The 143803-nt window shown below is 46.2% G+C and overlaps 3 protein-coding genes and 1 long non-coding RNA gene across 5 annotated transcripts; 1 reads left to right on the plus strand and 3 right to left on the minus strand.

Moving 5' to 3' along the window:
* Positions 1 to 2846: 2846 nt before the first annotated feature.
* On the minus strand, positions 2847 to 28556 carry LOC138987218 (uncharacterized). The gene is made up of 3 exons (XR_011463644.1): positions 26597 to 28556; positions 22343 to 22541; positions 2847 to 6031 (listed from the first exon to the last, which is right to left on the minus strand). It is a non-coding gene; the product is annotated as an uncharacterized lncRNA (long non-coding RNA).
* On the plus strand, positions 26173 to 36011 carry ALX3 (ALX homeobox 3). The gene is given in 5 exon segments (XM_070367526.1): positions 26173 to 26445; positions 26447 to 26498; positions 31577 to 31893; positions 34682 to 34810; positions 35187 to 36011. Coding segments are annotated over 5 exon segments (1032 nt in total). The 5' UTR covers positions 26173 to 26220; the 3' UTR covers positions 35496 to 36011.
* Positions 36012 to 40151: 4140 nt separating this feature from the next.
* On the minus strand, positions 40152 to 59716 carry STRIP1 (striatin interacting protein 1). Its single transcript, XM_005891287.3, has 21 exons — positions 59497 to 59716; positions 57015 to 57084; positions 56221 to 56295; positions 55664 to 55798; positions 55144 to 55264; positions 54308 to 54376; positions 51635 to 51741; positions 51400 to 51527; positions 49990 to 50172; positions 49401 to 49618; positions 48344 to 48409; positions 48175 to 48238; positions 47008 to 47079; positions 46444 to 46518; positions 46151 to 46248; positions 44845 to 44971; positions 44536 to 44636; positions 43728 to 43794; positions 43070 to 43174; positions 42254 to 42458; positions 40152 to 41089 (listed from the first exon to the last, which is right to left on the minus strand). Exons 1-21 carry the CDS (start codon positions 59713 to 59715, stop codon positions 40842 to 40844), a joined length of 2553 nt encoding a protein of 850 aa, XP_005891349.2. The 5' UTR covers position 59716; the 3' UTR covers positions 40152 to 40841.
* Positions 59717 to 69681: 9965 nt separating this feature from the next.
* Positions 69682 to 110674, minus strand: AHCYL1 (adenosylhomocysteinase like 1). 2 transcript variants are annotated; one of them, XM_005891289.3, is made up of 17 exons: positions 110272 to 110673; positions 84869 to 84980; positions 82468 to 82611; positions 80983 to 81083; positions 80472 to 80574; positions 78487 to 78581; positions 77802 to 77908; positions 76864 to 76980; positions 76545 to 76608; positions 75681 to 75769; positions 75256 to 75326; positions 74574 to 74668; positions 74396 to 74494; positions 73968 to 74036; positions 73468 to 73546; positions 72235 to 72355; positions 69682 to 71731 (listed from the first exon to the last, which is right to left on the minus strand). In XM_005891289.3, exons 1-17 carry the CDS (start codon positions 110389 to 110391, stop codon positions 71725 to 71727), a joined length of 1593 nt encoding a protein of 530 aa, XP_005891351.2. In that variant the 5' UTR covers positions 110392 to 110673; the 3' UTR covers positions 69682 to 71724. The 2 variants fall into 2 exon arrangements, with proteins under 2 accessions (XP_005891351.2, XP_005891352.2); XM_005891290.2 differs by lacking the exon at positions 69682 to 71731 and having other exon boundaries at positions 72231 to 72355; positions 110272 to 110674.
* Between the last annotated feature and the right edge of the window lie 33129 nt (positions 110675 to 143803).

Genomic DNA, 143803 nt, shown 5'->3' on the forward strand with positions numbered 1-143803 from the left:
GGTCGCAAAAGATTTGGACACAACTTAGCAACTAAAAACAATAAAATATGGTAACATTTAGTCAGCTTTTAAATTTGAAATATCGTTCCTGTTCTGATTTTAAATGTTCTTTCTTTCTTGTTACAAAACATGATGAAAGTAGGACTTCTGGAAAACCTGTTTTTGGGAAAATTATAATTGTCAAACCTATGTCCATCCCCTTAATTTTTAATTGGTCCATAAAATCCACAAGTTTGAGAACAACTGTAATATTTCATTTGGAGACATTCTTACCTAACCTGAGGCACAGGCTTCCCAGGTGGCACTAGTGGTAAAGAATGCACCCGCCAATGCAGGAGATGCAAGAGATGCGGGTTCAATCCCTGGGTTGGGGAGATCCCCTGGAGGAGGAAATGGCAACCCACTCCAATATTCTTGCCTGGAAAATTCCATGGACAGAAGACCCTGGTGGGCAACAGTCCATGGCTGCAAAGAGTCGGACATGACTGAGCATGTGCACACACACACACTGAGGCGCAGTGCAGAGCTCTGCACACGACAAGCACTCGGTACTTGTGGAACAGGGGACGTCTTACAGGCCAGGCCAGCAGGGACTTGGATGTGGAGACCTGGGCTGTAGATTCTCCGATGACTGGGCAGGCCTGAGCAAATTCCTGCCATTTTCAGCCTCAGTTTCCTCTTCTGGAGGAAGAGACAGGAGGAGACAGGACTTTCAGGCAAACTCTAAGATGAATCCCAGGGGCAACATTCCACGGCTCCCAGAAAGAGACCCACCAGCCTCAAGCACTGAGTCTGCAGCTATGCCCCAGGCAGAAGACTGACAGGGGTGCAGGGGGCTCTTGAACAGATGGCCCATGTGAAAGAAGTTCTAGTAACAACAACAGAGATCTGATGGCCCTGAGAAAAGAGCTTAACTGGACAGTAGCCAAGACTGAGGCCCAAAGCAAATGAATGCCCATTGGCCCATTGGCCCAGGCCTCTGGATGCATCTCCCAGCCCTCCCAGGCTGGGATCAGGGTCAGAGCTGCCCTTTCATTGTGAGTCTCACCACCCTTCTGTAGGTCGAGTGGATCCAGTCCAAAGCAGCCAAACTGGACTTTCCCCTGCTCTGTGCCAAAGGCAGGGGATGCACACATTATTCAGGAAAATGTGCATACACTAGGGCCACATTAGTCAAATTTCAAATAGAAGTATTCCTCTATTCATGAGGAGGGCATGGCAACCCACTCCAGTATTCTTGCCTGAAGAACCCCCATGGACAGAGGAGCCTGGCAGGCTACAGTCCATAGGGTTACCAAGAGTCAGACAGGAATGAAGCGACTTAGCACGCACACACGTGTAAGTACCCCAGTGTGTTAAGTGGCAATTGGACTAAACAAAATATGAGCAGCCTCCACTCTCAGGGACCAGTCCTTGGCAAATACCCTACTGACCCGAGGGGGATACAGATGGGAGGAGACCCAGTCTTCCCATAACGAGCATTCTGGACCACAGAAAAAGTGGGTGTCATGCACAGACCCAGCAGCAAAGTAAAAGCAGGGGCAGAAGGCATGAACTGTTGGCCGTCAATGGGATCTGGAATGAAGCCATCTCTCTGCATGCTGGAGCGAGATCAAAAAGAGCGTGTGCTGATTCAGAGCCCGGCACTGGTACCCCCAGGCACTGTCTTCAGTGTGTGGGTGACTTTTTAGCTTTGGTCCAGCTGTGAAGAGGAAAGAGGTATCTTTGCCCGGGTCCTCGGGTGCAGGCGGAGTGGGCACAGCTGTCCGCACTAAGTATGGAAGGAACAGGGACCATGGGGGCAGGGTGATCACAACCCTTCCACCCCCTCGGGCAGCTTAGCTCTGCACAGTCTCAGCCCCATTCCCCAGACACCAAGGGACACCCGCTGCTGACACCATGGCATTGGGTTTCCCTTGGGCCGGCTCAGGCTACTGTCACCAGGTCTGCCAGGAAATTGCTGCTGACACTCAGGGAAGGGCCCGGGGAGTGGGGAGGCCAGGGATTGTGAAGTCGGTGAGTTCTGAGAAGGCACTAGAAGGGGCTGGAGCAGGGGAGACAGCTCTGGTTCTGAGTCTCCATCCCACTCCTGCCCCTTCTGGGCCGCTGCAGAAGGCCAGGGAACCTGGCAGCTTGTGGCTAGCCTGGCCACGTGGAGTGCCATGGAGGGGAAGAACAGGACTCCCCCCATACCCCCAAACCCGATGCTATACAACTCTGCCCCTTAGAATCCCTCCAGGAGGAATGCCATGCCTGCCCCATCCCCATCTGGCCATGTGCCCAGTACACTGAAGGGCCCACCACATGCTTTAATCTGGATAAAGATCATGTTCCTTCATTGTGAGTCCTACTAGGTCCCAGGCGGTTCGCCGTGCAGCCTCGCCTGTGCCTGTACACCATCTCTTTCTCACTCTCTCGCCTGGGCTTACTAAAATAAAAATATGCAGTGGCTCCCAGGTGCTCCTGAGTATTTCAAAAGTTTGGGAAGAAAATGGGAACAAGGCCAGGGGTAAATGGCAGAAGGCGAAGGGACCTTCAGACTGGGAACTGGGACCCTCCAACTGTCACTGCCCCTTCTGTTCTCTGACAGGATGTATGTGCACATGTGTGAGCATGTGCATGCGTGTGTGCACCTGTGTGTGTGCATGCATGTGTTGGAGATGTCGGGGATGGAATGACCATCAGGGCCACAGAGGGCCACAGGACACTCTGGGCTTCCAAGGGCAATAGTTGCAGGATTTTGGGCCCAAGCCACTTGCAGAGAAACATCTGAACAGCACCACTCCTCCCCACCGCGCCCCCTGCCGCCCCCCACCCCCCTCCTCCGTCAGCCCTGGAATGCGCCATCCACCCTGGCTTCAATCCTGGATTGCCCCACCCTAGTCCCCGGCCAGGCAGGGGGAAGAAGAAGGCTAGAGGCAGAAGCAGACCCTATGGACGTTCTGCAAGGGGCTGGGCCTTCTGGGAGAGAACTGGAGAGTGCTGGCAAGGGTGGTGAGCATCCTGTGAGTATGGGGTGGGGGTGTGGGTGTCCAGCCAGGGGACTCCAGAAGGTGATGTTCAGTTCCTGGTACCAGGCTGGAAGCCACTGATCTCACCAGCCAGCAGCTTGGAGCCTTCAACCCAGACAAAGACGGTCCTCTCCCTGGGAGCCCCTTAAGGGCAGGGATAGGGCATCTCAGAGGAGGACCAGTCAGTCTATCCATCCATCCACCAGCAGGTGTTTCAAATAGCTGCCAGAGGCCTGACGCTGTGACAAGCGTGCGGAATTTTCTCAAAAAGGCCCACCTCTCCCTCAATCTGGGAGACTCGGGAAGGCAGCTGACAGCGGGGCCAGGCAGGGGAGAGCAGCGCCCGATTTCCTTGAAATTATCACCTACTGTTCTTACTCTTCATTTAATCAAGTAAGGACATTAAAGACAGATAAAAGTATGCTAACACTTTTTAAAAAACATAAAGAGGATAAAAGGCAGTTCTTCCCAAGATCAATTAGTGACAGAGGTTAGACCAGAGGTTACTTTGTGGGGAACTGATTCAAAGAGACACCAGGAGGCCTGGGGGACACTAGGCAAGCACTAGTTTCAGATCGGGAATACACGGACATTCGCTGGCCTGTACTCTCGGGTTAGTGCACTCTGCTCACGTAAGTTACACCTCAGGAAAAAAAAGCAGAGACAGACAGAAGTCAGATGTTAGCTCACGAAACCACATGGACTAGGGCAACGCTTCATGAATTCAAATTCCAGCTTCACCTCTCGGTATCTATGTGGCTTTGAACAAATTACTTAACCTCTCTGTGCTTCAGCCACCTCACCTCTAAAAGAGGATAATAATTATACTTACCTCAAAGAGTTCCTGTGAGGATTAAATGAGTGAAAACATGTGAAGCCCATCCAACCACGTTTGCCATATAGTAATCACTTGGTAAGTGCTAGGCACTGTTATTAATATTATTTCAAGAAAGTGCAGCTGCCAATTTCATACTGAAATGCAAGAATAAATTTAAAAATTTAAAATTAAGAAAACATAAAATGACACTTTATAATGTGAATTACATGCTGTGACATGGCTTTCTTGCACAAACATAATTAGAGACTCTATATGTGATTACTAATTAATTATTCAACAAATATGTATTGAATGCCAGTAGCTTCTAAAACTATTCCAAACAGTAAAATAAAGCAGTGAATCAGACAAAATCCCTGTCCTCATGAATTTACATGTGGGAGACAGTACAGAAATAAGCAAACAAATATGTAACTCAAGGCTTCCCCGGTGGTCCAGTGGTTAAGAATCTGCCTTGCAATGCGAGGGACATTGGTTCAAATCCTGATCTGGGAAGATCCCACATGTCGCAGAGCAACTAAGCCCATGTGCCACAACTACTGAACCCACACGCCGCAACTACTGAGGCCCATGCTTCTAGAACCTATGTCCACAACAAGAGAAGCCTGCACACCACAACAAAGAGTAGCCCCACCAGCCACAACTGGAGAAAGCCTGCATGCAGCAACAAAGACCCACCACAGTCAAAACACAAAATAAAAATAAATAGATAAATCTTAAACAAATGTTACTGTATATATTAAGCATCAGCAGAGGACATCAAGCAGGATAAATACCAAAAGATCTACACAAAACCACACCACACCGAAACGGCAGAAAATCAAGACAAAGAACAAATCCCAAAAGAAGTCAGAAGGGAAAAAAATATGCAAATGCTTTACTCACAGAGGAACAAGGTAAGAATTATATCAGACTTTTCCTCAGACACCAAGCAAGCAAGATGAAAGGGAAGTGAAATATTCGAACTGTTGAAATAATTCTGTATCCAGTGAAATCATCCCTCAAAAGTGAAAGAAATGGACTTTCTCAGGCAAACAAGGTCAGTAGTGGTAAATGCTGTGAGAAAAAAGAAAGCAGGGTAAAGGGTTAGAGAACAATGAGGAAGGTGCCGTCTCAGGGAGGTGAGGACATCTCCCGAAGGAGGTCCATTTCCATGGGGACCCGAAGAAGGAGAAGGGGCAGAGCAGGAGCCAATGAGGACCACGGAGGGAGCACAGGCAGAGGGAACAGGAGGGACATAGGCCTTGAGGTGTGTGGTGTGCTGGAGGAGCAGAAAGATACCATCACAGCTGGAGTAGGAGGAGCCCGGGGTGGAGGATATGAAGAAGGCAATGCCCGAGGCCTGGGTCACAGGAGGAGTCTGAGTTCAGTTCTGAGTGCCAGGAGAAGCCACAGGAAGAGTCTGAGCTGAGGAGTGATACAGTCAGGCCTCTCTCTTCCAAAGATCACTCTTGGCCTCGGAGTGTGAAGAATGGGGAGGAGCAAGGAGAACAGGTCCAGGGCAGCGTCCAGGCAAGAGATGGTGGGGCCATGGACCAGGATGGAGGGCAGAAGGGGGTGAGTGATTCACTGGGTTCTGGATACTTTGGAAGGTGGAGCAATCGGATGAGGGGCAGAATGGATGTGGGGGGTGAGGAAAGGAAAGGGCCCATGTGGGTCTTTGGCCTGAGCAACTTAGAGAGGGGCAGCGCCTGTGGCTGAAATGGTGCCCCTGCAAGAGGAGCCGATTGGTGGCCCAGTCGAGGTTCTGCTTTGTTAGGTTGAGACGCCTTCTAAGCCCGCAATCGGAGAGGACACGCGGACAGCTGGACATACTAGTCTAGCACTCAGGGGAGCGGGCAGAGCGGAAAATACCACTGGGAGTCATCAGCAGCAGGAAGTCAAGCTCACATGCCCTGCCTGTTCTCACGCTTGGGGTTTTCTCGTAATCATTATGGAAAATTCCCTGTAGCTCTGCTAAGAAAAGTGGAAACAGTCTTTCTAGGGTTGTCTCATTAAGGCTGGAATATTCTGGGCGACATCAGAGAAGGCGAGACCAGCACCCCTTGTCTCCAGTAACTCCATCGATCCTCTCCCTGTGGGTGGTGAGCAGGTGTCTGATGGCCGAAGATCCAGGGAAGGTGTGGTCGATGCTTTGTGCCAATGGCCAGAGAAAAATACCACCTGGGCAGGACCACTCAGTGCCCTGGGTAGAATTGGAAACAATGTTAGATGGTGCTCTCAAGAGAATGAAATAATCATGCCCACCCACTTCTCTCTCAGACCTGATCACAGTATGCCCTTTGGATAATAGCTGTGTCTGGTCACTAAAACTGTGGCTGATGGGACTTAAACAGCCTTTTACAGTGGCTGACATTCCTGTTTAACAAAAGAAAGCAAACTTTAGACTCAAGGCCTTCCAAAGGCAACTCGAGCTACAATGTAATCACATTCTATGCCTTAGTTTTATTTATTTTTCTGGCTACCCTCTGTTTAAGACAAGTGCTACTGGTGTTCCATTTATAGTAGGACTGTACAATGTCCTTTGAAAAGATATTCATGTGTATGTGGACATGTATGTGTGTGTGTGTGTGTGTGGTGAGTTAATTTAAAGAAAAATGTTAATAGTACAAGTGGCACTCAGATGTGGCCGAAATCATGAAGGTGCTACTCACATGACGAAAGCCTGAAAAAACATGACTATAAAACATGAAGAAATGGAAACAAGAGCCTTGAATCTTATATTCGTACACAAAGCCCATAACCACCCAAATCACCCAGGATCAAGGGCAGGAGCATTTTACTTTTCTTTTATAGCTCCAGCAGGCTGCAGGTAGATAAATTTTCCACTTCCACCAAGAATGTTGCTTTTGGTATTTGCTGTGGCTAGATTTCACCAAAGGGCTTCCCTGGTGGCACAGACTGTAAAGAATCTGCCTGCGATGCAAGAGACCCATGTTCAATCCCTGCATCGGGAACATCCCCTGGAGAAGGAAATGGCAACCCACTGTAGTATTCTTGCCTGGAGAATCCCATGGACAGAGGAGCCTGGTGGGTTACAGTCATGGGGTCACAAACAGTCAGAGACCACTAAGTGATTAACACTTTCACTTTCACAGGTTTCACCAAAGGCAAAAATTCTCTGAATATACAATTCTCACCATCTCAAGGCCACAAATTTGATGTTATTAACACAAATGGTATTTTCCCAAACACTGCAAACTTATGAAATGCTTCTGAATCAGCAAACACTACAATATGCCCTTTAAATAACAGCTGTACCCAATCATACTTCTAACTCATGGAGATAGAAGTTCTGGATCAAAATGTCCCCAAATGGTACCCTTATCAAAAATAAGGAGTAGGTTTGGGCATGACTCAGATCTTTAAGCGGCATCTGGCCTAGGCCAGACCTCAGGTGTCTCTGTGTATCAGGTGCTCCCCACACAGGACTGCCTGCCCAAGTCAGGTGAGAGTGTCCATGTGGGGTTCCTAGATCCAGGCAGAGAACAGAGCTCCGGAAGAACAAGAACAGAGGATATTCAGATGTGAGTCTTGCTGTCCTCTTAGCACCCCAAAGAAGCCACCACACCCCTTCCCTAGAGACCTTTTGGCCTGGTGGTGTTATCCCCAAAGTAGGAATTATGGGTCCTGGGTTCTCAGCACCTCCAGCTGTGACCGGGCTGAAGGAGGCACAGCTGTCTTGCCAGAGGCTGTGTCTCTTGCGAAGGAGAAACATCCGGCCAATTCCACCAAGAATGTCAGTCAAAATGCAGGGCGGGACTCGGTCAGCTCAGCCATCCTGTCCAGCAGTTCTTGTGTCCTGGGAGCAGGCGCCTGGATAGGCCAGGATAGGACCTCATCTCCACAGTCCTCTCCCATCTAAAACCTGTAGCCTGGGGGGGGGGGGGGCGCCGCAGGATGCGGAGGATGTGACCTAGGATGTGGGGACCCGCGGGCTACGTGGAGAGATATGCAGAGGTGAAAGGGCAAACCTGCTTCTAGTCTCCTTATCAGGAATGGCCGAGGGAAAGGGAAGTGGGCAGCCCTGGAGGTCAGGCTGGGGGGTCATGGCTGGGGCAGAGCGAGACCCACGAGACCTAAGAGGAGAGCCTGCTGGGTGGGGGAGAAGGAGAAAGGGGTGGGGGTGTAGAGGGAGGGTCAAGGAGGAACCAGCTGCACGGCCATTTCCCAAGTGGTGGTTGGGGGGTGGGGGGAGGTTGGTGCAAAAGCTAGGGTGGCCAGCCCTCCAGGTTTGCCTGGGACTGTAGGGCTTCCTGAAAGACAAGACTCCCAGGCTTAAAATGAAGGTGTAGCTCTGGCTGGGGACTCACCACGCCACCATGCTAGAATGCCTTCTCACTTCTCCCCTCCCGTTCTCCACACAACAAATAATGACACGTCCCCTCTGTGCTAGCCTGCTGCCAGACAGGGGGCTCAGCAGTGAAAGGACAAGCGTGGCCAGGGCCGTGCAGGCTGGGCACCCCTCCCAGCACACGCAGGTGGACTCTGCACAGCACACCCGCCCGGCCAGCCCACCGCAAGGTGCCTCTGGGGCACATTTCTGGGAAGCTTTTTGTCTACCCCACCAAACCCCAAAGGTGGGGACTGGGTCTAGTTCACAGCTCTACCTCCCAGTGAGCCGGCCTAGGGCCCTGAGCAGCATGGGTGCTTAATGCATGTCTTTGGCTTGAGGGGCTAAGGCACTCGGGGCAGGCTGGAAGTGAGGACACCTGTGAATGACCAGTCCCTCACCTGCACCAGTACACAAGCACAAACACACGCGTATGCACACAGGCACACCTAAACTTTGAGCAACATGCTTCCTGACTCAGCACAGAAGGGCGCCCAGCCCTCTCAGCTAGGAAGGGTGACGCCTGTAGGCAGACCCCAGCCTAGGTTAGGGGAAGGTGGTCCCCTAGATGAGGGCGGGCAGAGCTGGCTTGTTCTCTCCTAGCTGTGAGGTCTTAGCCTAGGGCTCCATCATCCTAGTCCCTCAGGGATCCCACCTGCAAGGAGCTCACAATAGTCAATGTACCCCCTGTATGTCTGGGGTCATCATGGGGAATCAGAGCCATGCTGAGGCTCCCCTGACCTTGGTCCTTGCAGCCGGAGAAACCAGTGGGGACCCTGAGGGGAGGCTAGGCCTCTTGGGGCACAAGGGACTGCAGGAATGGAGGCAGTGCTGGAAGAGGGTTGGGGTTCCAGCGACAACTCCAACCAACTCCTCTGCCTGTTTAAAGAGTAGGGGATTATATCACTGAAGTCACCACGGGACTGTAAGCTTCTTGCAGACACACAAGACTGTGTGCACTCATCTTAGTCTACCCAGAAGGGCAGTGCTTAGATGGGCTTTCCACACTTTCCATGGACGTTGCCCTTAGAGAGCAGCGCCCCACGTTTCTGTCCTGCCCCCTGCTGACGTTTTATCATATTGCAACTCATGAGATAAAACGAAAAGCAATGGGTGGGATTTCTGACTGGCTGTGTTCAGCCCGCATTTGGGAAGTCTGGCCTTGGGATATCATTAGGATAAGACCCCTGAGTGTTTCAGGAATAGCTGGAACCTAGCCACTCCCAACCAACTGAGGAGTGGGAGAAAAGAGCAGGATGTGGCAAGACAACTTTAGAGAAAACAACAGCACACTCTATCCACAGAACACAGACAGCAAAAGCACAAAAGGGACCTTGGGCCTTTTAAATCAAAACTTAGGTGTCCAGAGTTGGATTATCAGTCTTTGGCAAATGCACACTCATGCTTTCCTTCAGTTAGTTATTCACTAGCAGTTTTTCACAATTCATAAACACGTATGAACTAGGAATTTTCTTTCTTTTTAAACAGTAGAGCACCCCCCCCCACCTTTTCTTCTAAAGGAAATTTCACGAGAATCCTGGTAAATAAAAAGTGGAACCGCTCTGGCTGCAGTAGGGGTGGGGGCTGGGAGCTACCTGCTTGGCCCCCCCTTTCACTGCTCCAACTGCCCTGAGAAGCCCCTTAGAATGCTGTGGAACACGATCTAAAGCAACATGATCTATGCCCAGAATGGCAGGAACCTGTCTCTTTCATTCCTATGTCCCAGCACCCAGCACATGCCCAGTTCAGTGCCCGGTTTCAACAAATGTTGGGTGAAATGAATAAGTGAAGCTTGCTGCAGTGTCTACCCAGGTCTGATTTGGGGCGAGGGCAATGAGAACTGTCTCTGCCTCCAAATGTGTCCCCCATCAGCCTGCCACAGTGCCTACCATTCCCCACCCCCATGCAGTCTAACGCTGCCTGTTCCCCGGGATTCAGAGCAGATGCCACCTCCTCCATGAAGTTTTCCCAGATGTCCCCCGCCACAGTCATCTTGCTGCCTTTGAACGCTGTGGCCACTTTATAACACCTCTTTCCTGCATTCTTCACACTCACTCAGCCCTCAGCCCAAGTTATTTGCATACATCTTATTTCCCCAACTATGCAGATGCTGCCCTCCTTAAGGGTAGGACAGGTTTGACTGACTGTTTCCATCTCAGCCTTTCAAACAGTAAAAATCATATCAATGTATTTGAGGTAGAAGGAAAGTCTCCTGATTTAAAAGGACACTGTGTCTCCAGGAAGGCCCATTAAAGTTCTCAACAGGGGCACCTGGAATCAATCTGACTAAGACATGAGTGCAAAGTAACTTCTCCACTCCAGCAACCATCACCAAGGAGAGAGCATTCAAGGAGATCCAAAATAGGGAAGTCTGAGTGGAAAAGAGACACGTAGGGCTGCATTAGTCCCAAAACTGTGTGAAGAGGTTGGGTCCCTGGCTCTGAGAAGGATTTGGAAAATGTGGTCCACGAAGAGCTGGAGGAAGGGACAGTGAGAGTAGAGACTGGAGGAGGCTGGAAGAGGGTCCTGGGTCCTGGGGCACTTGAGTTCGCCTCCCCACTCCTGTCTCCAGTGCCTGGCAGGCTGGGACAGGGGGACTAGCTCCCTTTTCCTCCCCCAGAACATCTGGGGCCACATCAGACTTAACGATCTGGTAAAGAAAATTGTTATGGAAATATGTAACCGTGAGACGTTATCAAAGGCGTCTTTAAAGTCCCTTTTCAACCCCCAGCCGGGTGGAGGGGATTGGAAATTGGAAAACTGGGAGACGATTACAGGACCATCAAAGTGGCCGAAATTCAATCCAACCTGAAGGTTTAAGGATGGCTAGCAGACCCCTGCCCCAGCCCAGAAGGCTGCAAACCCACTGTTTAAAAACCAAATCAACGGCATCATCAGATCCGGGTCTGGAGCAAACAAACGGCGCCCACAAAGGCTTCCCTGGATTTCCCTTGTGTTGAGGAAATCTGAGAAGTGAGGCCCTGGGAAGGCTCCCAGCTTCCAGGGCTTCTATCTTCTCCTCCCCACCCCACCCCACTCCACCTCACCCGACCCCACCCCCATTCTGGGCTCCGCTCTTTGTCTCTTCATCCTTCTTGATGCCTTTCTTCTACATCTCTTTGTGTTTACTCTTTCTCCTTCCATCTGTCTGTCTCTCTTCTCCTTCCATCTTTCTTTATATATTTCTTGTCCTAACAGTGTTCTTCCTCTCCTTTTCCTGTTTCTCTCTCATAGTCTGTCTTTTGTGACATTCCCATCCCTTTGTTGTGAATTTCCATCCATTTTGTCTTTTAGCACTGCATCTGTCTCTCTACATTTTGTCTTCTCTTTCTCTTTTTCTCCCTTTCGATCTTTCTCTTCCTTTTTCTTTCTTTCACAGCAGAAAAACCTTTTCTTCAGCCTCTATTGAATTTTTCTGCCTTTGTCTGCTTGAGGATTTCTTGTACTTTCAGGCTACGTATGAAAGGAAATCCTCTTTGGCTGGTATATTTACCCTTATGAATCCCAGGTATTTCTCCCAGGTGTCTAAATATAAATAGCCCTCCATGCATGCCCATCGAAAGACATTAGTCTCAACCTCCATCACCGTGAACTGTCCATAGCGGCAAGATTACTGTGCCCTGTGCCAGCATACACAGGCACTCAAAATGGACATGTGGTTTTACCTATGACCAGGCTCTGCAGACATGGAAATTTATGTCCGGAGGGGTGGAATGCTACAGCACATAAAACTGATACAGGCAGAGAACCTCGGTAATTTACAATTCTTTTTTATGTGGAGTGAGAGAAAGAGACTATAATTTTGCTACTAATAAAGTTATCCATATTTATTCTCAAGATTTGAGGGTTTATCTTCTTTCATATTTCTTGCGGTCGTAACCTTGAAGGCTCTGTGAGATCGCAGGTTTGTAATTAGAAAACAGCTCAATTCGCACGTCTCTTTGGAAACACCGAGAGTTTCATTCCGCCCTGCAAAATTTGTCGGTAACCAAGCACGAGAAGAAAGCTCCATATAGTCATTCACCTTCTAAGAATCGTTTCAGAGGCGCAAGGGAAACACATACGTGTTTATGAAAGAACGGAATAGAGAAAGGGCAGAAGAAAACGAAAGCAAGCGCACGGTCCGCGCCGCAGGAACCCCGGGAAGGCGCGGGAGCCGGCGAGGCTTGTTGCGCACAACAGACGGGAAGCCGCAATTCGCTGCTGGGCTGCTCACCACGGCCTGCGGCCCGGATGAGAGCAGGACGCGAGCCGTAGCGGCGGGTTAGGGGCAGGCAGCACCCACCCTCCGGTCCGCCACCCGCTCGTCGTGTCGTCTGTCCGTCACGGGCCCCAGTGCGCAGCGCTCCCGGCTCGCGTGTTTTCTCGGTCCGCCGCCTCCACCTCTGCTCCCGGAGAGCCTGGCCGCGCTGCGGACAAGCCGTTACTTCACCAGGCCCCAAGTTCACGGGCGCCGCGCGGGTTCCGCTGGCGTGCGCACCAGCTGGGCTCAGGCCCCAGGCTGCGGCGGTGCTGGAATCCTCGGCCCCGGCTGGAGAGAAGACGCCGGGCAACCGTAGGCTCGAGCCCCGGCGGGGGGGCCCCCCTGAGCCTCAAGGCCGCGGGTGATCCGGGAAGAAACCAAGCGCCCGTTCTCTTTGATCTGGTTTTATAGAGATTTGATGTTGACATTAAACTTTGAATGCTTTTATCTATTTCGATCTCTCTCTTATTCTTATTTTGGGCGGGGCCTCCTGTGCCAGAGCTAAGGGCTGGCGAGGGCACGCGGGCGGGACGGCCACCGGGGTCGACAGGGCGGGCACCGTGGTCGGCTGGACGAGCACAGAGGTCGGCGGGCCCAGAGGTGACATGGCGATGCGAGAGGAACGCTGGACGTATCCACCTACCCGTATCCACCTACCCACATCCACATGCAATTCCCGATCGCCCCACGTATCCCTCCGTCCCCCACTCGCACGCCAGACCGCTCTCTCCATCAGCAACGCCGGCGCGGAAGGCCGAGCAGAATTGAGACGCCGCGGAGAGACCAAGGCTCGGAGGGGCGCAGAGCGCGGAGACCGGGAGTAAATGGGAGCCGCCGCCGCAACTCCGGTCTCCCTCCGCAGCCTCTGTACCCATGCCGAGAGGCTCAATTACTTTCAGGTGTGGACCACTTAATAAAATAAATCTTCCGGGGGCAGGAGGCGAGTTTTCAGGAGCCTAATTCAAATCAGCAGACTTCGCATTTGTAAAGAGGGGCTTCCCTCAAATCCTTGTGGTTGCGGGGTTGGAGGGATTGGGGGGGGGGGGGCCAAGGAGTCAAGAATAGAGGTCTCTTTCTGGGATGATACTGTCAGCGGCTGGGCGGAGGACCCTGGGAGCCTCTCTGTCTCCGTCTCTCTTCGGCTGTGACTTTTTCTGGCTCTGTTCCGGTACATCAGAACGGAACCAACCATTTGGGGTCTGAATCACTCTGTTAAACCGACTAGAGCCCTCTAGCCCAGACAGGAGACCCAGTAGAAACAAAAGGTTCTGTCTCTCTCCATGCCTCCCCCAGCCCCACCTCTTTCTCTCTTTTCTCCTCCTTTGTCTCCATCATCCGTTACCCAATGTCCTCTCCATCTGAGATTTCCAAACCTGGTTTTGCAACACTGGAGGGAAACTCCAATTATCTCCAGGGCTTTGTGAAATGCTCAAAATGAAATAAACCTTTAATTATTTAACTGCAGGTTATGGGCCCCCCAATTGGCACGAAAAGCAGAAGAGAAGGCCGATGGATTAAATAAAACATCCCAGGGTGTCACAGCTCCCTGAAGGTGAGAAACGCCAGCTTTAGAGATTTCAGGGCTCCGGAAAGAATCCCAGGCTCAGAAGAAGAAAGTTCCCAGGAGGACAGGGACTTAGTTTATTAAGGTTTGGGGCCAGAGACTCTGCTCTGCCCTAGGCTTTCTCCCCTCACCCTCTTGCCAACTGTCACCATCTAGGCCTTTAGAGGAGGGAGTGGGCTACTCTCTTCCTATCCCACCCCACTCCCACTTAAGATCCTTCAGTAAGGTCCAGTTTACATCAGACAAAGCAAACTGTTTCCTTCCTCTTTTGCTAGGAAATTCAGACCACAACTGAATTCTTGTCTGAATTTCCCAGGTTCTGCTCTTTTAGAAGAGTTACTCACCCCAAAGTCCCGTCCTCATACCACCAGATCTAGGAAACTGCCCTTCTCAGGGCTCAGGGACGGGAGCCCCCGAGAGGTGACCTCAGATGGCTGAGGTGGAGGGCAACTCGCTCCATAGCATCTGACAAGGGCCCACATGTTTCCCGTACAGAGAACAAATCTGCCCCATTAAAGCGTTACTCCGTTGGGGAAAACACTGATGCAATATTGGAAACATGCTGGGCCCACAGTGAGCGCCGGAAGGAGAGGCAGGTCTTCTCAGGAAGGCAGAGGCGGCCAGTGGGTGAAACTAATCCCGCCACGTCCACCCTTGCTTGGCCCAGCAAATTGAGGGAGGGATTATGGACCAAAACATCCAGATGCAGAGGGAGGCTGTGGGGCTGGTGGTGCATTTACAGAGAGAGCAACTGGGGACAGACGGGGGGAAGAAGGTGCCGGTACCCTGAGGGCAGCAGCAGGAACAGGACTCGGCTGCCTGGACTTGGGGCCAAACTGGAAGGAGAGTGCACTTCCCGGAGCCCAAGCTTTACAACCAATAACTCCATGGTTTGGGCCCCAGCGACACTGCTGATCTAAATAGTTTATTAACAAATGGAAAATACATAAACACATAACAATTGCCTCTAAGAAAAAAACTTATTAAAATCCCCCTGTGTTGTATGTAAAATAAATAGCTGAGACCATATGGGTGAGGGGGAAAACAGTCGTGTCCTAATTGGCTCTCTGCTCCTGGCACAGGTTCCGTCTTTAGGCCTCAGTTCCCTCCTGTGTAAATGAAGGTGACAGCCTAGACGTACACTGGTGATTCTCAAGCTTTAGATGGCATCGATATCACCGGAAAAAAAAAAAAATTAAAAACTGCTGGCCCTACCCCAAGAGTTTCTGACTTAGTAGGTCTCGGGGAGCACCAACAATCTGCCTGTTTCACAAGTTCCTAGATGTTACTGCTGTTAGCCTGAGATCCATACTTTGAGAACCTCTGGACTAGATGATATGTAAACTTCCATCTAGATCTAACACACTCTTCCATCTCCATGCTCCTGTGTCTGCCCCATCAAGCCCTGAGGAGTCTGGAGCCACATATGAGAGGGGCTGATGTTTTTACACTCGAGCTTGTACCCCCTGTCATCAGTGCAGAATAAATCTTTCACTGGCCAATAGGGACTGAGGCCCCTGCCCACTGAAGGATCCCAGTCCTCTCACTACACATATTCCAGTCTGAATTAACCCCAGCTGGCTGGCTGTAGGGCCTGAATCTCCAGCAGTGGCTAACACTGCTTTCCCTTTGTACCAAGCAGGGCTGGGCCTAATCCTACTTAAATGTCAAGCAGGCCTATTGTGTACAGGGCTGCCGTCAGAGGGGCTGGCAAGAGCCCAGGGTACATCTTCAGGCCCCTCGATGTAGCCTAGTGTCTGCCAAACACTTGGTCCGCCACACACCCGCGTGCACACGCACACGCTCCGTCACACTCAGAGCTGGGTCGTCAGGAGAGCTAGTTTTACTTTGATGTACCTCTCCGCTGCACATTTGTTTCAGCTCCCCTCCTGGACCCACAGCCTTATTTATCTTCTTGGCATGGGTTCTTAGAATACTTCCATTCAGGCAGCAGCAAAATCACTCAGCTCCACTGTTTTATGAAGTTTATCAAACAGCAAAATATCCGGTCTCTTTGTCCAATGGATCTGGTGTGAATGTGCCTACAGGACTGCCTTTCCCAGACGCCCTGGGGTCTGTGTGTGGTTATATATATCCTCCCCTGAGAGGACCCCACAAAATTCAGGGCCTGCCTACTCATGCTGCAAGGGGCCCCCCAAAGCAGCCGCAGGGCTCAGAGGCATCTTCCTGAATTAGGAGACCCAGCCACATATACTCCGCACATGCATGGGCTACGCTCATACTCCACCAGCAGAGCCTCAGAAGCCCACAGCAGACTAACAGCCCTGCGCCCCACCCCAGTCGCCCCTTCCCCAGGCCTGCCATGGCACCCTCACCCCCAAAGGACAAAGCTTCTGCTAAAATCATTGCTGTCATCTCAATCCCAAAGTTTGGGAGCTCTGTGGAAGGACACACCTCCCCTGCAGCTGAGGACTCGGACCCTCTCCACCCACTTAAAGGGACAAAGGTATCATACCTTCCATAGGCTGACTCAGAATGAGGTCCTTGCTGCTCTTCCCCCTGTCCCTAGACTCCAAGCATCCTGCTGGCTTCCCAGAAATCATGCCTACTCCAGGGCTGGGCTCCCTACCTATAGCCCCACCTACCTGAGGCCTTCCAGCCAGGACTATCTGAAGAGCAAGAGGGCCCACTCAGCACCTGGTATGCCCTGTGCTGTCACCAGGATGGCACTGATCATGGGCTTCCAGAACCTGGAAGTTCACTTGGTGCCCTCCCTGCTCTGCCTCTTAAGGATCTCCCCAAATTCCAACAGGAACTTTGTAGATGCCCTGGCTTTACAGTTGACAATATATGCTAAGTGAAGAACCCCTTTCACGATGGAAATCTGGCTTAGGGTTCAAAATGTCCTCTGAAGCCACGCCTCTGTGCCTGGTCTCTGCAGCCCCTGTTTTCTGGGCTGCAGGTCATCCATACACCCCACCCCCAATGTGGCAATAAGTCTGGTCATTCCTTCCCACTAAATATTAATACCTCTTCCCTTCAGTCATTCCTCCATGGTGGTTCAGATGGTAAAGAATCTGCCTGCATTGCAGGAGACCTGGGTTCAATCCCTCGGTTAGGAAGATCCCCTGGAGAAAAGAATGGCTACCCACTCCAGTACTCTTGCCTGGAGAATCCCATGGACAGAGGAGCCAGGCGGGCTATACTCCCTGGGATCACACAAAGTCAGACACGACTGAGCGACTAACACTTTGGCTTTTCACTTTCAGCCGTCCCTCTTCATTTCCTCGGCCACATCCTGTCACATCTTTGATACCTCGTGCCTGGACTACTGTCCTATACACTGTCTTGTCCCCTTCTCCCATGTCCCTGGGGAAATAATGCTACCTCCCTCACAAAGAATTCAATAATGTACTTAAAATAACTGGCCCAGGGCTTCCCTGGTGGTCCAGTGGTTAAGAATCTGCCTTACAATACACGGGACACAGGTTCAATCCCTGGTCAGGGAACGAAGATCCCACATGCCACGGAGCAACTAAGCCCGTGTGCCACAACTATTGAGCCCATGCTCTGGAGCCTAAGTGCCACAACTAGAGAGTCTATGCACCTCAAAGAAAGAGCCTGCACGCCACAACTAAGACCCGATGCAGCCAAATAAATAAATATTTTTTTAAAAAAAGAAGTGGCCCATCATAAGTGCTTAATAAACTTTAGGTACCATCATTGTGCATGCATGCTCAGTCGCTTCAATCCGACTCTTTGTGACCCTATGGACTGTAGACTACCGGGCTCCTCTGTCCATGGGATTCTCCAGGCAAGAATACTGGAGTGGGTTTCCATTTCCTCCTCCAGGGGCTCTTCCCAACCCAGGGATCGAACCTGCATCTCTTACGTCTCCTGCATTGGCAAGTGGGTTCTTTACCACTAGAGCCACCTGGGGAGCCAGATACCACCATTACTATTTTTATTCTGCTCAAGCTACCAAAATTATATTCCTAAAGCACACATCTCATTCTCCCACTAAATAACAACAATAATAATATTAACACACTGATCACTTACGATGGGTCAGGCCCTGCTCCAAGTGCCTCTCCATACTCTCCCTGCTGCCCAAAAGGAAGTAGGCTGTGTATTCCACATGTGCCACCTGGTCCCACCCAGCCTAGGTGTTATCACGTCTATTACTCCTTCACAAAGCCCCTGCGGGGGGCAGCTGAGCTCCTTGTGCCTGGAAATGCCTACTCACTTGACCCAGACTCAGCAGCTATGCGCCCCCTTCTCCATCAGCCCACAGTTTCCCGGACCCTCCCATTTTCTCAGGCTGCTCAGAGATCTCCCAGGATTCCCTGCAAGGAGGGAATGGTCTCACGGTGTGCGGTTGGGAGTCCAGGGCTCAGTGCTGATGTGCTCATGACTGCCCAGTGGCGTCCTTCTGCACCTGGAAGTGACCTCAGAGGGCACCAGCCCCTCCCTGCTACATCTGTTCCTCAACCTGGCTCACCCTTAGTGGTCATCTTGGAGGACTGAATATTGTTCACGTGTCCAAATCTTGTCTCCCCAGGAGAAAAAATTCCATAAGAAGGATCTACCCAGGCTTGGAGTGGGGGTGCATCTGCATCCCGCACTTGTGCCCAGCACAGTATCTGCCTCACTGAACACTCAGATTCAGAGTGGCTGGGGGCAGATGCAGCCCTGGCCTGTCTGCCAAGACTCAGGTAGCACACCTGCTGGAGATGGTACAGGCTGACCAGGCTACCTGCTTGGTTCTGTCATTTAGGAAGTATGTGACACCTTGGCCAATTTACTTCATTTCTGTGAGTTTTGTAGTCTCATCTGTGAAGTGGAAATAATAATAGCTACCTCTGGAGAAGATTATATGAAATTTTAAAATGTAGACCTCCCTGGTTCAGACCTACCTCACAATCGGCTCTCAACACCATCTTTCTCCCTGTCACTCAGCGCAAGGTATAAGACCAGAGTTCCTCTGCCCAACTGACAGCAAGGCAAACAGGGAAAGTGAATTCTCCTCTCATGTTAAATGTGAGTCTGCTTCCTTCCTTCACCCATGTGAACAAAGAGCCCCCATGGAGCCTGAGATCAGCTCACTGTACTGAGTGAGCCCCCTAGGAGTTTGCCTGCTGTGACAGCTGAACACTTGGGGTACACAAAACATGTATTGCCCCATTTGGGGATCTCCCCTGTCTCCCTCAGGACAGGCAATGTGGCTCTCTCTGCCCAGTGGGCTTTGCCACTTGCTTTCCAGGCACCCTGTCATGCCCCTTCAGGTCCCCTTCTTTTTTTTAAATTGGAAGATAATTGCTTTAGAATGTTGTGTTGGTTTCTGCCATGAAAGTAAAAGTGAAGTCACTCAGTCATGTCCGACTCTTTGCGACCCCATGGACTGTAGCCTACCAGACTCCTCCATCCATGGGATTTTTCAGGCAAGAATACTGGAGTGGGTTGCCATTTCCTTCTCCAGGGGATCTTCCCTACCCAGGGATTGAAACCAGGTCTCCCACATTGTAGGCAGACGCTTTACTGTCTGAGCCACGAGGGAAGTCCGGTTTTTGCCATACAAAAATGCTAATCAGCCATAAGTAATATAATACCCCCACCCCTCATCAGGTCCCCTTTTTAACCCATGGGTGCAGCCCCAACAGTGGCCAAGGAGCCACATGGTGGAATTCTCTCCTATACAAACTCAGGACTGACTTGTGTGCCCAGTAAAATATGGCAGCAGTAATGCTGTGTGAGTTCTGAGGCTGGGTCATAAATAGCACCTCAGTTTCCACCTTGGTCTTTTGGCTCATTCTCTGTGGGACAAGCCAGCTGCCAGGTTTTGAGGGCTGCTTGCAGCAGCTCCATGAAAAGGCCCACTTGGGGAAGAATTCAGGCCTTCATGAACAGTCAACACCAACCTGCCAGTGATGTGAGAGGGCCACCTTGGAAGCAAATCCTCCATAGAATGACCACTGTCTGATTTGGGGTCCTGAGGTACCCCTAAGACAGACCATTCAGCCAAGGTGCTCCTGAATCTCTGACCCACAATCACCGACTATTGCTATTTTAAGCCACTAAGTTTTAGGGTGATTTCTTATGCAGCCTTAGATAACTAATATACAAACCAATCTCAGCTTCTCCATTCTGTAAAATGGGAATATTAATATCCACCTTATAACATAATAAAGAAGATATGAGATGGTGTTTGACCAGAACATTGTAGGTGACCTATGAGTGGTGGATCCTACTATTACAATCCATCCCGCTCCCTCTGCTTCTCAAGAGACTTCAGAAGAGGCCGGTAGAGCCCTTCCACACTCTTCACTTGCTTTTCTCCCAGTCTCTTATGAGGTTTAGGCCCAGTCTTCGTATTCTCTTCCGCCAACAAAGGAGGAGACCCTGGGCTGGAGTGTACTTCTGTGCGACATGGTGGTGAGCCCCATCCAGAACTCTGGGGTGGGTCCCACGCACATTTCTAAGCGGGTTCAGTGGTGTGTGTTTGCATTTCCTTTGAAGGGCCCCAAATGTGATAATTACATACTTGTTAGCCCTGTAAAATAACAAATCTGGAATCTACACTCTGGAACCAATGGATTTCCTGCTGAAATGAGTTCAAGAGGTGCCCTGACCAGCATTCCCGGTAAGAGCCTGGCCCCGAGAGGCCCTGCAGACCACCCGCCCGCCCACATCCCACAGCTCCTGCGCGCAGCTCTCCACCTCATGGCTCGGGCGAGCAGATGTGCTTTTTGTTGCAGTTGTTTTCCTGTTTTCTTCATATCCGCCCTCTGGGTGTGGCTTCCCACTTAGCCTAAGGAGACTTCTCAGGCCTGAGGCTCCCCCCTCCATGGCTCCCACTAGCAAATCCAGTGCTTGGAGCTGGGCTTGGCAGATGCTGGGGGTGGACACCTGTGGAACCAGCCTGCCTTCCCCCTAGAGCTTCCCTTGACTCCTGTGGACTTCTCCACCTTTGTCTGTCTTCCTCCCACCCTTCCCCAAACTCTCTTCTTGCCTAGGCTCCAGCAATATTCAACAAGTCTAAGTTCCCCAAACTTGGCTTCCTCTTTCTCACCTCTGGGCTGTCTTTCTGGAATGCCTTCCCTCCCTGCCACCTCCATACACCTTCCTCTGGCTGACCCTCATTCAACTTTCGAGATTCATCCTGGAAGTGTTCCATGGCAGCTGCCTCCAGCCCAAGGCGGTGCCCATCTCATGGCCCCTACAGCCCCCTGTGCTTTCTTGCCTCAGAACAACATGCCCTGCTGGATACCTGCCTGTTGCTCTGTGTCTCTCCTGCTAGAGTGGAAAAGCCCTGAGAATAAACAGTCTGCATCTCTGAGTCTATTCCCACTGCGTGGCCCCCCCCCCTGGCACATGGCAGGCATTCAATAAATGCCTGATGAACAAACAAATGAATAAAATCAATTGATCAAAGTCTGCCAAGAGGTCTAAACCAGCCCCCTTCTGTTTCACACCAAGAAAGAGTTCATGAAAAACTCTCCCACAAAATGACTTCTCTTGGTCCAAGCCAGCACTTGCCACAGAACACATTTACTGTAACACCAAGGCAGATGTCAGGGCAAACCTGGCCTGCAGGGCACTGCCACATCCCAGATGAAGCTCTGCCTCTCTAGTTGTCCCCATACTAGCCCAACCCGAGGAGGGTGGGTGGAGAAAATGAGCAGAGAAATACAAGTTTGGGGTGGGGGGGACTCAGGCTCAAGAAACATCTCTGTGAACTCATTCATTCCAGAAAAGCTGAACTACAGACTCACTCCCCTCCTTCTTCTGGGGATGAAACTTGAGTTCTCCCATTGAAAGAGATCAAATCAATAGAAGAGAAAAAAGTAGCTCCCTAACTTTCCAGAAATTTTATCCCAAAGCATAGACTTCAGCTTGGGTTGTCAGAACAACAGCCAAGGATCCTGGATATCTACAGCACAAAGCTGCTGCTTCCCCCACCCCACTTCTTTTCTTTTTTTAAAATATCATGGGTGAGGGGGAAGTACCGGATCTAAAGGTTTATTTACCATTCCTTAGTCTGACCTTCCAGGAAGAATGTCACTAATGAGAAACAATCTACGTGGGCTCCCCATCCCAGAATTTTCATAGGGATCAATTTAGGATTTCAAAGTCTAAACAGGACAAGAGTAATATTGACTGTCTTGCCTTCAAAGAAAAAAAAGAAAAAGCAACTGAGTTTTTCCTGTCTGGAAGGAAGTTTTGTATGTCAAAGAAATGTCAGATCTGAGGTTCCATCTGTCCTGTTGTTCTGACTGCTCTTGGACATCCCCTGGGAGATAAAGGGGCGCATTCACCTTCGTGCGGCATAGGCGCAGGGCAGTCAAAAAGAGAAAGAAAGCTGAAGTTGGGACCAATGTTCAATTCAAGAACCAACCTTAAAGTTGAGGCTAGAGGCCAGGAGTTCTGCTCTGGAGACCAGATTCCATTTTGATTCACATCCAAATGATTTTTTTTTTTTCATTGTGGAGGAGACATTTCCATTCCAGCAAAGTTGACATGTGGCAGGGGTCACGTCTGTCTTGCTCTCTGCTGTATCCCACTGCCAGCAAATGCCTGTCACAAAGTAGGTCCTCCTATTAAATCAATGAATGAAACAATCAGCCAGTGTAAAACAGTTGCCTAGAAACAGCCAGTAAGCATCATGTCCATTTTAAAAGTAGTTTTTCTCAGCAAGTGGAGTGATTTTTCTTTTCTTTCTTTTTTTAACGATAGGACCCAGAATTATCTGGATCATCCTTTCAGCTCATCTCACTGAGTCTCTGGACACTCTATCAGTGACAAAATGCTATTGTAATTCAACTGGTTATTAAACAGCACGAATGATGAACTCACAAATTCTCTTAAAACTCTGCCCCACATCTGGCTGTGTTGGTGGGTCATAAAACCTCTCAGGTGTTAGATGCTGTTTCATTTGGTCTCAGCTTAGCAGAAACCCCCCTCCACCTAAACCGTCCCAACCACCACAGCTGGGCGTGGCGAGTCTCAATAAACTGTCATTTGGTGATCAGAAAGGCAGCAGTATGGCTCCATCTTGGACCAACTCTGTTCCCATCCACTTTGGCCTCAAATTGCATCAGGAAGAAGTTCTGAGACCTCCCTGGTGGTCCAGTGGTTAAGAATCCACGTTCTAATGCAGGGGATGCAGGTCTGATCTCTGGTTGGGGGACTTAAGATCCCAAGTGCTGCAGGGCAACTAGCCCACATGTGACAACTACAGAGCCTGAGCACCACAACTAGAGAAGCCCACGTGCCACAAGAGAAGACTGTGCGCTGCAACTAGAGAAAGCCTGTGTGCCGTGAATAAGACCCAGCGCAGCCAAAAAAAAATCCATTAAAAAAAAAGAAGTCCTGACCTTCCCTTGGGAGAAGGAGATGTGCATCTAATGGTTCCAGTTTTGGTATGTTAGCTGAAGAACAACTATGAGATAGCTGGTGGGAACCATGGACCTGAGCATAAATTTTTGATCTGCCACTGATATCCACATTGGACAAATGGCAGCCTTCTGTGGCCTCAGTCTCTCTCTGATAATACGGATAATAATTGTGTCTCCTTCTTGGGGTTGTTGTGAGGGTCAAGTAAATCAATAGACAGAGAATACGTTAGACAGTGCCTGGCATGCTACATGACGCTACCTGTGTTAGCTATTGTTTTTATTTGTAAAATTAGGTCCCCTATGATACTTCATGATTTCTCAGCTCTCCTAAGAAAGAAAACCTTGAAACTCTGAGGTTGCATTTTTGTTTTTTCTCTGCTCCTGCCCCATCAAACTGGCCAGACCACATATGGATAAAGATGAGTGTGCACTAGTGGTGTCTAAGAGGGGGCAGGAAGGGGCCCTTTAAGAACTGTTTTGCATGGTCCTGGAAGAAAACCCTGTCAGAGGGGCAACCCTATCTACCTGACCCACCTTAAATGGAATCTGGGATTTCCTGCCACCTCGGTTCAATTGGGAACACCATCTCAGCATGGAAATTGGTTCTGTTCAAAGAGGGGGAGAAAGGCAGAAGGAATTTCTGGGTTTGGAAAACAGGGTGGGTCCCTAGGTCTCTCTGCTCAGCCCCCAATTATAGAACCTTCCATCTGAGGTCATGGAGCCTTCTACCAATTCAGTGATGTAGCCCAGAAATCTGGCAGCAGTTTCTGGATCTCTTAATGATAATAAAAATCTCTTAAATGAACACAGTTCATCACATCCATCAAATAAGTGTTCCTCAAATTTTCCTTGTTCATGGGTAGGGCCCACTTTCATGATGAGTAAACTGAGGTTCAGAAAGGTTATCATTGGAGGCAAAACACTTGGCACTTAAGTTTGGCTGCCCTGTTTAGACTGTTGATGATATTTTTCTGTCATACTTTCATCTTCCACAGTAAGCTACTTGACTACTTTGTTGAACAGAAAAGGTGTCCTGAATTGACATTAACATGCTCCTGAAAAAAGTCAACAATATCTACAGCTCTAACCCAATAACTATTATTTTCTAAATTGAGGTAAGTTGATTTACTAACTCAATATCTATTGAAAAACCCCTATGAATGGGCAAAAGTGATCAATACAAGTTGGCTGCCCAGAGCTGGGATCCACTGGATCCTAGAGAATGGATGCCCCTGGTAAGGCCAAAGAGGAAGCTTAATTCCAAGCTAAGCCTCCCTCTTGGCTGGAAATAGCAGCTCCAGGTGCTCCCATCTCACTATTCCAGTCTGCAGTCTGTGATTAGGGGCCCTAATGGCCATAATGCCTCCAATGTGGTGTTTAAACCAATAAGGCTTCAGAGAAGTTATGGTATGTTTAATAATGGCTTAATGACTACTTGTGAGATGCAAGGCTTCTGGTTCCTGTTTGCCCTTGATTTACAGCCCAACTCTGGCTGAGGACAGCCAAGAAACCCCCTCTAAGCCCCCAGCGGAAGAGGGAGGTGTTCACACCAGGCCCCTTGGATTCCTTTAAAAATTGAGAATTCAAATGAAATACAAATGATGTTCAACTCCCCATCCTTCTTGCTAATCTCTGGAGGCAGTGAAAATAAAAAACTGTGTGACCCAGAACTAGGGACTCCTCAATCTACAAAAGTGAGCAGGGGTCCTACGGCCCACAGGTATTTCTTCCCAGATCTTAGGTAAGGTGGAGGTTGTTTCACTTTTAAGAAATTCTAAGCTACTGCCCTAGTCCTGGGTTTCCTTTTGGCTAGGGAGACCCAGCTATTAGGTGACATGGTCCTACTTTGTCCTTCTAAAGTGGCAGGCCCGGGGCAACAGCACCCGAGGTCTGAGCTGCAGACAGCCCCTCTCCAGGCGGTCTCTAGGCACTTTCAGATTATTTGCCCATTAAAAGGCATTCACTCCATGCCTGTTGTTCAAACACAAAACCCTCTAGGAACTCCTCCACCTGCTCCCAAGGTAACCTCTGCTGGACTCTGTTCAGTCCTGAGATGCCTCTGCAGCCCCGCTGTCTTCTCTGCCCCTGCCTCTGCTTCTGAAACTCACCAGGAATATATAGAGACTCAGAAGACTGACTGTCCAATGTCCACAGCCAGATGAGAACTGTAAGTGACTAGTTCAAGGCCTCACAGCTAATTATCATACCCAGCTCCCAGCCCCCAGCACCCATTACCAGATTAGAGTTGTTTCCACACAATAATGACTCCTCGACCGGAGGAAAACAAGAGATCTCTATAACGGAGGTGTTTTTGCTGAAGGCCAAGTTTTTCCAACTCCCAGTAAAGAGAGTAAACGTCCCAGCCCACCCCTTACCTGTTCCTTGGCCATTATCCCAGGCTAAAAGTCAGGAGACCAGACCTAAAAGTATTTGTTGGGCCTGGAGGGGGTCTCTACCCTGAAGTGTCTCACCCTTTCAGAGTCAAGAGCCTCCGGGCCAGATATCAGGGCCAGTGCTGCTCTAAACAAGGGACTCGCCAAGATGCACAGACAAAAGGGACTCTACCCTCGAGAGAGGGGGTGGCTTCCTCCCCTTCTCCCACTGCTTCTGATACCAGGACTGGAGTGAATCAGGGGGCTACCGGGCTCCGAGGGGTTAACCCGCGCGGGGCTGCACGTGACGTGGATGGTTCCAGCATTAAGTCAGAGTGCGGCCCCCTCCCCTGCACCCCCCCCCGCCCCCCACCCCCCGCGGCGCGCGCCGCTCCCGGGGGCTCCGCGCCCCCGCGTCCAGGTCCCTCCCCCTTGGCGGGCGCTCACAGGCCGCGCGGGCAGCGCGAGCCCCGGAGCCCCCGGCGGCCTGTGCGCCCCGAGCCGGCATGGACCCGGAGCGCTGCGCGCCTTTCGGCGTGGGGCCCGGGCCTGGCCCCTACGCGGCCGCCGGGGACGAGCCTCCGGGCCCCCAGGGAACCCCCGCCGCCGCGTCTCACCTGCACCCCGCGCCACCCCGCGGCCCGCGGCTGACCCGCTTTCCGGCCTGCGGGCCCCTGGAGCCCTACCTCCCGGAGCCGGCCAAGCCGCCCGCCAAGTACCTGCAGGACCTCGGGGCCCGGCCCGGCGCTCAACGGCGGCCACTTCTACGAGAGCCCCGAGGAAGGTAACGCGCGGCGCGGGGCGCTCTCCCTCTTCACACCCCGGGCCCGCCGGAGCCTCCCCGCTTCCCTCTCCCGGTCGCTTATTTCAGAAGTTTTCTACCTCTCTCGCCCCTCCGCACGGCTCTCTCTGAAGCCGGACCGGAGCTGGTCCTCACTGGGCGAAAGCTAGCGCCGTGCGGGGAGGCAGAGCCACGCGTGCCTCTGGCGGCGGGAAAGGGAGGCCGGAGGTCCAGGGAGACTGGAGTGGCGACGGCCCCGGGCCCCGTTGGGCCGGAAGACGGCCGGAACCGGGAAGCAGAGATCGTGCCTTGCCGGAGTTGGGCGGGAACTGACACCGAGGCCCAGGAGCCAGGCTTAACTCTTGGCCCCAGTGAGGGGAGAGAACCGCGGCTTTTGTGGTCGGCCCCGATCTACAGTGGCCAAGCCGGACTCAGCTGAGGGAGGTTGCGGCCTGGCCTCCCCCGGGAGAGGCGCTGCTGTTTGCGCCTTAAGGCGCTCGGTACAGTGGCCACGGTTGGTGAGGCAGTCCCGGGCCATTCTCAGTGCAGAATAACTGTGTTCTTATTTCCCAGACTAACCTGGCCTCTCCGTCGTATGCACGACGATGGCCGCCCTTCTAGCAGTCTTGGCTACCTCGCGCTGGATGATCACCGCGGGGCCGTCGGGAGTGGGCCTAAGTCCTGGGCGCCTCCGGCTGCTCCTGGGCTGATACCCTGGGCGCTAACGCCAGTTGGACCGTGCGGTCTCCAAAGAGCGCGCCTGAGGGGGCCTGAACCCAACCCCGCGGCTGCCACTGCACCGGCTGACCTGTGGAAGTGTCGGTGCCCGCGCCCACCTCATCTTTGCTGCCACATCCCGAAGCTTAGGCCCGGAGCTGAATCCTTAGAGATCGCCTCCCAACTCGCCTCCGCCCCGCTGGCGCCTCGCGGGCCTCTGCGGAGTGGCCAGGCGGCTCCAGCCTTCGCCCAGTCGGGGCTGTGAGAACGTGTAAGGGAGGGCAGGGAGGTGTGTGGGGGTCAGTGGAGGAAATGAGCGAATCCGCGGAGCTTCGTGTCTGTGCCCTTTGAAAGAGGCTCTCCTGATAAAAACCACAGTTGGGACTTAATGAGAAGCAGTTGGCCTGGCTCCTCTGATCCCAGCCAGACGGCGGCGGCCGCGCAGCGCCGTGAGCACCGCCCGGGACACAGGTACCTGGCCTGGCTCGACGCGCCGCGTTCGGATGACGCACCCTGCGGCTCAGCTTCCCTGCTGGGCACGATGGATCACGGACGGACAGCCGGGATTGCGACCGACCCTGGCGCCGAGCTAAGTGCTGAGAGCGCTGGAGCAGAAAGAGCGGCGAGGAGGACTCTAGCGACCGCGACGGGGTCAACAACGAAATGCGTGGGGAAAAAAAAAAACAGAAGTGTAAACAACCAAAAAGAGGGAAGAGGAAATTCGACAAAACAACAGTGGAGAGAGGAAAGAAAGAAAGGTAAAAGGCGATCAGCGAACTGGGCAAAACGGAAAGAAATAAATGAAGAACGAACGAATAAAAAGCGGAGGAGGATCGAAGGAAGAGGGTAAATGGAGAAGAGGGGAACGGACGAAAAGAGAAGCAGCAGACAATATGAAGAAAAAGAGGCATCCTAAAAGTGCAGAAAATAGCAAAATGGGCACAAGTAGGAGAAGGAAACTAACCATGCGGGTTGAGCAGAGGATAGACCAAACGAAATGGAGGCGCGGCGGATGCGAGCCGAAACTGGGTAGAGCCCCGGGACGCCAGTGGCCTCCCCAGTGCCCTAGCCTGAACTCGGCTGGTGGGCGGGTGGCTTGCGTCCCTGCTATAGAGACGGGCTGCTAAGGACAGACGGCCCGGGGGACGCGGGCCGTGCAGTCTGCTTGGTGGGAAATGTTGGTCAAAAGGGGGAACCCGCCTAATTTCTCGGCTTTTAAAATAACAAGCTCAAAGCGTTTCCAGTTTAGACCATGAGCGCGCAGCTGTGCCCCCTCTTTTGCGCGATCCCGGCAAGGCCCTTAGTTGAGCGCTCTAAAGCCGGCGCACCGCGCTCCTCTCCAGCCCGTGGCCGCCGTTTGCGGAGAGCGCGCAGCTCCGGTCTGGACCGCGGTAGTGTCGGGGCAGTGCCAGCAGCCTTCGCGCCCTCAGCGCGTGGCTGCTCAGCGGGCCAGAGAAGTGCCTAGCCTTCCCCCCCACCCCCGCCCCCCTCCACCACTCTGTTTTGCCGGGGGCCTTCCAGTCTGTCCTCTAGTTTGGCTTCTTGATCTCAAAATGCGCTCGCCGCTGCGGAAGCCCTGAGCCGGCTAACCCTGCTGGCCGCGCTTCCTGGGCCGGCCTCGGACTTAAGAGTACCCAGTCGTCAGCCCCGCTGAGACTAGGGCAAGGTTGGAAACCTCTCAGGAGAGCCCCAAGGCCCCACTGGGTGTTTCCAAACGGCGTGTAGGTCTACACCGACTTCGGATCTTCAGCCGAGCTGGGGAACCCCAGGCTTCAGAGACCTCTGCGGGTGTCTTGCGCAGGGGCACGCGGGGAATAAGCTTTCTGGCGAAAGCTGAAAGCCTGAAAGCCGGCTAGCTGGTCCTGCGGCATCGTGGACGCCATCCATGGGGGACAGTGCGGCTCCCTATAGGCAGCCCGAGTTGTGCGGCTTCCAAGCTGCCATGGCTTCCAGTCAGTCGCTAGTAGGACCCGGGATGGGGGAGTGCACTGGAGAGAAGGAAGTGAGGAACAGAGCTCTGCTGATGCTCTTCCTGACTCTTGTCGTTCAGGCCGACAGACTGGTTGTGCAGGCCACCTGGCACCTCAGTGCTGGGCTCCAGGCTTCCAGTCTCCAACAGGAGCACTACCCCCTTAATCTCCCAGTGGCCCCAATAGGTACAAGTGACTCCTGTACAGAGCCCGTGAACACTTTGAATGTACTCCGGGCTTACAGTGCATCGTTCCCATGACAAGCTCAGATTCAGACTACCGGCCTCTGTTCCCTCTCTGCCGTTCCTTGACCATTGCCCTCCATTTAGCCCATCACCTCTTTTGTCTTCTGGGCCTTGCTTCTCAGGAGGCTGCTTGGTGTTCTGTGACGCAAACCCCTGTCCACAGAGGGAATTCTCTGGCCTCACGCTGGAGTCCTCTGGGCAGATGGAGGTTTCAGGGCAATGGCACTGAGGAGGGGAGAAGTTCTGTGGTCCTCTGGGAGGGCTGCAGAACGGGCAGTCCCAGGAGGCCAGCAGAGGCCAGCCAGCTTGGCTCTTTTGGGGGGTAGCTATTCCAAGAAGGCTTGCTGCATTTTCATCCCTGGTAGGTGGGTGGCTTAAGGTCAAGAAGGCAAGTCCTGGAGCCCCAGGTCTGATCCCTTCCAATCTGGGCATATCCTGTCGAGACAGACACTGAGGGCCCGGTGAGAGCTGAGCAAGACCTGGAGCTTTGGGGAGCCCTCTGCAGGGACATCAGAGCTCCTCTGACCCCCATCCCTGAGCCACCCTCACCCTTTTCTGCCTGGAGTCCAGCCATCCCTCCCTCTGAATCTGAGATACCAAAACCCCTCCCTCTCCAGCCTGCAGTGTGTATGGTGCCCCTCCCAGTCTCCCTGGTCTTCCTGACCACTTAACATTATCTGGTTCAAACTACCATTGAGTCGTCCTTCTTTAGGTCCTACCTGGTGGAACTAGCACTATAAGCAAATGTATTGCCCAGGAATAGAAGTCAAGGACTGAAGCAATTTCCCCACCTGTGCTCCACCTGAAACATGAAAGAAGTGTCTGGGCTGTCACTATGGCCTAGCCCAAGGGCAGGCCCTACCTGACTCTCCCCAGCCTCCAGGACATTCATGAAGCATAGCTTTTTTCACAGCCTGGGGAGTCCTGGGAGGTCACTCACCACCTTCCAGCTATGGGGGGCAGGGGCAGGGGTGAACCTCACCCAACTTGTCCTCCACAAGGACACAGGGACTCATCAGATCCAGAGCTCCAGAACCCATCTCTTTGATCCTATCTCTCAGTCTTTTCTCTCCTGCCCCTCCCCACTTTAGTGAGCCAACACCAAGTCCTGGGAAAGAAACCGCCTCTTGGTGCCAGCTTCCTAGGCTTCCTGGGGGCCAAGCCCCCACTGGAGATGGGCCTGGCGCCAGCCAGGGAAGGGGCTGTGTGAATCAGCTGGGCGTCTCTGTGGCGTCGCTGCTGATATCCCAGAGGACTGTTGAGAAGAGATTTCATGGCGACGCTGCTGGGGGTCCTTGCCAGAGGGAGAGGGCGGGGTGATCAGGGTGACCTATTTTTCACCATGCCCTGTCGTGGTGGAGCTCCACCAAGCTTTCCAAATGAGGATGAGCACGTCAGAGTGGGGCTGCTTGTTAATCATGGGCAGTGGGGGAGTCAGAGACTCCCAGGGAGTGGGGATGGACGGTGGCGAGAATGCTGGGCTCTGAGGCTGTGCTGTTCCCCACTGTTCCCCACCTCTCCTTCTCCGAGTATAGCCTGTCACCTGTCTCTTGCTGTCTAATGCTGGGGCTTCAGTGCTTGCCCAAACATCAATGAAGAATCTGACAATCCCTCTTGAAGCTTCTTTGCCCTTTCTACACCAGGACATGAAGATTTGACATTGTCCTGAGACTGGGGTTTCAGAGAATAAGGCATCCTTGTCCTTGTCTGGTCCTGGAGCAGAGACCTGGGCATGAGGGTACAGGAGCCAAGGCCTGCAGTCAGGGCTAAGGAGGCAGGAGCAGGGGGCATCCCTACCCTCTCCTCCCACTCCTGGGCTTGGTCCTGCTGTGGCATCAATCCTGGCACCTCCACACTCTGTGGGATGCGCCACCACAGAGCACTTCCCCGAAATGAACCCTCCTCCGGCCCCAGCAGATCCGCCCAGACCACAGAGCACATGGTTCCCCAGGGCCCCCTCCCCAGCTGTAGGCTCAGCAGGCAGGCCTCCGAATGCCAGGCTCCCTTGAAGGGTGGCTGCTGGGAGGACGGAGGAAAAAGGAAGGGGGAGGCGGGGACTGAAGCGTCAACGTTCTTCCCCCTCCCTCCATTCCACCCACAAAACCCCCTGGTTCGGTTTCCATCCTCCTTTTTGTGTTTTCCATTGCAGCTGAGGAGAAGGCCTCCAAAGCTGCCAGCTTCCCCCAGCTGCCCCTGGACTGCCGAGGGGGCCCCCGAGACGGGACCTCTAATTTGCCAGGCTCCCCAGGCCCCTGCCTGGCCAGCCTGCGTGTCCCTCTGTCCCCGGGACTCCCTGACTCCATGGAGCTGGCCAAGAATAAGAGCAAGAAGCGCCGGAACCGCACAACCTTCAGCACGTTCCAGCTGGAGGAACTGGAGAAAGTCTTCCAGAAAACCCACTACCCTGATGTATATGCCCGGGAACAGCTGGCTCTGCGCACGGACCTGACCGAGGCCCGAGTACAGGTGAGGGCACCTTGGCCACAGGGCTCCCTGGCTGCCTTGACCACCCAGACCGTGAGCCAGGCCATACGGGGGCCAGGAGAGGTGGATGCTGGCACCACAGCGTTGCCCTTCCCTTGCCCCTGTCAGCCCTCCCGGGCTCCCCTCCACGCCCAGCTCAGCTGCAGCCACAGGCTTGCAGTCCAAGTTGAGGCTCCTGTATGGGATGAGGGTGACAGCCTCCTGGAGTCAGAAGACCTGTGTGGGTGTCCTAACTTTGCCACTTACTAGCTGACCAGGTGACTTGGGGCATGTCACAGTTTTGGTTTCCCAATTTAGGAAAGGAGAATGATAGTACTACCACATGAGGATATCTTGGAGGATCACAGGTGTGACAGCATTTTAGATGTGAAATGCTAAACACGTCTCAGGGCCGCTCCCAGGGTAGCTGCCCAGAATGGGGAGGGTCCCTGCCAGGGGTCTCAGGATCATTGGTGCTTAAAGCCAGCCTGAGCCAGTGACCTCAGTGTTGCCAATTCCCAGACCGTGGCTGGGAGAGCCTGGCGGGAAGCCCCTGCCCACAACAACAAACTCTTCCCAACAGAAATCAGGCCCTGGGGCTGGATGGAGCTGTCGCCAGCTTCACTTGGGTGGAGCCCAGCCTGTGTGGATGGGGCGGGAGGACAGAGGGATGCTGGGAAAGAGAGAAAGGAAGGGAATCCATGTCCAAGGCTTGCTGGGAGTGAGAAAGAACACGAAGGTGGCGAGCAGGAGGTGGGGACAGAAAAGGGGGCTTCCATACGAGTCTGGCCCAAGAGGAAGATGGTCATTGCTGCCTTGCTCTGAACCTGCTTGAGACACAGCAGGCTCCCTGATGCCAAGCTGGAGGCCCCAGGAGAAGGGTTGGGTTTGGGCTTCTTGGGAAAGGTGAGGAGGTGACCTCTAGGCAAAGGAGAGTCCCTGTCCCAGTGGACCCAGGGCAGAGCTCATGCTTATCACAGCCTGGGTGGGGGCCCCTCCAGAGGCTCTAAGGGAATATGGGAACCAGCAGTCAGTCTATAAAGAGGCCAGCTGCAGCCTAGCAGAGAATGCCCTTCAGTTGAATTCAACATAGGACTCTACTCTGCTGGGTCTTCCTGCTTCCATGTTCCTACCAGGTAGCCCCCAAAGCAGACTGAGAACTGTTCCCCAGGGCTCCTCAGGGCATGGGACCATCAGGGTAAGAGGCCCAGCTTTCGAGATAATTCCAGATCACATAAGCTGTGGAAGTCCAAATGTCACATTTCCAGACAGCCCAGCAAGCCTCAGTGGGGATTGTGGCGGGGGTATGCTCGAATAGCTACCCCCATGGAACTGCTTTGGGGAGGCAGTACACACTTTCCTCACTGCCCTTCTAGGCCTTTTCAACCCTAAAGGGGTGGAGGGATGGCCCAGACCTAGTCCAGAAGCTTCCATGATGCCTGAGGCCCAAGACCAGGGATGCTTGACAGGAGCATTGACACCACCCATAGACCCCACCTCGGTGGGAGGAGTAAGGGGACCACCCATGGGACAGTGCAGGGGGCAGGTTCAGAGCTCAGGGGAGAGCGGGTGGTGACGGAAGAATTACAAGAAAAGTGATCAGCAAATCCAGGCTCCTCCATCTGTCTGCAGAGGTTGTTGTTGCTCAGTTGCTCAGTCGTGTCCAACTCTTTGCAACCCCATGGACTGCAGGGGAGGGAGAGCAAATTAAGGATCAAGGAGGAACCGGTAGTGGGCCCTCCCTAGCCTTGACCCAGGCCTGCTCTGGGATCTGCAACCCTGGGTTAAGGGCCAGGAGTACGCCCAACTTCTTAACTATCGGGCCTTCCCTTCTGTGTGAGAGGGGGTGGGCAGTGAGGGACTCAGATAGGGTTGCTTATACACACATGCAGCTCCTTTTGTTGTGGCTCCCAGCCGAATCCCTGGAAAGCAGGACAATGTGTTTGGTTTGGTTTTGATAGTACCGATATCTAGCCTAGAGCTTGACACGTGCACCGGCACACACAGGACATAACCAGGTGACAAATCCAGCCCAGCTACGTGGGCAGCACACAGATGTGCCCCCCTCACCCCCAGTAATGAGTGGGGAAGAGTTTCCAAGACCGATGGTGGCAGTAGGATGCGATGAGTATCGTGAGAGCTCTGCTGGGTTTTTCAGGAAGTCCAGTAGAGGGTGCCCAGCTCACATGTATGTGTGGGGGGACGGGTAGCGCAAGCTGGAAAAACCTAGGCAAAGGCAGGAGGAGCAAGACAGCAGTGTTTGAGACGGCAGCTGGGGTGAGAGGCTGCTAGGAAGAACTGAGTGTTGTTGCCCGACAGGAGATGAGGCTGTAGGGAGGGGCAGGGGTCAGTGCCAAGGGACCGTGTTAAGGAGCTGGGCTTTAGGCTGTGGCCTTCAGGTTACCTTACTGCATTTCTCAGGTGCGGACATTGGGGAAGAGATAAGACTAGAAGCCCAACACGCGTACTTGCCCCGGGGCTCTGAGGCCACAGACCCCAACACTACCCTTACCAGACACAGCCAGACTGGAGAACCAGTATGACTCAGCCTGCGGGGTAGGGGAGGGCCCACAGGGCCAGTAAACCCTCTCTGGGCTTGGGCTTCTTTTAGGCCCCATCCCAGGCCCTGAGAATGACATGAATTTATAAGTTCCTGCAATTCAGAGTCACCAGCCTGGAGCCAGCTCCCCACCACCCACAGGAGGATACAGCCATCAACTCTTTACCCAGTGGGCTCCATGCCTCGTGGCTGCTTTGTCACCTCCTCAACCTTCTCCCAACCTGTCCCCAGGTCTGGTTTCAGAACCGCAGAGCCAAGTGGCGGAAGCGTGAGCGTTATGGGAAGATCCAGGAGGGGCGGAACCCCTTCACATCTGCCTATGACATCTCCATGCTGCCCCGAACCGACAGCCATCCCCAGGTGAGACCCTTCCCCACCCAGACTCAGGGCCTGGCAGTTCTGTGGGAAAGCCAGCCAGAGTGTAAGCTGTGGCCCCAGGGAGAGCAGGAGCAGCCTTAGGGCTCCATGTGACTGTGGGTGAATCACTTCTTTCTCTGCAAGATGGGCTTTGACCAGTCTCATGGATGTATGTAGAGCAGTTGGAAAGCTCAGTTGAGAAGTAACGGCAGGGGCCTTCTGAGATGTCACTGTGAGAGTTGGGGGGTAGGTTCTAGACCTGGGCCAAGAGGAAGCTCTCTCCAAAGCTTATGGAGCCCTAAGGCCAAGAGAAGAGTCTCTAGGTGAGGGAGGCCCCTGGGCCTTCTGATTCATGGGCTTGCTTCTTCTCTCTTTTCAGCTACAGAACTCCCTGTGGCCCAGTTCAGGGTCTGGGAGCCCCGGGGGTCCTTGCCTTGTGAGTCCAGAGGGCGTCCCCTCCCCATGCATGTCTCCATACTCCCACCCTCATGGGAATGTGGCTGGCTTCATGGGGGTGCCAACCTCTCCTGGAGCCCACCCTGGCATCTACTCCATCCATGGCTTCTCCCCCGCCCTAGGGGGCCACAGCTTTGAGCCTTCTCCGGATGGCGACTATAAGTCTCCAAGCCTCATCTCACTCAGGGTGAAGCCCAAGGAGCCGCCCAGCCTGCTGAACTGGACCACATGATCTGTCTCGTGGACACGCAGACTTGAGCTGCCCAACCCTGTTTCTGCTCCCAGCTGCTCCTACCCCACTGCGGCCTGGATGCCAGAGGGGGCGCACCTCTGCCTCCAAGCCCAGAAGTTTCCTGGAGGCCCCGGCAGAGCAGCTGGGACCCTCAGGCTTCCGCAGGGAACGAGCTACAGAATCTTTCCAGTTAGAATAAGGCAAGGCTGCCCAGGAGAAAGGGGGCTTCAAAGCAGGTAGGACTCTTCCTACCACACACTGGGTCCCCTCCCCCAAACTCTGGGCAGGAGGGAAAAAGATACTGCCCTGCTTCCTTCAGACTTCCTTCAAACTGTCAATCCTCCAGCTGAAACAACTGGCCCCTCATTCAGGGAATGCAGGAAAATGGGAGGATGAAACAGGTTGAACTAGGCGTTCCTGCCACTTAGAGGAAACCAGAGTCTTGTACAACCGCGCAGATGGCCTGCCACCACAGGGGGTGTGCACCCAGTGTCTGGTGCCGACAAAGGCCTGGAAACTGGAGGTCAGCGTAGAAGGCGCCCCTTCTCCCCTGCTCCTCTCCTCGTGGCCTGTGCCCCCTCCTGCAACATGCTGTGGAGTCCTCTTCCCCTTCCAAGGGGCAGAAGTTCTACCAGAAGTTCTACCAGTATTTGAATTCTCTTCCATGAGATCAGGCCAGAGAAATGCTGTGGAGATCATAGGTTCCCTTGGTTTACTCATTGGATGTTGGTAAGAATAAAACAGATTTCCCCAGACTCAGCCCTTGAGATTCCAAACCCCACTTTTGTAAAGATACTTTTGTAAAAAAAAAAAAAAATGTGCTGCCCAGCATAATAATAAAGGTGGCAGTATTTTTTATACCAGGTGATTGTGTATGCTCAGGGTTTGGCACTTGGTTGCTCTAGGGCTGGTCTGTGCCTGGGGTCCAGGCAGGGATCCTAGAGGGTAGGGGAAGATGAACCTGCAGCCAGCCCTCAAGGCCCATGCATGTCATGTCACCTGCCCAGGGTCCCTGTGGCTTTAGCTGGTACAGGAAAGCAAGGGGAAAAGCCTGGCTCTAGGGTTGCTGGGCTCATCTGGAAGGGAAAACTAGGGCTCCGAAGGGGAGTGAGAGAGCTGAAACAGCTTGTGGGTGAACTGACACTGGAGGGGAGATGGAAGTCTGGGGAGCCCACTGAGGGTTCTGAGCTTCCCTGAGCAGGGACCCCAGAGTAGTGGGGGTGGGGCCATTCCCTGCTCCCAGATGCCCCAGGAGCATGTCTGAGCTGTAGGGCAGAGACGAAAGCCAGGACCCTTTCTTGTGGTTTCAGAGTATTACCCATTCTATCCTTCATCCCCGCTTTCTGCCTTATCTTCCTGGAAGGCAGGAAAAAAGCAGGCCCGGCCCTCCCACCCTCCCAGTAAACACAACCACATTGCTCAGAGCAGCTTGGCCTCAGCTAGCAGCCCAGCTACCCCCATCCTGGGCCTCCTCCAGGCGCGGAGAAACCCAAGCACACAAAGACTCCAGTGGCCAGCACTGTGCTTCTTCCCGAGGAGGGCGCAGATCCATCGGATGGATGGATCTGCCTAGTCAGTGACAAGGCTCCACCACCCCCCGCCCCTGAGGACCCCAGTGTCTTCCTTCTCTTCCCTGAGGGTCTGGCTTCTGAGGTCCAGGTGTCCTGAGCCCATGTCCATCAGGAAGGGAAGAGCCTGGGCAGTAGGGAGAAGCAGTCCCAGCCACCACTGATGAGCAGCACCACCTTCCCCAGCTGGTCAAAGATGAACTGGGAAGCAAACCCACCCTGCTACTTCCAGGGTTAAGAGCACTGCACTATACGCTTCTTCATCTAAGGAGTAGCCAGCAAGATTTTGGACTGTCTCACAGAAGATGATGCAAAGAGAAAGATTAGTTCTACAGAGACTGAGTGCCCACTTGAGCCACGTCTTATGCTGGCTGCCAGACATAAAGCGGTGGTCAAGAAAAACCACAACCCCCTCTCTCTCACAGCTCAGAAAGAGGGAAGAGGAAGGAATCTGTGAGAGCAAAGGAAACAGAAGTGGGAAAGAGACAGAAAGTGAAGAACACAAAGTCGAGTCGGAGATCAACGCAGCAAGGGCGGGAGAGGCGGGCAGGGCTGCAGCGGGCCCTGTGCGGGAGGGAGGCCCTGGTGGGGGAGGGCACAGGGAGGCCGGAGACCAGCTGCTGGCCCCCATCCAGGGGCATCTGCCCACAGCTCATATTTTTCTGTCTAGTGACAGCCAAATGAAGAGAAAGCTAACTTTACAACCGCCCACTTCACACATAATGAATATGAATGGGCATCCCAGAGCCTGTTCCCTGGGATTATCTGTGAGTTGACGGGTTCTCCCACTGACTGGGCCATCCCAGCCGGCCTGTCCCCTGGCTGGGACTCGGGCAGCCCTTCCACCTGCTTCCCATTAGCTGTCCTCCCATCCTCCCCCTCCACACCCTAGGCGTCTCACCCCAAGACACAGCCCCCAGGTCTCTAGACGCCCCTGCCCCCAGTCTCACTCCAGAGGCAGCCTTACTCCTCAGCCTAGTCAAGGCCAGGTTGGGGGCTCTAATTCACCCTTTTAGAAAAGGAAAAGGGAAGTGGACCCACTTGGAATCTTGAGAGGAGCTAGGCTTGGTCTCCCTTTGCTAAGGCTCCTCTCCGCTCCTGTGGGTCCCACCTAGAGAAGCCCTAAATCTTGATCCTGCCAGGGGCTCAGACACCAGACCCAGAGAGGAGAGCCCTAGCTAGCATGCCCTTCAGTCTCAGCTTCCAGTCTCAATCCAGCATCAGGAAATGCTTCTTATTACAGCCATTCAATCTTTAGCCCCAGGCACTCCCAATCCTTTACACATCAGCCTGAATTATAACCCCAATGCACAGACCCTCTGCAGCCCCAGACAGGAATGGAGCCCAGCATCCTCAGGAACTGGGCATTTCCTGTATCCAGCAGGGGGAGAACAGCCTCGGCACTGGCTCATCCCTGCTGTGAGCACAAAGCATGTGCTCCAGGAGCCCTTATTCCTGATGCTGGAGCCCCCTGCCTTCCCCTCAACAACTGAAGGCTCCCCTCGCCTTGCCCCTTCCCCAGTAGGAGGGCACTGGCTGGGAGGAATGGGCCCTGTGAGGCCCTCCAGATGTCTGTCTCTACCACATTACTGCTTCCACTTGCTTTTCTGGCCAGCTCTCCATCGACTGTGAGCTTCTCAAGGAAAGTAACAGTGTGGTGTCTTGTTCACCTGGACACCCAGGACACCCAGAATGGGCTCAGCCCACACCTGGCTTCAAATGGCCAATCTGCCCAGAGCACTGTCTGTGGCCATGGTTAAGGCCCTTCCCCTCCCGGACCAGCAGATGTAGGATTCACCTGCCCAAGCTTTACTGGCCCATGCAGCTTTGATAGTCTTTGTTCATTCTGCATAGATATAAACATATTTACAGACCTTTGCAAACCGAGAGAGAAAATGGCACCTTTGTTAAGGTGAAGCTTCAGAGGAGACATTGTGGAAATAAAAAACCAGGAAGGAGGTAAAAGCCTCTGCTAGGTGGGTTCAGGGAGCCAGGCTGCATGGTGAAATAAGAATGTGAAAATTTATCTTACTCAAACTACAGTCTCAAAATACACACTTGCTATTGATCCTAGTACAGAACAGCAGAGAATCCATCATGTACACATAAATTGTGTTGAATCTCCTTGTCCTGTGCGAGTTACTTTGTGGTAAAGGATAATTGCAGGGACCTTCCATCTCCTAGGCCATGTGACTTACACATGGAGCACACTGCTGGCTCCACCAGGCTGCTCATAATCACGATGGTACGTCAATGCCTGTCCTGGAAGCCCAGCTCTGGGCCTGGAGTGAGGCTCAATGGGCAGGTACTGAACGGAAGAGCCAACAAAGGGGAGAATTCCCCTAGAATACATTTCCTTTATAAGTCAAGACCCCTTGGAGACTTAGAAAAACCCCATACGTGGCCTACAAGTAAGATAAGGAAACTTGAAGCAGTTCTGAAAAGGGGACACCCTTTCTCAGCATCAGAACATAAGATCCTCAGAAGCAGAGCCTCAAGATCCAGCAAGGTGGAGGCAGACACATCTGGGAATCTGAAGGCTGGAGGCAGGCTCCAGGAGGCCTCACTGATGCTGAGCACAAAGGTGCGCCCTTCTTCAGCCACACGGGCCTGCCGACCCTCTCTTTCCCAGGACTCCTGATGGTCTGCTTCCCCAAGCTTTGGGCACTTAAGTCTCCTCTCAGTCCCAAGCACCTGCCCAGTGAGGGCCCAGGACAGACCCCTTCTCTGATCTGGCCCCTCCCCTCCTAGTACTGGAATTGGTTTGGCTGAGGCCAGCTCAAGGGTGTGAGCCAGAGAAACCTGGGGCTCCTAGTGCAATTATCTCTAACCCAGGGGGGTGCAAACAACTTATCACTTCAGCAACCCTGAGCCCTGGGGCTGGAAGCCCTGGAGCAAAACCAGACTAACTGGGGCAAGAACACTTGGGCTAAGTACCAACTCCCCCTCTGCTTCTCCTTCAGATGGGAAAAGTGGGCAGTTTGGCAGGGACAAGGGGGTGATCTATCAATGCTGGCAAGAAAATCCACTTTCTAGACCTGGAGGAGATGTTCAGGGGCCATGTTTCCTGCAGACAAGGCAATGGGCATTGGTTTTGCTTCCTTTTAATGTAAACAGAATACACAAACACATTAAAAACCTCAACATGACACGAGAATACACAGAGATTTATATATAGATATTTACAGACCTTGCACACCAAGAAAAAAAAAACAGCCCCTCCGATTCATGGAAGCTGCCTCTCCCCTAACCCTATCCAAAACCAAAGTGCTGGGGCAGCAGCAAGAGCCTCTGCAATTGCTTCTGGATGAAACCTAGCAAGAGGCTGGAATGACATCAGAAACCCCCAGAGCAAGGCCAAGATTCCGCTCTAATCCCAAGCCCTCCTTCTTTGGCAAGCTGACATGCCAAGGATTTGTGTCTCAGAAGAGTGAGCATGACCCCTGAAATTCAGACATGGTGCATTCCCAGCCCATTCCAGCCTTCAGTGGAATGACAAAGGAGCTGCAACCAACTGTGTCCAAGAGAGGAGGGCAAGGAAGAGTGAAAGAAGAGAGGATCTCAAGCAGAGAGATGACCACTCCCGAGCAGGACCCTGGGAATCAAAGAGAAGCCAGATCCAGACTTGCCCACCAGCCCAGCACTGGCTTGGAAGGGCACAGTAGGGATGTGCTGCCACCTGGAGGAGGAAGGGAGCACTGCAGCAAGGAACCAGGACAGCCCCTGGAGTACCTGGAGATCACCCCTTCTTTCATTTTCAGCCTCCCACCCAGGAGCCTCACTGAAGCAGCTCTTCCCAGGAAATGGGCTTGGAGAAGACCTCCCTTTCTAACCAGAGGTCATAGTTCATCTGGAAGTCCTCAGGGAGATCCACCCGCTGGCCCAGGACACTTTGCAGGCAGTTATCCACAGGCAGAAAGTCGGGGTTGCTGTGGGCCCGGTCATAGCGCCGGGCGTTGAAGCGCTCGATGTTGGCACGGAGGGCACACTCCTCTGCCTGGAAGTCCCAAGGCCGGGCATCGAGATCTACGATGAAGCAGGAGGACATTTTATGTTGAGAGCCAAAGCCTTGTGGCAGCTCCCCTTGGGGTCACTGCAGCTCAGGGCCATACAGGCTTGGGCTTGGACTGTTCAATGTCAACCAATAGCAGGAAACCTCCAAGCCCAACCCTCGGGAAGACTTACAGAACTTCTTTCCTAGGTACACAGGAAAGTCAGGTCAAAGGGGAAACACCAGAGCTACGGAGAAAGAGGCTATACAGCAGTTTATGTGGATCTGCTGAAGGAAAGCCAGGAGTACAACACACTTCTCTGAAAGTCACATTCCCCCTGGCTCTCCCAGATTAGAGGCAGGAACCTGCAGACATGCCCCCTTTGCTTATTCTCTCAAATCCCCGACCAGGTGCTGCGTGCCACCTTGGCTCTGTACAAATTCGGGGCGTTGGGAGTGCAGATGCAGTCACGTGGCCCTGGGGCCGTGGTCAGGAATTCGAAGGGTGCGGCAGCATGCTTGGGGGTACCAGGAAGACCTACTCTGCCAGGGAGGCCAAGGTGGGAGGGGAGGAACACGTGCAGATACAGAGGGGTACAGGGAGGCACCCTGCCAGGAGAGGGAACAAAAGTCCGGGACAGGATGGCCAAGGTGCTCAGAGCCCTCAGTGTGATGGAAGCTGGGCTGAGAAAGTGGGACAGATTACAGAGGACAGGGAGGAACCATGTGTGGGCCTGATGCGTTAAGAGTTTGGCTCTAATTCTTCAGGAAATCAGAAGTCAAAGAAGGATTTTACTCAGAGAGATACCACCACCGGATCTGGGTTTTATAAATATCAGTAGGGCAAAGTCTGAGGCACTGATGAAGGGAAAGGAACTAGAGGCAGGGAAGCCATCAGGAGCTGCGAGAATTTCGGTGACCAGAACCAAGGCAGCTGCAGGGGTGAGAGAAAGGATGAGAGGTCGGAGAAAGTCTTGTGACAATTTCTGGTAAAGGAAAGAGGAGGCACAGAGAGGAGCAGGGATGACCACAGACAGAAGCCTGGCAGTTTCTCCAAGTCCTTCCTGGGCTTCCCTCTCTGATGCTACAGAAGCAGGAGCTGGGCACTGCCAGGTTGGTTGCTCGGAGGGAAACTTAAGAGCAAAGGGAGAGCTGTCGCCTGCCCCCACCCCCCTCCCTTGCCTCACACGGAGCCTCACCGTTGCCGTAGGCCCAGTCGTCGTTCAGCCGATGCCGCACCTTCTGGTAGATGGCAGACATGGTCTTCATGTTGCTCTTTCGCCACTGCCGTCCCAGATACTTGGTCTGCACCTTGAGCAGCTTCAGCACATACAGCTGCATCATGGCCTGTTTCACTTTCAGGGCCCGCTTCAGGATGGGGGCTGACTTGAACACCACCAGCATCTGGAAATGGGCACGAGGGAGGCTGTGTTGAGGGCAGAAATGAACCCTGCTCTATCATCTGGGTAGGGTGACCAACTGTCGCAGTCTTCCTCAGACTGAAGAGTTTCTTGGGACATATGACTTAGACTAAAGTCTCCTGGCTAAAACTAGGCAAGTCCCAGGCAAACCTGGACGGTTGGTCGCCCAAGTATGGGTCATTCTGGAATTTGAAGAAAGCTACGGATTCCACCACCCGAAGTATCCTTATGTGCAGGTACATACGATTTCAGGGGGTTAGTGGGCCTCCCCACCCGAGGCATCCACAGAGTTAAGACAATTCTCAGAACCCTGGTTATGTTACCGGTGGAGATTAGGAGGCTATACAAAATTCCTTCTATATTACACGTGAATTTGTCTCAGTGCATGACTGTGCCGCTTCCAGTTCAACTCATCAAGGAACCAGGGATCCGCCCTCAACATGTAAGGATGTGGCTACAGGAGAGTTAGGTGAGGAAGATGTGGCTGCTCCAGCAACCCTGGGGACTCTCTGCCCCCACGTGAAGGGGACAGGATGGTGTGTGGCACTCTGCTTTAAGCTCTGGGACTCATGCCTGCTGGCTGTGCTGACTCACCATCGTCCTTGAATGCTTCCATTTTGTCAGCTTGTTCAAGATCCGAAGCAGATTAATACAAGAAAAGAGGTTTCTCCAGCAAAACTGGTTATTGTCACCTGCTTCCTGCAGGGAAAACCCAGGAACCATTGTCCCCTGCACAGCGGCAGGCGCCCCACAGTTTCCCAGGCCCTCCCATATATGACCTCAGCACTGCTGGGTCACTCCATGTGGGCACCAGGAACCCTCTCCTCTCCTCAGCCTGGGGGAATGCCATCCCAGAAGCTGGCAAAGGGTAGGGGGTGATCCCGAGAATCTTCCTGCAGGCAATGTGGAGCATGACATTGGGGGCTCTGGCCTCAGCCCCCACTACCTGGGGCACCCAGGCTCCCTCAGAGCTGTGGCCCCAGAGTTCCAGCGAGGGGAGAAGGAAACAACTCGACCAGGTGAGCTCTGGGTCAGCAGCCCCTGAAGACCACAGTCCTGACAAAATAATTTCTAAATCCAAATGTTCCTACAAGGTCCCCTCCCTGGTCCTCCTATGCGATGTCAGTGCTTCAAAAGCCAGGCACTCAACAGTGAGCTGACCTGTGAAGACGCCTTTCCCCAGGTGAGGGGGCAGGCTCTCCGGTCCGGCCCTTACTCAGAGGGAGCGCTGGGGCAGAGGTCAGCTACTCACCAGACTCTCGGCAGTCAGCTCTGGCAGCTCGTGCACCACGCAGTGAGGGTAGTCCAGGACAGAGATGCTGCAGGGGGCAAGAGAGCAAGGCACCCACCATGAGCAAGGGCTGGGGCCTGGGGAACGGCCGCTGGCTTCTGGCTTTCCTCTCTGGCTTGCCGGAGCAGAAACAGCAATCTACCTTGTCTGCACTACCCTGATAGGGAAACACCGCCTACAAGAGCACTCATAAGACCCCTTTGTAGCCAGAGACAAGCTTGTAATCTTGTGAGGGGTGGAGAGAGCACTCTATCCCTCACAGCAACAAACCTGGGGCTGGGGGTAGATTTCTCAAGGCAATTAATTTACACCAAACCCCTACTGGAGACTGTGTCTGGCTAACAGCTCAGCTTGTGGCGTATCACAGTGACAAACAGTCAGTGTCAAGTACAGCTGGCACCAGGTGATGGGGCGGGATAAGAGCAGACAAGGCATCGCAGTGCACATGGCCGAGCTCCTGGAGCACGCAGGCAGCCCCGCCAGGCTCCTCAAAAGAATGGGGGACACAGAAGGACTGAGGGCAGTACTGGAGCCCAGGATGAGAACCTCCCACCCAGGCACAGACAGACTGAGTCACCTGTCACCAGACTAGCCAGACTCAGGTTTGACAAACTGGCGTTTTCTACAGACTACATCTCTTTCATCTTTGGGTCCTGACATCTGGCAGAGCACCAGCTTGTGGATGCTGACTGGGCTCAGTGGAAGAGGCCAGCTAGGAGCCCTGCCATCTGGCCATACCCACCCCTTCCTGATCCCTGGTCCTTATCACCTGTTCTTGGCAGTGATGTAGGACATAATGTTTTGATTGAAGAACTTTAGGATCAAAGGGATGCAGTTGGCAAACACCAGGTGCTGGGCCATGTACTCAAACTGAAAGCAACAGGAGAAAAAATAAGCATGCCCCTTGGGATCTCACCCTTTCTCTAGTGATAAAAGGCCTCGCATGGAGGACTGTTTATCTGCACATTCGTGCAGAGCTCAGGGAGGTTTGAAGGCCAAGCCTCCGTTCTTTGGGGCCAGAGGAGCGGCACTGCCCAAGGCCCTGGCCCCGTGGACAGAAGGAAGGGGCTATAGATACCTGATAGACGTGGTTCAGCTTGAAGTGCTTCAGCAACAGCAGCAGGACGGCAGAAATGGCCTTAACGATGACCTCTTTGTGGCGGTTCACATCCACTCCCAGCTTCATGCTCTGCAGCACTGTGGTGCTGGAAGCACAACCCCCGGTGAGCCCCCAGCACGTGCAGCACCTCCTGCCTGGCGCTCCCAGGACACAGGACTCCTGAGCCTTCTCGGGGCAGAGCTCCCACCTAACCCTCCACCCTATGGACATCTCAGAGGTAGGCCCGGCTCCTCCCACCCACCTCCCAAGCAATCTAGCTCAGTACAACTGACTTCTTCCTTCTGATGCCCCAAACATATTCTTAGCCTATTTCCCTGCTTTTCCTCCAAAAATGAACTTCTCATCTCAAGATCTTCCTTAGGCTTCTGCCACCATACGCACTTGTGTTTCTCAGAGCATGTTCTGCTGGAATACCAGTATATTGAGATGGCTCTTGTTATGGGGAAAAGGGATTCTGAGTCAGATAAATTTAGGAAGTATTTACTTAAATCAGTTTCTTAATTTAGGAGTTAAGTTCTTAATTAAGGAGTTAACTATAACTCTTTATAAGAGGAGATTTAATACTTGAGTCTGGAACCCTTTTTCTGTCAGGTGGCCTGGCGTTCTCTGACATCCCCTTTGGTGTCAGCCAACCCTCCTACTCCCTCGCTGGCTGTCACCACTGGACCCAAGTGGCCAGCCCACCAGGGAGTTAGGCTCAGAGCTGGGCAGTCCTGGCAGGCAGGCAGGAGATCAGGTGCCCAGGTCCTTCTCAAAGTAGAACGTGATCTGAGTTTGTACTCTCACATCAAAAAGATGAGGTCAGGGCCCCAGGGAGGAAGAACCCCTAAAGATTTCACTATCACCCTGAGACATTCAAAAATAGTTTTCATGCCAGTTCACTGGTGAATAGTAAGGAATATACACCCAGCTCCAATGGCTGATTTTTGTGAAGAAGCTAAAACTGTATATCCTGAATGTCCTAATCATTTAACAGAGGAGAAAGAGGAAGTGACTTCTCCAATTCACTCAGTCGCAGAGTCTACACTAGAATCCAGGCCAACTAGATCAAAGTGTCCTCACAAGCAGTAAAACTAAATATTTTACCCAGTACATTTTCTTTCTTCTAAACCAGGAATACCCTGAAGTTAATCTGCAGAGAAGCTGAGCTAACATAGCAGCAGCAACAACACAACCAAGAACCACCAGCACCCAGCAACAGTGGACTGAAAGGCAAACATGTCCCCTTTCTGTACATCCTCAACACTCAAGACTTGACACTCACGGCATCTCCTCAGGCAGGACGTCAGCTAGGATGTTGATTGAGTCTGTTTTGGCCTTCGAGGTGGGAGCTGCGGCCAGCAGGATCTTCAGTAGCGCTATCTGGCAAGGAGCAGACATTCACACAGCGTGGCTGAGAGGGCCCCAGGCAGCACAAACTTCTGAGAGGCGGTGCTTTTAGAGGTGCTTACGGGGCAAAAGGAGGCACTCAAGGACACCGGTGGGCATGCTCTCAAGGCCTATGTTGTAGGGCGGTGACCCCATGGCAGGCAGAGCTCTCAGGAGGCGCGCACTCACCATGTACTGTGGCAGGCTGGGGAGCAAGCCTTGGTACAGAGTTTCTGCAGGCACCTGTTCAACTTCCTCTTCTCCCTTTCAATACAATGGGTACAAGGGGCACTGATACAAAGCCTGGTCCCAACAATGCTCTCCCGAGCCAGCCTGCTAGCTGGCTGGAGGAGAATCTCTAAGTATGGACGTAAACGACAATGCTGATGATGATCACAAACTTTCAATAACAAAATGTGCCAGGTACTTCACTTGTAAAGACACAATGAATCCTTCCTACAACTCTATGAAGAAAGTACTATTGTTATTTCCATTTAACAGGCGAGGAAGGGAAAGCAGAAGGAGATCGAGTACCTTGCCTAAGTCCCCATCCACCAAGGGTGGAGCTGGGACTCCGAGGCAGGTGGCGGGCCCAGGTCTGTGCTCTTACCCCTGCACCCGACACGCAGCAGCCCTGCAGCAGGAGCTAGACTGGGAGCTGTGGGAGGGCAGGCCAGGGTACTCTGCAGCCTAGGCCCATACAGTGCTGCGAACGGCTGGGATCCTGTGAGCTGAGGAAGGCCCCCAACTCACCCCTGAGAGAGGAGAGCGAAGGTACTCCTCCTCCATCTGTGCCTGGACCTCTGCAATCGACGTGTACTTGTGCTGCAAAGAGAGGGAAAGAGGCATTAGGGCAAACAGCCCGCACTCTGGCCAAACGCCCACACCTGGGAAAGGCCCCATGCAATTTTCTTCAAACGTCATCTTCTCAAAGAGGGCTAAGTCGCCACAGAGATCCTGAACTAAAACCCAAACCCAAAATATTTTTCTAAGTGGGCACCTATCTCTTAAAACCAGAATAAAAAAAAGCACAGAACAGGTTAGGGGGAAAAAAGGAAAATTAAAGGAGAGAAGGGGACTTTCAGATAGCTACAGCTATAGGAGGAAACTTAAAAGCAGAATCAAGGACTCAAGTACTCAGAATCAAGTACTCAAATACTCAAAAAGCCTAGCTGCATGAGGCCCACCTAGTACTACAAATTTCAAAAGTATTTTTCAAAAATATATGAACATTTATATTCCAGATACGCTCTTAGGAGATACACCTCTTCCTCATTGTGCTGTTTCCTCCCATTGGAGGGACACGTGTGTACCAAACACCCTGGTCTTTCCCCGCCGCCCCCCAACTCACTCCTCCCCTTCCTGACTGGCCAGTATGGGAGGAGGAACAGGACAGTCTCAGCTCCACCTCTTTCTCTTCTCTCTTAAGGAAAAAGAAAGCCTGTACACTCTTCTGCTCCTTGCTGGGCTGAGCAGGGCTCCAGCCCGCTCTGGTCTGGGTGGGCGAGTCTGCCCAACTCTGGAAGGGAGGTGTCAGGACACCTCCCGCAGCTGTGCTCTCAAAGCACTCCATCGGCAATGAAGCTGGCATCTGAATCTCCATCTGCCTACTCCTCTAACTCAACTCCCTGAACTTGGGCAAGGAAAACGGAGGCTATTTCCTAAGCCCCTTAAAACGCCAACTGTCAGTTAATATAATCTTTAATGGGTACCCCAGGAAGTATCCAATAAAAAAAGCTCAGTTAAAATAAATAAAATGTATGAAAAAGTGTTTTCAAGGATACTGCCACTGTCCACCTATTCCTCCACCCCTGGTTCCTTCAGGCAGACAGAAGTCTAAAACAGCTTCTGCCAACAGGCTGGTCTCACTTTACTCACTTGGGACCAAACTAGGCCAAAAGCTTACCTGAAGCCACCTACCTGTTTCAGAGTCTTGATGCTTTCGTGGATTGGCCTGGGCAGCCCCACCACTGTGTTCGTGTCACTGGAGAACAAAGGCCCTGTGTTAGGTCTGGGTCCTCAAACACCTGAGGCCGGGAGGGTGACCTTCCCACTACCTTTCTTTAAAAGGCACTCAGATCATACTCACCTGCCCAGAGTATAACCTATGAACTTGCTGCGGCTGGACTCGAGGAACATCTCAATGTCTTTCTCTCTGCCAAAGGAAAAGACTGCGGCTTTCTTACAAGTTACCTCAAGGCATCATGGTTAATAAAACACGAAACGTCCAGAAATTGTGAAGCTAAAAGAAAAAGTCTCCCACAATTGTTTTTCTTTTTGAAAAAAGAAAATAAAAAAAAGAAAGAACTGAAACCTTCAAACTATTTTAAAGTCCTTCACAATGCTGTTGGATCAATACTCTGAAAACATATTAAGTGTAACTAATTCATAAAATTAAGGTGCTACATCAAACTTAAAAGCGTACTTTATTCAAGTGTACTTGATGTTAGTAACAAGTCTGTCAACAGAATTTCTCAGATATTTTTGAAATTTCCAATTACAGCTGTAAACTACTCATTTTTTCATATGAGTCATATTGTCCTGTCTCAGACCATTAGGCTAGCTTGCATTTTCTGATGACTTGTTCTGTATTCCCATTACAGATCACTGAAAACTGGGGCTTTACTTAGATCAAGAAAATGACTTCTATACCCTTTCCCATGTTCATCTATTTCTTAAGTTGATGCCCTTTTAAACAGATTACATTTATATGCATACAGGAACCTTCAAATCCATAGATTCACACACATGTATCTCAAGCATCTTAATTATGGTTCTAAAGAAGTTCTTCCTTAATCTATAATTTTCTGTCAAATATCATACATAACCCCTGGGAGAGTGGAGATGGGTTTACTTAAATGTCCTTGTTTTAATCTTTTTCGTAATTCCTTTCACTAGTATCGCATCTAACCAAGAGCTAATACACATTACTGACTTGAGAGCCATGTAAGGGCCTCTTTGTGCCAGGCCAGCACCCTGACCCCCCAGGGCCAGCACTGGGTACTTCAAGAGAGGCTCATCCCAAGGCCAAGGACATCCTGGCCTTGCACAGGACCTCATGTGACAACTCAGGCCAGATGCCAGGCCTGCGGGAATGATGACTCTGGTTTCAGGAGTGAAGAGCGTTCGGGAGGTCTGAGACTCACCTGACCTTGGGAGCCCATGGGAGCCCCTTTGGGCAGGTCAGCCTGTCGGTCTGGGGGTGCTGCAGTGGGGGAGGCATGACCTCATCCCGCTCAAGGGGGAACGTCTCCCCCTCCAGACTGTTGTCGTCATCATTCTCCTCCTCCTCCTCTCGAGAGTCATCAGCCTTGTAGGGATCCCGCTCGTTGAAGGCATCCAAGTTGTCCTGCTTTATGAGTGCCTGAAAGCAGAGGAAGGGTCAGACAAGAGCCAACCAACGAACAAGAAAGGGGCATGGAGGCTGGAGAGGCAATTACGTAGAAAGGTGGTAGGAAGAGAGCCAGGAGCAGTGGAAAAACCTGAGAGCAAGTCATGGTCTCGGGCCCAAGTGACCAATCAGTTCTTGCCCCAGAGTCCCTCAGAAGTGCCACGTCCTAAGTGCCCACTAGATCCTGGCCCCTGGGCTGGGGACAGTGTCCCTGCTCTAAAGGCATGCACACTGACGCTGATCAGAGGGGACCTGCAATAACCTGGGGCTCATCCAGAGACCATGCCACTGCACCTGTGCACCCTGAGAACCCTCAGGAGTCATGGGGACCTTGTCGCCCTCACCTTGTGCTCCCGACGGCCCCGTTTCTGCTGCTGCTCAATCAGGTCAGAGGCAGAGGCCGGGGGTGAGGCAGCCCTCATGTTGCGGATGACCTTGATGCTGTCCTCAGGCAGCGGGGGGAGCCCCAGGATGGCGCGCTTCTCGGCCTTCATGCTCTGCAGCTCCTCAAAGCCGCCCAGAGTGCACTGCATCAGACAGGTGTGGAGCCAGGTCAACATGTCCATAAGCCAGTCCCTGTCTGTGTCAGGCTCGAAAGTATCTGTGACACCACGTCTTTACAGAGACGACACAGCCCCTGAACAAGGGACTCAGCCCACCTCCAAGAGAAGCAAGTGACATCATCATGGGAGAGGAGAAAGGGGGGTCAAGGAGGAGAGACACATAGGCTGACAAAGCCTGGCGCAGAAGCACACGTGGCTCTGTGCGGCCCACGGACTCATCAAGTAACAACAAAGCTGCCTGAAGAGCTTAACCCTTCAAGTTCCTAGAAAAGTAGGTGACACTCAAATGCTTCAAATGCTGTACGTGCTAGTCTTTCAAACTTAAATTGGGAATATATTGCTGGATGCTCAAATTAAGAAAAAAAAAAAAAAAACACTTCATCTAAACAGCCCTCTAGAAGTAAAACCCCAGTAGAGCTCAATGATTTTAAGCTGCTTCATTTCACTGTTTCTGAGCAATTCAATTGCTTTCCACTCTGGCTTCAATGAGGCTTCACAGGCAACCAACAGGCTTCTGGCCAAGATGCAATGTGTAGACCACTCTGAAGGGGCCTAAACTCACTGAGCTCGCTCTGCAGAGTTGGCCTATTATGGAAGATGGGAAGGTGAGGCCCAGGGAGAGCAAGAGTACAGACTCCAGCTCCTCTGTCCTCCCAGAAAAAAGGGCTCCTGGTCTGGTATGGGTCTGGCTACTGAGCATGGCCCCCAAGCTAAGGGTGATGGCCAGCCTACTCTCCTGGACCCAATCCTTCCCTACCTAGAAAGAAAGTAAGCCACCATACCCTGAGGATAATGTAGGCTCAGGGCTCACCCTTTCTTCTTTCCAGTGACATCTGACTGAGGGGCCCTTTACACCAGCTTTAATCTTGCCTCGAATCATTTTACAAGCTCCAGGTTCAAGAGCAGCCTGTCTGGGGAGAAGGTGTTCCATGATTGCAGAAAACAGTTTCCAGGAACCAGGGAACCAACCACCTATTCTGATTCAAACACAAGTCCTCTTTGGCTGCTGTGAGCCCAAAGTGACACTTTTTTGTCATTTCCTTTCAGGACCCTTCTTTCAGAGTTTTTTTTTTTTTTTCAACTAAAGCAGTTATGTATTCATACAATTCAATATCCAAAAGGATACACAGTGAAAGTCTCCCTCCTCCCCTGTCCCCTAGCACCTGAGTTCCCCTTCAAGGAAGTGCTCACCAACACTGTCTTCCAGAGCAGCAAAAGAACCTTTTTCATGGGGAAGTGAGGCGCATGGCCACTGCAAAATTTGGTCACCATCCCAAACAGCATGATGGCAAATGGCTCATTGTTGTACAGCGGGGAACCTGGGGGACACCAAGGTATCAGGACCACCGGCAGCAACAGGACCCTTCCAAAGCCCTCCAGCCTCTGTTCCCAGGAGGGCCTCCAGCCAGGGCCCCCAGAGTCCTACCCAGCTCAGCCCTGAAGGTCTGTCGCATCGTCCTCCACTCGGCCTTATCACCCTCACACTCCTGGTGAACGGTCTCCACAATCAGGTACATGATGTTGAGCAAGACCCTGGGAATAAGAGGCAGCTCATAAGGGGGCAAGATGGGGGATCAAGGGAGCACCCCTGGTTTCCTCACATCCCACCTGACATGAGAAAAGCCTGCACACAAAGGCTGGCTGGGGCGGGGGTAGACGTAGGGCTGTGGGGACTGTAAGGTAGAAAAACCGATAACTCAGTCCCACAAAACACCTGTGATGTTTCCTTCTTTGTCCTTGGTGCTAAGGTTGGGACCAGACCTTCTATTCTGTGTTTCTAGGGTATGAGTGCTTACTCAAAGCAGATGCTTAATAAATGGCTACTGAATGGATATCCAGACATGAGCAAGAATGGCCCAAAGCATTTACTACCCTAAGCTTCCTGGAATGAGAAAAACACAGAGGCAGGAGTGAGCTGCGGAAGTGGGTGTTGGATCAGACAAAGCAGAGGATGGTCAAGGTGAGAACAAGCAAATGTTTACCCTGTGATGGAGTAGAAACAGGAGCGAGCAGGATGATGGCCAGGGACCCTAACTACAGTAGGGAACGTCACCAGCATCTAATCTGAAAACTTCCAAATTCACAAAAAGAGGTGGATTCTAATCCTCACAAAAATGGAAAGGTAATCTTTCTGTTTAGCAGCTGCTAATCACAATGGTGTGATCACTCATCTAGAGCCAGACATCCTGAATGTGAAGTCAAGTGGGCCTTAGAAAGCATTACTACCAAAAAAGCTAGTGGAGGTGATGGAATTCCAGTTGAGCTACTTCAAATCCTGAAAGACGATGCTGTGAAAGTGCTGCACTCAATATGCCAGCAAATTTGGAAAACTCAGCAGTGGCCACAGGACTGGAGGTCAGTTCTCATTCCAATCCCAAGGAAAGGCAATGCCAAAGAATGCTCAAACTACCGCACAATTGCACTCATCTCACACGCTAGTAAAGTAATGTTCAAAATTCTCCAAGCCAGGACTCAGCAATATGTGAACCGTGAACTTCCTGATGTTCAAGCTGGTTTTAGAAAAGGCAGAGGAACCAGAGATCAAATTGTTAACATCTGCTGGATCATGGAAAAAGAGAGTTCCAGAAAAACATCTATTTCTGCTTTACTGACTATGCCAAAGCCTTTGACTGTGTGGATCACAATAAACTGTGGAAAATTCTGAAAGAAATGGGAATACCAGACCACCTGATCTGCCTCTTGAGAAATCTGTATGCAGGTCAGGAAGCAACAGTTAGAACTGGACATGGAACAACAGACTGGTTCCAAATAGGAAAAGGAGTCCGTCAAGACTGTATATTATCACCCTGCTTATTTAACTTATATGCAGAGTACATCATGAGAAACACTGGGCTGGAAGAAGCACAGCTGGAATCAAGATTGCCGGGAGAAATATTAATAACCTCAGATATGCAGATGACACCACCCTTATGGCAGAAAGCAAAGAGGAACTAAAAGCCTCTTGATGAAAGTGAAAGTGGAGAGTGAAAAAGTTGGCTTAAAGTTCAACATTCAGAAAACGAAGATCATGGCATCCAGTCCCATCACTTCATGGGAAATAGATGGCGAAGTGCAAACAGTGTCAGACTTTATTTTTTTGGGCTTCAAAATCACTGCAGATGGTGACTGCAGCCATGAAATTAAAAGACGCTTACTCCTTGGAAGGAAAGTTATGTCCAACTTAGATAGCATATTGAAAAGCAGAGACATTACTTTGCCAACAAAGGTCCGTCTAGTCAAGGCTATGGTTTTTCCTGTGGTCATGTACAGATGTGAGAGTTGGACTGTGAAGAAGGCTGAGCGCCGAAGAATTGATGCTTTTGAACTGTGGTGTTGGAGAAGACTCTTCAGAGTCCCTTGGACTGCAAGGAGATCCAACCAGTCCATTCTGAAGGAGATCAGCCCTGGGATTTCTTTGGAGGGAATGATGCTGAAGCTGAAACTCCAGCACTTTGGCCACCTCATGCGAAGAGTTGACTCACTGGAAAAGACTCTGATGCTGGGAGGGAATTGGGGGCAGGAGGAGAAGGGGACGAGAGGATGAGATGGCTGGATGGCATCACTGACTCGATGGACGTGAGTCTAAGTGAACTCCAGGTGTTGATGATGGACAGGGAGGCCTGGCATGCTGCGATTCATGGGGTTGCAAAGAGTCGGACATGACTGGGCGACTGAACTGAACTGAACTGAAACTTGGGACACAGCCAGGAAACATCCTGACGTCATCAGGACTAACCCCATGCAGATGGGCAAGCTGTGCTTGAAAAGCACAGGTTGTACATGGCTGACACAAGGAGCCACTTCGCATGCTTCATCCCAATACAAAAAGCTACTCCACCAAGCTTCTGGGCAGCAGCGTGGGCAGGAGGCCACACTTATACTAAGTGGCTCCACCCTGATTTCCTCTGGGGGTCTCATCCCAGGGCCCACTCAGGGAGCCCTCAGTAGGGCCTGCTCATCATACACCAAGCCCATCACATCCACAGATTAGCACGTGCAGAAGAACAGCACATACAGCGAGGAAACCCGGAGCCCCTGCCTGCCCTGCCCTCCTTCTCCGGCTATCGCTCAGGGAGCCCAGGGGTGCTGCTCGCCTTACCTCAGGTCTGTGCTGTCCGCCAGAGAGATGGCTGGCTTCCTCACCGCACTGCTGCAGGCAGCACTGTTGCTGTGGGAGAGATGTGAGAGTCAGTGCCTTCCCCCAGGAGGAAGAGAAGTGGTTCCCCCAACAAGTGCTGCCCAACAAGGTGATAAAACCCTATGCGATGCACTTAGACTCACAAGAGCCCACAGGACCCAGCGGGCAAAAACTCAGGCCCTGAACCAGACTGCCAAGGTTGGAATCGTGGCTCTAACACTGCCTAGCCATGTGCCCTTGGACACTCAATTTCTCCATGCCATAGATTCCCCATCTGCAAAATGGGGACGGTAACAGCAGCTATGTTATTAATGAATTAGTAGGTATAGTGTCCTTAGAACAAGGCCTGGGACATGCAAGCACCCAACGAGTGCTTTTACTACTGATGGTGTTTTCCTTAGATGAGCAGCAGCTGGCGTGTCCACCAGACAAAGGACTAGTGGAGACAAAGGCCAGAGCAGGTGCTGTTTGAGCCCATGTGCCAGCCTTGTGCCCGGTCTCCTGCTCAGGGGAAACTCAAGGCAGTACGCAGGTTCACAGTGAGAGACCTTTATCTTTTTCTGGAGGAGCACTGTAGGTCGGCAGGAGCTGCACTGTCTAATGAGCTCTTTGGTGTTAGCGAGCTGTGGGCCCCTCATTGGTCTTCGAGGTTTGGGTCAGCATCTCGCCTATTATTCAAGCTGGCGGGTCAGAACAGAGCCCCACGTGGCCCATTTAACCCACTCAAAACTGCTTAGTTCTGCAAGCTCTGCCCCTCTGCCCCCCTTCCCCCACTTGAGCCCCTCAGAAGAACTCACTCTATTTCCATGTTCAGAAGCTCCACCAGAGCGTTGAAGGTGCCCACCTCCAAGAGCAGAAAGGTGTTGTAGCGCATCCAGGACTGAACCTCAGCCTCTGAGCTGCACTCCCCAAAGGTGCCTGCAGACACAGGGCACGGCTCACTGCGTCCCTGCCCGCATCTGACCGGGCAGCAGACACAGGGCACGGCTCGCTGCGTCCCTGCCCGCATCTGACCGGGCAGCAGACACAGGGCACAGCTCGCTGCGCCCCTGCCCGCATCTGACCGGGCAGCAGACACAGGGCACAGCTCGCTGCGCCCCTGCCCGCATCTGACCGGGCAGCAGACACAGGGCACGGCTCATCGCGTCCCTGCCCGCATCTGACCGGGCAGCAGACACAGGGCACGGCTCGCTGTGCCCCTGCCTGCATCTGACTGGGCAGCAGACACAGGGCACGGCTCGCTGCGCCCCTGCCCGCATCTGACTGGGCAGCATCACTGAAGCTGGTGTAGGGGGTCTCTGGGTGTCCACTCAGTACCTTGGGCAACATAGAGAATCGCCCGAGCCACCTTGAGCCTCTTCTCCCTGGCAGTGACCTCCAAGCCATCCAGGAGCCTCATGGCGTGGGTGCGGTGCTGGTTGGTGTCCAGCTCGGTCCACTTTTTATCTGTCACTGCCAAGAGAGAGACTGCTTAGACTGGAGCCCAGAAAAATCCTCCCAATGGAACAGACACCATATTAACCCATCAAATTCAGGACTGCCACAGGACCAGAAGCTCAGAAAGATAAATTACTCCTTACATAAGGGAGGAGGTCACACCACTGCCCCATGAATTTGAAGTGTGGTTGAAATACTGCTATTTTGGGTGCAATTTTAATTACATAAAGCTCCCCCCATGATACACACTTCTGAAAAGCCCCCACCAGAGTACCTGCAAGCCCACCCTACATGTCACATCCAGCCTTGAATAACCATGGTTCAGCAGGCTTTTTAGGCCACTCCAGGATGACTGAGGTCATTCAGATGACTAAGAGAAACCTGTAGCTCTCAGGATGCAGGGTGAAAGGAGCCAAGAAGGAGGGGAATCGTCTCACCATGCATCCGAAAGTCCTCCTCAAAGCATTTTCGATTCATCAGGAATTCTGGTCCTTCCGTGTAGCTATAGAGCTCTGTCAAGAAAAAAGGTCATCATCTCCATGTCGATGTCCCATAGCAGGGCCACAAGGAGCAGAGAAGGTGAGGTGTTTGCCTCCAGGCCCAACTCTGTCCCTGAGTCATAGTGACTCCTGGATGATGCTATCTAATTACTAAGGGGGTCTCAATGCTCTAATGTGCACAATGGAATGCTGACTACCCTTGCGGCCAATAACCAGATGCCAGCTAGGCATAAAGCCTGGCATTTCCAGTCCAATGCGCATTGATCCCACCATGCTATGCCAAAGGCTAACTGCCACCATGAACATGTCTCTCTCAAGTGGCATGAGAACAGGGCCTGTACTATGGAGGCTTGAGAAGCAGCTCAGGCTGATTGCATACTATACATGAGCAGCAGTGGCAACAACAGATGGACACAGAGATAGACCCACTCACTGGCATTCCTCAGGACTCCTTGTTCGAGGAGAGACCACTGTCAGGGGGATTGTGTATGGCCAAAGAACATCAATGTCCACAGTGGGACTGGGCCACAGCCAATTGAGCTGACCATGCGGAGATGTTTCATAAAAGTAAAGGACAAGTCAAAGTTATGAGATACGAAGGGCTTGAATCTAATATTAAGTTTCATATATACATATCATTACTAGTACTAACTAGGAGATAAAATGAACTCCAAAATGACACTCACTCTCAATTTTATTAAACACCAAGTAATAGAAGGCCTCTGCCTTACCTGAGAGTTCTGCAGCCCACTTGTCTGTGTCAGCATACTCAAACTCCAGGTCAGGAGACTCAGAATAGCCCTGTTGAGAAAAAAAGGGTTATATAAAAGATCACTGTGAGTGTTTTCCAAAGGAACAAACACACATGCTTCCAGAGACACCACTGTGTTATAGGACATCACTGCCTTCACTTTTCTGACGTTTTATCTCAACGTTTTTGTCTTCTGGGTTAGTTTGGCTCTCCCTACCAAGCCCTCTCAGAGTACCTTGCACTACTCCTTCATGTCACTTACCATAACTAGTAATTATACGTGCACCTGTGCATCTGTTTAGTGTCCATTCTCACCAATGATTTCACAATGCTCAGCACAGTACTTGGCATGAATGACCGAATGAACAGCGTATACTCAAATAAGTACTTGTTGGATAAATGAACACTAAAGCTTCCATGTGTTCCATGCAGTAAAATGATCATTCCACATGGTATGAAGATTTTAGAAGCCTTGTTTCTTTCTGGCTAGTGGGCTATCAACAGCTCAGTACAAAATAAGTATTGACACCCTCAGTCTTCCTGCCTTTCTCTCAAATTTCAGCAAGAACTGACAGAGAAGGCAGCAGCTGAACAGAAATGGCTTCCCTCCCACACATAGGAGAGATTATGGCAAAGAATCTTTTGACTGCTGGAAATATGTGAGTACTGAGAACACACCATCTGGGAAGCCCTGTTCTGGGAAAAGAGAAGAGGTGAAGAAAAAGGCAGTCCTCAGCTTAATTACAATCTACTTGGGAAGACAATGACCACCCACAAAATGACATAACATACCCTCAAACATGAATAACATAAATAAGTCTACTTCTTATTCAGAGGCAACAGACTGCACAGTTTCATAAGTTCCTGAGCTTCAGTTTCTTCATTTATGCAATGAGGATGACAAAAATCTATCTTGAAGGTTTTTTAAGGACTAATCAAAATGATGTGGCACACAGTGGGCTCTCATCAAACACCTGCCTCCCCGTTCTGCAGGCATGCCTCAGGCTCCCAGCCGACTGATTTCAGCTTTGACTCAAAAGAGAGCTGTTATCAGTATTTCTAAGAAAATAGATTTTGACAGGTCTCTCAGCTTAAATGTGTTCACTGAATGACCTTCCATGTGTTCAATCTATATAGAAATTAAAGGGTAGAAAGTACATTTAATGGAAACACTTAGGAAAATTGTTAACTATTTAACAACTATGATGCTTCTGATGATGAAACTGGATTCACCCCTACCACTTTAAAAATCCTCCATACTTGAAAAATTATTAATAAGTCACCACTGATGTGCAATCAGCCCATCATGCAAGGGCTCCTAAAAGGTCGGTTTCATTGCTTTTTCAAATAATTCACTTCAAGCTCAAAGTGTATCTGACTGGAACTTGTCAAATTTTGATGTCTGACCAGATGTTTGTTCTTGCCAACAAAAACCAAGAGCTTGAGAGGTACTGATTTCAGGTGTCTAAAGACAGCATCATCACTCTGGTATGACCTGATACATTATATCTGGACAAGAAAAAATGCCTTCTCATTAATAAGCACCTGACTGCTAATCAGCCTCAGGTGAAAGAAATTTCCTAGTAAGTGCTCTGGGAACATGCTGATTAAGAAGCCCTAAAACGCTGCTACCGTGTGTGTCTTCATTCATGAATTCTACAATGGAATGCAGTGGGAGTAATTCTTTAACTGGGGGTGAGGTGACTAGTCAGCTCCAGACTACGGTGTCTCCGGAATGGGAGGAACAGCCCACTAACGAAAGAAGAGAGATGTTGAGCCCCAACGCCTGTTTAAGTTATTTCTGATCTTTAACAGTTCAGCATCGGGCGGACTGGGCACACCAACCACCGGGCACTGTCTAACCGTGGCCTGAATCTGCAGTGGCTAAGTTCAGAGCAGAATAAGACTGTTCCCCTTTCCAACCATCGCGACCTACAGGCGCGTAGTATTGATATTATTAGTGCTAATTAATTAGCTCAGTCCTTCTCTGAGGTGCCTTCCCAACCCTCGCCAGTCCCTTCCCAGCCCACACACGCCCTCCACCGTGCGCCGCGGAACCTACAGGACCAGAAACTGGAGATGATTAGGGGGTCTGGGGTGTAGCCGCCCCGCCCTCTAGAGCGCACGCAGATCACTGACTCTTCACCCGAGAAATGGGGCAGGGGGCGGACTTCCGAGGGGCTGGGGCCCGGAGGCCGCGCCCACAGCCCGGGCCTCAGAAAAGGCGACACGGGCTCCGAGAGGTTCTCCCGGTCGGCAGAGCTCGGGGCGGGGACCCCAGCTTCACGCCTCCGACCCCCGGGAATGCCTGCCTTGCTTCCAGCTCCTTTCGCTGTAAATGACAACTCCCCTGCCGAACCCTCCAGGAAACCCAGCCTGGACCCGAAAGCGGCCCCGAAGTGGGGCCGGGGTCCACCGCCGCCGCCCGCCTGGTGCTAGCCTCGCTCCCCGAAGCTCCTGACCTCCGAGTCTTTTCGCTGGTTGCGGTTGAACTCTCGGGCTTTGCCACCAGGCAGGAGGCCTCCGGCGGTCCGCGGTGCCCCAGGTGGAGGCTGCGCGGTTGCAGGCGGCGGAGGTGGCGGCGGCTGAGGCTGCTTGTTGTTCATGATCAGCGGGCCGGGAGTGCCGGCTGCCGGCTCCATCTTGGCGGCTCCACACCCCCGGCTCGATTCACTGACCATGGCTGTGATGCAACTCTCGCGTGAATTCCTCCCGGAACGCGCCCTGGTCGCCATATTAAGTGTGGCGGCCAATGCCAGAGCCATCTTGACTGCCCAACATCTCGCGAGATTTTCTCTGTGAAATCTTATCCTTCTTATAGTTTCTGTTTCGTTTCCAGTTTAGAGATCGTTTTATCTGCAAAGCCTCGCTTAGCCCCTCAGCCAGTTTAGTGGAACCCCTCTCTTTCCTTTAACATCGCTTTGCACTTGTTACTTTCACAGCTCTGTCCAAAGCTTGCGGGATATTGTAGAGAACAAAATGGACACGATCCCAGTCTTCATGGAGATTACCTTCACGTGGGGGAGATGTGGGAAACGAATGAGCAAATCAATGAAACAATTACAATTATGACATTCTTTTAATCATTCATTCAACAAACATTTAATGAATGTCTCCTAGACTTCAGGCAGTGCGAGAGAGTGGGGAACAAAATCAAGTTCCTACACTAATGAAAAAAATGAAATGATCTATAACATAGAGCCTGTGAGTGAGCCAGACAATGCGCTCACAAACAAGTGCTAAGAAGAAACGAAAACAAGTGTAAGGCATTGGAAGGTGACAGTGATCGAGGTACAGCTGGGCTATGTTAGGTAGGCTGCTTAGGAAAGGAGGGGCTGAGAGTGATTTTCAATGAGTTCTAAAAGAAGTGAGGGAGAGCCATACCAATATCCATGGAGGTAACATAGACAGAGGGACCAGCTAACTCCAGAGCCTCCTAGGTGGCTTGGCAGGAACTGAGTGAGCCAGGAGAAGAACAGTAGGAGATGAGGGCCATGTAAATGCAGGGGCCAGATAAATATAGGGCCTAGAAAAGCATAGAAAGTAGTCTGGATTTTATTTTAAGTAAAATGGAAAGCCATCAGAAAATGTTGACCTGCTGCTGCTTTTGGAGAAAGGATTGGGGTGTTGCAAGAGTAGGTGAGGGTGGACAGGTTCAGAGACTATATAGATGGAAATGATGGTGTCTTACGCCAGGTTGGAACATTGGGTTGATATGGTATTTCTGTATTGTGTAGGTAGATTTGCTGAAAGATTGGAATCCTATCAGCAGGATAGGAAGGAATAAAGGATGAGTCCTAAATTTTTGGCTTGAGCAACTGGGTGGGTGGTTGTATTGTTTATTAAAATAGAGATGTCAGAGGAAAATAGGTTTGGAGGAAGATCAGGATGTCTGTTTTGGACATGTCATGTTTGAGATGCCCATTTGACATCTTAGAGGTGATATGTAGTAATTACCTGATACTGTGCTGTGAAATCCTTAAAAGCGTTTTATTTATCCTTGTTTCTCCAGAACTACATTTTGGCTGCTGAGTTCTTGGAAAGTCATTGTGATGCAACTCTTATATGATTTCTGCCAAGGTTCTACCTGGTAGTTGCTTTAAAAGTCTTTGTTGCAAAATAATAAATCCCAAGCTGCTATGTTGGTACTTCCTACCTATGTTCCTGTCCTTTGGTCCCGTTCCTTCTCAAATCCAGTAATATATTTTATAAGTTAGCATTTCATCCAAGCTGAGCTGGTTCAAGCTGATAGGAAAAACTAAGGAATTTGCAGGAAAAGGACCAAAGCTGAGAGAATTCTTAGGTAATACCAACAAACTCCGCACAACCGAACACCTGACATCTAGTTTCAGTGACCACAGTTTGGTCACGTTCTAAGACTGACCAAAAGCTTAGAAGCTTTGATCAAGTTCCAAGACTTAATTACCACAAGTTGTATCACCTGGGGAAAAATTTAGACCTTTAAACAGTACACTATTTCAGCTACATTCAGAATAAAGGATATTTTGATTTAGTAATTCCACTTCTAAAAAATTGTTTTATTGTTTTTGGCTGCACTGGGTCCTTGTAGCACAGGGGCTTCTCTAGTTTTGGTGCAAGGGTTCAGCAGTTGTGGCACGCTGGCTTAGTTACACCCCAACGTATGGCGTCTTAGTTTCCCAACCAGGGATTGAACCTGCGTCTCCTGCATTGGAAGGCGGATTCTTAAGCATTGGACCACCAGGAAAGTCCCAGTAATTCCACATTTAGTGATAAGTTCTAAGGAGATAAAACTTTAGGCAAAGATATTGTCTGATGATTTTCCGGGCAGTGATATTTTCAATAGTGTAAAGTTGGTACAACCTAATTTGAAAAATAGTCAATAAGAAAACAGCTAAGTTAAAAAAAAAAAAGAAAGAAAGAAAACAGCCAAGTAAGTAATGGGGCAAGCAAAAGATTGACTAAGGAGAAGTCATTATTTATGTTTAATAGTAAGAATTTTTAGGGGCATAGGAAAATACTTATGATATAATTGAATGTACAGTTGGTTCTCATTGTGCTTGTGTTTGTATGTGTGTATAGAAAAAAAGACTGGAAGGAAATACACAAAATTGTAGCAGGTTTAATTTCTAGACGGTAGAAACTTACATTATTTTCATTTCCTTCTTTATACTTTTCTGTGTTTTTGAAAATTTTATTATTAAGGTGCTATTTTTTGAGGTATAATTTATGTACAATAAACCACATATGTTTGAAGTATACAATTTGATATGTTTTGACATATGCATAAACACATAAAATCATGACCATATTCAAGACAAGAACTTCCCTGGTGGTCCAGTGGTTAAGAATCTGGGGGAGATGGGTTCAGATCCCTGGTCTGGGAAGATCCCATATGCTGCGGGGGATTAAGCCTGTGCACCAAAACTGCTGAATCCCACATGCCCTAGAGCCATGCTCCACAGCAAAGAGAAGCCACCACAAAGAGAACTCTGCTCACCAAAACTAGAAACAGCCCCTGGTCACCACAGTTAAAGACAGCACAGCAACAAAGACCCAGTGCAGCCAAAGTGTAAAAAAAGTTTCCATCACCCCCAGAAATTTTCTTGGTAATCCTCTCCTATTCATTCCTGTATCCCTCTCCCATTCCCAGTTAACCACTGTTAAGTTTTCTGATGCTACCGATTAGTTTGCATTTTCTACAGTTTTACAATAACAGAATCATACCATATGCATTCTTTTTTGTCTGGATTCTTTCACTCAACATAATTATTTTGAAATTCATTCATCTTGTTGCCTGATATCAATAGTACATAAATAGAATTCCATTGTTTATCCAATCACCTGTTGATAAATATATGGGTTGTTTCAGTTTTTCTTGCTTGCTTAAACTCAATATTGAGAAGTAACATGCCTTTTTTAAAAAAAAATAAGAATTGTCCCAGGTTGTGTGGAAATATTTCCTGAATGAAAGCAGGATCTCCAAGCTGTGACTAACACAAGAATTCTAAATTGGAGAGCTACTTAAATTAGTACTACTTTTGAGTTCCAGAGAGTACTCACTCCACCCTGGGAAAAACTCCTTGAACTGTAGCATTTGGTAGGAAAAGGAATCTCCAGTGTGAAGAAGCTGAAGCAGAGCTGATAAACTCCCCCTCCCTCACTGGCTAAGACACTTTCAGAGAAGGACAATTCAGTCAGTAGAGGGTAGAAGTTGCAGAAGTGCCTTGATGAATTTCCAATCTTCTTTCCGCACCTACAAAATGAGGATAATACCACCTCTCTCTGAGGCTATGGATCAAATGAGCTAATTTATGGGAAACCTTTTTTAAAAATAATAAATCATTGTTTTCAAAAGAGAATTATTTTTATTACCAAGAGGTGATGCCTATGATGAGAAGGCCCTTCCTTTACCAGAAGCGGTCATGGTTCAAGAAACCAGAGGAAATGAAATTTCAAGTGTGAGCTATTATAGCATTGTAGGTACTGTAAAAACAGTAGTTGTTCCAGCTGGGCTCTGTAGAAGGAAATTGGCACATACTGTGTGTCTATAGAGGAGAAGGAAACGGCACCCCACTCCAGTACTCTTGCCTGGGAAATCCCATAGACAGAGGGGCCTGGTGGGCTATGGTCCATGGGGTTCCAAAGAGTTAGACATGACTTAATGATTAAATTGGAGAAGTAAATGGCAACCCACTCCAGTATTCTTGCCTGGGAAATCCCATAGACAGAGGGGCCTGGTGGGCTATGGTCCATGCGGTTCCAAAGAGTTAGACATGACTTAATGATTAAATTGGAGAAGGAAATGGCAACCCACTCCAGTATTTTTGCCTGGAGAATCCGTGGCCAGAGGAGCCTGCTGGGCTGCTGTCTGTGGGATGGCACAGAGTCGGACATGACTGAAGCGACTTAGCATGCATGCACGCATTGCAGAAGGAAATGGCAACCCACTCCAGTATTCTTGCTTGGAGAATCCCAGGGACAGAGGAGCCTGGTGGACTGCCATCTATGGGGTCGCACAGGGTAGGACACGACTGAAGCAACTTAGCAGCAGCAGCAGCAGCAGTGTGTCTATAGGGTGTCAGATACTGGGCAAGGTGCTTCACATTCATACATCTGTGAACTACTAGCAGCCAGCTTTCCTGGCAGTAGAATAAGAGCGGCAGCCCTGGAGGGGGATTTTGAGCAGTGCATCACAGTATCCAGGATACACCACACATTAGTTTCTAGTTCTGTGTAGCAAATTACTCTAACAGAGGATTAAAACAACACTGTGGAGTCCTATCCCAAGGCCACAGGTGTGAGGCTCTGTGCCAAAGACATAGACGTAGAGCCCAGAACCAAGGTCACCTCTGAAACTGACTAATCCCCTTTGTTCAGTTCAGTTCAGTCGCTCAGTCCTGCCCGACTCTTTGCGACCCCATGAATCGCAGCACGCCAGGTCTCCCTGTCCATCACCAACTCCCGGAGTTCACTCAGACTCACGTCCATTGAATCAGTGATGCCAAAAGCCCCCTCATCATTGCCAGCCAGCTTCTTGACCCATTAGTCAAAAACACCCACTCCAGTACTCCCCCTATATAGCACCCTAACGAATCATCTAATGCTACCCTTCCAGTAGGAATTTTCTCTTGAGGCTATGAAAATTGGCTACTAGCCCACGATAAACATCAGCTCTCATTTTAGCTGGCCCATTGCTGTAACAGCATCACCCACTCTAATAAACTCTATTCTCCTCTCATTCTGCCTTGTGTCTGGAAATTCTTTTCCAACCTGTGTTTAGACTGCCATGACAAACAACTTTCCTGGTGGTCCAGTGGTTTTAGTCTGCCTTCCAATTCAGGGGATGCGGGTTCAATAATCTCTGGTCAGGGAACTGAGATCCTATATGCCAAGGGGCAACTAAGCCCACAAGCTGCGACTACTAAGCCTATGCACTGCAACTAAGACCTGACGCAGCCAACAAAAACACACCAAACAACAACAAACCCAATTATCATCTCATAGTTCTATGGGTCAAGAGTCTGGGGATGGCTTAGCCGGGTGTCTCCAGCTCACGGTTGTTAAAAAAATTATTCTTGACATTTGTTAAAATGTAAAGACTTTATTCAGGGCAATTGTGATAGGTGTCAATGCTACTGGAATAGGCAAGAGAGGTGGGGCTCAACTCCAAGTTGAGCTGTCCAAAGACAGCTGGGAATTTGTAGCCAACAAGTGCAATGAAGGGGTCAGTGGGTGAAAAGTTACTCAGAGGAGACATCAAGGGTAGGGGAATTCTTGCTGAAGACAGGCAAGGGTGATCAGATAGTATGGGTAGGGGATGGGGAATATGATCAGATAGCAAGGGTGAAGGCATTCTTGCTAAAGTGACCTAGCAGGATCCTTGTTACAACCAAGCTACGCAAGATGGGGCCAAGGTCAAGGCCTAGTCAAGAAGAAAGGCCAGAGGACCCTGACTAGAATTTGGTCAAGTGGAGAGTCTTTGTCAAGGTCTCTCCTGAAGTTATAGTCCAGCTATTGGCCAAGGCTGTGGTCTTTTCTGGAGGCTTCATTTGGGGAGGGGAGACCCTGATGCTGGGAAAGATTGAAGGCAGGAGAAGGGGACGACAGAGGATGAGTTGGTTGGATGGCATCACCGACCTAATGGACATGAGTTTGAGTAAGCTCTGGGAGTTGGTGATGGACAGGGAAGCCTCTTGTGCTGCAGTCCATGGGGCTGCAGAGAGTCAGACACGACTGAGCAACTGAACTGAACTTGTCTATGGAATGCTGCTCCACATCCCCTTAAGAGGTATAACATAATAAATTATATATTTGTATATTTCCTAAAAATCTGAAATATTCTCAATTTTAAAACACAGGAGTTTCATAAAAGGAATTGTGAACCTATTATCCTTTGCTGGCCAGAGATGCTATGCGACAACCAGACAATGTGAGAAAACTTGCCATCTGGTGGTTGCAGTGGAGAACAAACAAAAACACTAAAAAAAATAAACAAAATACCATTATTAAAAGTTCCAATTGTGTAACTTCCAATACTGCATATATACAAAAAATTGATTACAACTTAAAATTGATTCAGTTCAGTTCAGTTCAGTTGCTCAGTCGTGTCCGACTCTTTGCGACCCCATGAATTGTAGCATGCCAGGCCTCCCTGTCCATCACCAACTCCCGGAGTTCACTCAGACTCACGTCCATCGAGTCAGTGATGCCATCCAGCCATCTCATCCTCTGGCGTCCCCTTCTCTTCCTGCCCCCAATCCCTCCCAGCATCAGAGTCTTTTCCAATGAGTCAACTCTTCACATGAGGTGGCCAAAGTACTGGAGTTTCAGCTTTAGCATCATTCCTTCCAAAGAAATCCCAGGGCTGATCTCCTTCAGAATGGACTGGTTGGATCTCCTTGCAGTCCAAGGGACTCTCAAGAGTCTTCTCCAACACACACACAAATTGATTACACACTCTATATTGGAGTCATAAAATTTTTAATAATTTTAAAATTATTTATCTTTCGGCCATGTGGTTATGTGGGATCTTAGTTCCCCGACCAGGGATCAAACCCGTGCTCCCCTGCATTGGCAGTTCAGTCTTAACCATTGGACAGCCAGTGAAATCCCTTAAAATATTTTAAAATTGCTTTATTGGTTTGCTGAGACTTCCTGATCCCAGATTCTTTACCGTCTGAACTACCAGGGAAGAAAAAAGTAGTTAATCTATGGTCCCTCAGTGGTGAAGAATCAGCCTGCCAATGCAGGAGACAGGGGTTCAATCCCTGGGTCCGAGATTCCCGGGAGAAGGAAATAGCAACCTACTCCAGTATTCTTGCCTGGAGAATCCTATTGACAGAGAAGCGTGGTGGGCTACACCCATAGGGTCACAAAGAATCAGACACGACTGAAGCAACTTACCATGCATGCACTTAGACTAGAATACTCTTTGATATTTTCTTATTTTTAGAATGTCATGTGTATTTAAAGGTGTGTATTCTTTTTTAATTGGAGAATTGCTTTACAGTATGGTGTTGATTTCTGCCATACATCTATTTACATAAATCGTCTATAGGTATATGTATATCCCCTCCTTCTTGAACCTCCTTCCCACCTCCCACACCATCCTACCCCTCTAGGTTGTCATAGAGCACTAGATTTGAGCTCCCAGCATCATACAGCAAATTTCCACTGGCTATCTAACTTTACATATGGTAAAGAAGATGTTTTAATGCTATTTTCTGATGCTTTCATTCTCATTTTCTGCTGTCACAGAGACTTCCTCTTCTTACCTAATAGAACGCAAGTCAAATGCTTTCAGGGGGCTTCCCAGGTGGTGCTAGTGGTAAAAAAACACTTGCTTGCCAATGCGGGAGACACGAGATCCAAGTTCGACCCCTGGGTCAGGAAGAGCCCCTGGAGGAGGGCATGGCAATCCTCTCCAGTATTCTTGCCTGGAAAATCTCACGCACAGAGGAGCTGGTGGGCTACAGTCCACAGGGTCATAGAGTTGGACATGACTGAAGCGACTTAGCAGCAGCAGTAAATGCCTTCAGACACATCTTTCCCTTTATCCCTTTATCCCTAACATAACCTTTATGCCTAGGGTCAGCAAAGTTTTTACATCGAAGACTATTTCAGACTTAGTGGGCCATTTGGTTGTGCCTCAACTCTGCCATTGTGAATGAAGTAGTCTATAGACATTACATAAACTAATGAGTGTGGTTTGTGTTCAAAACTTCATTTACAGACACTGAAATTTGAATCCCGCCAGGACTGTCTGAATCAGAACTAGATTCTGAAGAACTACCATCTTCTAAGACACTAGTATGTAAACTGCTCGGACAATCAGAGAAAGAAACTGCATAAAATTCACTGAAAAATTCTTCACTCAAAAGTTCATGATGTCTCACTTTTGAAAATTTTACAGTAATAATTTTGTGTTAATAATATACACAAGGTTCGAACAAAAACCTAATGAAGCAAAATGTGAATGATAATGACAATTGTTAAGTTGTATAATGAACCCTTGATCAATTTCAAGCTCTAACAACTTCGCATGGTAATGTTAATTGTAAAACGTATTGATGTCGTCTCTGGTCAATAACATTCAGGTAACAAAAGGCATATTAATATGTCTCTGGTCAATAATGTGTTAAGAAGTATTTTATGGAGAAGTGCTCTGAAATTACTTATATATCTCATTCTTTATTATTAAACTGATTCATTTATATCAGTATATAGTTTCTTCTTCTATTCAGTGCTTTATAAACCATTACTTGGGTGCTCAGATTTTTCCAGATTTGCCCTTAAATATCGGTTTCTGTGTCCTTTTGACATGCAATCATTTTTTGAGTACTTCCTTGCTTTCCTGCTCTTCATGTACTTCTGCACAGCCATAGAATCAGCCATTTCTCCAGAGTCCTCACTCCTTTAAGTGGAGAATGTAATGCTTGAATCTGGATGCTAGAGCATGCAGTGCACTGGAGGAAGAGGGGAACTGCTGCTCCAAGGCTCACTTAGTAGACAGAGCCAGGGAATGTTTGTACAAACACCCATTCCCCTATTTCTTTATGCTGAAATTCATGAGTTCACACCAAAACCCTGTAGCTCCTATTCAAACTCAACACTAGAGTTTGTTCTAGTCTTTTCCCTTTCTAACAACTCCTCTAAAAATCAGATAGCTGGCTTCCAATAGCCTTAGCATTTCTTCTGGTTTAATCAAGTTCCCTGTTCCTACATACTCCAACATTGCCATGGCTTTCCTGCATGGCTGTCCTCCCCACCCCAAGTGCAGGGAGACTCCCAGCACTAGGCCACATCCCAGCTCTCACCCACATATCCCAGGCTGGGAACCCATTTGGATAGCAGCCCTACCTAATGCTGAACTGTGGGTAAAGGAAGAGCTCCTCGTTTCACTTGTATCCCGAATATTTAAAACAGATCCTAGCGCATAGAAAGCAATAAAAGACACGTTGAAGAATTAATTTTATAAAACTGCACAGTCAACAGTTCATTTAAATTCTTTATATTCAAACACTTAATTTTCAAATATTTTCCCATCATAATAAACTTTTTATAAAGTTATCAGATTCAGGAAACAGTTTTTTTTAAAAGTTTAACTCTAGGCAACATGAAGTTTATCTTATATTTGGATTTATTTGCATGGATAAAACCTTGCAGAACTAAAAACACTCATTTTACCAATCTGCACTGCAAAATCAACACTGGGATCAGTTTAATAAAATAGAAAGGGTATTACTTTTGAACAATATTAACAGATACACTGTTAAATCAGAAAATATGGAGACTACTTCAGAGATGGATACAGGTATGGTGTGGGGTGGGGATGGGCTAAAGCTTATGTAACTTTGGAGGCATTTTTTAAGAATTAGGTACAGGGTCTTATGAAGGGGACTGTGTATCTGAGGAGGCCTGAATTTTAGGCAGCAAGGTGCAGGAACGAAGTTAAAGTGAAAGTGTGCAGGCCCAATGCTGGGCACAGAGCAGACACAAATTTAAGATATTACTGAGGAACTCTGCATCTAGCCTCTTTCTCTACATACTAGGTCCTAAAAAATCTCTTAGATATTGCTAACTGACCCATGACTTCTCTCATCTTGGAAAACAGATTCTAAATGAAGGTGTTGTTCAACCAAGAATGACACAGGATTCCAATAAGGTCTTATCATTTTAATTGACTTTAATGATTATTGCTCATCTGCAAGGATTAATATTGCATTCATTAAAAATCATTCAATACAAAATAAACTTGTTCCTCCTAAGTTGCTCTCCACATGCTCCCTCTGATGCCAGACATTTTCCCACAGTGTCCTTTGTTACATGGCTTGACAGAGACGGAGCCCTTACCGAGTATTCCTATGGACACAGTAATAGATATGGGAGCAGGGGGCAGGCCAGAGGGCAGCAGGACCTGAGCCCCATCCCTCTAGCAGAGCTGACATGATGGATACCACTGTTGGCCAGGTTATCTCCCCTAAAGGATGTGCTGTTCTGATTGGCTGGTTAAATGCCCTGGGAAAAGGGCTTAAACTCTTAGCATCTACAAAGAAGAAAGCATGGTTGCATTGGCAAGGAGTGGGAAGGGTAGGGAGAAAAAAGAAAGGGAAAAAATTTTTGGCAAGATCACTGTCCCCTGATAGGAAGTCACAGGGTGGAAGCTTTCCTTTCTTATATTTCTGTTTTTAATTAATGCCTGTCTCTCTGATCAATAGCAACAGGGAAATGAAAATTTCTAGTATCTAGCACTAATGCCTGACCCAACTTTGAAGGATCACAAGCTACAACAAGTTGAGGATTTAGAATCCTGGATAATTATGCACTTAAAGCTCATGAGCATAAAGCTCATCTGACCATGCAGAAATGCTGGTAAGCAGGGTTCATGGCAGGGGAATACATCATCTTTCTGATTTCTAAGAGCCTTTCTGGGGATTCCTACAGAGTGTGAGCCAGGACATACCGATTACTCTATGCACAAACTGCCCTTTGAGGTCTCAGTTCATACATTTTCTGTGTCACGTGTAAATCAAAAGTGGTACTACTTCTGTAAAACTAAAGTTATATGGGGCCTAATGTCCCAGACAAGTTAAACAGAGCCGATTTCCTTCGCCCTGGCCCAATTTAGCCTTCCTCCTCCCATCCACACCTATCTCCCTTTAAATATTTTAAATTGCAGAAGCACAGCTGATCAGAAATTTGCTCTTAAAGAGAGTTCAGTGCTATATACTGACTAATGACTCAAGAAATTTGCTTCCAGCACAAGCTGATGGGCAGAGCTGATAAAATCCGCTATTATGGCCTCAGTTCATTGATGCTATGAACTATGGGCTAGAAACTGGGATTATCAGAGTTTGAAATCAGCATTTCTCTAGACTCAACTCTGCACTTTTAGCTCCAAAGGTTCAAAAGATAAACTGATAATAACTAATCACTCAAGCAGCTCCTCAATATTAAGACTAAACGTTTTTCTTACTTAAAAAACAAACAAAAAACCCTAAAACAGAAACAGAAATAAATGCTAGGGGACAAAATTCAACTGAACAGAATAGTCTGGTTAAAAACCTGGAAAATGAGAGGGTCTGGTGGGAAGCGGAGGAAGGGCTGTACTAAATCCAAGTGGGCCTACTGGATCTTAACAAGCAACACTCACTAGTACACATCTCTGAACCAAACATACCACCTTTACACAGGAAACAGGGCTTGGAACATCTAGGGGAAATTAACATGCACCACCTACATCTAACCTACCTGCCTGGTAGGTACCATCCCTGCTCCTCTGAAGAAGTGAAAGAGCACTGATTCCAGCAGCTGAGAAATGGGCTCTTTTAAGGCAATTTAGACATTGCAGATTGTTCCACACAGACGGTACCTTAGCGTCTCCTGTTAATAAGGTACCCAATTAAGACTATTAAGTCCCCAGAAATGCAAAAGAAAGGATCACCTTTCTGGGCTGGGAGAGTAAAATCCTTCTTTAGTGACTAGGGTGAGAAATCTTTAATCTCAGTTTCATCTAAAGAGCCATGAAGCAAGTTCCTGCGTGGTCTGTAGAACTTGGATAATGAGATGAAAAAAAAAAACAAGAAAGAAATTATAGGAAAAAAAAAAATCAAAAGGAAAGGATTAAGAAGAAAATAAAAGTTATTTTAAAAAATATTTCTTTTAGAATTGTGTGGTTCATGTGTTCTGGTCCTTGGTAATATGGTCCATTAGTATCTGTAAAGAAAGAGTGACTGGTTAGCACTTGTGTCTTCCACATGAGAGTTCCAAGAGAAGAATCAAAAACAGAGAACACTCTCCAGGGTCTTCCCTCACACAGGCCAGGGATTCCTGCAGTCATTCCCCACGGATCATTTCTCACTGTACTTCCACAGGATTTCCAACAATGCCATCTCTAGCTTTCTCTCCTGCTCCCTAATAAGTCAGTGATTTTCAATGTGACAATATGTTAGAATAATCTGAAGAAGTTTTACAAAATAAGCCTGGGCCCCATTCTAGACTAACTCTATCAGAATCTCTGAGGGGAAGGCTCAAGCTCCAAAATTTTAGAAAATGCTGACTTCTTTACATTTACTACTAGATAAATACTTTTTCTGTTTACTTTTTAGTGTGGGACAGAGTTCTTGTATATTTCAAAATCAGCTATACTACTATTTAGAAAAGTCTGCTTGGCATAGTATCAGGGACAACATCTTTTCATTTACTTTCCCCCAAGTTACCTGTAATAATTGGGTTTGAATGGCCCATTTTTGTTGAGTCCCAGATATTTTGCTTGGTCATCTGTCAGCTCTGTCAGGTGGGCATCAAATGATGGCAGGTGCAAGCTGGCAACGTACTCATCTAAGAAGAACAAAGCAGCAGGGAGCAGACTCCATATAAAATATGCCTCTCAGGGCATAACCTCCCATTACTTCATCTGAAGCTTTCTGAGAGAGAGGACAAGGCTTGGAATAACACTGAAAGAATCTAACTTGGAATATTCGCCTAATTAAAAAAAACACTCAAAGTTGTCTTTAAGGTATCTTTCAGTACAACCAGAATGTATTAAGAAAGCCATTTGCTAGGGTGGTACGGCAACTTGTACCGCCCCATTCTTCTCTGGCAAAGCTTCTGGGTTCACCTCAATGGCCAACATACCACGGACTACCCTCACCTTCCTGCAGCAATTTCCTTAGCTGAATTATAGTCAAATTCAGAGTCAAGGTGGATCCTAGTGAGCTCAAAAGAATTAGTCATCAACATTTACTTAGGGTAAGATCCATAATGGCTTCAAATCTTTGGATCACAGATTTCTAAGGCAGCTGGCACAACTATATTAGTTTTCCATAGATAAGCTTCCTGGGCTTTTACCTTTATGAATATTAATTAAAAACCAAATAGCAATCAGAAGTAAGCTGCTGGAGGGGACAAGAATAAGGTGGTTTTTAGCTTTAAGAGGACAGGGGTTTGGGCTGACGAATGAGAGGGGAGATTGGCATCATATCTGGAAAGGTAAGCATCTAAAGATGATGCATTGTGTCATGTAAATACAGCACAGCTGACCGCTGGAATGACAGGAGACTGCTTACATGTTTCACAGAGGATGGACAATAAAACCTGTATTTGGTTTCTGTTTCTTCCATTTTGGTCCCGGGCTGTAATCAGTGGTAGTTAAGTTTACTGAACTTCAAAAACTACTTGGGATATAAGAGCATCTACCCTAAACCACTGTGCTAAAGCACCTTTACTCATTAGCTGTATTTCTTGCTACAATTTTGCAATGTACGTATTCTCACCTTACCGATAAAGAAACTGAGGCTCATGGAGATTAGAACTTGTCCTGAGGTCCGAAAACCATTAAGTGCCAGCACAGGGATTATAATCCTGACTCTAAATCCAATGCTTTTCATGATACTCATTTTACCAAACCACCCAACATCTAGGGGTCAACACAGGTTTCTCTTTCTACTCACCCATTTTCTTAGGGAGCAAGTATACATCTTGTTTGTATCGTCCCTCAGGCGCATTATAGAGTTCTATCAGTGCCAAAGCCTAAGGCAAAAGTGGGTCAGAAAACACAAAAACACTTCTTAGGGACATTAAAATAAAAGTAGGTTTAACAGGGTCTTGGGGTAAGTACTTAGTGAACTACCACAGCAGCAGCATCCAGGACTTCGATTGTAATAAACACCAGCACACATCATAAGAGGATTTATTGGTGTTTTTGCTTAGTTCCTAATAAAAGAACAGACTACATACAACTACGCTGGAACACTGTATTCCTAATGAAAATAGTTAATGCAAAGGAACACAAATACTGACTCTACCTAACGATTATTTTCTATACTTGACAACTTGTAACTTGAAGAAAACAGGTTGCTAAGAACCCAGGAGGCCACGCTCGCACTGGAACTCGGTCTAGGCCCAGATCCAGGCATCTCAGTGCAGGCCAGGCTGATGTTCTGTCACGTACCTGTGTTGTAGCTGTGATGGACAGAACAAAGGTAGGGACCGTGGAGCAGCTCAGATTGAGCAGACGACCCTGAAATGTTGAAACAGAGCCCTGGGGTGAGTTGTGTGATCCCTGTCACATCACGAAAGCCACGCAAATGCAAGAAAGGACTTCATACCCCTCTCAACTCAGCTGGTAGAAGTACAGTTCCAAATCAGGACTCTAGGTTTTATCTTATTTTCTGTAAGTCCATCTGAATCTGACACACTAATGAATCAGTTGTGGTCAGGGAGTGATTCTATTTTGGGAACCAGACTATATTTGAGAAATATACTTCTATCCAAAGATAGAGCTCAGGGAACAACAGGCCGAATATGTTTACCCTGCCGCCCCTCCCCCAAGGGTGCTAAGCACACTGCTGTGCTGCCCGAACCCTACAGTATGTGCACCTCTGCCAGAAGGACGACACGTTTGCCATCCGGCCAGATGACATGATCCACCTGAGAACGTACTCGCTCCCATGTCAGCTCAGGAGTGCGGAGGCTGGTCTGAAAGGAAGACAGCACAGTTGACTGGCTATAATGGAAAAAGGAAAAAAGGTCTAGTAACAGGTAAGAGAAACCTTACCACATCAATTTCTGTGTTTGAGTGGCCCATATTGCATACGATACAACTGTTTTTCATGCGATCCAAATGCTCCCGTGTCACTACATTCTTATTTCCTAAAAGTAAAATAGAGTAGCTGAGGAAAGAAATCCTGTGGGGGAAAGGTACTGACTGACTTTCAGTTAAAACATGGGAAAGAACTCCTGGCACTGAAGAGCATGTATACACTGCAAGCAAAGAAGTGTGTGTTGCATAACAGCTCTTTAGGTTCAGTTATTTCATTTTAAGATCAAGCAGTACATAAAGACATCAAGGAAAAAGGCTCTTTGTTCTGGAAAATATGTTAAGGTTCTGACTGCTTACTCTAGTTCTCAGACTTTTATGTAGGACACAGGTCTTACCTACTTTATATGAAAGTCAACTAGATCACATTCAAGATTTAACCTCAGTTAATACTCTTTCATGTATACCAAAGCACTGCTGGGCTTCCCTGATGGCTCAGACAGGAAAGAAATTCCCTGCAGTGCAGGAGACCTGGGTTCCATCTCTGGGTCGGGAAGATCCCCTGGAGAGGGGAATGGCTATCCACTCCAGTATTCTTGCCTAGAGAATTCCATGGACAGAAGAGCCTAGCAGGTTACAGTCATGGGGTCACAAAGAGTCAGACATGACTGAGTGACTAACACAAAGCTCTGACACTCACCTGTGCAAGTTATTACAACATCAACTTGCCGGATGACTTCATTTAGCTTTACCACCCTGAACCCATCCATGCTGGAAGAAAAGGAAGGAATACTATGAGTAAGAGTAGGACAGAAGCTGGTCACAAAATGAGGCAAATTTGTTTCTGAAGTTAGATCTAGGGCTACCTCACTGGAATGATAAGTGATAAGCTGTGCTAAGAGATACACACTGGCCTCTTCAGACTGCCCAAGATTCCATCCAGGAAGGGAAAATACCAAGAAGCTCTATGAATGCCCTATGATTACAATGCAGAGAACAGAGCAATCATAGCTGTCTCCTCCTTTGAGGAATTTTCCCAAGGACTAGTTAATACAATCAATCACAAACTCTTGGAAATACAAAGTACCTGGAGCCAATCTAATGGTATTACCACTCTGTTCTTACCAGGCCTGCAGAGCACAGATAGGGTCAATTTCCGTGATATAGACAATTGCTCCAAGGGCCTTGAGAGCAGCACAGCAGCCCTTTCCCACCTGCAGACGTAAAACAGAAGTCAGGTACACTAAGGCGTGGGTATTTAGGATGGGTTTCCCTGACGGCTCAGCGGTCAAGGATCCACCTGCAATGCAGGAGATGCAGGTTCGATCCCTGGTTTGTGAGATTCCCCTGGAGTAAGAAATGGCAACGCATTTTAGTACTCTTGCTGGAGAAGGGAATGGCTATCCACTCCTGTACTCCTGCCTGAATATCCCACGGACACAGGAGCCTGGTGGGCTATAGTCCAAAGGGTTGGACATGACTACTGAGTAACTGAGCACAGCACACACACATTTGGGCAGATAGGCTCTCTGGGAGATGGGAATTAACCTCCCTAAACCCATCAATCATCTAGCAAATCCTTGCAAAGATGCTCCAATCCAAGCAGAGGAGAAACTGATCCTGATTATATTGTGATCAGAGAAGTGATTTAGCAGACATTTCATAGCAAAGGCTGGAGACTGGGACAGTAAAAGAGATAAAGGAAATGAAAGTATCACCATCAGGGAAATGGACCAAGGAAGAGCAGCTTGGTCTGAAGGTTACCTTCAGATTCTTATTCTAGGAAAACTTGATTAATCGTCACTTAATTCATTCCCTATGTCTGTATTTGTAAGTGTGAATAAAGGACTTTTACTACAATTTTGAGATACTTTGTCTAAAAGCATACTTTAAACTCTATCAGTACTCTACACTGACAACACAAATCTCCTTCACTCAACATTTGTAACAAGCCTGTGAAAAGGCAGACACTGAGGCCCAGCTACTTACCTCACCATAGCCACACACTACCACTTGTTTCCCACCAAACATTACATCTGTGGTCCTCTTCAGGCTGTGGAAATAGACAAGGGCTCAACTCAAACATTATTAGCTGAAACACAGTCCCTCTGAAAGTAAGTGTGGGGCAACACCCCATGAAAACTTCAACTAGAAGCAGGTTGGACTCAGTATGAGATAGAACCCCTCTAACAAACTTTTAAAGCCACTGGAAGACCAGGGGGCAAAACTGGAATGATATCAGACTAACATTATAACCCAACCCAAATTTATCTCCTACAAATCTGAATAATTATACGTTTCAACCTACCCATCCAAAATGGATTCTCGGCAGCAGTATAAGTTATCAAACTTCTGTTTGGTAACAGAATCATTGACGTTCATGGCCGGAACACAGAGCTTCCCAGCTTTGGAGAGCTGATACAGCCTAAAGGGGGAAGAAAGCCACAAAAACAAAAACAAAGTTAGCTGGTAAAACACAGTAACTGGCAAAGTCTGCCTAATTCTCTTCAAGCTCTGTGCTGCCCTCCCCAGTCTTATTTATTGCCCAAGAATATCAGTAAACAAGGTATTTCCTTGTTATCCCTCCTCATGTCTTTTCATTTTCTCTTCCCCAACACCCACTCCTTTTTTTGGAAGGAAAAAAACAATCTTTCAATTTAAGAAATTTACTTCTCTTCCATAAAAGGGGATACAGTTCCTTAGACCAAGCATTTTCTCTATCTTAAAAAAAAAAAAACAAAACCCACGCCTACTTCTGAATAAGATTATCAATGATTCTGATATGGTTCCGTGTGTGTGTGTGTTTAAGCATATGCAAGGTGCCCCCAAATGAGAAATACTCTCTCAGGTATTTTTTTAGGTATTACAACAAGCAAATCATATTTTGCCCAGGTTTATTTTTTATAATATGTATAACATATAGTTTTACAATAGATTTTTTTATTTTAAATATAAAAGTATAATCTAAAATCAAATACAGGTTTTCAAGATATACTCGCTCCCTACCTCCCAGCACTGATTGAGAATCACAGTGGAATAAATGGGTGAGAAAATGTCTGAACTAGAATCTGAAATAACTTCTTTAGGGTCTCCTTGATTTTTTAAAGGTAAAAACTCAAACGTTTTATCTAATGAAAATACTCCCATTTAAGTTACAAGTCGGAAACACAGCCCTAAAGCCTAAAAGAGACCAGAAGAATCTGCTGAGGCAAGGACACAAGGGGCAGCTACTCCAGAGTCTGTTACCTGTGAACACCAGTCACGCTCTCTTCCACAATGCCTCGGATCTTCTTAAACACGTTTGGATACTTCTTATAAACCCAGTGGGTTAAGTCTCCCCCATCATCCAGGATCTATAGAACAGCCAGAAGACTTCTATGGGCATTCAGGCTGCTAGAGCTGGGGGGAACTTTGAACCCACTTTCTGCACTAGTAAGAGAGCCCTATATATTTTGGAAGAGCACTCCTCAGAGCTCCTTAGAGCAGGTTTAGATAATGGAAACACAGTCAAATTTGTTGGTGTAAATGGTTAAAAGGATTCCTAAGTTTGTTCTAGGCTACAGTGAAGAGTAGTGTAGGCTAATCACAGACTCATTTTTAGTCTAGAGCCCTGAAATACAGCCCCTTGGAACACAAAAGGAGCTGGGGCAGGAAGGAAAGAAACCATAATTCTACTCCAAAGAGATACCATATCACGTTCTTCTATTTCATTCTGCTGTGTTTGAGCCACATGTGTTCAGTTGGTTTTACCCTTCCCCCGCCTTTCCATTCAGCACTGAGACCCATTTTGAAAAGCTATCAAGCTAAACACTTTGGCAACAAAGTAAGTGCGTAAGACCAAACATCCAAAACATATTTAGGGAACCATGCTTTGAGGGAAAAAAGGAAAGAAATCCATTGTCAAAAGTATAGGATGAATATGCATTATTACCATATTGGCTTGCCACCCATCCATGTTCACACAGCGGTCAATACACCACCAGAAGTCATCTTCTGACTCGCCCTTCCAAGCAAACACTGCAACTCCTGTAGAGATGAAAACAAATCAGCTGATTCCTCCTTTGGGCAGTGTCCTACACCAACATCTCTGAGATCTGAAGAGAAAAAGGCTATGGAAATTACTCTGGAAAGGAAACAACTTAGGAAGGGCAAAAAGTTAAAAGAGCATCTTTAGTCCAGAAATCAGTTAAGAATTTAAGGGATTTTTATTTTTAAAAGTATTTTAGAACCTTAAATGTTATTCTCTTTGGCCAAATTTTTCTTTTAAATGATTTTATTTATTTATTTTTGGCCGTGCTGGGTCTCCGTTGCTGCATGGGCTTTTCTCCAGTAGCGGCGAGCAGGGACTACTCTCTACTTGCAGGCATGTGGGCTTCTCATTGTGGTGGCTTCTCCTGTTTTGGAGTATGGATTCTAGAGCATACAGGCTTCAGTAGTTTAGCACATGGGCTCAGTAGTTGTGGCTCCCAAGCTCTAGAGCACAGGCTCAATAGTTGTGGCGCACGGGCTTAGCTGCTCTGTGGCATGTGGGATCTTCCTGGATCAGGGATCAAACCCATGTCTCCTGTATTGGCAGGTGGAATCTTTACCACTGAGCCATCAGGGAAGCCCCTCTTTGGTCATTTTTTATATGGAACTTTCTTCTAAGGAGATAAAATGAAGCGGGAATCAAAACGAAGTTGTTCATTACATTGTTTATGTTAGCAAATATCTTGAAACAACCTAAATGTTCAACATTAGGAAACTAGTGAAGTAAAAAATCACATGGTCACATGACTATTATAAATGATACTGTCAAATTTTTGAGAGACATGGAAACTACTTCTGAAGATGTTATATTTAGGTTATAAAATTGGACATATACTGAGACTTATTTCATCTCTGTAAAAAGTGAACAGAAAAAATGAGAAATATATTTATCATATATCATGCTATGCTATGCTATGGTAAGTCACTTCAGTCGTGTCCAACTCTGTGCGACCCCATAGACGGCAGCCCACCAGGCTCCCCTGTCCCTGGGATTCTCCAGGCAAGAACACTGGAGTGGGTTGCCATTTCCTTCTCCAATGCATGAAAGTTTAAAGAGAAAGTGAAGTCGCTCAGTCATGTCCGACTCTTAGCAACCCCATGGACTGCAGCCCACCAGGCTCCTCCATCCATGGGATTTTCCAGGCAAGAGTACTGGAGTGGGGGGCCATTGCCTTCTCCGATCATATATCATAACATATGATAATAAAAAAAGGAGATAATATATTATCTCTGTGTAGCAGGATTTTAGGTTTTTTTGGGAACCTCTAAAATTTTCTGCAATAAATATCTGAAAAGAGTAAAGAAGAAAAACAAAAGTGAGATACAGTTGCTTTCTGAGGATCACAGGAAAGTGGAAGAACCTTAAAAACCTTCAGAGTGATTTTCCTTTGAACATTTTAACAATAAAAATTGTTTTCTGTTTAACTGAATGCATAACTAGTTCATATAGTTTCAGTTCAATACTGAACACCAAATTATCTAATGAACTATCAGATCTAATGAACACAAGGTACTTCTTGTGTCCTCTCAAAAGTGATGAAACTTTTGTGAAAGGAGACCAGCTGAGCTCATACTCATATAGCTCACATAGTTTAAAGTTTTTATTCATTTAATATTAGAATTAGGCATTTCTCCACATATTAGATTCTTTACAAAGATCACTTTTTAAAAAAGTGAATGGGTACAAAGATCATTTTAAATGACTATATAATGTTCCATTATGGATCTGGATCTTCACTGTCCATTTCCTTCCTTTTGACATTTTTTATTATCCTCTACATTTTATAGCTCCTAGACATACATGACAGTAAAGATAATACTGGTATGTAAAAATTATGTTTGGATATTTACTTTGAGGTAAAGTCAGTGAAAAACAGCTGAACTTACCGGCCTCAGCCAGTGCTGCAGCCACCTCATTCTGAGTGGAGTAGATGTTGCAGGCAGACCAACGGCACTGTGCCCCCAGGGCACAGAGTGTCTCAATCAACACCTACATAGATGTGTAAAGAGACACAGTGAGAAAGATGAGGCCCAGACAGGAGTGCTGATTAAGAGAATACCACCTAGGAACTCAGTGGCAACAGGTGCAACACTGGGAAGTAACAAAAGGGTGTAATCCCCTACTTAATAAACTGGAATCTACCTTTACCCAAAATAGGTAATCTGAATAACATATTTATAGCTATCATATTTTGCAACTCTAGATCTCCCTAAGGCAGGTTTGTTAAAAGTAAGCTATACAATCAAAGTAGAAAACCCCATTATAGTGTAACTGGAAGGTTCAGTTGGTAGTCAGCATTTGGAGGTTAGGTAGGGAAGGAAAAGCAAACAAAAAAAATCACCACGCCCCTCCTCAACCCACCACCAGAAGTCCATCATTTTCTCCCATCAAACTCACCGCTGTCTGGGCTGTGATGTGTGTACAGCCCACTATTTTAGCACCAGCCAAGGGCTTCTCCCCCTGAGCACGTTTCCTGAGTGAAATCAGAGCAGACATGTCTGTGAAAGAACAGAGGATTTGAGCTAGGTCTGCACTAGTGAGATCATTAATTTCTGCCCCAGCAACATCTAGGGCAGAGATATGGTGAGGTAAGGGAGAAAAACTATTTTTTTTTTTTTTGGCCTTGCCACACAGTTTGTGGAACTTTAGTTCCCAATCAGGGACTGAACCTGGGCCCTTGTCAGTAAGAGCACAGAGTCCTAACCACTGAACCACCAGGGAATTCCCTCTAAGCATATTTATTTGATGTCCAGCAGCTTCAACTGCAGAACAAGAGGAGGCAGGGAGTTGTCATCTAACCACCTGGAATTTCTCTCTTCCTCTACTGTTTCAGCCTTATATGTAGAGGGCTTGAAAGTGAAAAGTGAAAGTGTTAGTCACTCAGTTGTGTCTGACTCTTTGTGACCCCATGGACTGTAGCCCGTTATACTCTTCTGTCCATGGGATTTCACAGGCAAGAATACTAGAGTGGATAGCCATTCCCTTCCCCAGGGGATCTTCCCAACCCAGGGATCAAACCCAGGTATACTGCATTGCAGGCAGATTCTTCACCATCTGAGGCACCAGGGAAGCCTGTAGAGGGCTTATATGTAGTCAAATTCTCAAAAGTGGAAGGTGAGTGTCATCCTTCCTTTGGGAGAAGAAGGAATAGTTATGTCACTGGCTAATGGATTCCTACAGAGTAAAATCATCAGACCTGGAAGAAAGACTTTGCATCAGCAGACGCCACTTGCTTCTGTTTTTCTATGCTGTCTAATCCTATTCTGTCAGTTTTTCTGAGTTCTGTACTCCCGCCCAGTATAGAACATGTTTCCAGTGTGAAAGCAACAAAAGTAAAGAGACCTTATTTTGAGTGGGGCTGGGTAGAGAAACCAAGATTTAACTGATGGTCAAATTATTTTTACTCTTGATCCAGCAGAGGGTGCTCAGGATCAAAGATCAAAAGAGACCCTAGGTCACCACATCCTTAGCTGAAAACCCTCCCAACATTTGCTACTTCTGAGAAATCTGGGTCTCTGAGATTGGCAGCGATGGAAGGATCCCGCAGAACTAACCACTAGGTACTGATCCAGGACTTGCTGACTCTGCAAGCAGATCTCTGAATATGGTGTCATGGGGGAGGAAAAGAGAAACTACTCTGTGTAATTACCACATGCTGAGAACAGGAAGCAGCAGAGAGAACAAGAACAAGAATCCTGAGGCTCAAGCTCCATACAGAGAGAGCTGTTACATAAACAGCTCCATGCAGAGAGAGCTGTTTATGTCCAGGATATTGGAGTTTCCCAGGAGACTTTCGTTAGCTTTCAAGCCTTAAATTGTTTGTGCATCCTGATGACCAGCAAGTGGGTTGCTTCTGGTCCCCAACCCACTCCCTTTCTTTACCTTGCTCTGCAATCTCAATCTCCCGGCGTCCAAATTCTGCCTGCTTGATGTTCTTCACACAGAAATTGCTGCTGCCCTTGGAGTTGGTTTGCTGCTTTTCTCGGGGGGAAACCTCATCATCAGAGCTATCTGTGTAGGATGCAGCTAAAGCCAGGAAAGAAAGAAATGAGGAAAGAAAAACCTCAATGGCCCCAACTCCACAGGGTGCAGTCCCCAAAGGACTCTCATTTAAGTTAAGCAAATGCTCTTAATTGGAGCCACCTTTAACATCACTCTCTGTTCTACCTTTTACATCACTCTCCATTCTACTTCAGGTCTAAGAAATGGTATGAATGAAACTCCTGTAGATCCTTCAGTGTTGTGGCTCTTTTACCCATCCTGATAATTCTGCCATCAATGCCTGTGATAAGGAGCTACTGATCCCAAAATATGCACCAGCTCATGAGGTGCTTGGTCCCAACTGGGACTGGAACCAGACATGGCGAAAATGGCAGAGTAATTTAGGGCATATAAGGAATGCTATTTCCATAGATCACCAGTTCTCAAAATATCTAAAGCATATACCAGAATCACATGGAAGGTTCACCGAAACACAGAAGGCTAGGTCCCACTGCCAGAAATTCCCATTCGGTAGGTCTCAGGTGGCACCCAGGAATTAACATTTCAAACAGGTGCTGCTGATATCGCTGTTTAGAGGACCAAACTCTGAGACCCATTAATGCAAAAGGATACAAACAATAAGATAATCTTTTATTATAAAATCTTTTAGAGATTTTACACTAGGTTGCACCGAGGAACAGAGAAATGACACAAAAGATAAGCAGCTCCGGTTCTATTGCCAGCCCTGAGACTACTCAAGACATTCAACTTTATATAAGCAGCCTCACAAAACACTAAAGAAGTCCTTTCAGATAGACATGCAGGAGGACATAGAACAGTCACTCTTTACCTTTCAAATCACTCCTTTTCCATTTTCCTCATCACAGACCCAGTATACCAGGTCTCTCAGAGTGCTACATACACATCCTCCTCTGTCCAGCCAGCACAAATAGTACTAAAGGTTATCTACCCACTAGCACAATCTAACTCTCTCACTAAGCTTTTTAAAATGCTCTACTAGGTCCCCATAAAACATGGCCATCAAGATCTTTAAAACTTCCTTAAAGCTTTTGTCACTCATCTCAATTTTCTTTCTCTTATAACTCAATCTTTCAAAATTTTTTCTTTCTTAGCTATAACTAGCCTGCTTGTCACCTATCACTTTTTGTATCTATCTCACTCCAGGACACTTTTTCATTTATGACAGCCGTTATATCTGGAACTTTCCTTGCACACAGGCCCACAGTGAGTGTGCACGTTCCCTTCTCTTCGAACTAGACCATGTGCATACACTGCCATTCGTACTTGTCTGCGTATCCTGTCCATGGGGGGGACACAGCGTAGTGGCACAGGGCAGAGGAGAAGTTTCCAAAAACTGTTTGTTTATTTTTTAAAAGTCCTTGTACCTCAAGCCCAGTCCTTAAGTTAATAATACAATGCAAACAAGATTCTGGCAAAAGAGAAGAAACGGCTTTTGGTACAAATTTCTTTGCTGACATTTACAGCAATCTATGACCTTGGGCAAGCAAGCCTTTTAATCTTTTAACAATGTTTCCTCAAGTTGAACATTGAGGGGGTTGGATTATATGCCCCATTTCCTCCAGTACTCAAACTAAGATTGTATATCCTTTTCCATGGTAATTTTCTGATACTCTCCTCTAAAGTTGAGAACAGCACAATTCAAAGCAAAAAAAAAAAAAAGATTATATAAGGTTAAGATAGGAGAGGAAAACTAAAAAGAAACAGCTGGAGCCATGTAAATTGGACTCTTTCCCACTCCAGAGATTAACAGGGGAGGATACTTCAACATCAAGGGTAGCCTAGTAACTAAAAAGAGTGAAATACCAATTTTTTGTGATGATTCATGCAGTTAAAAGGCAAGAAAAAAAATAGGTGGCAGGGTATATCTTAAACAAAGAAATCAGAAATTATGCTTCCAAAGTATACCTCTTTTTCAAGGCCAGTTCTGTCAGCCAAAATGATTCTCTCCCTTCTCGATGTGGGCAGTAAACGTGGGAATGGGAACTGGCCCAGTACTATCAACCACGCACTGGCCACAAACCACAATCAGAAATCATCAGGGGAGGAAAGTCTCAAGACGACAAAAGCTTCTCCAGCTACAAGCCTGGCTGGGAACATTCCCATTGCCACCCGCTAGTTATCAGCTTTTAGCACAAAGATGGGCAGTCCTGACATGAGGCATTTTCAGATCCTAGATACGTGAAGAGAACTGGGTAGAGCACTAGCTCAAGGCTCTGGAACAGGGAAGAGAGATCAGAGAGAACAAGGAGTTCACACCTACCTGAACTGTAGCTGTCAGTGGAGGACTGAGAGATAGAGCGAGACAAAGATCGTCGGCCAGTCTTGGTGGGGAATTTGGTGAACTCCTGCATGTCATCAGCAAACTGAATTTGCTGTAAGAGGAAGATGAAAAGTTGAAACTTAAAACAAGGATTCTATGAAATGTTTCATTTTTAAAGGCCATACAATGTCTCCCTTAAAGTTAATGTTACCATGTGAAAGTGAAAGTGGCTCAGTAGTGTCCAACTCTGCGACCCCATGGACTACAGTCCATGGAATTCTCCAGGCCAGAATACTGGAGTGGGTAGCCTTTCCCTTCTCCAGGGGATCTTCCCAACTGAAGGATTGAACCCGGGTCTCCCACACTGCTGGTGGATTCTTTACCAGCTGAGCCACATGGGAAGCCCAAGAATATTGGAGTGGGTAGCCTCTCCCTTCTCCAGTGGATCTTCCCGACTCAGGAATCGAACCAGGGTCTCCTGCATTGCAGGCCGATTCTTTACCAACTGAGCTATCAAGGAAGCCCTAATGTTATCATGTGGCTCCTACTAAATCAGCAATTCTTCCACCAGAAATGCGGATGGCAGAAGCTATTCTTTGACTCCTCCCAAAATGCCAATTACTATCTCTTCTCAAAAGTTTCAGCAGAATTGGTGGGGGGGGGAAGAAGGGGAGCAGAGAGAGAAAGCTTAAGATCCAACTTCGTTCAGCATTTGTTTAATTTTACAGGTCTTCTTTCTCATATTCCATAAAGTTTTCTTTCCTCTTACAACCCTGACACATTAAACTCTTTACCCCCTTGTTCACAACTCTATCAAAAAGCAGGCATAATCTCTTAGGGCTTCTTCTTGTTTTTTATTTCAGAATATTCTCTTGTAGCATATCTTATCCTGAAGTTAGCAATGGTTTTGTTACTTGAAAAGATTATGAAGAGATGCCTTAAATGGTGATGGGCATGGAGGTGCCAATAGCCAGAGTCCAGTCATACACCTATCCTTTACAAAGGCAATGGAATAACACCAGAGCCTGCTATATCCAGTAAAATACTAGAATATCCTAATAAAAATTTAAAAACACACACCATAATAAATTCCAACTAATTTGAAGGAAGGAGAAAATAATAACTTGGTAAACTCTAGGTTTAAACCTTTCTTAAATGAAATAAAGCAGAACAATATAACTGTGGAAAGGATACTTGGAACAACTGGCTTTAATAAATGGCAAACAGCTTACAATTAAAATTATTTATAGATAAATTCATGAGTGTTTCTAAAGTGTAGGAAAACACTCTATTAAGTGTTTTAGACCTTCCTGAATTCCTGTTTAAACTGATAAACCCTTTCTTTGAAATGTAAAATAAACCTCAACCTCAGCTGAAAAACAGAACTTGAGATTCTGAATTGAGAAACAATTCAAGTTTGAGAACTTGAATCAAGCTTCTCCTCACAATCTGACTAAATCTGAAAAGGTTCCCACGGAGAATTCATTAAGCTGTTTTCAGCAAACAACTGGAAATGTAACCTATTACTGGAAATGTAACCGATTACAGATGAAAATCTTCTCTCCATAATGCTGGCAGCCTGGTTATAGGCATTTTGAAGCCAGCATTAGTAAACTGTCCATTATTTACCTCTGCTAAAGATTCCCCCTGTCTCATGTACCCTCCAGCTAGGGCAGCAGCTGGTGGTAGTATAAGAGTCAGGCTTAAATGTGCAGCTAAACGTGAACAAGGCGATTACTGAATTAGGAGGAAAAAGTAAGGAAGAGGGAATCAAGAGAATCAAGATTTGTGTTTTTATGTCAAGAATCAAAGCAGAGAATACTGATGTCTTTGGTGTTCAGCTTTCTTTACGGTCGAACTCTCACATCCATACATGGCTACTGGAAAAACCATGCTGACGTTACTTTGCCAACAAAGGTCTGTATAGTCAAAGCTATGGTTTTTCCAGTAGTCATGTATGGATGTGAGAGTTGGGCCATAAAGAAGGCTGAGTGTCAAAGAACTGATGCTTTTGAACTGTGGTGTTGAAGAAGACTTTTCAGAATCCTTTGGACTGCAAGGAGATCAAATCAGTCAATCCTAAAGGAAATCAATCCTCAATATTCATTAAAAGGACTAATGCTGAAGCTGAAGCTCCAATACTTTGGCCACCTGATGTGAGAGCCAACTCATTGGAAAAGACCTTGATGCTGGAAAAGATTGAAGGCAGGAGAAGGGGACGACAGAGGATGAGATGGCTGGATGGCATCACCAACTCAGCGGACATGAGTTTGAGTAAGCTCTGGGAGATGGTGAAGAAGAGGGAAGACTGGTGTGCTGCAGTCCATGGCGTTGCAAAGAGTTGGACACGACTGAGCAACTGAACAATAATACTGATGTCATAGGTATTCAATTTTGTGGTTTTTCTTTAGGTTATTTTGTGCAATAGAGAGGAGGCAGAGTCCACAAACTTTTTTTTTTAAGTATAAGGACAGATCCTAAAGGCGTGGAAGGGAAAGAGAGCTATATTCTTGGCACCTAGCCCAAGGTCTTGCACATAGAAAGCATTCAATAATTATCTGTGGGATGAGTGAGGCTTTCAAATTTCTTTCTTATATAAGATCAAACCAATCAAATTTCAAAATTAAATACTAAAGATTCAAGCAAAACTACATATACTACACCTGAACTTAATTAACAAACACCTTTAAGCATCTGAAGAAACAGCTTTTTAAGTTTAGGTGCTAAAACTTTAAATAGCTTAAATGTCAAAAACACAACTGCCTTTCCAAACCCAAACAAACCCACTTACTGAAGTGGCCACTAGTCAGCATCTGCCCTTCTAAATAGGATTTCCCACTGCGTGTTCACATGACTTCTGCAGTCAACAAAACTAGTTTTACTGAAGGGATTAATCCAGGACCAAGGTGATGACTTTCAACCCAATAGGCAGTTATTTTGGTGGCAGAAAAAAAACACAGTCAAGAGACTATCAACACCATTCAATGCTGCGCAGAGGCAGCTCCTTCTCCAACAGCTTCCCTGCTCCTGATACGGGCAGCCTGTTTGGAAGCCGCTTTCCTGTAATGGCTGTTACAATTCCCCGCCCTGTTCCTCTTTTTAGTTCCAAAGGTTCTGGATATATTCTCAGATACCACCTACCTGGGGGTGGAAGGGTGGGGGAGGGAACTGCAGTAACCTTTTCAGTTTTAAAAACAGAAAACAGAGAGAAAGCCTGCTGTGTCAAGATAGAAATGTATTTCTTTGGCAACCTAGGAACTAACAGTCATAATCCCACCTTGTATTAATACAGCTCATCAGTAGCCTAAAGCTTAGCAAAATCTTTCCCATCTAAAAATAGGAGACTGTTGCACGTGGCTTACTAATCACTGCAGTACCTCAACTCTCAAATAATGAATATGGTCCATATTTCAAGTGGGTAAAAAGTTAACCCAGGCTGTGACATGAATGGGTTACTGTCTATTCTTGCAGCATTTTGATAATCTCAGTGCTTACAAATAAGACGATTCAGATACACACAGATGTACGATAACCTTGTCTTCTCTTCGACCCTGAGTAACTTGCAGAAGAGAACCTGTATCAACAGTTGCTGTTGTGAAATGCAGCTTCTTTGCCAGATTCCACCAGGCCTGCAAGCTCCACTGGCTGTCTTCACAGCAAGAAGCTCTGTCTTCTCTGTGGTGAAGTACCACCTGGAGTGTTATTCACCTTCACATTGTAAATAAAGACAGTGCTGCCAAAAGCAATTTATAGATATCACAAGTTTTCTCTCTAGTGAAATCAGATCTCAATAATAGCCTTCTAACTGGGTTGGACTCACTCCATTTAAGCTAAACATGGTCATTTAGGTGAAAACAAAACACAGAGAATGACTACAAAGTTGTTATGTTTACATTACTTCCTATTTATTATGATTTCTTCTAACCATTATTAAGTTTTTACTGGTATGCTTTCATATTTCTTCAAATCTAGATCTGTAAAGACTGCCAGGTCTAAATATGACATAGGATGGGGATGGAAGGGAGGGGAAAGAAGATAGGTTGAAATCTAAAGTGGATCTGAAAACCAAAAAGTCCTATGCTAAAGAACTATTCTGTGTTTTGATACTCACCTCCATAAACAGCAAATACACAACAAACATACTAATGTCCCTTTTTTTTTTTTGGTTTATTTTTGGCTATGCCACATGGCTTGTAGGATCCGGGTTCCCTGACCAGGAACTGAATCTGGATTCACCGCAGTGAAAGCACCAAGTCCTAACCAATGGACCACCAGAGAATTCCCACCAGTGCTCTATTCCTGAACTAATATCAATCACATCTGAGAAAGGTTAAAATATCAGACTGACCCATTCTCCAAATAGGACATTCAAATATGGAAGTCTACTTGCTGTGCCTTAAAAACTCAATTAAATGTCAGGCCAATTTTACATGCTAACTATCTTAGAGCACTTTTTAAAAGATGACTCTTATCTATGTGATACTGAGAATGGTAAAGAAAAGTTCTACTGAAGATACAAATTGGGGTATGGTATACCACCATCTCGTGGTAAGTCTGGTGACAGTGAACTAAGAGTTGCTCTACAGAACTTAGCAAGAAAAAGGAATCACAGGCAATTGAAAACAACTCCAGAGAAGAAAAACAGTTGTATACTATTCCTTGTTGCTGCTGCTAAGTCGCTTCAGTCGTGTCCGACTCTGTGCAACCCCAGAGACGGCAGCCCACCAGGCTCCCCCAGCCCTGGAATTCTCCAGGCAAGAACACTGGAGTGGGTTGCCATTTCCTTCTCCAATGCATGAAAGTGAAAAGTCAAAGTGAAGTCACTCAGTCGTGTCCGACCCTCAGCGACCCCATGGACTGCAGCCCACCAGGCCCCTCTGTCCATGGGATTTCCCAGGCAAGAGTACTGGAGTGGGTGCCATTGCCTTCTCTGATACTATTCCTTAGTTGATCCTAATTGATACTGTTTTTACCATCAGAAGCTGAGTTTACTTCCACAAACACATGGTCTATCTACTCAGATATTTAAATAGCTTAGTCACACTTCCTTCCCAGGTCCCACCCAATTTTGCTTTCTAGCTCCTAAATCAGAATTAACAGCCACAAGAATTCTGCTATGATACTATGGCCAATGGACAGTGATCAGGGTAACACTCAGAGTATTACATTCATTTAGTCAACACATCTAGGAGGCACCAACTAAGTTGTCGGTGCTATTATAGGAAAGAGCTATGAAAGGAAATATGGTCCCTTACAATCTGTAGATGTGTTCTGATCCACAGTATAACAACCCAAAGCCATATGACAAATGGCTTTGTCATGGAATTTCACTGTTTCTTTAGGAACATGCTAGATACTGTAGTCTTCACAGCCTAATCTGGATATTGTTTAACTGAGGCCTCCAAAAACCAGAGGTTAGGCTAGACAACTTATTATTAAGATGTTATTTCACATGCCTATCTAATAGTTTTTAATTTCCTCAGAAAGGTTTCCTCCTAAGGGTGAAGAACTAGGCTCAAAGGTAAATAGCAATTATTAGGAAAACACATCATTAAGAAAGCATAGCTTGAAGTGAATAGAGGGTTCAGTCTTCCTTACTGCTGAGGATTATTTGAAGGGCCAATTATCTTTTCTGGTACACTACTGGTTTTCTCAGGTGTTCTCAAATTTACATGATGTCCCACTGTCCCCAGCATATTATCTGTGCAATCTTTTCTGTTTAGAAATTATGGTCAGCACTGAAGTGACTTAGCAGCACATCTCTTAGCTAACCCTTGTCAACTGAGCAAAAAAGTGACTATCAGAAGCTAGAAATTTTAACAAAGGCAATTATTAAGCAGTATGCTAGAACACCTTTCAGGATTCCAACCACATCTTTTCTAATCTTTTTTTCCCACACATCTTCTGGCTAACTTATTCTTTCTTCTACAGACTTTACTCTCATCTGCCTTTTTTTCCCCACTCAGAGGAAAAGAGAGAATGGCTATCAGGATAAAAAGGTCTAAGACCTGTTCTTAATACTTACCATTGATCAGTCTGATTCCCATTTCAAATGAATCCAAAGAAATAGTTATCAATAAACACTAGCTTCTTGGTACAAGGACTATATAAATCTGAACATCTTTGAGACTTGCAATTATAATGGCAAAATAAATTTCCCAAAGATGAAGGACATCCTTTTCTCAACTTGTAGCCTGCAGGTATATCAGAAAACAACTCATCTCAAGGGAATCAATCTCAGGCCACACAGTCAAATCAAGAGCCATCTCCAGTCATTTCTTCCATTCCCTGGTGCAGAAACCAGTCTTCTGAAACTTGATAGGTTTTGGCTGCTCACTCTTCTCCTTCCCTGTCTCAAGTTTCTTAAGTTCTCAGTTCCCCCAGATGGGCCCTGAGTTTCTATAGGGAGGTGGGCAGGCAAGCTGACTACAGCACACATCTCCCTCCCCCACTCCACCTGGCTCTGTGTCTCAACAGTAATAGGATATAAAACACACACACACAGCCAGAAGCCAATTCTGCAGTCAGAACAAACACTGTATCTCAACAGTAGTAGGATAACACACACACACACACACACACACACACACACAGAAGCCAATTCTACAGTCAGAAGAAACACTCCTTTCAAAATGGAACTCAACCTGATCCTTCTTTAACGTTGCTGGGAGCAAGGGGTGAGCAACACCAAGCAAGGCCCACACTGTTGAGTCACTTAAATGGTAAGTGAAGTGAAAGTCGCCCACTCATGTCCGACTCTCTGCAACCCTATGGACTGTAGCCTGCCAGGCTCCTCTGTCTATGGAGTTTTCCAGGCAAGAATACTAGAGTGGGTTGCCACTTCCTTTTCCAAATGAAAGGAAGGAACATAGAGCTTGAAAAACTCTGCCAAAGAGTGGTTTACCCTATAAGCTACTCCCCCTCTCTTCATACCAGACTGTGCATTTCATAGGCTTTCTACTGATATTATCTCCAAAAGTGCACCAGTGAAAATGAGTGATCTTGGCCTCTGATTGCCAAGTAGAGATAAAACTAATAGGTTTAAAAAATGGCAACAAGTAAGAGGAAAGGTGTCCCGATCTTCTGAAAACCACAAATTACAACAGAACATAACATGCATCCAGACTATGTTTCAAAGCGTATTTAGCTATCTGCCTGGCCAGTTCCTAGTTTCTCGTCTTCAATCAATACCAATATTGTATGAAAACATGCCTGTCATTCTTTTTCTCCTGACACTGAATTATCATTAACTCCAGGTTAATTTTTGGGGGGGTGGGTAATAGGTGACTGAAAAAATCTAGGTTCCTGAAATATACTCATGTCTTTAGAGATACACCAAAACTTCTCCCCACTCCAACCACTGCACCCCCCCATCACCACTCTTGCACTTTGCCTATCTTTATTATAATCATTTTCAACATAAAAAATTTAATATAAAGGACATTTGTATACCCTCCATCTAGACTGAAACTTTCCCTTTTCCATATTAGATTTCTTTCTCTATATGCACACATGCATACTTTCTAGCAAAGCTATTCTCCTGCGGAACCACTATAACATTATAATACTTACGAACATTAACAGTTCCATATCATCAAATATCCAATCTGTATTCAAATTAATTTTTCTCAAGTATATCCTGCATAGTTGTAAACTCAGCTCTACCACCTCAGGATGGAATCAAGGTTCACAAAATATATTTGCTGTTAGGTTCTTTCGGTCTCTGCTAATCTAAACAAGTTCCATCCCCGCCCTACCCCCACCCCCCACCACCCCCTCCATAATTTTCCTCCAGAGTCCAGGTCAGTTGCAGTATAGAATCTCCCATATTTTGAATTTTTCAGGTTGTTTCCCTCCTGTGAACTGAAAGTTCAGCTTTGAAGTTGGATTAGAGAGAGATTAAATTTGGCAAGAATATTCCATAGTTGATATTATATACTTTACTTTGCACTTCAGGAGGCACCTAAAGTCAGGTTGTTCCACTATTAAGGACACTAACTTGAACGCTTGGTTAGAGTGATTAACATCAGTCTTTGAAAAGAATATTTTCTCCTTTGCAAGCAAAGGTTAATTTGTGCGGTGATCCTTGTCAGCAATGTCCTGTTCCCTAGTGACTTTACCATCTGTTCATAATCCTTGCCTGAGTCAGTTATATTGGGGAGGGGGGGTTATAGAACCCTGATTTCTGTCATTCCTTCCACATACATTAGCTGGCATTCTTTTGCAAAGAAAAGTTCTTTTTTTTTTAACTTGTCATCCGTATTTTTATCTATGTTACACTCAATTGCATGAGTGCACTGAACGCTCCAGTTGTCCCAAACTGGGCCAGCGGGAACTTCCTTTAAGCTAACTTTTCTTCTGACATGATCGCCTTTAAATGACTCCTCTCTTTCTGACATACAAGATATATCAGGCTCATCTTGTTCTTTCTCTGCTTCCAATCTAGAATCAAGTCATTTCTCCAAGGAGCCCTCACTTCTTTCAGAGGGAAAAGGTATTTAGAAACTAAAATCTGGATACAAGGTCTGCCCATTGCTATGAGGTGTCAGTGCTTCTAGCTTCTTGCAGTAGAGAGAGAAATTAATCTTTTGGTTTTACTCATGAATTCATATCAGTACTTCTATTTCAAATTTAACACTCAATTTTTAAACTTCTCATTTTCCTATTTATATCTTTTCTCTTTGGTGACAATCCTGACTTCGAATAGCAATAAAATATTTACTTATTTGCTTTAGCCTACATAAAATAATTTCAAAATTACAAGACTAATATTAACAATAATCTTTGCAGTGAAGTGTCAATATTTCCTTGAAGTTCTTTTTGTCCTTAGGATATATTTCATACAAGAAAGGAATATATTTCACAAAGAGTATTGCATAAGCAAAGTACTTTTTTTCTAGGTGACTGCGTAATCTTCCAGATATGTAGTTAGGTTCATTTGTTTGTTTATACACAATTTTAAGGTTTCCTTTGTCTTCTCTAATTTTATTTTTGACATATGAAGTACACCTCAAATTTTAAAGATATATTCAGGAAAGGCTCATTTCCATTCTTATCCCCCCAACTCTGTTCCACTCTCCTCTATTAGTTTCTGGTTTACACTTATGTTCATTTTTGAGGTGGGGAAAGCAAATATGAATTTATATTCTTATTTTCCTTCTCTTTTTTCCTACATTTTCTGAAAAGGTAGCATGCTAAAATATTCTGCACCTTTTTTTTTAACTTGGAAATCATTTGTATTGGTTCATAGAGTACAAGAATCAACAATTCTTGAATGCTGGGAAAGACCAAGTCTGGTTACATATACAAATATTAAATGTTGTAATCAAAAGTCATCAGCCTTAATTTGCTCTTTGGTGCCAATATTGATTTTAAGGGAAGCTCACAAAGGGTTGCTGAAGGTTGGACACGACTGAGCGACTTCACTTTCACTTTTCACTTTCATACATTGGAGAAGGAAATGGCAACCCACTCCAGTGTTCTTGCCTGGAGAATCCCAGGGACGGGGGAGCCTGGTGGGCTGCCGTCTATGGGGTCGCACAGAGTCGGACACAACTGAAGTGACTTAGCAGCAGCAGCAGCACAAGATGTTAGGGGGCTTCCCTGATGGCTCAAGCGGTAAAGAATCTGCCTGCGATGCAGGAGTTGTGGGTTCAATCTTTGGGTTGGGAAGATCCTTGGAGAAGGAAATGGCAACTCACACAAGTATTCTTGTTGGGAAAAATCCCAGGGACAGAGGAGCCTGGTGGGTTACAGTCCACGGGGTTGCAAAGAGTTGGACACAACTGAGCTCACACACGCACAGACAAGATGTTAAACTGGCAAACCTGACTGCAAAGTATACTGGAACATTTCTTAAGATGAAAACTTGTCAACTGCTTACAAATTAGGTAAATCTGTATTCTTCAAACAAATCGCTATGAGAAAAAAAAGTTAACACCGAAAGCAAGTAAATAGTGGACAGCTCTAAAGGAAGACGGAGTCTGTGGCATTTTGGAAGGAAAGCCACACAGATTGAATAAATGTCATCTGTGTAACTTCTTAGCCTATCAAGTTGGAACAAGATTAATTCTTCCTTCCTTGATTTGGAAGGCTAGCTTAAATAAAGTTTAAAGTCAATGGCATCTTAGAAACTTAAATCCTCTTCACATATTCATTTGAGTGAGTGAATCCCACCTGTGATATGGCAGAAGAAATACAAGTAACTCCAAATAAGTAGCAGCTGAGTCTAAAAAGAATCAGTTTCCAGAACCCTAGACTAATACTCAACAAGGGTTAATGAGACTTTTTTTTAGTCACCATCTACTGCTTTCCATCAAGGAAGGAAAAAGCCATCAAAACTCAATATTAAATAACATAATCTGACTTTAAAGACCTAACATTAAATACTATGTAGTAACAGGCATTGTTTCCAAAGATGAGTGGGTCAATGGGACCTTTCAGAATCCATTCAGTAGTTAGACTGGATATTTTCAAGTTCAATGGACAAGGTGAAACCACTTTAAAGATAAGCAGCACAAGCTTCAGTTTCCCAGCTCTTAAAAATAAAATACATAATTTTAAGCTTCTAGAGGGAGAATAGAGACAGTAACACATGGACAAGAATCTATCAAAGATAATCAGTCACATTAAAAACATAATTGTATTTTTAATTATAGAGAGGCAGTATTTGCCATCCTTCTTGACTTTCTAACTTGAGGTGTTTATGTTCAATTTTAGTTAAAAATCTCAGTTTAAAATCATGACCTTAGATAGCCTATAAGAAACAAGCTGGCTGAAGAAACTGTCGGCTGCAACTTCTTTGGAGTTAATGAAACATGAGAGATACCTGTTGCTCCAGAATGAATACAGTACAATCCCCCTCCACTCTCTGCCTCCCATACCAGACAACAAAAGTCTGGGTTTTCCTGACCTATGACTTCCTGACTAGCCATTTTCTAATGAGTAAAGCGGACAGATGCACAAGGATAAAGGTCTCTTGCTTTGGGCTGTATAGTAAATGAATAGTCAAAATCAACTTTTGCATAGGAAAAGTTATTCAGCGAATTTTACCAGTAACAGTGCTAGAATAATATTAATTTAAATGTCTTTTCACACCATTTTTGTTTAAATCTCGACATACAAAGAACAAGTAAAACCACCTGAGAGCACTCAATTAGAACTTTTACTTAAAGCTGATTAGAAGTTTGAAGTTCACATTTAATAGTATTGTGAAAACCAAGGTTCTGAATGCCAGGATTTCTATGCCTTTCTAGTTTAAGCACCTGCTTCACAATTAGGGCTTCCCTGGTGGCTCAGAGGTTAAAGTGTCTGCCTGCAATGAGGGAGACCTGGGTTTGATCCCTGGGTCGGGAAGATCCCCTGGAGAAGGAAATGGCAACCCACTCCAGTATTCTTGCCTGGAGAATCCCATGGACGGAGGAGCCTGGTGGGCTACAGTCCACAGGGTCACAAAGAGTCGGACAGGACTGAGCGACTTAACTTTCACTTTCACTAACTTTCAAAATTAGTGGCATATGACTAAAATTTTTCTTATAGAGGATCTGTATTTTCGAAACATTTTGGAATCCTTTGACGGTTGGATCTACTCTTTACAGATGACAAAACAACAGAGATGGTGGTTAAGTGCCTTGGTCAAGGCAATCTGCTACCAACATTAAGATTAAAACAAGAACAAAAACTCAGAGTAAAAAGCAACAAACAAACCAAAAAACCCACCAAAAAAAAAAAAACAACCCTCCAAAAATGGTACTATTATCCTTCTTTTGGAATAGTCTAGGGGAAGCAGCAACTTTCCCTTCATTTTCAAAGGGTTAGTTTAGAGAACACTCCACTATTGCACTACTGCTTTCTGAACTTACAATACCAGATGAACATGGTAAGCTTTGGGATGGGAAAAGAACTTTCAGTTCCAAAATCCAGACTGATTTTGGAGAAGTGAAACAATGCAAAGAAAATATTTTAAAGTTGCCTATGAATTGCCATTGAGAGATACCACTCCTTAGACTTGGAAAGGGTGAGGAGACAAATTAAGCCCAAACATTGTGGAAGCAAAGAGCTCTACTCCGATACATACTTCCAGCTGTCTTTTGGGGATGGAGTGGGGAGGAGGAGAATGTACAGGCGACCCAATCATGACACTTTACTAGGATGAAAGAAATGACCTCAGAGTTTACCATCACAATCAAAAGCGATTTTAAAACTCCACCTGTATTTATTAATTTACACAAGGAGATTTTCAATTTGGTATGGTTAAAACTGAATAATAATTTTTGGGGTGTCATTTTGGAAACCTGCTGGCTATTTTCATAAGATATGATCATGCTTTGAAACATGCAAAAGAGAATATACTTAAAATTTGGATTTTATCAGTGTTAATATTTATCCTGTGTAGAACAGTGATGGGAGGACGTTTCTTTCACAGACCAGCACTTAGTGTAGTTAGAGCACATGTCCTAAAATTGAGAACATTCTACTAGGGTCTTTTCTCAACTGTGGCATACCACTCAAACACCCACTTCAACTCACCTTGTACTTTGTAACATGTCTGAAAGACCAAGTGAGGTTGCATTTTCCCAATTCAAAATGAGCTATAATAAGTTTGGGGACCTCCCAGTAAAAATTTTAAATAAAAATACATTTTGTCATTGATGCCTTCCCATTTTCTGGTACCACTTCTCTAACTCTACAACTAACAAAAAGTTCCTGTAAGGTTATTAATTTTATTGAGTATTCTGGACTTACTTGACACGATATGTGATTACTGGATCTTGGTTTCATAGCCATGGTAGACATTATTTAAAGTACTCATTTAATGAATAAATTAAAATATCTTGGCTATATGGTTGGCTATATGGTTTTTAAGAATAGAATTTTTCCAAAACCTGAAGAGCAGGTTTTAACTATAAAGCTTCGTAAGCTGAATAGAACCTCAAAACAAATCTAAACAGATGCAGGAAGTGAGGTCAGAAACTCCTTTGATCATTTTAAAGGGTTTCTTTAAAAATAGAAAACAAAGATAACTGGTGGTATGATTATATTCCACTAGATTAGGTAGCTTTGGCTTCAATGCATCATTAAGCAAACAGTGAGATGTCTTTTATGTTAAATAGCAGGTTGTAAGGTTTCACAGCAGATCTGTTTTTTCCATATGCTAGAGCAGTTACAACTGGAACCATCTAGAGTCTCCTGGCTCCTCTGGGAAGGACTGTGACTTCTGTTCTCCGAATTTACAGAAGTGTGGCCTGAAGGGCCTTGAATACAGCACTTATTCAGCAATCCCTCAATGTGGGTCTGGAAAGTTTCCCTTAGAAACAAGAATATCCCTGTAAAGACCACCTTAAAGAGGTCTTGGCCTGTGGTTACACTGGCACAGGGTTCTGCAGTGCATTGTGCTTCAATCTCTAAATCTGGCTGTGTCTTTTTTTAATGTAATTCTTTCTCCTATTGCCCAAATGAAATTTCATTCACATTTCTGTAGTATGTTACACATTGTACTAACACTGGGCAATCCTTTGGCCATTCATGTAAGTTAAACACCAACTTTTCTAGGGATAGACATGTTAATATTTGTATCAATAAAGCCAAACCTTATCTGCCCTTCCTTTTTTATCCTGAGTTCTATTTGATAATCAAACAATAGCAACAGGCCCCTTGAGGGCTAAAAAGGAATAATCTTTTGTCTGAGTCTCAAATCCATTCACTTTGGCTTAAGGAGGAAGCTGCTCTCCTGGCTACCTGGCTTACCAGCTTAGTGCCCTCCTTTTTCTTCTACCATCTTTCTCCAATCTTTACTCTTTGGCTATTGCCTCAGCCCCTCAATCAACTATGGTGATTTTTCTATGTTTTGAAGCCAGAATTTCATGAAAATGTCCTCTCATATAATTTTACTATCACCCTCAGTCCAGGAATTCACAATAACCATGTTAAGGAAATCTTATATTCTGACCTGATTTTTAATCTATTGAGTCCAAGAAGCTCAGCCAACCAGAAGCCAGAGGTAGGAATGCAGATGGAGAGTCAAAATCATTCTTGGCATTTCAAAGACAACACAGACTAAAGAAATGCTATTGATTTCCTGGAGTTCTAGCCATTCCTTATACTATTTCTAGAGGTACCCTTGAGTTCTTGGCAAACTGCCTTGGCTATATAGACGAAGAAATCACAACCCAGTCTTGTTAGGAGAAAAAAATGTCCAAACACCCAAACTCCTGGCCTTGCTTTATCCCAATCATGACATTCTTAATTCCAGGCAAGGTTTTTAGCCTGGGGTCCATGGATGGGCTTCAGGCTGCCAACTCCCCCTTATATGCAAACTGTTACATATATGTAATTTTTCTGGAAGATAAGCATAGCTCTGATAGGGCTCTAAACTCCAAATTGTTAGAACCACTACACCAGACTCATGTGACCCAAGTAATAACCTCAGAAGAATGTAAATGCCACAGGACGGACAGGGACGCTTGTCTTGTTCACCAATGTACCCTAAGTGGCCAGCACAGGTCTGGGGACACAGGAGGTCCTCCACCTTGAGCTGACAGGGTGGCATGATTTCTGGTTATGGCTTACTCTGTACACCTTGGGAAAGAAGAGCAAGGAGAAGCTGTTTTCAGGACCTCTCACAAGGGGCACAAGATTTCCCTCAAGGTCAAAGTCATCCAAGATAGGTGGTAGCGGCATTACCATCCAAATATCAGATTTCAAAATTTTGACTAGCCTTGCTAGATAATTCTAACAGAGTGTTCTAAGTCTGGGATCTCTCAAGTTTAACTGAGGAAGCTGTACCAAAATCCACATCCCATCCCTTCTCCACTTGCCCCTTACTTTCACACCCCCTCCCCATTCTGATTAAGTAGGTAAGGCTCCAGTAATGAATAGGTAATGAATATTTTTTTGGGGAAAAAAAAAAAACTCCCTAGGTGACTGATACCTTTTATTCCTTCTTACTGCATAAGAAGGACTGATCTGAGACAATCTAAGCAGGATCTGGAAAAGCAAACACAGGCACGTGGAGTTTACCAGGCTCTTGATAAAGTGACTCAAGGAACACAGGGAACAAATGAGTTAGACAGTATTCTTCAGAAAAAAATAAGGCCAAGGAAGTAGAAAATCTGCTTTTAATACCAACTCCATCTGTCAGCTGTGGACAATCCATTAGACGGATCCACAGAGGTTTAGTAGAACATGACAAAGAGCCTGTCTAAGGAAGAGAGACTATTTTTACAATGGGTTGGTCCAAATTCAGTAAAAATTGGCAAGGTATTCTCATTCCAAACATGCCCAGGGCTCAGCTAATCCCCTCCCTGTGGAGTCAGAAAAGAATGTGCAGAATTCTGAACCCTCTACTCTCCAAATAGAAGAGGTTCCTTCTCCTGAAAGTAAAGGTTGAAATTAATCCCATCAATTCTCCACTCCTAATTACAAACAAGGTAGAGAAAGGAGGTACCCCTCAACATGGGTATTCTCTTTAACCTTCAAGATTTGTAAACACCCTTTACCCCACCACACTAAATACCAAGCCTCTGCCAACTTTGATCATTCTCAACTGGCAAAAAAGAACAGAAACCATCACCAGAGTAATGCTTCCCTCTGGGAAATTCCAGGGAAGGGGTGTGATAGGGTCAGTCTGTCCAGTATGCATCCTGCTTGGACTTACACTTAGAACACCATGTTCCCAACTAGCTTGGTCTCTTTTCTGTTACAAACCCGAAGTAAACAGATTCTACAGCAGCCACAAGCCTGTTACCAAGGTCACTGTATTGATCAGTATAATTAACATTCACAATTCATCTAGTTCAGTATGACAAGCCAGCTGGGCTATTCTCCATAAGAGCTGAACATTGGGAATCTTCTTGTCTTGCTTGCAAAGAAGTCCGGTGCTCTGGACACTAGAAACAAGTACTGTATTGGAGGCTGGATACCACCTGGCCACCCATAGGAAACTGAATTAGTTACTGGAACAAGTGAACATTTGCCACCTCTACAAAGCACAGATTTCTACTTTTAAAGCTGAAAAATTCTGGAGGTCTTCCATTCCCCTGAATCCTGCCTGGGTTACCTACTATAGAAAAACAACCTACACAGATTTTTCAGTGCCAACCAGAGTCCAAGTTCTTGATTACGGCAAGCACTGGCCCAGCTCCCTGAAGACTGTGACTTGAAGAAGGTGTGTTTCAAAAACAAGGGCACATACAGCTTTTGAGCACAGAGCTCAGCCTTTGGTGCAGAAGGGGCAGTCAGGATTGCAGAATGAGAAGAATCACAAGTTTCCTCAGCACCGCCAGGCAGAGATGTTGTTTATTACTTTTAGGATTCCAACACAGACTCCAAAATGAAACTGTTCAACTCATCATTGGCCCCCAAATCTCAAGGACCCTAAGAGTAAGCTTAAATCAAGAGTAAACCAGAATACCAGTTTCAACTGGTATTCTCTGGGCAGTGTTTCTAATGCTAAGTGTTCAGAACTTGGTGGGAAATTCAAATGACCTTTCCCATTATGTCTAAGGACACTTCTACGCTTCTAGCCTACTGGCTTGTGGTTCTCATCATCTTAGCTCCAAAGATTCTCTTACCTATTTCTGGCATTACTAAGCTGCCAGAAATTTCCATCAATTTCTTACCTGCAGTTCTTGGTACTGCATTATCATTCACATTAGAGGGGTTCAAGAAAAACAACACTGGCCAGCTGAAGGGGAAAGTAAGCCAAAGTCACCAAGAGAGTTCAACCCACTTTCTCTAAGGGACAATCATCTCACGGTATTTTACTCAGTGAACAGTTATTGACACTGTAGGGTGCAAAGCCCTTCATACTATACATATGTTATGGGATATGGTCCTTGTCCTTAATAGACTTGGTCTAGAGAAATCAAATGAAAAGATTCGGATATCAAGTCAGTACTGAAAACAGTCGGAAAAGTACTACACTGAAATCAAACCTACTTCTGAGATACACAGTGGAGCAAATTATTTTACTGAGTTTTGATACTCAGCCTAAAGATGTGAGCCCCCTATTCTAAATACTCCTATGGAATGAACTCTAGAGCTCTTGGGGTATCAAAAGTTCATTTGAGGACAATGGGGCTGAGAAGGTACAAAACCCCCCAAAGTTACTGAAATGCTGGTTTCAGTGCACACAAGTTCCTGAGTTGAACCCTCAACGCATTGATAATGAGTCTCTTAGGAAGCTGAGGAGCATCCCAAAGAGGGGGGTGAAAAGAACATGAACAACCTCAGCTTTGTTTCAAGGACAAACTGCAAGCCTGGAAATTTAACCTCAGCTGTTTCTGAATCTGTAAGGGAGAAAGATACCATGGCTTAGAGCCCTGTCCTTCTAAATCAAGGTTTTTAAAGCCAGGATCCAGAGATAAGTTTCAGGGAGCCCCATAAATTCTCTGAAAGCATAAATAAGTTTTTGTGCTCTGGAATTTTGCTGAAGAAAGAACAGTGATTTTTGTAAGATTTTTAAAGGGATCCATGATTCAAAAGATAGGAATCACTGTTCTAGAGTCTCTAATCCAGTGACTACTTCACTGGTTTGAGCATTCCCTCAAACTGGCAAAAGAGAAGCCTATTTATCTAGCTTTCACACAAATTTGTCTACTAATTGACCTCTTTTGAAGTTAGAGACAGGATGCTGCATTTTGAGAATTCAAAGCAAAGAGCTCTTTTCTAAACGCTCAAAATAAAGCTAACTGTCATGAGAGCCCCAAAAGGTTTCCCTTAAAGCCTCTGAGTAAGGAAACAGTGCAGGGTGGTCAAAGGAGGCAGAGAAGAATCGGTCCTCTTAACTTTCCCTGACAGGCCTCTTCTGACTTCAGGATCCTCAAACCGTTAATAGGGTTAGGTCATAGCCCCGAAACTTTGACTTGCAGTCAAGCCAGTCCTGGGGTAAAGGGACACAGTGATTTCCATTATGCCCATGGAAACCTATACTCCAAAGGTTCACCTTAATACAATTAAAAAGTACTAAAAGACGTGGAGCCATTTATGAAAAACAGAACTTCCAAAATCCTGCTGCTGCTGCTGCGTCACTTCAGTCGTGTCTGACTCTGTGTAACCCCACAGACGGCAGCCCACCAGGCTCCTCTGTCCCCGGGATTCTCCAGGCAAGAATACTGGAGTGGGTTGCCATTTCTTTCTCCAATGCATGAAAGTGAAAAGTGAAAATGAAGTCACTCAGTCGTGCCCGACTCTTAGCGACCCCATGGACCGGAGCCCACCAGGCTCCTCCGTCCATGGGATTTTCCAGGCAAGAGTACTGGAGCGGGGTGCCACTGCCTTCTCCATCCAAAATCCTAACACTGCTCAAAGCTCGGAGATATGAACAGCTTCATTGCTACTGCTGCTAAGTCGCATCAGTCGTGTCCAACTCTGTGTGACCCCATAGACGGCAGCCCACCAGGCTCCCCCGTCCCTGGGATTCTCCAGGCAAGAACACTGGAGTGGGTTGCCATTTCCTTCTCCAATGCATGAAAGTGAAAAGTCAAAGTAGAGTCGCTCAGTCGTGTCTGACTCCTAGCGACCCCATGGACTGCAGCGCACCAGGCTCCTCTGTCCATGGGGTTTTCCAGGCAAGGGTACTGGAGTGGGGTGCCATTGCCTTCTCCCGAACAGCTTCACTAGGGAGGCCAAAATGAATGAAACATGGTTACACTCATCTGCTCCAGCCTTTAGTCCCTTCATTCTGCTACTCACCAGCTCACCATCTACCTCACAGAGCTGTGCACAATGCAGATCAGCACGTGAGCACTTTCCTTGGTACCTTGAGCACACAGGCACAGTGGATCCCACCGATGCCACTGCACACACACAGGTTCAGGAAAGAAGAGACAAACACGGAAATAACAGGGCTTGCTCGAGTCGGGCAGTTCTTCAGATTGTAAAGAACTAAACTTGAGGCAGGTCCAAGATGAACAGCATGGAACAGTGAGCAGTCCCAAATCCTTCCTGTTTAAGCCTCCCTGCTAGCACACAACTAAGAACAGGGTGCCCATTTTAAAAGAACTGAACTGGTTTGGGCTGGTAAAGGAGAATACTTTAAGCCCATTAAGCCGGAGAAATTAAGTACAGGGGCACATTAGCTGAGGCACTGGGGCTTTTAAGACAAGAAAGCAGAAACAAGCTTTGCAGTCTTAGATCTGTGGTTTTGTCAAAGTCCTTTCTCAATCTCTACCCAACATCACAAATACTACCTTTTACCAGCAGTTCATTACACTTTTTTACTTTGTGTCCTGTTTGGGCAGTAAATGATTAACCCCACTGTACATTACTAAGCAGTACTAATCACTATATACATTCTGAGATTAAGGTACTTGACCGAATTGTTTTAGAAAAACTGAACAGAGATAGGAACAAAAATGAAACCCGTATGACTGTCAACAAAGGCAAAGGGTGAGCCACCCTAGGTCCGTAATTGCTGTGGAGTAAAGGCCACACATTTCTACAAGAGAAAATCAGTTACACATAATTAAGAGCAGGCTGTTAGAGGAGAGAGAAACAGAACCTGAGTGGGTTTGGAGGGAGCTGGGGTACATAGGGATGGGATCTGAAGGTGACTGTATACACAAAGACAAGGTTACAGCTCAGAAGAGCCTCTGGAATTGCTTCATGTGATTCTAGGAGTCTAGTTTTGGAAGACTCCCAAACTATTGATTGCAGGTTAAGGAAATAAACTCCTGGACTCAGCTAGGCCAATGTCTGAGAAACACCCATATTCTATAGGTACACTGTGTGTCACAGGGAAAGAGGTGGGGGAGCGGTCCAGTAGAACCCACCTCATTTCCGTTACAAGCTCTAAGCTCTCCCACTGTCTCTGTACCTCCTGGAACTCAGTCTAGTGTTCAACAGGAATAAGCTCTACATAAAATAACATTTTTGTCAGGGAAATTTCCTGCTGAAAGATACTCCAATAGAAACATCTTTGTTTTCACTCTTTGAGAGTATTTTGAAATTCCATATAAAGCAGGGTACTTTTGTGTAAGAAGGCACTCATTGAATAGCAGGCTGGGATAACAGGCATAAGCCAGAATTGTACTAGGCAAACCAGGACATATGGTCACTCTAGTCAGAAACAAATAAATACACTAATTAGTCTTTATTACATTCTAATCTCAGCTATCCTGTAGTACTATCATTATTCCTCATTTCACAGATTAAAAAAAAAAACAAACGGAGGTTCAAACAGGTTAAGCTACCCAAGTTGTCCAAAGGTCACATAACTTCAAGGTGGTAGATTCTGAAGGCAAACCTTACTGCAAAATCAAGTGCTTAACTTACATTGTACTACTCCTCACAGTTTTAGAAACAGAAAGGGGGACATTAAGAGGTCTTATGTAACAGCGAAACCAAAGTGGGATCGCAAGAGAACTACTTGAATGAGATAAAGGGAAATGAGACAAAGGGAAATATGGAATCAGAACAGAATTCATGTGAATAGAAATTGATGTGAATTTTTAAATATTTACCACATTCAAGGCACTGATAGCACTGACAAGAGTTGGAAGGAAAATCTGTGTTAAGAATCTGTCTTTAACTTTGGATTCTTGGATTTCAGGAAAAAAATTATATTCTATGTGAATGGATTGTTCTTCATACAAGAGGGGTGTGCTTCCGACCCACCTCAATGTGATGTATTCTGAATTATTATATCCAGTACAAGGGTGGCCTTTCTTTATAAAATTTTAATATTCAAATTTCCAAACTTGAGAAACAGTCAGGTATACATGATTCTCCTTTAGTGGCTAGTTCCTTTAAGTAACAGCTTCAAGAGAGCATTAAAGGGTTTATTTACAGATTATAACTACTTGAGGTGGCAGAATAAACTTTTAGGAGTCACAGGCAACTAAAGATCGATATGATTCTATGTATCAAAATATCTTTTACAAACAATTTTACAAGAATAATACACTGGGTAACACACTGGAGCCGGAGGACACCCTCCTCAAGAAACAAAAGGTACAGATTTATAACACTGACAGCAAGGAATGTAGACAATGAACAGATTTCTGTTACAAGCTAAAAATCTAAAGGAACTTACAACAAAGTAATATGAAAACTGTGCCTGACAAACTGAACAGAATCCAATAAGAAAAAGAGAGCTAATCAGTATCTGTAGAGAAATCTAAAAGAGATAGGATCTTCTTACACTTCTGACTCCTGTTCAAAGACTGCACTACAACAGTGGTCATTCTAAAGAGAAGTAACAGATACTAATGATGTGGAGAGGATAGGAAATGCCAATCTATCAAATCACTTCTCAGGGAATCCAAGAAGTACTGGTGTGAATTTTATAAAACTGCACCAAGAATTAGCCACAACAAAACCCTGACTAAAAAAAAAAAAAAAATCCTGTATTTCACTTAAATGTCTAAGCATTACTTACTGGGTCTCTATCTGGTATGCTTCCTAAGTCTCAGCTGACCCTTCTGATGAATTAGTTCCACATATGCTTTATTCAAATACATCCTACAAAGAATATCCTACAAGCAAAAGTAGTTCTGTCGTGTTCTTTTTCTCTTCTTCCTACTATGTTGGTGGTAAGGTTTGACTGTATAGATCCTAGTCAAATGCCTAATGTTTCACTCTACAGAGTCACTCTATATGTTCAAAAGTACAGGTGTTCTGACAGGCCTTCCAAAGAAACGTGTCTATCTCAGGAGGCTTCCTCAACAAACTTGGGTTTACACTATGGGGGGAAATTAAAAAAACCAACAATCCAATTTGACATAATCTCAATTTCCAAAGGTCCAAGGACAAATATTACCATTGCAATACAAAGTAGCAGAAAAAGAGGGATGAATACCCAGTGAAGATGAAGAACTGGCTGACTTGTTCAGTTTGACTGATAACTGCCAACATTAAACAAGGATCCTCTTCAGCTGTGATACAATGTACATGGCCCTTACAACTCAAGGTCTCCTTTTCTCTCCCAAATTTTCCTGGCAATTCCATCTGAAATCACCAGTGACAGCTGGCGAACAAGACTTCACACACAAATCATACTATAGCTATTAATACTATCACATGAAAATATCCTTTAGAACTTAGCAGAAGTTGCCTCCCTGAGGAATTGGTATAGATTATTTCCCATGTCTGCTAATAAGACTGTAATTCTGATTCATTCTCCAGCTCCTAGGGAGCTTAGGGTTGCATGTGATGATCAGCCAGCCTCATCAATTGTCTTAGCCCTCAGGGTTAACAACATTTTTTCCCTTTTTTCTATTATTTGGGCTCCTCATGTATATTGTATGTGTCCTGTGTTGTAAATCATTTCAAATGCTCATTAAAGACAGAGAGTATAAGTATACTAATATATTTCTTTTTAAAAATCATTTTTGCTTACTCCCAACATATACCTATCTGCACATATTCTAAACACAAAGCACTTATTCGGCAGATAAGAAAATTGAGGCACAGCAGCTCATTTGCTCAAGTTGGGACCCATTTAGCTGGCTTTCTGATACTCAGATCAAGCTTTGAATAGGACTGTGGAGTCATATTATCTACATAGTACTGTGGCAGATCTCACGGCATACAAAAATGAGTAACTTGTGATTACAGTTTTAGAATCTTGCTATTTATGCATTTAATGGAAGGACATCCAAACTTCCCCAAAGTGAATAAAACTTCACAAGTTGCACAGGAATCTGATCTGACTGAAGACCATCAGGGTCACCCTGAAGTAACCTATAGCCTCTGGCTGGCACCAGAAATGTCCTCATTTCCTAAGGGGCCTCAGGCTTAGAATGATCCAAGGATTAGCTGGTTTAGAGCCATGCTGAATTCTCACAGGCAAAGGACAGCACTATTTGAAGAGGCCTTTTCTCACACCATTCAATACATGCCAAGATAAAATTTTTTCTCTTACTTTGCTCATGCTTTCTCACATTATCAACACATGGCAGAAGTACAAAAGTGACCTAAGTCATAATGTCCAGTTCAGCTAAAGTGGTGAAAAAACAGTTTACTTAGGACTTGCTATGTGACCTTGACTAGTCCTCAACAAACCCATTAACTAAATAAAGGCCTTTTTTATCATCACTGGGGGAAGGGTAATTAGTCATCATAAAGCACTTTAATAGAAAGTGCTGTGCAAACACTAAACAACAAAGCTCACAAAGAGCAAGATTAATAAGAAACACAGGGGTACATTTACCAGCAAATGGAAACTTACAACAGGGTCTTCCCACATTCCTGGCAGAGACCACTCCTTTGAGCTAATGGAATATGAATCTCTTTTTACAGATTTTTCATTAGTACTTGACCTGACAGTGATACACATTAGCAACATTCCGCCTTGGGAAAAAAAGGGGAAAAAGAGTTATTTATTCCTGGTAGGCAGCCATACAGACATCTCAATTACCAGTTAGCCAGCCAGATGGGCAATTACTATTTGAATACCTACTATATGCTTGGTACAGAGCTGGGGCACAATGGATACAATGGTGAACACGCGTTGCCGCCTTTATGGAGTTTACAGTCTACAACACAAACTTTTGTTTTATTACTAGTGGCACCTGCAGGAATAAAACCTTACTAAAATAAAGGCAAGTAAGAATAAAGAGGCCTAATCCCTGAAGCCACTAGGCCAACAAAAGGCTATGCGCAGAGGAAGAGTTCAGGGAATGAGGGTACCAGGGTGTTCCCATTCTTCTCCCTAACTCATCGCCAAGTACTATCCTTAAACATTCTGCTTAGGTACACTTTGTCTCCACCTAGTGCAGATTACAACGGAGAAGGCAATGGCACCCCACTCCAGTACTCTTGCCTGGAAAATCCCATGGACGGAGAAGCCTGGTAGGCTGCAGTCCATGGGGTTGTACAGAGTCAGACACAAATGCAGCAACTTCACTTTCACTTTTCACTTTCATGCACTGGAGAAGGAAATGGCAACCCACTCCAGTATTCTCGCCTGGAGAATCCCAGGGACAGGGGAGCCTGGTGGGCTGCCGTCTATGGGGTAGCACAGAGTCGGACACAACTCAAGTGCCTTAGCAGCAGTGCAGATTACAAAGGGTTACTGCTCCAACAAAGCAGTCAGCTGAACTGAGAGCACTAAAAATAAGATTAATCAGACTTCTTAGAATCAAGGGATCTTCTGCAAGGTTTTATAAGGCATTCCGTGGGGTAAGATCTAAATTTTGTGGGAAGACAGAGCTACAGCACACAATGGTGACCTATCTTCTCAATCCTGTATTAGATTTCTGGAGTGGCAGGTTAATTTCCTTAAAAGAAAAAACAAACAAAAAAATCATCTCTCCCACAGCCTGAAGGACTGTCACTATCTACAAATCTTGCTTTGTGCAGCTTACACCAGCAGTGCATCCCATCAAACACTGCAGGTGGGGACAGCCTTGAAACTCTGTCTTTATATAGGAGGGAAATATTTACCCAGGTTCTTACTGGTTTCAGAAAGGTCACCTCTCTGCAAAGGTTCTCTTGTTCTCCGTTAACTGGTGCCAGTGATGTAGAAAATCAAAATGTGGTTGGCAGTAAACACTCAGAAAGCACCAAGGATCCCAATTCCATCACTCAGAGAGCTGGTTAGATTAATACTTCCAAAGGCTGCCATTTAATCTTCCAAAATAAAAGAATTAGAAGGATGGTCTTTGAGCTCAACCCACAGCATAATAGACTAAACCTGTTCTTCCTCAGTAAGTGCAGTAAAGAATGAGCAATCGCTCCTTACCTCCCACCCCTCCAACCCACCCAAGCTCCTTTCTCAAGGGATGCCGAAGTGATCTATTCACACGACTCTACCATCAACCTGTATCCGTGAGTGTCTGCTGTCACTAACCTCCAAACGTTAATTTCTTACATGTGTCGAAGCAACTAGACGACCACAGATGAAAATTAGTCTTCAATTTCATGCTGCCCTCATGCTTTTCACCTGCATAAAAGAGCTAGCTAGCTCCACGCATTTTTTTTTTCCCCATCTTGCCTCCAAGATCACACGCAGTTGTTGGCTAAGCCGGCCACTGCTCCCAAAGAAGCACTATCAGATTTACCTGCTCACCTGAGGGGAGAGTTCCCGTACACCCTCATCCCCTGGGGCTGGTCACTGGGGTCAGCAGACTTCGCTCACCTCTCTCCCACTCCCATCTCTGAGGCCCTTCATCTAGGATAAGTCAGCCGCAAATTTAAGGCCTGGCCGTGCTGGGTTTCGAAAAGATCCCGGAGGACTTGGGCCGAGGGACAAAGGAAAGTGAGGTCAGGGTCGGCCTTTCCAGCTTGGGATAGGCCTGGGGCCGCTCACTCTCCACCCCTCACACCACCTCCGTAGTCCTGGGTCCCTGAAACCTCCCCCCTTAAGTCCCAAACTAGCTGGAGCCCGGGGCCGGGGCTGGCTCGCGCCCCTTCCTCGAGGCCCCAACCCGGACCCCCGCCGCCACCCAGAGCCCCCGCACCTTTTTGGGCGCCTTGGTGACGGTGGCCATGAAGGAGTACTTCTCGGCGTCCTCAATCTCCTTGGCCTGCTTCAGCTCCTCCCCGACACCGGGCAGCGGCATCGCGTCAGGCATCGACATCCCCCGGCCGGCCGGGCCCGCGGCTGACCCGCCGCCCCCGCCTCTTTCCCTCACGGGCGCCCGCCCGCCTGCCCGCGCGGCGCCCTCCGACACGCGCTCGCCCACCCTCCCGCCGGGCCCCAAGCTAAGCCGCGTCGGGTGCTGAGGTGCTGTGGCCCGCGCCTCCTCTGCTCCGCGGTCCAAGACAGCCGGACAGCGACAGCGGCGACAGGAGCACCAGAAGCAGCAACGCGGAGCTCCGACCGGCCCGCGCCGCCACCTCCGCCGCACGCAAACACGGACGCAAAGTAAGGGTAGAGGGCGGTGACGCCACGTCGAGTACTGGCAGCTCCCAGCGGGCGGGGGGAGAGGCGGGGAGAACGGCGCTCTGTCATGACGTCACTACGCTGGACTGGGCCGCTGAAGCCACCTTTTCTTCCTCGCTCGAGGGGGAAGGGAAGCTCCAGGGGTGAGCCGCGCCCTTGTATGCCGCCAGGTGGCGCCATTACCTTGCGAGGAGCGCGCGGTTCCTGCAAGGTTGCCGCGGTGCTGGAGGGCCTTTGGACTGCGGAATGCCAGGGGAGGCCTCAGAAGGGTGTAGGGATGCTTGGGAACGAGTACCAGAGCCTTACACAACACAGCCTACAGCCAGTCCTAGGAAGCTTCCGGCGCCCTAGGTAGCCCACTCGCTCAATGCCCCATGCCCAGGCTCTTTGAACCAGAACCTCCTTCCCAAGAGGCAGTGTTTGCCTCTTTGACACCGTAAGAGTGGGCAGAACAGAACCAGAGCAGTGTGGTTTCTGCGCAACACTTTGTGACCTCCTCCACCACCGTCTCCGCTGGGCCTTGCTTGTTTACAAGTTCTTCATGTCGCGGAGCTGATGGGATAGGGCTAACGATGGGTAAGAGGGTGGGAGAGGAAAAGGGGTGGGGGAGGGGAAGAGAAGTCGACGAGCCCTTCCATCCCCCCACCCCCAAGCGTTTCACTCTGCCAGCTTCCAGGGCAGCACTAGGGCATTTATGAAATATTCACATGCTTTTACTGGGCCCGGCTATGTGCTACCCCTGTGCCAAGGCCCTGGATAGTACAGATGTGTGTAATACGTTTTTTGTTTCTAAAGGCTTAGTCCAGCTGGTGAGGCAATGTCAGCTGAGGTTGCTTGTCCTTTGACATTCAAATGACATTGGCTCAAATGTCCACGTCCTGTGGAAAGTCCAATGCTCCCCCCTCCCCGATTTCTGTGAATTACTGGGGGGACAGAAATTTTCAAGGTTACCTCTGGCTCTAGTTTTCTGCCTCATCTGAAGTTTTAGTCGCTATTCTGGTCTTTGTGGCTGTTTCTTTAGTTCCTGCTTGTCAATTCAAATGTGGAGAACAGTCCCTTCTCCTTTCAACCCCCACCCCTATTCCAAAACAACCACAAAAATAATGCTGTAACATGTAGCAGAACTTTTAATGAAGTTTTGTGGGCCACAAGGGAGAGGTTACATCACATCACAAACAATTTGAAGTCACATTTCTGAAATGTTCTAAAAAGTTATTTTGGCCATCTCGTCACCCGGGACTTCTCATTAGCCCCACCACCCCACAAAGCTCCCTAGTCTATTGCCTGTTTCATCCCCTGTCCTCCTGTTCCTCCCTTCCCATGCCTCCGCCTCACCCTTCCCTCTTTGATTGACTGGGAAGCCAGATTCCTCTCCACTCTGCTGAGTGTTCAAGACTTCCCAGGGCTCTTTTCCTAAATTCCTCCCATCCCACCTTCTTCCTTCCACTTCAGAGACCCAACAGGTCAACTCTGAAGAAAGAAGTTGTGGCTTGAAGTAACATTTTCCCAACTGGTTTACAAAATGTTGGGAAGAGTGTAAAATACTTGCTTCTGGGGCCTCAGGAGTCTTAGTCAGAGAATCCCATGTTCCAACCGCCCAGCCCCATGAGGTTGCCTGTTTGAAATAGGTTGTGGAAGTGTCTGGAAGGATGCATTTCTGCAAATTTTCATTTTAGGATTCTCTCCTCTGCCCACTCTTTTTTAATTAAAAAAAATTATTCAAATGTAGTTGATTTACAATGTTCTGTTAGTTTCGGGTGCTGTAAATACTTTTTTTTCTTTCTGGCCATGCCATCCTGCCTGTAGGATCTTAGTTCCCTGAGTAGGAATCAAACTCAAGCCCCCTGCAGTGAAAGCACAGAGTCTTAACCACTGGACCACCAGGGAAATCCCGCCTATACCCACTCTTTCAGGCCCCTCGACTTCCCTCTCAGAAGTATTCATGTAGCAGAAGGGACAGAGATTGGGGAGCAGAATACGAGATTGATCCATAAGGGTGCCAGACTGGCACTTTCCTTCTTATTTCTCAGCTGAGGCCAGGAGCTATGCCTGCCCACCCAGGACTCTCTGGCTGTATGGCCTGAAGTAGCTTTCATCGTGTGGGTTTGGCCAAACTGTTGGCAGCGTCCAGGGATCAGAGCTGTCTCCTTAGAGACAGAGCCAGCTAGAACAGAGGTGAAAACTCCATATCCCATGAATAGGAAAGCATGTGACTTAGGTGAGCTTATTTGAAAAAAAGAAAAAAGCATGGATGTCTTTTGGATTTGATTTCTTAAAACTCCTGTTGTCTGAGAGCTTTGTGGTCAGCTCCAGCTCTGCCATGCATGTTAATGTTCAGACTGCTAGAGAGCTGGCTGGGGACTGGAGTTCAGCCTCTCTTTTATTCCGCCTGAACCAAAGTAACAGGTTTTCCCTCATACTAGACTCACAGAATTGCCTGCTGCTGCTGTGGACAATGGTGACAACAGGGCCAGACCTAGAGGAAGCAGTAACTTTGCAGTCTGAGCAGAAAGAAGATCAACAGATGTGACTTCACTTACCTGAGTGCCCGGCCCAAATGGAGGCTGGGGAGGCTGGCCGAGGGGAGTCAGAGTGCTTGCACTGAAAGTGGGGGGCCAGCACGCCTTGCCCGGGTGGAAAGGCAGTAGGCCTAGGTGGCTCATGTCAGGCGAGAGCCACCAAGGGCGTTCCTGGAAACCAGCCCCCTGCAGAGGACATGGGCGGTTGCCATCCCACCCGCCAGGTATGGGCTGCAGATCAAAGCGTTCACCCAGTCAGAGTGTGATGACATGACACTGGTGAGAACCATTGCACGCTCCCTCCTCCCTCCCCCGATGGCCCCACAAGGCCATGGCTGTGACTGCCTATGCGTGAAAGAAATAAACATCCTACCCAACCTGGCCCTGGGTCTGGCTACCAGCCTACCCACCCAGCTCTCTGAACTGAGCCTCTATGCTGTGTCAGGTGGGTGAGTCAGGGCTTACTCCCCTGAACTGCATCACCCACACAGAGACGGCAGATGCTATGCGGACCCAAGGTCGGCAGGGACCTAAGGACAGGTGCACCTGTTATGTGTGGTGGGGGGAAGTAGTCTCCAAAGGGTCTAGAAATCAGAGGGGGGCCATGCTCTAGAAAGGAGCAGTCTGAGGAGAGAGAGATGAACTAGGACATGCTGTCACCACAAGCATGGTAGCACACTGGTACCATAGGTGGGCTGGGACTGCTTAATCAAATTCATTCTTCTGTCTACCCCCCCCCAAATTACTCTCCATGTGCATTCATTTTTTTAATTCATAAAATCTACAGTGAATGCTGGGCTTCCCTGGTGGCTCAGATGGTAAAGAATCTGCCTGCAATGCAGGAGACCCTGGTTCGATCCTGGGTTGGGAAGATTCCCTGGAGAAGGAAATAGCTACCCACTCCAGCATTCTTGCTTGGAGAATCCCATGGACAGAGGAGCCTGACAGGCTACAGTCCCATGGAGTCACAAAGTGTCAGGCACGACTGAGCAACTGACACACACACACCATGACTGCTGAAGATGTGCTCAGAGCAGTACTAGATGCTGGGACCACAGAGACAAGTGAAGTGCCGATCTCTACCTGGGAGTGATGGTGGGTGGAGGATGGGAGGGTGAGCAGGAAAGGCTTTATACAGAAGGTGCTGCTCCAGCTGACTCTTGACAGATAAGCAGCTGGAAAAGCCAGGGAAGGTATCTCAGGCTGAAGAAATAGCCTGAGAAAATGCAGGGCCCTGAGGCATCCTGGCATATTAGGAGAGCTGTAAAGATTTCAGTGTGGGTGGGGCATAGGGGCAGGGCTGGGTGGAATGAGAGCCACTGTGAGAGCAAGATCCTGCGGAGCCTGGTGAGCTGTGGGTGGGTGGTGGTGAAGGCGAGGAGGAGGAGAAGCAGGTCAGGTGGAGAGACTGCTGAGATAAGGAGTGAACTTGAGCCGTTTGAGTTTTATATTTGTGTGCAGTGCACACATATCCCAGAGGCCCCGGCGCTCCTAGGGTGGCGCCCTTCACACCTGCCTGCTCCCTGCTGGCCTGGCACACTCCAGAGCAGGGCTGTGCTCTCCCTAGGGCCCCTTCACCTCCTGTGGTACTGGCTCCACTTTAGCCATCTTCTTTCTGTCCCAGAGCTGCCTGATTGTGCAACCCTGGAGGCACCATAGGTGTAGTAAGTGATGTGAAAGGTGCCCTGGGAACACAGCTTCAGATTGCTGATCTGCCCTGCTGGCCCTGTGGGGACACCCGGGGCAAGATTGCTGGCTGTACCTCTGTGGCTCTGGGCACTGGCTCCCCTGGTGGGCCTTTCTTCTACTTCCCTCAATCCCCTGTTCCCCTCTTCTAGCCTTCTTCCTGCTCTTCTCTGCAATGCCAGCCCTGTTGGGAAGACTCTCCGAGGGCCAAGGCCAAGGAGAAAGGCTCCTCCTCCTCTTCTGCTTATGATGATCATATGTATTATTTATTTTACTATTTATGCTCACTTTGAACATACTCTTTAGAGGAAAGAAAAACCTATGAAGATGAAAATCTCTAGATCTCCATAAGTTCACTTGCAGTTCTTCTCAGTTTACAGAAGTGTACTTTTGCATACCTGATCGGTATGTACATGTCATTCCGTTTTGGTCAAATTATAGTATTTTGAAAACACATTACCACATACTGAGATTGTTTACATACTTATCATTGTCAGTGCTTCCCAAGGGTGCCATCATATTGCCATAGGAGTTTGCTTAACCGTTATCCTCTTGTTCTTAGAGTTCTTTCCAACTCAGTGCAATATAAACAGAGTGTATGTCAGGGTAGGAACAGTATGGGAATGGCTTTCAAGCAAAGCCGACAAGCCGGGGTCACAGCACCAGGTCCTGCTGGAGAGAAGGAGGAAAAATGTTAAGCAGTGGGGTCAATTGTCCTGGCTGTAAACAGGGCCTGGGAGAAGTCACACTTTGGCCGTAAGGGCATGTAAGGTCCACTGCCTGGAACTCACGAGGGCTGACTCATGTGGAGGCTGCATGGTGTGCAGGGAAGCTGGGCATCCAGGCAGACTGGAGGTGTGGCCTCCAGTCTTGACTTGACTACCAAGTTGGCCACTGGAATCCTGTGTTTTTCCTGGTCTCTGCTTCCTCATGCAAAGCAGGATGATAGCTCTCCATCTAGGGCTTGTGATGATCCAGTCCAACAAAATAATAAATATCAAAGAGCTTTGAACAAGTTGCATGTATTGTGCAAATATCAGTTATTAAGATGTGGGTCCAGGCTAGAAATCTGGACGGGAACGGAGTTACTATTGAGAGTTTGGAACTCTCTCTGTGCCCTGCTTCCCAGAATGATAGGAATAAACAGAAACCTGCTGGCTGCAGAAAAGGATTGTCACTGCTGATCCTGAGCACTTGTTTACGCTGGGATTGTACTTCCTTGAAAAGGAGGGCCGGACCTGCTCCAGCCGTGAGCAGCTGTCACTTCTCTGGGTCAACTTGGCTCCGGGTCTGGCTACTGTGTGTCTAGCAGCCTCTCCAGACTTCCACAGGTACTTTTTTCTAGGTTGGACCAGAGAGTCTGATATATTTTTTTTCAGTTTCTGGAGCTGAAGCTCATAAAAATTAAGGCTGAGAAGTCATCCAGTAATTGTAAACAATGTTCAAGGAATCTGTTCTGATGATTTTTTGTGCTGCTTTGTGTACTTTTCTGTGTGTGTGTGTTTATGGTGAGGAGTTTACCAAAAAGGCAGACTCCAGAAATTGTGAAACTGGCTTTGGCCTTCAGCCTCTGCCCATGTCTCTGCCAGTCAGTTATTTATTGATCGCCAACTCTGCTAGGTGCCAGGGAGCCCAAAGTCAGCAAGACAGACACACTTCCTGTCCTCATGGGGCTTAGAGTCAATAGCAGGCCTTGGTCACCAAATCTGGGTTCCAAATCTGGGTTCCTTCTGAAAGAGAAGCCCTCCTCTTTACTCTCCCCCTGTGCCCCACCCTGAAGAGTCCTTCCTAGAAGTAAAAGTCATCTTCTCCATGTCTCTGAGACGCTGCCAGACCCCAGGGTGGGGAGGAGGACAGCAGTCCAGCCGGAGTTCAGATTGACTTACCAACCCTTGGAGTTGCCCCGAGTCTTTTAGAAGCTTCTAGAACACTATCTCCCTGACAGATATCCTTTCCCAAGGCAATGGAGAGTGGGCTGGTGGAGGTGCCAGTGTGCCGAGAGTAGGCGCAGCAGGGCCTATCTGTGCCTGTCACACGTACCGCCTCCCCACCCACTGCCCGCTACCTGCTCCTTGCCAGGTCAATTAGACACCCTGCTGGGAGCTAGTAGAGGCATCTGCCTTGATTGGAAAGGTCCTACTGGGACTGGCAGGACAGGTGGGAGCTACAACTTCCCAAATCTCAAGTGGCCAGGGTCTTGCCCCCGTTCACCCCAAGGCCCTGCCTGTGGCCAGTTTGTTGGAGCTGGAGGAGACAAAGTGGTCAGCTGCTGGTTGTGTGGAGGCTGCTGCTGGGTGGGAACTCGCCTTCCTCACCCTCTCTGGTGTGCAGGGCGGGCCCCATTGCATCACCCTTGGAGCCTCTGCTCCTGGCTTTGCAGCCAGCTGGGCCCCTGGAGGAGGGACTCTCCCTGTTTTTCAACAAACTGTTAACCATTTCATCCTCCTGGGCCTCCCTCTAGCAGACCTGGATTCCCAAGGCTGTCACTCGAGCCTGCCTGTCCAGACCTTAAAAACTTCCCGTCTGCTTCACAATGCACAGGTGCTCTGCCTTGGCAGCCCTTTGGGGGTTGGAGGCCCCATATTCCCCAACGAATGCCTCACCTCTTCCCAGGAAAAGAGTTAACTTCCGTCGTCCCCACCCTCAGCATTTGTCCCATTCTGCAGCAGTGAGGAAAGCCTCTCAGCCTCCATCATGAGCTCATGCCACTTCCACACTCCAAACAGAGTCGGACAAAGGATCAACACAACGTGTCAGATCAAGACTAAGAGCGGGGCCCAAGCCAGAAGCCAGGCACGTGGACGTTGGCCTGGCTCCATAGGACCCTAACCGTTTCCTACAGACCTGCTCAGGCCTTTGCCCTGTTTAGAGGGACCAGGGAAGGTGTGGGTGGGGCGAGGGTCCTCAGGGGCCCAAGGAGCTGATAGAGGAGAGTCCCAAGTACACAGTGTTTCCCTGCTCCTGTAGGGGCTGGGTGAGGAGGCATGGGGGGCGGGGTAGGGACAGGAGGAAGGCAGAGAGGCCCTTCCAGTGAGTAAGGCCCAGGCCACATTCCTGCTCAGGACTTTCATCTCCCAGCCCCAGCCTTCCCCTCACTACCCCACCCATGTCAGGGCCTGAAATAGCCTGAAACTTCATCCAAGCCTAGGCCCAGGTCCCAAATTTAGTTCCACAAACATTTGGCTTCACCATAACTTGCAGAATCCTAGGCTGGGTCCTGTAGAGGATGTAGAGATGAATGAGGTTCAGCCTCTGCCTTCAGGGAGCTTGTAAAATGTTCCCTGTGACTACAGCCAAAGGCACATGATGCCTGCAGGAGAAGAAAAATGGTTTTCTGCGTAAGGAGTGGAAGCAGACTTGTGGAGGAGAATTGTTTTTGTTGAATCTCAAAGACTGAGTAGGACTTCAAAAGGCAGAAATGAGGGGCATTCATTCTGGATGGAAGGAACAGCAAGAGCAAACTTATAGGGGTGCGAAACTTAAGAGTATGTTCTGGAACATGACCCACAGTCTGGACTGGAGCACATGGGAGAGTACTGAGATGTTTTCCGTTTCCAAGCAGGTGTCATTTAGCTGACAGTGTGTTTGTCCACCCTTGCTGCAGGCTGAGGGCTCCCAAGAGGCAAAGACGTGTTGGTTCTAAGAATTGTATAGACCAGAACACGGAGGCACAGAGAGATCGAAGAAACTTGTTTGGGAGCTGTAAAATACATTAGTGATACAGTGAGGACTAGCACCAGGTTCCCTCACCCTTATCTGTCTTGGTCCAGTACAGGTCCCTTAGTCCAAGGAGCTTAATCCATGAGCTGACTGACCCAGCAAGCTTGCCACCTCTTAGCAAGGATGAAAACAAGAATTTAGCTACTTGGGCTTCCAAGGTGGCTCAACAGTAAAGAATCCACCTGCCAAGCAGGAGATGCAGGTTCGATCGGAAAGATATCCTAAGGAATGAAGTGGCAACCCACTCCAGTATTCTTGCCTGGGAAATCTCATGGACAGAAGAGCCTGGCAGGCTACAGTCCATGGGGTCGCAAAAAGTTGGACACAACTGAGTGACTTAACAACAGGTGTTCCTCATGATGTTGCGTGTAAGCAAAGAATGAATAGCCCCATGTAACTGGATAGGAAAAAAAGGCCAAAATTCTCTATTTTTCCAAGTTTATTTAATCAGGTCCCAAGCACCATTACAGTTGGTGAGAATTTTAGTATCATGTTAGGGTTAAAGCCATCTGTTGGCTCACTGGGTTAAAAAAAAAAAAAAAAAATTCCCCAGACAAGCATACCAAGAGCCTGATCTTGTAGAACTGGGGAAGCTGGTCCTCGTTCAGTGGAGACAGCCTTGGTGACTCTGTTCCTTGTACCTGGTGTTGAATGTGGATCCTTTCTCTCTGTGGGCACTGTTTCTCCATTCAGACTGCTGGGCTGCCCACTCACAGAGTCCTCTCCCAACAGCTGACCACTAAGTGGTCTTTCTTCCTGCCTCCCTGTCATGGCCATCTTCATATCAGGTTTTGCTATCTTGAGAGGCTGGAGGCTGTGTGTGTTCCAGTTGGATCTCAGCTTGTGGATGCTCATGATCCCCCACCCTCTTCTCAGGTACCAGAAATCAGTCCCCCCCGCCCCCGCACAGGTAAGGCTACTCCCATTTCCCAGTTGGAAGACTAGCCCCAATCCTCTTTGACCTCCAGAACTGGAAGTCCCACATGTCATCCTGGGAGGATGTGGCAAAAATACTTCACATTCTTTTCTGAGGAGTCCACAACCAAGAAAACCAGATATAACTAATTTCTCAATCAGGTTATGCTGCCACACTAAATGTTTGATTAACCAGCCCATTCCACTACCCAAAGCAAAGAAGCAACATGATGACAGCAGTTGATGCACACAAAGCATTTGACAGAATTAAACATCCAGTTATGATTTTAGAAAGGATATGAAGGGAATGTAAATTGCAAAGGAAGAAATATAACTGTCCCTATTCGCAAAGAAGACCAAAGAATTTGCATACACACACACACAAATCACCTAGAACTAATAAGTGAGTTTAACAAGATTGTAGAATGTAAGGTCAATACATAAAAATCAGTCATATTTCTATATACTAGAAATAAAATTTGGAAATAAAATATGTTAAAACCAATACCATTTACAATAGCATAAGATGAAATATTTAAATATAAATCTCTTAAGACATATATAAGATCTTTGTGCCAAAAACGATAAAACACTGATGAAAGAAATTGAGCAAGAGTTAAATAGCGGAGCAACATATTCAGGGATTAGAAGACTCATTATATAGATTTAATTCTCTCCAAATTGATAAGTAGATTTAACTAAATTCTAATCAAAACTTCAGAGGATTTTTGGTAGATAGATATACAATCTGATTCTAAAATTTATACAGAACAGCAAAGGAACCAGAATAGCTAAAACAATTTTGAAAGAAATACAAATTTGGCCTGATTTTAAGACTTACTTCATAGCTACAGTATTCAAAACACTGTGGTATTGGCAACAGAAGAGATCCATAGATGAGCAAGACAGAGGCTTCAGGAAGTAAACACATAAATACGGTCCATGGGCATTTTACAAAGGTGCAAAGACAACTCATTGCAGAAAGGATAGCTTTTTTTCAACAAACTGTTGTAGCAGTTGGCCATCCATACGAGGAAAAGCAAACTTCACACCTTATATAAAAATTAACTCAGAATTGATCATGAATTTAAATGTAAACATAAAACTACAAAACTTTCAGATTAAAAAAATAGAAGAAAATCTTCATGGCCTGAAGTTAGGCAAAGAGCTCTAAGACTTGAGAAGAAAAGCATGGTCCAAAAAGAAAATATGGATACAATGGACTTCATCAAAGTTAAAAACTTTTGCTATAAAAGAAGCAATTAAGGAAAATGAAAAGACAAGTTACAGGCTAGAAGAAAATATTTGCAAGTTGTTATGTCCAACAATAGATGTGTAAAATATCTAAAGAATTCTCAAATGTTTCTTACTTGACAATAAGAAGGCAAATGATCCAATAAAATGAGTAAAAGACTTCAACGTTTTGCTAAAGAGGATAAACAGGGCAAATAAACACATAAGATTATGTTCAACATCATTAATCATTAGCAAAATGCATATTAAAACCTCCATGAAATAGCACAACACATGTTAGAATGGCTAAAATAAAAATACGGATACTGACAATACCAAGTCCACTGTGTGGGTGCTCTCATACAATGGAATGTTGTTCCAATACATTGTTGGTATGAATGCAAAATGGTGCAGCTGTACTGGAAGACAACTGGACAAATTCTTTTTAAATGAAACACAGATTACCATATGAACCAGCAATTGCACTCATAGGTGGTTACCCTAAAGAAATGAAAATTTATATTCCTATGAAAACCTGTCCAGGAATATTTATTCACAATTGCCAAAATTGAAACAATCTAAATGTTTTTCAGGAAGTAAATAGATTAAAAAAAAAAACTATAGTTCATCCATATAATGGATTAAAAAGAAAGAAACTATTGATATAGGTAACAATCTTGATGAATCTCTGAGGCATTATGCTGAGTGAAAGAAGTCCCTCCTACTCTCCTAATTATTGTTAGCAGAGTATATCTTTTCCCATCCCTTTAGTTTTAATCATATTCATATTTATATAGAACCTATATTATATCTAAAGCATTTCTTATAGACCACATGTAATTGGGTCTTGGTTTTTTACCCACTCTGACAATCTGTATCTTTTACTTGGTGTAGTAGATTATTAACAATTTAAAGTGATTATGGATATAGTTGGACTAATATCTACCATATTTGTTACTATTTTCTATTCATTATCCTTATTTTTTGTTCTTATTTCTTTTACTTGTTTTCTGGCTTTTGTGGTTTTAATTGATCCATTTTTATATTTTCATTTTTCTTTCTTTTCTTAGCATGCCAACTATACATATTTAAAAACAAGTATTTATTATGTGGCTCGCCAGGTGACAGTTGAGGCACATGAGACCTGTCTTCCTTGCGGCCTGCATAATCTTTTAGTTGCGGCATGTGGGAGCTAGCTCCCTGACCATGGATCTAACCAGGCCCCCTGCATGGGGAGCGTGGAGTCTTAGCCACTGGGCCACCAGGGAGGTCCCTAATTATAGGTCTTTAAAAACTTTTTTTAACGTACCCTAGAATTTGTAATATGCATTTGCAGGTAATCCAAGTCCATTTTCAAATAACACTATACCACTGCAGAAATAGTGCTGTATCTTCTAATAACAAGTATTCCTAATTCCTCCCTCTGAACAAATAGTTATCTATCAGATCAATTAAGAATAGAAAAATGAAAGTTTTAATTTTACTTCCATTTAGTTCTTCTTTGATGTTCTTCCTTTCTCTATGTAGATCTGAGTTTCTGACTGATGTAGTTTTCCTTTTCTCTGAAGAAATTACCATTTCTTGCAAGTCAGATCTACTAGCAACAGATTTCCTCAATATTTGTTTGTTTTATTTTTCCTTCTTTTTTGAAAGATAATTTCACAAGGTATAGAACTCTAGGTTGATTTTTTTCTGTCAACACTTGGTTTGCATGGTTTCTGAAAAGTCAAATTAATTCTTATTTTTGTTCCTCTGTAGGTGTAGTGGAGTTTTCCTCTGGCTTCTTTCAAGACTTTCTATTCATTTCTGATTTTATGTAGCTTGGATATAATATATTTAGGTGTAGAGTTCTTGCCTGGAGAATCTCGGGGACGGGGGAGCCTGGTGGGCTGCCGTCTATGGGGTCGCACAGAGTTGGACACGACTGAAGTGACTTAGCAGCAGCAGCAGCAGCAGCAGCAGCAGCAGGGTTATTTATTTATTGGCATCTATCCTGTTCTGTGTACCCTGAGCTTCCTGATCTGTGGTTTGGTGTCTGTCAGTAATTCGGGGGAAGTTCTCAGCCATGATTTGCTTCAAATATTTCCTGTTATTTTTTCCTTTTCTTCTTCTAGTATGCCCATTGTACAAATGTTACTCTTTTTGTAGTTATCTCACAGTTCTTGGATATTCTGTTCCATTTTTTTCAGCATTTTTTTCCTCTTTATTTTTCAATTTGAGAGCTGCTATTGGCATATCCTCAAACTCGGAGGTTTTTTTCCTCAGCCATATCCAGTCTACTAACAAATCCATCAAAGGCATTCTTTATTTCTGTTACTGTATTTTTTTTAATCTCTAGCATTTCTTTTTGATTCTATCTTAGACTTTCCATCTCTCTGCTTACATTATCCATCTGTTACTGAATGTTGTCTACTTTTCCCATTAGAGCACTTAGCATATTAGTCATAGTTGTTTTAAATTTCTAGTCTGATAATTCCAATTTTCCTGCCATATCTGAATCTGGTTTTTATGTATGCTCTGTCCCTTCAAACTGTGTTTTTTGCCTCTTAGCATGCCTTGCAACTTTAAAAAAAAATTGGTTGAAAGCCTGACATGATGTGCTGGATAAAAGGCACACTGGTAAAAAGGCCTTTAGTGTTGTGGGGGTAAGGTGCGGGGGAAGGGTAAGCATTCTGTACTTCTATGACTGGGACTTGGGCTGTTAGTGAGTCTGTGCCCCTGGGTTGTGAATTTCATATGTGATTCTCAATTTTCTCTCCCCTTTGGTGGAATAGAACATCTAGAGTGGGTGGAATTGAGTATTTCCCTTCCCCCAGGTTGATTAAGCTGTGATAAAACCCCAGTAAGTTGGGGCCAATAAGTTGGGCCCAATAAGTTGGATAAAGCAGTTCCTCTTGAGAGCAGGCCTTGTTAAGAGGAACAGAAAGAATTTGCTAGCTTATTTCGGTATGGTCATTTTCCCCTTCCCCTGCCAGAATCACGAGGGGACTTTTTTCTGATATTCTCTATGAGAGCCTAGTAGAGTTCCTATAGCTAAAACTCACAGAAGTATGGGGAATCTCCCCTGATTGGACCTCTTGGAGTTTTAAGCTCTCATACTTGTCCATCCTGAGCATCTAGCAATTAATTAATTACAGTGTAGGTTGTTCTACCCCAATACTGGTTTTCACGGAAGTTCCTGCTCTGGGAAGTAGTGATGTTCTGTGTCTGTCTGTCTGTCTCCCCAATCTGGGGAGCAGCAGTTTGCCCTGAGACATCATTTCTCTGATGGATCTAAGAAGAGTTGTTGATTTTCCAATTTGTCCAGATTTTTACTTGGTATTATGATGGAGTGATGACTTCCAAGCTCCTTGCATGCTAGACCAGAAACCAGAAGTCAATTTATGTTAATTTAAAAAAGAAAGGACTCTTAAAATGGTTAAAATGTAACTTTTATATTATGTATATTTTAAATGATAAAGAATTTTTCAAAGGAAAGAATTAGAAATTATAAATGAGGAATAGCATGTAAGGAACAGGGTAATTTTTCCAAATCCTTGCAAGATACCTGTACTTGATAATGCCATCAACATATTTCAGCATGTTTTAAATCCTTTTAACTTACTTTGTTTCCTCTGTTCTTGATTTTCATTATAGTGCCACCTTTCTGTTGGTTACCCACGCTCCAAACCTTGGGCCCTCTTGACTACTCTTTCTTTCCAATCGTCTGTCAGTTGCCATGTCACATCTATTATGTATTCAGAATTCAGCTGTACATCCATTTTCTCTTTTCTTTACCTCCTGCCCCTCCCCCAGTTCATCACCACTTATTAGGACTTTTAAACAATTATTTCCTAACATTTCCCTCCCATAACAGTCAGCTTCAGGAGACTTTCCTGGTGGTCCAGTGTTAAGACTTTTGCTTCCACTACAGGGGCCACGGATTTGATCCCTGATCGGGGAACTAGATCCCTGCATGCCATGTAGCTCAAAAGAAAAAAAAAAAAAATGTCAGCTTTGAAATCAGAACTGATCTGACTCTAAATTCTGGCTTTGCCACTATCTCTGTTTTTGACCTTGAACATAATATTCTTAACATCCTTGCTTTGAGGTCGAGCATCCTCTGTAAAATTGAGGTGGTAATACTCAACTCCCAGGGTGATTATGAGGATTGGAAGACACTGCATGCCAGGGACAGAGTCTTAAATGCACTATTACTTCTATTGAATGAGACAATGTATATAAAGGGCTTGGCATGGTGCTGGATACATAGTAAGCACTCTATCATTGCTGACTGCTTTATATAATTATTCTTCATCTCAGTTCATTTTAGCCACTATTGTCAAATTGATTTTCCTAATGAGCTGCTTTGATTCTGTCCATCTCTTGCTCAAAATCTTTCTTTGACTCCCTCTTGCTTGTTGAAATAAGCCCAAACTCTTTTGCCAAGAATTCAAAGCTCTTCTTGATCAGTTCCCTCCTGCCTTTCAGATTTTATCGTCTGAATTTCTCTGCTCACTGGACCCCATACATACACCTGGCTTTCCCTCATCTTTAGCTTTGTTCAAACTGTTCCCTCTCCCTGGAATGCCATTCCTCCTCCCATTTTGCTCAGCAAATATTTGCTGAGTAAATAGATGCTATCCTTTGGAAAAGCTCCTCTAGAGAAGCCAGTTCTTATCCATGTCTTATGACCCGCCTGTGGTGGAGACACACAGGGGAGGGTATGTTTATTTTCAGCAGGACTCTCTGTAGGGGAGACATATATACAAACAGAGAGGTTTTAAAGAAGTTACCCCTGCTCCACAACCCTCTCCACCCCTCCTGAATACTGATGCCACATACAACTGATGCCAAAAGGAGATATTGCTCATGTCCTCTTGTTCAGTGAACCTCTCAGTTCACAGCATATTTTTGGAATATCTATCAAGCACTCTGCAACTTATTGGGAACTGCAACTTATTGGGCGGAGGGTAGTCAGAGCACATTTAAGACCATCTGGTTGGTGGAGAGAAGGCTTGCACAACAATGGCAGGCAATGTGTGGGAACTGATGCTGAAGAGAAGTATATAACCAAGATGAGGTCAGATACTTCAGATACACCAGAGAGGGGGTCAGAGAAGCTGCAGCGAGATGATGCTTTGTGACAGCCATGCCTGGGGTGAGTCTCCATGTTCTGTGCCCTTTGAGAATGTGTGGTATGCTAAGGCAAACATCTGATGTGTGCTCGGGAAATGCACATCAATGAACTTCTCTCTTCATGTGATAAGCCAGGCCCAGGGCCATTCCTTAAAAGGCAGCTTTCCTAATCACTGGTAACTTTCTGCTGCTAAAGGCATAGGTACAGATTTTTTCTAAGGACCAGCTTCCCACACCAAATGCAATCCATGTGGTTCAGCACAAGCTCAGTTATTTAAAAATGCTAAGGCATCTTTAATAACAGTAGGGGTGATAAGTTTCAGGTTAATGAAAAAATAAGTATGTTTAGCCTTGTAACCTTACTTAAGACCTTAACCCAGTTTAACTCAATATCTAGGTTCTTGAGGTCTCTAATCTAGGTTTTATTCCCAGAACATTCTTAGCTCCTGGATTATTCAGAATAGGATAAGTATTAAGTTTAATCACTTACTAGCTCTGTGACTTTGAAACTCAGGGAAATGCTCTGTGATTAAGTTTCTTCACTTTGACCGTTGGGATGATACCACTGATGTTAAGGTTTGTTGCAAGGATTTAATGAAATGACACATGTGGAGTGCCTGACAGAGTAGGTGTCTTTGATGGTTACTGGAGGCCCCTCTGCCATACTCCAAGCTATGCCCAAACTCTCTCCTTCAAAGCTATCTAAACTCTAAGTTTAACAGCTTCCTCTGTATTTCCTTTACACCACTTATTAACAATAATAGTAGATATTAATAACAATAGCAGTAGCCCAGCTATTACAGTGGCCTGCTGCATGCCATGCCCTGTGGTGAAACTTTCCAAACTTTATCTTCAATCCTAATTATTTCTAGTTTACCGTGTAGGAAACTGAAGCTCAGAACAAAAAAGCACCTTGTCCAATGTGGCACGAGTTGGAATCAAGAATTTAAGTCTTCTTTCTCTGAAGCATATACTCTTTCTTCTCAACCATATTGTCTCTTCTGGGAAGATATCTCTTCTCTGGATATGAAGACCAGAGATACTAGCTACCCCTAATAACTTTCAGACCTTTTCTAATAATTTGCCTCTGTAACTGCAATTCATTCATTCCACAGATGCTTATGAGTGTTCACTAGATGCTATAGGGATGTAAAACTGAAGAAGAGTCCACATCTCTAAAGAGTTCACACTCTTCAGCAACATGGGTGGATCACGTTGATAGAGATTATCATACTAAGTGAAGTAAGTCAGAGAGAGGAAGGCAAATACTGCATGATAACACTTCGATATGGAATCTAAGCTGGTACGAATGAACTGATTTACAAAATAGAAATAGACTCAAGACATAGAAAACAAACCTACCATTACAAAAGCGGGAGAGGAATAAATTAGGAATCTGAGTTTAACAGATACACACTACTATATATAAAATAAACAACAAGGACTGACTGTGATGCACAGGGAACTGTATTCAATATCTTAATAATCTATAAAATAATCCAAAATTTTATATATATATAAATATCTGAATCACTTTGCTGTATACCTGAAACCAACAAAATATTGTAAATCAACTATACTTCAATTAATAAAAAAGAGTTCACACTCTCATGGAGAAGACAGACAAGTGGATAAGTGGGGAAATCAATGATTAAGTAAAAGGGCATACTGGGACCTCAGAATCCAGGTCAGGTTGAAGGGAGTAGTGTTGGTGTCAGATAAAGCTTTCAAAGGAGGTGGTTTGAATTGATTCATTATCCTGCTCTTTATTTCCTTCATTCCCCAAACATGTTTTAAGGAACTATTGTGTTTCAGGCTTTAGGCTTAGCCCTGGGATTAAACACAGGCAAGTCTCCATCCAGTATATGTCCCTAAGAAACTTACAGTCTAGCCCAGAGGGATAGACAGCAAATAACTCAACATTAAAATTGTGTTGGGGCGCACAAGGCATTGTTGATGCTATATGCCAAGGGTTGTTTCAGAGGTCTAGTTTCTTAAATGTTTTTTTTCTTCTTTTTCCTATTCACCCCAGTCTTTTGGCACTTTAAGCACCTTTCAGGATATTCCACAGACCATGCCAGATAAAAATGGCCATCTCAAACTGCATTTATATTTTATGATATTCTCCAGAGGAAGAGGCTATCATTCAAACCACAATATGTCAAGATGGGGCAATGTCTCCACAGCCAGCAACATCTGGTAAATGAAGGAGATGAAACATTGACCACAGAATTACAAAATGCAGTATTAATTATGTTTTAACTGCCTGTTTGTCCACTGTGGCCTCTTTTAGAGTGACTAACAGTGCAGGACAATGTCTAGCTGTCCAGTTGCGTGATTCTCATTTCATGAATCATTTTTTCGATCTACTGAACTTCAGACTCTGTAGGTAAAATATTCAGTAATAAGTATTCAAAAATAAGGAAATTTAATATATGGTAAAGGTGTCCTTTTATAACAACTATTGGCCATTTGGAAAAAAAATTAATTTGATCCATATTCTATGCCTATATACCAAAATAAAATCAAGATGAGTCAGAGATATTTAATCTTTGAAAAATGAGATCCTAGAAGCGCTACAGGAAAACATGAGACAGTTTGTATCTTCCTTTTCATAATCCTACAGTACAAAACAGCTAAAGCTGTTTGTTGATAATAGAAAGTGTTGATAAATTTAGTCACATGAAAATCAAACGTTTCTACATGACAAAAAAAATCACCATAAATGGTCAAAGTAAAATAGCAAACTGGGATGAGGGTATATCTGAAACTTAATATTAGCAAAAAGGACAATATATAATATCCTTTTAATATAGTAATGTATAATTTAATATATAATTATATGTTATTAATATAAAATACAGATAATTATTATTTTTGGATATTACAGGTAGATCCAAACAATTCTGGATGGAATTACATATTCATTAATATACAAAATTATAGTACATGCATACATATATGTATATGTATATATTTTGTTGTTGTTTTTCTCCAGTTCCCTCCAGAATTGTTCAGATCTACCTGCTCCTGCAGGATCTCAGTTTCTTGCTCAGTGAAGTGTCTGGCCACTGCCCTTGTTACCTGGTTCCCAACATACTGCCTAACTTGTCCTCCACCAGGATGAAGGCTGGACTAGAACCACAGTTGCATTGGTGCCCAGAGCTGAAAGATGTAATTCCTCCCTCTTTTGGACTCAAGTTGAGCATCATGCTATGGGACATGGAACTTGGCTTCCCCACCAGCTATTCTGGGTGATGCAGCCTGGAAGTTCAGGGCCATGATGCCTTGTGGGCAAATGTTGAACTATGAGAGACTACAGATGGGGGGTGAGGAAATGACAGATCTGAATGAAATTCGAATCCCCGTTTCTACCTTCTCTCCACCCAGCGTTCTGGTAACTGAGCAACTGTTTCCTCGTGAAGCGGCAGCAGCTCTGTGCTATACCTCCTTGTATTTGCTTTCCCTCCTCACTCCCATTTCCCCCTTCAGTCTCACTCTCGTAGGATTGTACTCCCAGTACAGCATGAGAATGCGAGCTTTGTCTCAGCCCCTGTTTCCTAGGGAATCTGAGTCAAGATAATGGAATTCTCCAGGCAAGAATACTAGCTGCTGCTGCTGCTGCTAAGTCGTTTCAGTCCTGTCCGACTCTGTGCGACCCCATAGACGGCAGCCCACCAGATTCCCCCATCCCTGGGATTCTCCAGGCAAGAACACTGGAGTGGGTTGCCATCTCCTTCTCCAATGCATGCAAGTGAAAAGTGAAAGAGAAGTCGCTCAGTCGTGTCCGACTCCTAGCGACCCCATGGACTGCTAGAGTGGGTAACTATTCCCTACTCCAGAGGATCTTCCCAAACAAGGGATTGAACCTGGGTCTCTGCATTGCAGGCTGATTCTTTACCATCTGAGCCACCAGGGAAGCCCATATAAAGAACTACTAGAAGACAATATGAAAAAGACCAACAATGCTATAGAAAAGTATGCAGATGTGAAGAAATAGTTCACAAAAATGTTACTTTAAAAGACACTAGAAATAATTTTTTTAATATGAAAAGATTAACCTCACTCATAATAAGAGAAATACAAGGTAAAGTTAAAATGATATATATTTTTCACCTGTCAAATTGAACAGTCTGATTACATACTGTGCCAGAAAGGTGTGAAGAAAATAGGCACTCTCCTTGCTGGTGGAAATATATATCTGTATACTCTCTAAGGAGGATAGTTTAGCGATATTTTTAAAAATTAAAAAAAATTGCATACTTTTTAACCCAACAGTTTAATAAGCTCATTGTTGTTTTCTTTGTAAATAGACTGGAAATAATAAAAAAAACTGGTTCCCTCCATTAGAAACTGGTTTAGTAAATTCTGGTACATCCATAAAAGGACAACTATACAACTATTAAAAACTAGAGAGTATTTTTATTTTAAATGTACTGATATGGGAAAGGTTTCCAGTTTATATCAAGTAAAAATATCTCTAGAAGGAAACTGGTACCAGTGGCTGCCTCTAGGGTGGACAATCTTAACTTCACACCTTTTGTACCTTTTGAATTTTGTATCATATGGATCTATTTTTTCCTTATCAACTTTATGGAGGAATTAGTGTGTACAGGAGGTATTATACTACATCCATTTAAAAGGCACAATTCTATGAGTTTTGAGAATTTTATACACTTGTGAAAACATCACCATGATCAAGATACAGAAAACATTTACATCATCTCCAAAGATTCCCCATGACACTTTGCTGTCCATCTCTCTCTCTTCCCTGGTCCTTCACAACCACTGAACTGCTTTCTGTCATTAGAGGTTAGTGTGTATTTGATATAAACTGAATCATACAGTATGTACTCCTGTATCTGGCTTTTGCACATTGCATAATGACTCAAGATTCATTCATGTTGTTATGTGTATCGATAGCTCATTACTGAATAGCAACTTCCCTGGTGGCTCAGACGGTAAAGCGTCTGTCTACAATGCGGAAGACCTGGGTTCGATCTCTGTGTTGGGAAGATCCTCTGGAGAAGGAAATGACAACCCACTCTAGTACTTTTCCCTTGAAAATCCCATGGATGGAGGAGCCTGGTAAGCTACAGTCCATGGAGTCGCAAAGAGTCAGACATGACTGAGTGACTTCACCTTACCTTACCTTACTGAATAGTAGTCTATCATACAGTTGTACCACATTTTGTTTATGTAGCCAACTGTTGGTTAACATTTGGGTTGTCTACAGATTTGCACTATGTGAATAATGCTGTTGTGAACCTTTATGTACAAGTCTTTGAATGCAGCTATGTCTTCATTTTTGTTTTTAGTAAATACCTTGAAGTGGAAAGGCAGGACTGTAAGGTATATGTATGTTAACTTCTTAAGAAATGCCAGTTTTGCAAAATGATTGGATCATTTTCATTCCTACCTGCAGTGTATGAGAATTTCCGTTGTTCTACATTCTTGCTAATACTTGGTGTTGATCTTTTAAATTTTATAATGAGTATATGATGGTGTATTACCTATTTTAAAAGATACACTTTAGATTAAAAATGGATATTTATTCATAGCCTTTCTCCCCAAGTCTGTAACTAATGTGATAATAAGAGAGTTAGATGTTGAAATTTTTAGAAAGGAGGGATATAAGTTTTCTATTGCTGTGCAGAGAAAGTATCACAAACTTAGCAGCTTAAACAATCTGCATTTATTATCTGGTAGTTTCTGTGGGTCAGGAGTCTGGGTGTGGCTTTGCTGGATCTTTTGCTCAGGATTTCACAAAGCTACAATCAAGATTTGAGCTCAGGCTGCATTCTTTTGTGGAGCTTGGAGTCCTCTTTCAGCCCACATAGCTATTGGCAGAATTCAGTTCCTGTGATTGTAGGACTGAGGTCCATATTTTCTTGCTGTCATCTGGGGCCTGTTCTTATAGAGGTCACCCACGTTTCCTCTCATGGGATGGCAACTTACCTCTTCAAGGAAGGAGAATCTTTCCCCTCTGATATAGTTTTATATAATGTAATACAATCACATGAGTGTCTACCTTTACCATTTTCTATTGGTTAGGTGCAGGTCACATATTCTTCCCATACTCAAGGGAGAAGGTTACACAAGCACATAAGTCACTGGGGCCATTCTACATGTGTTCACCATAGGAAGCATACTTTCCAAACTTGGCAGAGATTCTCAAATTTTAGTGTGCGTAAGAATCACCTGGGGGAGTCTGTTAAGATTAAGTTAGGTTTCCTGGGACCTATCCTCAGAGTTTCTGACTCAGTAAGTCCAGGATGTGGTCTGGAAATTTGTTTTGCTGGTGTGCAGTTAATTTTTCAGTTGTGTGTAAGGCAAGGTCCCTAGGCTGCCTCTACAGAAACACTGTCATGGAGGTTACCTCGTGACTTTGGAGAGAGGCACACCTGGATCTGAGCCTCCCCTCTGCCAATAAGCAAGTGAGACTGACCGCTTCCAACTTCTCTTTTTGAAGAGCAAGGAAGAGTGTGGATACTATTTATCAGCAGAGCCCAGAGGCAAAGACCACAGCCAGGGATGAAAATGTCTGCAAAACAGAAAAACCCTTAGGAAAAAGTAATCCACCTGAGACATTGCTGAATCAAAGTAAAAATTCATTTACTTTGAACTTCATTTACTGTATGAATCAAAGTAAAACCAACTGGTAATATAATATTTAATACAATTTAATTATGGTTCTACCACTTACTAGGTGTAAAACATTGTCACTTAACCTCCCTGAGCCTCAAAGTATACAAAGCAAGGCTGATAATATCTACTTCCCAGATTTGTTAACACATGTCAATGAGACACTATTGGAAAAAAAATGCCCACATTCAAATATCTGCCAAATTCTACCTAAAAAAATATAATTTCAAAAGGAATTCAAGACTGTCAAAATATTACCATAAAGGTTGATGCTTCTGTTTCTTCACAAAGTTAAAGAAAAGAGGGAAGTAAAAAAATGGTGCAATAAAAATAAGTGCACAATAAAAGATCATATTATTTATATTACATGTCAAGGACATAGACTTCTCTATGAGGAGAAAATAAGTTTAAAGACTGGGTTATAAGATAAATATAACTATTCATTATGTATAAGAAAAATTTTGTCAGTATTTAATCGCTAAGTCATCTACGACTCTTTTGTGACCCATAAACTATAGCCCACCAGGCTCCTCTGTCCATGGAAGTTCCCAAGCAAGAATACTGGAGTGGGTTGCCATTTCCTTCTCCAGAGGATATTCCCAACCCAGGAATTGAACCCACGTCTCTTACGTCTCCTGAATTGGCAGGCAAATTCTCTACCAGCTGAGCCAGTGGGGAAGCCCCAAATAGCTATTTGGGAAGGACATATAAATTTAGGGATAAAAAGCATGCTTTTTATAGTTGACACGATTATACACCTGAAAATTCCAAGAAAAGCAACCCCTAAATTACTAGAATTAATAAATGAATTCAGCAAAGATACAGCCAGAAGAAACCCATGTAGAACAATGGCATTTCCATCTGTCAGTGAAATACAGCTGCATATTAATAAAAACATAAAACAAAAACGGGAGAATGATTTCATTTATAACCACAAACCAAAAATAAGTTTGAGGACTTTCTTTGAGCCACAAGATTTATTCCAAGAAAATTATTAAACCGTAACAGGAAAAGAAAAGGAGGATGTGAACCAATGGAGAGATATACCAGATCATTATTGAAAAAAAATCTGATAAATGTGGCAGTGTTAATAGATTTAATGCAGTGGTAGTTAAAGGCTTTATAAAATACTTACAGAAGTTGAGTAATTGGTATCAGCCTTAGAGGGAGAATAGTGGGAAAAAATATGGACTCTCATAAGATTTAAAATGCATTACAAAAAAATATTTATCAAAACCCTAGGTCCCCAAACAGAAAAAATAAATCAGTAGAACATCTCCATTTGGTATACTATCTTAAACTTAAAACAGGACCAACTCCAAAGTCCAAAATATTTCTCCAAATCCAAAACTGAGTTTGCTCCATCTAAGTAAATGGCAAAACCACCCTTCCAGTGGTCTGCCCCAAATATCCGAAGTCATCTTTGACCTTCTTTTTCACCACTGTCCACATCTAAGAGGTCAAAAATAGATCCAGAATCGCCCCCTTTCACTGCCTCACCTCCATCAGCCTGACAGAAGCCCCACAGCCTCTTGCCGGTGCCACTGTTGCGGGCCTCCTAACACATGTGTGATCTCCACTGCTCTCCTACAGTCTATCAGCACAACAGCCACCCCACATCAGGCACCTTCCTCCTCAGGGAACTGGGCATTCCTTTACAACTGCTGTTCTCTCAGCTGGAACCTTCTTTCCCTCAGCTATTTCCATGCCTATTCCCTCCCTCTCTTCAGGTCTTAGCTCAGATGTCATCTTCTCAGTGAGGTCTTTAAACTCCCCATTGAAAAATTCAGCTTTAAGGGAACCCTCTTACACTGTTGATGGGAATGCAAACTAGTACAGCCACTATGGAGAACAGTGTGGAGATTCCTTAAAAAACTGGAAATAGAACTGCCATATGACCCAGCAATCCAACTGCTGGGCATACACACCAAGGAAACCAGAATTGAAAGAGACACGTGTACCCCAATGTTCATCACAGCACTGTTTACAATAGCCAGGACATGGAAGCAACCTAGATGTCCACCAGCAGACGAATGGATAAGAAAGCTGTGGTACATATACACAATGGAATATTACTCAGCCATTAAAAAGAACACATTTGAATCAGTTCTAATGAGATGGATGAAACTGGAGCCTATTATACAGAGTGAAGTATGTCAGAAAGAAAAACACCAATACAGTATATTAATGCATATATATGGAATTTAGAAAGATGGTAATGATGACCCTATATGCAAGATAGCAAAAGAGACACAGATATAAAGAACAGACTTTTGAACTCTGTGGGAGAAGCCAAGGGTGGGATGATTTGAGAGAATAGCACTGAAACATGTATATTACCATATGTGAAATAGATCACCAGTCCAGGTTCGATGTATGAGACAGGGCACTCAGGGCCATGCACTGGGTCAACCCTGAGGGACGGGATGGGGAGGGAGGTGGGAAGAGGGTTCAGGATGGGGAACACATGTACACCCATGGATGATTCAGATCAATGTATGGCAAAAACCACCACAATACTGTAAAGTAATTAGCCTCCAATTAAAATAAATAAATTAACTTAAAAAAAAATTCAACTTTCACTCCCCCAGTGTCAGCCTCCCTTTTATTCTTTTCTACCTTGTGCACGCATGCTAAGTCACTTCAGTCGTGTCTGACTCTTTGTGACCCCATGGACTGTAGCCTTCCAGGTTCCTCTGTCCATGGGATTCTCCAAGCAGAATACTGGAGTGGGTTGCCATGTCCTCCTCCAGGGGAACTTCCCAACCCAGGGATCGAACCCACATCTCGTATGTCTGCTGCATTGGCAGAAGGGTGGTTTACATCTAATGCCACCTGGGAAGCCCTTTTCTACCTTACTTATTATCTATCCATCTACCATCTATTTTAAAAGTTTGTCTCTTTCCCCTCATTCCTCTACCAGAATGTTAGCTCCATGAGTGCAGCTATGTTTGTTTTGTTCATTGCTTTACCCTTAGCACATAGAACAGGGCTTGAAGTATAGTAGATGCTCAATAAATATTTGCTGAGTGAATGAAACAAAACAGAAATTCCTGTAGCTTAGATGTCCTATTTTAGCAGCTTAATTACAACGAAAGAGAAACAATACAAAAATGCAGCAAGACTTCATTGGCTATTAATTATCTGGGCAATGGGATAATAGAAAGGAAGTTATTTACTCTAGAGTAATGTATCACATCATATAAATAATAAATTTCAGATGCATTAAAGTAAAATGTACACTAGTATTTTTAAGAATAGGAAAAAATAACATGATTATCTCATGTTTGAAGAGGTGATCAATTTCTGACTTGAAGAAATGAAAAATATTACTAAGGACAAGACAGAAATATGAATATGTAAAGATTATTCTAAATTTTATGGTAGATACATATAAAACAGGCTTCCCAGGTGGCGCTAGTGGTAAAGAACCTGCCTGCCACTGCAGCAGACATAAGAGACATAGTTTGGATCCCTGAGTTGGGAAGATCTCCTAGAGGAGGGCATGGCAACCCACTGCAGTATTATTGCCTGGAGAATCCCATGGACAGGAGAGCCTGACAGGCTACCATCCATAGGGTCGCAGAGTCAGACATGACTGGAGTGACACAGCCTGGACACACCCATGCACATATAAATCAAGGCTATAGAAACAAAAGATGCATGAAAAATATAGTTATTAGCAGCTTATTCCAAAATAGGGAAGAACTGATACAAATATACAGTTTGTGTCTGGATTCCACTCTGTAAGTAGCCAAAGATGAGTTTATTTCTAAATAAAATGGCAGAACAAATATCACATAGAAAAATATACAACCTTGAAAGCAATAAAAAAAATATATTTAAACAACTTAAAGATATTCCAAAACTATCAAACTATTAAAACAAATAAAAGTGGTAGACTGCTTATTAACAGAACTGTGGGGAAATAGATACTGATATGTTGCTGCTGACAATATGAGTTTGTTTGTTTTCTTAAACATTCAAACAATCAGGTGATATGTATCAAAAGCTACAACAATGTTTATCTCTTCCAGACTATTCTATTTTATGAAACTTATCGACAAGTAAATAAATGAAAAATTAAGCAAGCAAAAAAAAGTAACCTGTTTTTATACTATGTAAAAAAGTGAAAAATTGGAAATGGCCCAAATGCTAAAGAGTAAAGAAATTTCTAAGTGAACTTTCTTATAATAACATGTTGGACCATTAAAATTGGCAATGTGGGGACTTTTTTTTTAACACTTGGGAATGTGAATGTCAACACAGCATAATTACCATCCAAAGCGTTGAACTTAGGTGTGATCTTTCTATAATTAAGCAGAGGTCAACTTTGGGATCAGAATTCTCACCTTTGGGGTAAGGCATCCAGCACTAATTGTAGCAAATGAAGGACCGCCTTACACAGAGTGATGCCAGCTTTTCAGAATGAAAAGTCTAAGGAATTCCTTGGTGAAACTTGAGGCTGGAAGTCAGGGTTTAACTTAGGCTCTTGCGGCTGTTAACTTGGTCTTGTGGACACAATTACCCTGCAGTTAGTTAGAGGGAGGAGGAGATAGACAGGACTGAACAGTTCAGAGGCTGAGCCCAGCCTCCTTCAGTTCAGTTCAGTTCAGTCACTCAGTTGTGTCCTACTCTTTGTGACTCTATGGACTGCAGCATGCTAGGCCTCCCTGTCCATCACCAACTCCCGGAGTTTACTCAAACTCATGTCCGTTGAGTTGGTGATGCCATCCCATCTTATCCTCTGTCATCCCCTGCTCCTGCCACCTTTAATCTTTCCCAGCATCAGGGTCTTTTCAAATGAGTCAGTTCTTCGTATCAAGTGGCCAAAGTATTGGAGTTTCAGCTTCAACATCAGTCCTTCCAATGAACACCCAGGACTGATCTCCTTTAGGATGAACTGGTTGGATCTCCTTGCAGTCCAAGGGACTCTCAAGAGTCTTCTCCAACACCACAGTTCAAAAGCATCAGTTTTTCAGTACTCAGCTTTCTTTATAGTCCAACTCTCACATCCATAAATGACTACTGGAAAAACCATAGCTTTGACTAGATGGGACTTTTGTTGGCAAAGTAATGTAATGTCTCCTTAGAGGCTGAGAACCCAAAGAGGAGGAAGCAGTAAAGCGTCTCAAAGGTTCTTGGAAACTAGAGGACCTCACAGGGAGCCCTGGGCTTGGGTGCTGCCCTCAGAAGTTACAGGGGTGGCAAACCTGAGGATGAGAAAATGCCAGAGGAAGGGGCCAACATTAAGGAGTTTTATGTGGCTCCGGAGCCGTCTGCATATGAGGCAGGATCCCTGAAAGCTTAGATAGAAGACACGGTAAGATGGAGAGAAGCAGCAGTTTATTTGTCCAGTTCACAATCCAGGTAACCAGGAAGATGAGGTATTTGCTTAAAGTTGCCAGGCTGCCTGGATTTGAACTCTGTCTCCACCGCTTGTTAGTCGAGTTACCTGGGGCAAGTCACTTAAATTCTTTGTGGCTCAGCTTCCCCCTGAGGAAAATGTGGGATAACAATAGTACCTACTTCATAGGGTCACTGTGAGGATTAGATGCAACAAAACAGGTAAAGCTCCTACACTGGAGCGCTTGTCATTTTTAGGCACTTGGGGTGACTTGCTCATACAACAAAGTGTCTACGAGCACAGCTAGGAGAATCAGAAAGGGCTAGATCACATGGGAGCATAAGGAATTTATAGCTGAGAGTTACTGGACCAAGTGAGATTTTATCCACACTCATTTTGTTGTTGTTGTTGCTGTTGATTTGACATGAACTTGGGAGGAGGAAGAAGGAATGCCTTCAAGGCGTTCACATTGGAGATGCTGTGCTGGCTTGGGGAGGTGGGGCATCCCTGAGCGTTCAGGCTGATGGGCTGTCAGGCAGGTTTCTCTCCTCCCCTGACTCCTCCTTGGAGTCAGCTTCTAGGCCCTGGCTGGAGGCAGTTCTCCTTGAGTTTCTTCTTGTGACTGAGAACTGGTCCTAAATATGTCCAAATGAGACCGCCGGGGACTCAGACCCTGCTGTGTGGCAGACAGATCCAGGAACACGCCCAAGAGTTTAGGAAGTGGATGGTGGGTTTTTTTTTTTTTTTTTCCTCCCTTGATAGCCTGGCCATTGGTTAAAAGCGAATAGTGTCAAAATTAAATCCTGATGCTCATGTGTTTTCCCTGGGAACAGTTACAAATTTGGCTGCCTGGGGCAGTTGGATGGGCAGGCAAATGAAGGGGCCTGAAGGAGAGGGAGGCATGTCTCCAGGGCATTTTTAGGAAGCTTTGCCATGTAATGTCCTCCTCCTCTATGTCTGCAAGAGAATTTTGCTAAAGACTGATTCATCGTTAAGCGGAGAAGGCAATGGCACCCCACTCCAGTACTCTTGCCTGGAAAATCCCATGGACGGAGGAGCCTGGTGGGCTGCATGCAGTCCATGGGGTCGCTAAGAGTCGGACAAAACTGAGCGGCTTCACTTTCACTTTTCACTTTCACACATTGGAGAAGGAAATGGCAACCCACTCCAGTGTTCTTGCCTGGAAAATCCCAGGGACGGAGGAGCCTGGCGGGCTGCCAGGGGTCGCACAGAGTCGGACACGACTGAAGTGACTTAGCAACAGCAGCATCTTTTAAGGCTTCTTTGAAGTTAGATTTCATTGGAATGTTGTTCCATGGAAACAATCCATAGATACAGGGTTATTTTATTTGTATAATTATTTATTAAGCACCAACTGTGTGTGAAGGGCTTCCCAGATGGCTTAGTGGTAAAGAATCTGCCTGCAATGCAGGAGATGCAGTTTCAATCCCTGGGTTGGGAAGATCCCCTGGAGCAGGAAATGGCAACCCACTCCACTATTCCTGCCTGGAAATTTCCATGGTCAGAGAAGCCTGCTGGGCTACAGTCCGTGGGGTTGCGAAAGAGTCAGATAAGACTTAGAGACTAAACAACAACTATGTGTCAAACACCATATTAGAAACAGAGGTAAAAAAGGTAGACACTTTGCTCTCAAGTTGCTTACAGCCTACTGGAGAGACAGGCAAGCATACAATGAAGAGGTGAATTTGTAAGTATAATGATCATCAGTAGGCTGTAGGATGGCTCCTAACAATATCCAGTCCTAATCCCTGTGAATGCTGCTTATCTAGGTGGGCCCTAAATATAATCAGAGGTGTCCTGAGAAGAGAGAGGCAGGGGGAGATTTGGCCACAGAAGTTAAGGTGGTGATGTAATGGTGGAAGCAGAACTTGGAATGATGTAATTTGAAGACAAAGGAAGGGCCACAAGCCAAGGAATGCAAGTGGTCTCTAGTAGCTGAAAAAGGCAAGGAAATGGATTTTCCCTTCAGAGCTTCTTGAAGGAACCAGTCCAAATGATCCCTTAATTTTAACTCAATGAAGCTGATCTCTGTCCCCCAAAGCTAAAAGAGAATAAATGTGTATTGTTTCTAATTGATTAGTTAATTATTTTTGGCTGTGCTGGGTCTTCGTTGCTGCCCTTGGGGCTTTCTCTATAGTTGCAGTGAGGAGGGACTCCTCTCTAGTTGCGGTGTGCAGGCTTCTATTGTGGTGGCCTCTCTTGCCGCACAGGTTCTAGGGCTCTGCAGGCTTCAGTGGTTGTAGCACATGGGCTCAGTAGTTGTGGCTTGAGGACTCTAGAACACAGGCTCAGTAGTTGTGGAAAACAGGCTTAGTTGCCCTGCGGCATATGGAATCTCTCTGGAGCAGTGATCAAACCCATGTGCCTTGCATTGGCAGGCAGATTCTTAACCACTGTACCACCACAGAAATCCTGTATTGCTTTAAGCAACCAAGTTTGGTCATGGTTTGGTACAGTAGCAATAAGAAATGAATACACAAGTGTTGAGTGACATAAGGAGCACATAACGGACTAGATGACCTGACTACTGCCCCACTGACATGCAGCACCCACAGATGTTAGAAGAATTCAGAGAGGCATTGCCATTGATTCTTTAGGAAGGACTGTTGAGGCCAGCTTCCTGGCTCTCTCAGGTGTGGAGAGGTGAAGGGATTGTCCAAGGTCATACACATTCTTTCACTAAGCAAACATTTAATGAGCACTGCTCTGAGCTAGATCCTGTATTGAATTTGTTGGGGACCTGAAAATGAGTATGGCAAAGTTCTTGTCCATAAGAAATTTGCAATCCAGCAGGGAATAACAGCATAAAAGCCCTGGGTTGTCATTACACTGGACCGGTGACTTAACCTCTTTAAATTCAGGTCCCTCTGTGTAAATCATACAAAGAGCTACTTCACTAAATGTTGTGAGAACCAAATGATAAAATACATGCAAAATTGTTTTGTAACCAGTAAATCATTTTGTAGGACAGAACCCTGATCTTTCCATAAATGCTTTTTAATCTGCACATTTCTCTAGGCTTCCTCACTTCTACCACCTTCACCTTAGAGTGGGTCCCGGCTCCTCATTAAGATGTCCAGAATTAAACCCAGGTGATGTGACTTCAATCAGGCCTCATCCCAGTGCTATCTCAACAACAGGCACAGAGTTAAGGGCTAGTCTTTGTTAGCATTTTCTTTAAAAAAAATACTGCTCAAATTAAAAAAAAATTTTTTTTTTTAAATGAGAAAGCTACTCACTGTCAAATCATGCAAAGGATGAAGAGAATAGCTTCTGGGATAAATGGTCTGTTATTGTGAGCCAGAAATCAAATGCTGTTTAAAGTGTTCTATTTGGATCTCTGATGATATTTTCATATCAGATTACATTGTGTTGAAAAATTGATGGAGAAAGTTTGCAAAATAGAGCAAAAGTCCCAGCTCAGCGTATGGTTCCTGGTTAAAAATAAAGAAGCAAATAATTGGTTTTGAAGTTGTATTTGTCTTCTGTTTCTGTTTTGTCTCTTCCAACTCCAAAGAGCTGAATTGAATACCTTCTCTACCCATCCTCTGGTGAAGGAAATGGCAAGCCACTCCAGTATTCTCGCCTGGAGAATCCCATGGACAGAGGAGCCTGGTGGGATACAGTCCATGGGATGGCAAGAGTTGGACACGACTTAGTGCTAAACCACCACCACTCTGCCCATCCGTATGCTATGCAGTGAGCAGGCTCTGTGAATGGAGTTCAAGGCTGGTGAGGCTGTGTGTCAGGCATGCCTCCTCTACCTCAGTATTTAAATCAAATACTTTTAAATCAAAGGGTTTGAACTTTGAACTTTTAAGTCAAAGGGTTATGAGTTTTTTTAAAAAAAGGATTATGACTTTTAAGGAAGATTCTAAAGGAAAGATTCAAATCTTTCCTTCTCTGTGTGCTCTTCCTGGAACATTAGCTAGAATGACTACGTCTCTCTGGTTTCTTTTTCTCTGCTTCTGTCTCTTTTTATGTCTCTGTCTCTCTATCTCTCTCCCTTCCCCAATCCCTTCCTCCTTTCCTCCTCCAACGGTGCTCAGTCTCTCAGTTGTGTCCGACTCTTTGTGACCCCATGGACTATAGCCCAGCAGGCTCCTCTGTCCATGGACTTCTCCAGGCAAGAATACTGGAGTGGCTTGCCATTTCCTATTCCAGGGGATCTTCCCAACCCAGGGACTGAAGCTGAATCTCTTGCATCTCCTGCATTGGCAGGTGGGTTCTTACCACTGTGCCACTTGGGAAGCCTCTTCCAAGGGTAGCCTTTACTCTGTATCCCCCAGGACAGTTCAGATTTCAAATATTTTGCCCCACAATCCCTACATTAGAATGTGCTACAAATACAAATGTTTTGACAACCAAGCAACAGTTTCTAAAATACTTCTGTGTCCCCAAATAATAAAACAGCAAACACTTTCATAGTGCTGTTTTCCAGGACAATTGGCTTGCCAAGGTCACCTTCATCAGATCTTGACATTTTTTTAGCTCAGAAAATAATGGTCCTTACAATCAGCCATCTTGTCTCTTTCGTGCCTCCCTAGTCTTGTCTGAAAGTTTTGCACATCTATGTCCTTCATCACCTCATGGACAGAAACACTGTTGTAGTCACATGTTTTTGAATGCTTTCCTGTACCTGCTTTGTACTTAATGGAAGCTCAGTTAATAACTGTGAGTTCATTAATCAGCTTAGGGAAACATAGAAGATAAAAGAATAAATAATATTATGAAAATTATAATAATATGAGAAATTGTTCATGATTATGATATTAAATATAAAGTTGATATAAAACAGTAAATGCATTATGATATTAACTATGTAAAAATCTAAATAAACTATTAAAAGACTGTAAGGAAATACAACAGAATGTTGGCAGTGGTTATTGATCAATGGTGTAGGTAAGGGTGATATTATTTCTTTATTTATACTTTTCTGGATTTTCCCATTTACCTGTAATCATCTTGTGATAATTTTATGAACAGAAAAATACAAGTTTTGGAATATATCATCCACTTAAAGGAAAGCAAGAGCAACATGGAAGAGACTGGTCAATCGGAGGGTCTCCTCAGGGGTTGAGCTGCATGAGTGGATTTGGGGTTGTGGTGTGGCTGTCACAGACTGTGTGTGTGTGTGTGTGTGTGTGTGTGTGTATGAGAGAGAGAGAGACAGCGAGAGAGACAGAGACAGAGAGAGGTATCCATGTCACAATCCAGTGGTTTATATATGAGGGCATAGTTTAAATGATTACTTATGAACTAGGAAACAAAACAATTTCTCTCCTTGTTATAGTTCAAATGGCCCATGAACTTTGGAAGAAACATCCCAGAAAAGATTAATATGTCAGAGTGGGAATGGGGCCACAGAGATCTAAACTCAAATCTTACAGATCAATTTCTGGCAGCTACTTTGTTTAGTACACTGATCTGGGTTGAGCTATACCAGGAAGGAAAAGGTTGAATTCAGAAATAGAATTCTCACATCTTCCTATGTCCGGGGAGGACCTGCAGTTTGGTCCTGTTGCCCTGGAGGAGGGACCCTCAGGCGTGCCTCTGATGGTGGGCTGTTGCACTGGTCTAGCCCTGCTCAAGGTACCTGTCATTGTCACTGGTGGCTCTCACTTCCAATGGGATCATGTCTCTGTGGCTGTGTGTGTGTGTGTGTGCACGAGTGTGTGTGAAGTCTTGAGTGATTTGGGGGAGAGCTCAGGGCAGTGGGACTGGGCTTTCTGAAGACCTAACTCGCTGGCCAAGCCGGCTAAGCCAAAGAGTCTGCCCCGCTGGCCTTCCTGATGAACTGTTCTCCACTCCTGTGCCCGTGTGGCTGGCAAACTGGGCTCTATGATCAGAATGACCATTCAGAGACATCAAACAACCAGTGACCCACCAGTAACTGACCAATG

The sequence above is a fragment of the Bos mutus genome, chromosome 3 (assembly GCF_027580195.1).
Source record: "Bos mutus isolate GX-2022 chromosome 3, NWIPB_WYAK_1.1, whole genome shotgun sequence".
In the NCBI taxonomy this organism is placed as follows: domain Eukaryota; kingdom Metazoa; phylum Chordata; class Mammalia; order Artiodactyla; family Bovidae; genus Bos; species Bos mutus.

Bases quoted from the DNA above. Each gene is read 5' to 3' on its own strand.
- STRIP1 (XM_005891287.3), bottom strand. From the start codon at position 59,715: ATGGTCAGTGAATCGAGCCGGGGGTGTGGAGCCGCCAAGATGGAGCCG. The intron at 49,619-49,989 runs GTGAGGGCGACA...CTCTGCTTTCAG, and splicing joins GGGGCCGTCGGGAGCACAAG to GCACTCATAAAGCAGGACAA. The intron at 47,080-48,174 runs GTAGGTGGCTTC...CTCTCTTTGCAG, and splicing joins GCATCAAGACTCTGAAACAG to CACAAGTACACGTCGATTGC.
- AHCYL1 (XM_005891289.3), bottom strand. From the start codon at position 110,391: ATGTCGATGCCTGACGCGATGCCGCTGCCCGGTGTCGGGGAGGAGCTG. The intron at 77,909-78,486 runs GTAATAATGCAT...GCTGTTCTATAG, and splicing joins ATGGGTGGCAAGCCAATATG to ATCCTGGATGATGGGGGAGA. The intron at 76,609-76,863 runs GTAGGTTGAAAC...CTATTTCCACAG, and splicing joins CGAGAATCCATTTTGGATGG to CCTGAAGAGGACCACAGATG.